The sequence below is a fragment of the Myxine glutinosa genome, chromosome 7, assembly GCF_964187855.1.
Source record: "Myxine glutinosa chromosome 7, kmMyxGlut1.1, whole genome shotgun sequence".
Classification (NCBI taxonomy): domain Eukaryota; kingdom Metazoa; phylum Chordata; class Myxini; order Myxiniformes; family Myxinidae; genus Myxine; species Myxine glutinosa.
This window is the reverse complement of record NC_136267.1, coordinates 71,344,952-71,489,130: the sequence shown is the minus strand read 5'-3', so window position 1 is coordinate 71,489,130 and position 144,179 is coordinate 71,344,952. Positions and strand designations below refer to the sequence as shown.

The 144,179-nt window shown below is 46.1% G+C and overlaps 1 protein-coding gene across 1 annotated transcript; it reads left to right on the top strand.

The window, feature by feature from the left end:
- The first annotated feature begins 32,073 nt into the window (after window positions 1-32,073).
- Window positions 32,074-93,250, top strand: LOC137418499 (uncharacterized). Its single transcript, XM_078781196.1, has 7 exons — window positions 32,074-32,209; window positions 57,228-57,345; window positions 59,044-59,178; window positions 59,284-59,343; window positions 66,929-66,980; window positions 90,608-92,791; window positions 93,191-93,250. The coding sequence occupies exons 1-7, from the start codon at window positions 32,074-32,076 to the stop codon at window positions 93,248-93,250; spliced, it is 2,745 nt and encodes a 914-aa protein (XP_078637322.1).
- Window positions 93,251-144,179: the final 50,929 nt, after the last annotated feature.

Below are 144,179 nucleotides of genomic sequence, written 5' to 3'. Positions count from 1 at the left end.
GAGGCCATTTCCCGAGTAACCTCTGCGTTGTGTGAAGAAATGAGCTTATGTCCTTTCATCTTTGCGCAACCCCCCAATTCCATCATGGGCATAATCGATCCCGCGCCACATTTGGCATCCCTCAATTTGTTACGCTTTGGCTACCCGCAGTTTGTTACGCTTTGGCTGCAAGCAACTTTCGCTGTCCTTCGTTCGCTCGAACTAGCCCAGTGACACGAGGTAGTCCTGAAAAGAGGGAGGAGCGCAGGGTCACGGTGTGGCAGAGTCGAGGAGCACGACAGAGGCCCTTACCACGCTCTATCACGCCAGGCTCCGAGGGCATGGCGTGATAGAGCATGGTAAGGGCACGTCTGGCAAGTTCCAGAGAGTTTGCTGGGCAGGGCTATAAGAGCCAGCGCACAAAGCCCTTGAACAGGACTTGCTACAGGAGGACTCGTTGGAAAAGAACCTCTGAAGAGGACTGACCCGGAGTTGAGAAGGGAGAGGCGCTTGTGAGGACTGATGAGAACTTATGAAGAGGATTTGTCAGAGGACTCATAGGACCGGCGTGCACACGACAGTATCGAGAGGAATTGAAGGAATTGAAGAGCGCATTGTTTGCGCCTATTCGCTTATTACATATGCAGCCGCCAGTGTAACCGCCAGAGCCCAGCCCTACCGTTCGCCCCGTAATTATCCCGTGCGCGCCAATGACACGCGGAGAGCTCCTGCCGTCTCGATTCATCTACTTCACGGTGTGAGCTGGGGACCGGAGGAAGAGCTGCCCGGATGCCATCCCTGGACATGCTGACCTGTTCGTCTGCAAACCCCGTGTGAGTGTGTCTGAGTGTGAACGGGCCCGTTTGTCCAGGGAATAAGTATAAGACTGTTTAAGGCTGCACTGTGTCATCTTCTGCTGATCATTGCACATTGTGTAAATAAATCTTGTTATTCCTTTTCTTCCACATTCGACCGTTTCTGTGATTTCCATCATTGGGTAAGCGTGGCAGGAATAAGAACTGCTTGGATCGGGTCTAGTCATTGATAACGGCTCGGGTCATGGGTTCACTACTGCTCGGCGTATCCACCAACACCTGTGATTCGTGTGGGGCTTATTTCCCCGTTTCTGGGCAGCGCGGGCAATTAGGTATTAGTGACTAGTCCTACGACCCTACTTCGCGCTGTCCGGGAAGGACGTCATAGGTCCTGGGTCCCGTCAGCTAGTCAAAGACAAGGGGACTAATCCCCCCTTGGTAAGGGGAAAAGGCTGGCGCTGAGTTCCGCAACAATATATATATATATATCATAAATATATATATATAATATTGTGTTATAGATTCGTCACTTCCGTTGTTGTGGTTTTCATCCACTGTAAACATTTTTGATTCCATGTTCTATTATTGTTGTCGTTTAAGGGAAATAGAGATTACTATTTTCAAAAGGTAAAAAAGTTAATGTTTTAAATGAAACCGGAACCGGACGACGACGAAGAGGAAGAGGAGGAAGAGAAGGCGGAGCGAGTGAGTCGGACAAGAAGCCGAGCTGCTTCAAGGTCCTGAGCGAACGTTGGTGAACGGGGGTCACATGTGAACTTTGGGTTTCCTGCGAAAGGGATTCCTGCGACAGAGTTGTAATCGCTGTGACAGATCCACCTGCGTGTCAGGTTTTGTGGTTGATTCCGACGACAATCATCGGAGTGTCGTTACGCCACGAGAACGGGCCGTCGGCCATTTTTACCTTGCGCAGGATTTGCGCATCGCTCAAGGTTTTTCGCCTCGCTTTAACCATTGTCACCGCCTTCAGACATCAATCTGGTGTGTGTGTGTGTAACGTGGCTTTTGAGTGGGAAATCTGCGGTTCGCCGGTTGGGAGCCATGGAAGGTCCATACCCGAGGGTGTGATTTCCCAGTCGCGTTGAGGGCTCCTTTGCGCAGCTTTGGCAGCGTGACTGTGACTGTCATCCGAACGGGATTCTGGTCTCGATTAGACATCGTTCTGACGATTACTGGAGCGGATCGACTTTGGCTTGATGCCGGAATAGAGACATTGGGAATGTTCTTCTTTTCGCTCACTTGGAGCACAGTGAGTTATATTGTACGAACCTGATGGTACCATCACAGGAAATATATATTGGTTGTACAATTGATTAGGTACTATTATTGTTGTACTGTTATTCTTGTGCGACCTTAATACAATACTTGTTTGTTGGTAACAATTGGTGTGGTTTCACCTTTGACATACAGAATAACACATCTTTCTGCCGTGACTCCTCTCGGGGCTCGAAGGTACACCATGACCGGGGTTTGGGGAGGAGCACGTAACAATTGTTGAAATGAAGATCAAATAGCTGTATGTTGAAATATGTTGAAAAATTCAAAACTTTACATGGGGTGTACTTACTTTTTCATGTGACTGTGTGTATATATATATATATATATATATATATATATATATATATATATATACATATATATATATATATATATATATATATATATATATATATATATATATATATATATATATATATATATATATAGTCAGTGAAACCTTGACTTACGAGTGCACCAACTTACGAGTTTTCCAAGATACGAGCCGTCGCTCAGTCGATTTTTTGCTTTGTGATGCTAGCCGAGATCTGAGTTACGAGCGAGCGACCTTACGCCACCCGCCACTAGGTGGCCCAGCGAGCGTTCAGTTCACGTGGTTATCTTGCCGTGCAAGCATCTCTGCTGTATCGCTGTTGTTTTGTTTTCGCATTTTGTTTATTTTGGAAAATTTCTTAGTTTTAACCATGGGTCCTAAGGAATTCAGTGCCAAGGGCAGTGCTGAGAAGAAGAAAAGGCTAATGTGCTTGGATATAAAACACGTAATCGTCGAAAAACATGAGCGAGGTGTGCGTGTTGTCGACTTGGTGAGGCAGTACAATCGTAGTACTTCTACGATATGTACGATTTTGAAGCAGAAGGAGTCGATAAAGGCTATAACGCCAGCCAAGGGCATTAAGATTATTTCAAAGCTCCGGACCTCTGGCCATGAAGAGATGAAGAAGTTGTTGTTTGTGTGGTTGACGGAGAAGCAGCTCGCAGGAGATACCGTGACCGAGAGCATCATCTGTGAGAAGGCACGAGACATTTACGGGGATTTGGTGCAGCAGACGGTGGGAACATCAACGGACGAGGCATCGGAAGAGTCATTCAAAGCCAGTCGGGGATGGTTTGATAATTTTAAGAAGAGGCCCGGCATTCACTCCGTCGTCAGGCATGGTGAGGCAGCAAGCTCGGATGTGAAGGCAGCTGAAGATTTTATTATAACTTTTGCCGAACTGATAGAAGCCGAAGGATACATCCCCCAGCAAATCTTCAACTGTGACGAGACAGGGTTCTTCTGGAAAAAGATGCCGAGGAGGACGTATATAACGGCAGAGGAGAAGAGCATGCCAGGCCACAAACCCATGAAGGATAGGTAACCCTTGCACTGTGCGCGAATGCGAGTGGTGACTGCAAGATTAAGCCGCTACTCGTATATCACTCTGAAAACCCCAGAGCCTTTAAGTCTCATAAGATACTTAAAGAAAAACTGCAGGTTATGTGGAGAGCAAACGCAAAGGCGTGGGTCACCAGGCAGTTCTTTGTGGAGTGGGTAAACCTGGTCTTTGGTCCTGCCATCAAGAAGTACCTTTTGGAAAATAACCTCCTCCGCAAGCCCCTGCAAGCCCTTCTCGTCCTTGACAATGCTCCCGCACACCCACCAAACCTCGAAGACGACATCCTTGAAGAATTTAAGTTTATTAAGGTCCTCTACCTTTCAGCCAACACCACCCCTATCCTGCAGCCCATGGACCAGCAGGTGATTTCAAATTTCAGAAAGCTCTTCACCAAGCACCTGCTTTGAGGTTACGGAGAGCACAAACCTCACCCTTCGAGAGTTCTGGAAGGATCACTACAATATCGTGACCTGCCTCAGAATTATCGACATGACCTGGCAGGGTGTTACAAGGAGGACCTTAAACTCTGCATGGAAGAAGCTGTGGCCTGAGGTTGTGTCCGAAAGGGACTTCGAAGGATTCGAACCTGAAGTGTTAGTGGTGGAGGAGATTGTGTCCCTCGGAAAGTCCATGGGCCTGCAAGTGAATGAAGAAGACGTTAACGACCTCGTCGAGAAGCACAACGAGGAACTGACAACGGAAGAATTAAAAGGAGCTACAGCAGCAGCAGAATACGGAGGTTTTGCAGGAAATTAATGCGGAGGAGCCAGTGGCGGAGGAGGTTATCGCTACAAGTGAGATTAAGGAAATGTTGGGAATGTGGGAGAAAATTTCAGTGTTTATTGAAAAGAAATGTTGGAACCCATCTGTGGATCAGTCCCATCGGCCGATGGGTCTGACCCGTTTGCGGATGCACGAGAAATGATAATGCAGACCCATCGGCCGATGGGTCTGCGCCATCTGCGGATGTGTTGTTCACCTTGAAGGAATGTGTATGCATCAATGGTGGATGAGTATGTTTATTTGAACCTAAAAATAAGCAATTGATGTCATAAATGTTTATAAAGCAGTCCGTGACATGTGGTTTGTTTAAGATAATGTCGCTCCATTTAAAAACGCTCTCCATTGTTTATATAGCAATTCCTGGCATGCCTTAATCACCCCAAAGCTAAAGATGAAGGTGTGGCTTCGTAATCGGGGCATTGTCAATTATATAAACACAATAACGCATTATGTGATTCTATGAGGCCCTCAGTGTTTATGTAAAACGTCTTGTGTCTGGCGTGTGAATAGACATGGTATAAATATGGCCTGGGTCACGTTTTCAATCATTCCCATCATTGCATTCAATATGGATACAATACGACAACGTCAGGTTTGTGATGAACTTGTTGCAAAAGTTAACGGCAGTAAACGCTCACCGGTTATTACGGACGAAAAGTACGACAAAATTGTTAGTCATCTAAGTAATCCTGGTGATCCAGTTGGCGCACACTTCAGACACTGGGTGAAATCTAAACAGTTTCAAGTCATGGATCTGCCGGTTCTTGGAGTAACAAACGCTCTTGTTCTCCCTGGTAAACCCGAAAAAGCTGGCGATAATATCAACAAATTCCTTCGTGTCATACCCGCAGGAAAACTTTTTATGATAGTATCTGTTAAGTTAACAGATACTATCATAATAATATGATAGTATCTGTTAATTACAAAATGTATTGACAAAATGTATAAATAGATGGGTAGAAATAGATAATAAAACATTTAAAAATCATCTCTGTTAAATTCCTACCACATGTAATTCCAATGACTGTGTACCTGATTGAAGAGCACCATTCTGTCAAAACATTCCTTCAAGGTGAACACATCCGCAGATGGCGCAGACCCATCGGCCGATCGGTCTGCATTGTCATTTCTCGTGCATCCACAGATGGGTCGCCCATCGGCCGATGGGCGACCCATCTGCAGATCCGCAAACGGGTCAGACCCATCTGCGGATCCGCAAACGGGTCAGACCCATCGGCCGATGGGACCGATCCACAGATGGGTTCCAACAGAAACACCCTGAAAAAGTTGCAACAGGTCGTGCGTTGGCGCTGTGTAACGACACTTGCCTCACTCATTTTCGAAACATTTTGAAAGGGAGGAAGAAACAAACCTCCTTGGACAGGTTTTTATTGAAACGCCCTGCAAGTGAAAGCGAGGAAAGTGTGGCGAAAAAGGCAAAAGTCATCTCCTCCACCTCCGCCAGCATCTTCGTCTGATCTTCAAGGTAAATACACTTAATAAAACCAGTTTATTTCTTTACATTCTCTTTTATTATGTACAGTATTATTATTTTTTAGCCGTGTTTCAGACGCTGCTCATAGAGAGCCCTCTGTTGTTGTTGTTCTTCTTCTTCTTCTTTAATAGTATTTCAATTCATTTTAATGGGGAAATTTAATTTGAGAAACGAGCAAATTGAGTTACGAGCTCGGTCACAGAACGAATTAAACTCGTAAGTCAAGGTTTCACTGTATATATATATATATATATATATATATATATATATATATATATATATATATATATATATATATATATATATGTATATATATATATATATGTATATATATATATATATATATATATATATATATATGTATATATATACACAAAGAATTAAGTTAAGCACCCCTACACAACGAATTAAGGTAAGCACCCCCTAATATATATTCTTTGTGTATATGTATACATTGGCATATATTCTAAGGTATGTGAGATCAAATAATGATTGGTATGACATTAGCAATTATCCATTGATGAAATGCAGATGAGTGCACTCATCTGTGACAGTGCACTCATCAGTGATCCGATCACGTGGGTCCTACACACGTTATTGACGCAAAGATCGCTAGAGGTCTTCTCAGAACAATGACTGTACGTTAGAAAACATAAACGTCATCCACACTGTCCGTGATGGACCTATAGCTCCATACTTAAATTGAGGTGAAAATATGCCTAAAATTCCCAAAAAATTTCACCTTAAATTATTCAGAATAAAATATTGAAAACGGCATGATTGTTATGTTTTTATGTGACCATAATATCACTTCTCCAGAAAATATAGCAATATCATGGGTATATTACACTGTTTTGACGACAACAAACTTGTAATGTGCGAGGTTGTAAAAAATCGGGGGGGGTGCTTAACTTAATTCTTTGTGTATATATATATATATATATATATATATATACAGTATATATATATATATATATATATATTTATGTATGTATATATATTTATGTATGTATATATATTTATGTATATATATATTTATGTATGTATATATATTTATGTATGTATATATATTTATGTATGTATATATATTTATGTATATATATATTTATGTATATATATATTTATGTATGTATATATATTTATGTATGTATATATATTTATGTATGTATATTTTTATGTATGTATATATATTTATGTATGTATATATATTTATGTATGTATATATATTTATGTATATTGCCTCACTTATGTATGTATATTGACTTCCGCTTCCGGTCCGGTCTGGAGAGGACGCTGGCGTTACTTGTTCGCCGCTTCTCCGACTGGGCCATTGTACATAGTTTGCTTTTCTGGTGGTCGTGGTGGATTTTTGACCGTTGGGTCTGCCCTCTGCTCGGTCCCGGCTCTGCTCCTGGCTTCGCCTGCCCGGCTCCTCCACTGTTTCCTCAGGCCCGCTCCCGTTGTTTGTGGCCGTTGTTTGCGGCGGTGGCTGTTTGCCGCTGTGGTCTTGATTAGCGGCTGCAGTCGTTTGCCGCTGCGTTTGCCGCTGCGTTTGCCGCTTTGCCTCCTCGACCTTGGCCTCGTACTCGTCCCTTCGCTCCTGCCTGGCATGGCTCTGAGGTACTCCGCCGCAAGGCTTCTTCTGCTCAATACCCGCTCCACCCCATCATGCATCTCTGCCATCAAATCAAATGGACTCCTCCGACGACCCAGGTACATTCACCGTGGCTCCGGTCGTAAGTTTGTTTATTTGCAATCAGGTCACTCCATCCCCGTCCTCTGGTCGGCTCAGCGCACTCTCACTCTTCGTCCCAGCGCACCTGGTCACAGCAACCCACACGATCGCACCTCCTGCCTACGAACCCTGGCTAAATCACCTGAATTCATCCCTGCTGTTCAAAACAACATCAAGCTCACCCTGTTCAACACCCGGTCCCTCAACAACAAATGCCTCATCCTGAACGAATACATCCTGGATAACAAACTGGACTTTCTCTGTCTCACCGAAACCTGGCAACAACCTCTGGACTACTACACACTTAACCTCACCACACCCAATGGATATTCCTACGTCAATAAACCACGCTCAGAGGGCCGAGGTGGTGGAATTGCCGTTATCCACCGTCAAGACATCAAGACCAACCTCATCTCCATCTCATCTGCTCCATCATTTGAACACCTGGCTTTAAAACTCTCTGGTCACACGCAGTCAGTCATGGCTGTCGTCTACCGCCCTCCCAAACCACACCCATCATTCCTGTCTGACTTCTCCTACTTTCTGACCCAGCTATGTTCCCTCTCCCCCTCAATCCTCCTCCTTGGTGATTTCAATATCCACATGGACTCCACTGACTCCACAATAACCACTGACTTCACTGATTTACTCACCTGCTTTAACCTCACTCAACATGTCGACTTTCCTACCCATATCCGTGGTCACATTTTGGACCTTGTCTGCTCCACTGGATTAAGTTTGCACCATCTCTATGGCTCCGACCTCACCCTCTCTGACCACTTAGCCATCACTCTGACCATCAACATCCCCGCCCCAACACCAAGGCATTATCGCACAATCAACTTCCGTAAGCTAAACGCTCTTTCACCTACCTCATTCTCATCCACCCTCTCTGAAAAAATGTTCACTTCTCCCTTCATTGACCTCCACACCCCTTCCGACCTCACTGACTACTACAACCACACTCTCTCCTCCTGCCTTGACCAGCTTGCACCTGTAAAAACCAAAACAGTTTCTTTCACCCATTCTGCTCCCTGGTTTACCCCTGAACTCCACCTGATGAAAACTCGTGCTCGCCAACTTGAAAGACTCCGCAATAAAACGGGTCTCACAGTTCACTCCCAAGCCTACAAGGACCACATACAACACTACAAAGATGCCCTCTCCCGCGCCCGCTCTGCCTACTACTCTCAAATTATCCACTCTGGCTCCGGAAACCCAAAAGCACTCTTCTCGACAATAAACAAACTCCTCCACCCCCTGAACACCACCACCCAGTCATTCACAGTAGACAACTGCATCTCCTTCCTCTCTTTCTTCCAACGCAAAATTGACAACATCTACAACAGCTTGACCACCGCCGCACCCGCTCCCCCTCCAACCACCTGCCCCCCCTTGTCCTGCCATCCCCTGTCTCGGTTCTCCCCAATCTCCCCTACTGACCTCTCTGAACTCCTCATAGGAATGAAAACTGCCACCTGCACTCTTGACCCCATCCCCTCCAGCTTTGTCAAAGCCTCCCTCCCTGCTCTCTCTCCACTTATCATTGCAACAATAAACTCCTCCCTGTCTACAGGCATCGTCCCACCTTCCCTCAAAATTGCTGCTGTTACCCCCATTCTAAAAAAACCTGGTCTAAACCCTGACACCCTAAACAACTTCAGACCCATCTCCAACCTACCCTTTCTGTCAAAAGTTTTGGAATGCACTGTAGCCACTCAACTCAAACATCATCTCTCTGCCAATAACCTGTATGAAACATTCCAATCCGGATTCCGCTCCAACCACAGTACTGAAACTGCTCTCCTCAAAATCACCAACGACCTTCTCCTCTCCTCTGACGCTGGCAACCTCAACATTCTCGTCCTCCTCGACCTCAGCGCTGCCTTTGACACCATCGATCACACTATCCTCCTCACCCGACTTGAATCCACCTTTAACGTTACCGGCACTGCCCTCTCTTGGATTAAATCATACCTCTCTGACAGATGCCAGTTCATCTCCATCAATAACTGCAAATCCCCCACTGCTCCCCTCCCCCAAGGTGTCCCCCAAGGTTCAGTTCTTGGCCCCCTCCTCTTCATCCTTTACCTGTCCCCGCTCGGTCACTTAATCCGCCGTCATGGTCTCCAATTCCACTGCTTCGCCGATGACATCCAGCTTTTCATCTCCACCAAGTCCGTCTCCACCGACACCCACTCTATCCTGACAAACTGCATCACTGAAATAAAATCCTGGCTTCAAATCAACTTCCTCAAGCTTAACTGTGATAAATCTGAAATAATCATCATTGGCCCAAAAACGCTCACAAAATCCACCCATAACTTTGCCCTCAACATCGACGGTATCCCAGTATCCACCTCCCCTCACATCCGGAATCTTGGCGTCATCTTTGACCAAACCCTTTCCTTCGACAAATACACTAAACAGATCACAAAGTCAGCCTTCTTTCACCTGAAAAACATTGCCCGTCTCCGCTCATCCCTCTCCTCCACGGCTGCAGAAACCCTCATCCACGCCTTCATCACCTCCCGTCTGGACTACTGCAATAGCCTCCTCTATGGTTCACCCTCAAAAATCACCAATAAACTCCAATACATTCAGAACTCCGCTGCCCGTCTACTCACCCATTCCCGGACCCGTGACCACATCACCCCCGTCCTTTACAAGCTTCACTGGCTCCCCATCCCCCAGAGAATCCAGTACAAAATCCTCCTCTTGACATACAAAGCCCTCCATAACCTGGCCCCATCCTACCTGGCTGACCTCCTCTCCAGACACACTCCCACCCGCAACCTCCGCTCTGCTGGTACCAACCTCCTGACCCCCTCCATCCGGACCAAATTCAGATCCTGGGGGGACAGGGCCTTCTCCATCGCTGCTCCCACCCTCTGGAACTCACTACCTCACACCATCAGAGACTCCTCCTCACTCACCACATTCAAAACATCACTAAAGACCCACCTGTTCAACACTGCATTCAACATTCAACCCACAGCATTTAACCCCTGACTATCTCTTCTCCTTCTCCCTCCTTTTGCTTTAAATATTTCCCTATTGATTCTTGTCTTTTTGCAATTGTTGTTTTCATGTATTGTTATGCATTATGTTTGCCACTCTGTCAAAGCGCCTTTGGGCTTCTGGAAAAGCGCTATACAAAATAAATGAATTATTATTATTATTATTATATATATATTTTTATGTATGTATATATATTTATGTATATATATATTTTTATGTATGTATATATATTTATGTATGTATATATATTTATGTATGTATATATATTTATGTATATATATATTTTTATGTATGTATATATATTTATGTATGTATATATATTTATGTATATATATATTTTTATGTATATATATATTTATGTATATATATATATATGTATATATATATATATGTATATATATACACTCAACCCTCGGCTATCGCGAACTCAGCTATCGCGTTTATCTGCTATCGCGGCTACCTAAAAAACTGCACAAACACGACTATCGCGCCCCAAATACGCGCTATAGCGCACCGGAAATGGTGGTATGGGGGAAAATTTTTCAAACAGTTCGGGTGCTACGTCATCACCGAGCGTGGGGTGTTTCACGTGCTAATTGGTTGTGACGTGAGGACGTCAGAGGCACTGTGATTGTCCGCCCGGCGCCATTCAAGTGCGCGTCGCCTCAGAGTGAATACTGTAATAGCAGTGTCTAAACCTTTTTTTTGTGATATAACAATGGCCGATATACCCCGACCCCCCCCCCCCCCCCCCCCCCCCACCATTGCCCAGCGTAATGCGGCGGCACCTGCAAGGGAAATCAAGAAGAGGAAGAACTTAACTTACGCTCAGAAATGCGAAATTGTGCAGTTGATAGACAATGGTGAAACAAAGCGAAGTGTTGGAAAGAAATTTGGGATAAATGAGTCAACAGTGTGAGGTATTTACCAAAACCATGATTATCGTAGAAACGTCGATAAGATTTAACAATCAACAGTGAAGCAAGGTGCTCCTTTATTAATACGGCACTGGCAGGTTACGAGGAGCAGTATCATGCCCACGTCAACTCCCTCCGCACGCCAGATCACCGAATTCTTACGGCCAGACTCGGCGTCAGAACAAGTCTAATCGGGGGGCATTAGGGTAACCGCAGGGGGGGGGGGGCACAAACTGCCGTTCGAGACCTCAATCTATGATGTAAATGCTTGATAATAAGAGTTTGCTGTCAACAACCAACACACCAACCCAGTTCCAATTTAAAAATATGCTGCAAAGTCTCTCTCTTTCACAGAAACACACACACACACAGACACACACACACACTGCACAAAATATAGCCGACGTGCAAGTTTGGCACCAAAGGCTTGGCCTGCGGGTGGGTGTGTGGGGGGGGGGGGGAACAATAACTAATTTGGGTGGGCATGGCCCGCGAATGCTCCCCCTCCCCCCCCATGACGCCGACCATGCTTACGGCGTCACAACGAGGCACAACCCTCTGTCTTTGACGAGCCCTCTGACGTTGAGCGCTTCTCTGGTGCTACAGCTGACGCAATCCTGGACGAGTTAGAGGCACGTAGGGGTGGTCAATAAGACTCCACCCAAGCCTCGGAACCTACCCAACCACCTAAGCCCCTCATCGTTCCCAAAAAGGTAAATAAAATTGTAAAAAAGTACTTTTTTACCATTTTATTTTTATTTACATATTGTGATTCTTGTTTTAATGTTTCTTTATATGTTAATGTTTCTTTATATGGTACAAACACTTGGTAAAAACGTGGCAAAAATAGGTTAAATATGTGGTCAACTTGGGGGTCCCGGCACCAATTAGAATTATTACCATACGTTCTTCAGTTCGGCTATCGCGATTTCGGCTACCGCGCACCGATAGCGGCACCAATTAGGCGCGATAGCCGAGGGTTGAGTGTATATATATATATTGTTACTGATCGCGGTTAAGATGTTATATTGACCGAGCGGTGGTGTATTACCGCGACCTAACACTAACAGTTCCCCGACTCACCCGATTCACCCAGACGTTGGCCGTATCGCGCCACAGCTATTCAATCAGGGAAAAGACAAAGACGACGGATGTGAAGAAAAGGAATAAGAAGACGAGAAAAGGGTTGAAAATACTACTAAATTTATTTACTATTTACAGGCTCAAAATAACCAAGGAGAAGGAAAGATAAGAAAATAATATACAGAAGCTTTTAGAGACACAGGGAAAATACTAGCTTATACAGACTTAATTACCTACCCAGGACAGAACAAACAAAGATGACTCACACGGGGAATGATGATAGGAATTGGCTGGAAGGAGAGGATGGCTTGGAGCTGTATTGTGCAGCACGATCGGCGCGTTTAGCAGCCGCCGTTCCTTCGCGGCCCTGCTCAAAACCGCCGTCCAGGCCCCAAGCGGCTGTTGGGTGTTGTTGCTGCTGTGGCCGCCGCTGCTTTTCCCAGGATTACAACAGGCTTTGTGCTTTCTGGGATGTCCTCTCCTTGGATGTTCTCTATGTTCTCTTGGTCCAATCACTCCTCACCACCGACAACTCAACGCAACTAACGCAACCACTGACCACCACAACGCAACAACTGACGACCAAAACCACACAACTCAGCTCTGCTTCTTGGACCCTCTCTCTTCTCAACGGCTTGGGCTCCCTTTTGTCTGCCGGTCAAAGCTCATCTCTCAAAGCTTGTCTCAGCTCGACTTTTGGGAGCGTCGCGCTGCGGGTTTTTAGCTGCGGTCACGCCTGCTCATTCCTTCCTCTCAGCGCCTCTCTTTCTTCTTCAAAACTCGACTGACTGGGGAGCGTCGCGCTGTGGGTCATATAGGCCCCGCCCCTCAACCTTTGTGAACCTCCCCGATCGCTCTTCCTCCGCCCTCTCTAGCCAAACCCCTGGCTCATGGTTGGTCGAGTGGGGCTGGCTCACTCCTCCCCTCTATGACGAGGTGGAGACACGCCTTTCTTCTCCGACCCTGCCTCGTGGTCAATGGCGGTTATTGGAGGGGAGGTAATTGCCAAACGACGAAAAGGGGGAATGGAGGTTTTGGGAATGGGAATGCAGGGAATCTATCTCTTTCACTGGTGCAATGGAGTACTTCAATTAATGGGAGACACAGCCTTACCCTAAAACACAGAATAAGATATAACTATCGAACAGGGGTATTCTATTATTGGCTGACGTGTGTGCTTGTGGACTAATTATGGGATGCCCTTTGACCTTTACACAGCTCCGGAGGCAGGGGGCGCAGAATAAATAATAATAATAATAATAAAGCACACAATCAAAAAAATATACAGTCCTCATATCCGCAACACTGCACCCTCCTCCTCTTAGGCACGACCCAGGCCTACAACTTTTATTTAGTGTGACACGTAGGTGTAGTTCCCTCTACTTTTAACCTGACCCTGAGTGCGACAGTTTTAAAACATAAATAAATGTGTCCCGCTGCTCCATTGCACCCTGCCTAACAGACTTACGTCCACAGTTAACCGAATTGCGGAATTGTCTTCAAACTATACACTGACGGTGGGAAGCATTATTTACAATGACGCTATTTTTATTTACAAGACTAACCCAGGACCTGTGATTGTTCTTTCTGGGGGGGGGGGGGGGGGGGGGGAGACAGTCTGCTCTGCATCAATGCACCATTAAAGCACCCAAAAACGCACCAATACACACCCAAGCACCAATCGGTGCAGTCATCACTGTTCAAGAATAAAAAAATAAATCAACAACCCCTAACCCTGCAGGTGATCTCTTGCTCTTCGGCTCCCTCTGCTGGTTATTATTATTGTCTTCCAGTTGTTGTCTTTCTTTCATTTTCTTACTGGCGGCCTATTTGCAATAAAGTGTGCCCAACGTGTCCATTTTATTTTCTTTATTTATGGCCCACAGGGCCGACTACGTGTGGTTCACCTGTGGGGCATCGGTGCCCTGTGGCCAAGGTCCGCCAGCAAGATTTCGGGCCCTCATGGCCGGTTCCAGCAGAGGGGCCATGCCCCAACCCATGGGGTCCATAAGTGGTGCTCGGCCACAGACCTGTGGTCCATAATGTGGTGCATCGATGCAGACAGCTGGTTCTGAGAGTTCCGGGCGCACAATGGCTGACTCACGCACGCTCCCCTCGGCGCCCCATGGCGCACAGGTCATGTGGAAGACAAAAGGGGGACAAGAGAAATGAGCGAGGGGTAAGGTCACAAGGGTACACGTCAATAAGGCAATGCAAGGCGAAATGCGTACGGAGAGCGAAATGAGAAAGCCCGTCCCTACCGTACGTCACCCCCCTGTCACCTACACTACCCTTGCCCTTACCCCATATGTACAAAATCTACACATTACCAATCCGTCGCTACTGTCACGTCTCCCCATATTTCCTCTATACCAAATTCGTCACCACAATCCCTCTATCCAAAATTTGCCATCACCCAATTCGTCATCAATCCTCATAATGAGAAAGAGATGGAACAACAAAGCACAATGTCACACCCACATCATGATGCGTCTCACAATCCAAAACATTTGCATTAATGAAAAATAATAAAACATGGCATGGTGTGGAGTTACCTCATCTCAGGTGAGTGGATGCAGATGGTGCGAGGAGACTCCAATCCTAACTATCCTCTAAATGACCTTAACACACTTTACACTACCCGGGGTCTCTCCCTGCCAATCCATTGGCCAACTTACACTATGGGTTCTAAAAACCAATTCCCATTGACCAAACTGTGGTGCTTCTCAATTTGGGGTCTCACTCCCCCGATTCATCTCCCGGTGCCCTTGCACAATTTCTGGGCTGCGATGTGTAGCTCTCCCAGCAGGTCTACCCACCTGCACACCTCCACCACTGCAGTTGCCACCCGAGCTTACCTAGCTCCTCACCCTAACCTAACTAACTGGGGAAGGCCCCTCCTGGCTCTGTCAACCCTTGGTGCCCTCTGGCACTGGGCTACCCGGGTCCGTCCTCCGGATCCTGGGGCCCCATCCACAACAACTACTACCGGCTCCCAGAGCCCACCTGCGGCCTCACCTGGCCGACATCCTCACAGTGGTGGAGTGCCCAAACCAACTACACACACTAACAGGCTACACGCCCAGCCATTTCCACAACACTAATGCACCCATCCAAATACCATTCTTCCACCCGCACCACAGATGCCAATATCCAACCACAATTTACCTATACCCTCTACCTAACACTTACACTACCCGCCCCGGGTACTCGTGAAAGGGGTCCACTCTTCCCCCATCCACACCTTCGCACCATGCACACCACTCCGTACCACTTACTCCAACTCTCTCCACACCATTCATTCCAATACTCCATTTATTCCACACTACCATTCTCCATACCTGTTGTTGCACACCTGTGCACTCATACCTGGTGCCACCTGCACCCTCCTTTCTTCCTGGACCATGTGGTCATCACAATACACAATCACCACTACTATCACTCAAACACTGCTCCACACACCTGTTCAGTTGCACACCTGTGCAATCTCACCTGTTCAATCACACCTGTTTCTCGCACACTTTCAATCCTCACACGGCATCATCTAAACTAACTACTCCCCTCTGAAACTTGCGCTTCCCAGTCGCCCCTTTAAACTATTGCGCTCCCACGTCATTATCATCCACGCTAATCTACCTGCGTCCCCACTACAGGTATCCTTGTCACTAACTAACCTTAACGTCACCTAATGTCATCTTCTAGGGCCCTACACACAATATCCTAACCCACCCGGGCTAGTTCTCACTGCCATCAACCCCATAAGCTAGTGCTCCTTTGCCCCCCTTCCGTGAGGGATGGTGGATTTGCCATCCCACCACATCGGGGAGGTCCTACTATCAATTTGGCACACCAAATTTCAGCCAATCGTCAAATTTTGCCAATCAACGTACCAATCATCAAATTTTGCCTTTTTCTAATTTTGGGTCCAAAACACTATCCTCATCACCCGTCTACTTATTAGATCCTCTCGGTGCGCCAATTCCCTTCTAAAGCTCGGCTTCGTACAGCCGAGCAATGAATGCGGGTTGTTTTGTGCCAGCGGCTGGATACGTCCCGCATTCGGGGCAGAGACGGGGGCTTACCAGGGCCGAGATCCCACGCACCACCTCGGCGTGGAGCCATCCAATGTCCCGATCTCGACCTGCCGGCACGTCTCAACAAAAAGTGGTCGCCATGACGACCCTTCCTATCGAGCTGCCCGCTCCGCCTAGTGGAGCACGGACGCGGCCGTTCCAAGCGAGGCCCAGCGTGGATCGCGTACGGCGGTCCTTTCGAACCCGCCGTGGCTCGGATCCCCGCTGGTTCTCGCGGCACGCGAAGCCCGGCACGCACCGAGGGCCCGATTTGGCTAAAAGTCGCTCTAACCGCTAACCCGGTTACCGTCGATGCCTCACCTGCATGCTTACACGCATACGCTACCCCTTTCTTGCTCATACCTCCAGCTGTTCCCATGCTCCTCGTACCTTTCCTTACACACCTCGGTACACTCATTCCACTCACAGACCTGGTCACACACCTGACCACCGAACACTTTGGCACACATTCGTTGTTCGCACACCTCACCAACACACCTCTTCGCGCCCCTTCCTCGGTCACCTCCTCTGTGACAATCACAGGTGTGCTTTCACTCGCACACCCAACCACGTGCCTCACGACCAACTCAAGTGTGCATTCCCACACACGCTCTACCATTCCAGGTGTGCATCCTTCCATTCCAGGTGTACATCCTCGTTCACCTGTCACAACCAACTCACGCTCCGTGTCACTCTCACTACTTTCACCTCCCTTCTTGACAGCGCACTCACCCTTACTCTCGACAGCGCACTCTTTCCTCATGCCCCTGTCCGTTACACACCTTTCTCGCGCACACTCTTGCGCACACTCTCCCGTTACATCCTCTGTAACACTCACCACAGGCGTGCATTCTCCTTCACTCTTGACAGCGCACTCTTTCCCCATGCACCTGTCCGTTACACACCTTTCTCGCGCATCCTCTTGCGCACACTCTCGTTACTTCCTCCGTAACACTTACCACACCGCGCTTCCATGTACCCCCTCGCACACGCGCTACGACCGACTCACTCTCGACAGCACACTCACTGGTCGGCGCGCACTTTTTCCTCACACACCCCATGGTCGGACATTCTCGCACACCTCTTTTTTCGCACACCTGATCTGTCACACACTTCACCAACGGCCTTTCACGAACACCCGGATCCAAACCAATCCCCAAGCCGACTGAAGCTTTCCTCACATCATGTACATTTCCGATTATATCGCCACTCACCTTGGCACCTCGTCTCCGCACCTCTTTTGCCACCTGCAAACTTTTTATTTGGTTAGTGAGCAGCACATCACGATTCGAGCACAGACCTTGTACCAATTCCATTACTTCCTCCTTTATCTCCCTCTTAGTTTCCCTCCGTCTCTTCTTAATTTCACTCACCCCCTCTTCCACCTCCTCTAATTTTTCCTTTACCTCCTTCATCTCCCGGTGTGCCCCCTCTATCTCTTCCTCTAACGCCACCTTAACCGTTTCTATGTGCATCCTCACCTCTCGGTCCTTCGTCTCCATTACTTCTGTCACCTCCTCCAACTTCTTCGTCAACCCCTCATGTACCATCTGACATTCCTTTTGTGTTGCTATTAATTCGTTTTTAATGTCCTTTTGTGTCGCTTTTAAACCCCCGATGATTGCAGTGTTCTTTTCCACTTGGTCCGCTAGTTCCCTTTGTCCGACTGTCAGCTGTTCTACTTCCTCCGTCAGGTCCTCTATGCCCCCCTGTAACCTAGCCGTATTATTTCTCACCTCTTTCTCCATACGCTTCTCACCTCGCTTTACCTCCTCGCGTAGCCCCGAGACCTCCTCACTCACACCTCGTCGTATCCCCTCTTTCATCTCCTCCATCTCTTTTGTAGATGCCACCCTCATCTGTCCCAATTCATCCCTCTGAGCATCCAATTTGGTTTCTACCCCGATTTTTACCTCCTCTATCTGCTCTCCCATTTGTTTAATTTCTCGGGCGGATTGCTCCCCTATCGCCCGCAATTTGCCTTCCATCCTATTTTCTAGCCCCATTAACCCATTTTTCATCCCCTCTATCTGATTGTCTAACCCCTCAAATTTCTTGTCTAATTCCCCGATTTGATTTCCTAGTCGCTCTCCCATTCTGTTTTCCATTTTCTCCATTTCCCTGGCTCTTTTTTCGTTGTCGCACTTCGACTCTGCCATGTATTCGCTAAACCGTGCCATGAACTGCTGCATGTCAAACGGCTGCATGTTAAAGCCCGCTGATACAGCGGGCTCGGCTACCGCGCGCTTGTGTGAGGCGCCTTTTTGCGCGCCTGAAACCTCGTGTGCGAGAGCGCCATTTTGTGCGCCTGATACCCCCTCAACCACATTGCCAATGTTCTCCTCCTCTCTTTCATCCACATACATTTCCCCGAGGTCCTGGGTCGATTCTACCCCGTCTATCTCTCCCACCGGCATCCCGTCGCCTTGACCAGCCATGGCGCGATTTCAAAATTTGGGTTTTGTAAAACAAAAGCAATTTCGGTACTTTGTAATTTTGAGCGCGTTAAGCGCGCTTCGGGTTCAATCCCACTCCTCGACACCAATTGTTACTGATCGCGGTTAAGATGTTATATTGACCGAGCGGTGGTGTATTACCGCGACCTAACACTAACAGTTCCCCGACTCACCCGATTCACCCAGACGTTGGCCGTATCGCGCCACAGCTATTCAATCAGGGAAAAGACAAAGACGACGGATGTGAAGAAAAGGAATAAGAAGACGAGAAAAGGGTTGAAAATACTACTAAATTTATTTACTATTTACAGGCTCAAAATAACCAAGGAGAAGGAAAGATAAGAAAATAATATACAGAAGCTTTTAGAGACACAGAGAAAATACTAGCTTATACAGACTTAATTACCTACCCAGGACAGAACAAACAAAGACGACTCACACGGGGAATGATGATAGGAATTGGCTGGAAGGAGAGGATGGCTTGGAGCTGTATTGTGCAGCACGATCGGCGCGTTTAGCAGCCGCCGTTCCTTCGCGGCCCTGCTCAAAACCGCCGTCCAGGCCCCAAGTGGCTGTTGGGTGTTGTTGCTGCTGTGGCCGCCGCTGTTTTTCCCAGGATTACAACAGGCTTTGTGCTTTCTGGGATGTCCTCTCCTTGGATGTTCTCTATGTTCTCTTGGTCCAATAACTCCTCACCACCGACAACTCAACGCAACTAACACAACCACTGACCACCACAACGCAACCACTGATGACCAAAACCACAAAACTCAGCTCTGCTTCTTGGACCCTCTCTCTTCTCAACGGCTTGGGCTCCCTTTTGTCTGCCGGTCAAAGCTCATCTCTCAAAGCTTGTCTCAGCTCGACTTTTGGGAGCGTCGCGCTGCGGGTTTTTAGCTGCGGTCACGCCTGCTCATTCCTTCCTCTCAGCGCCTCTCTTTCTTCTTCAAAACTCGACTGACTGGGGAGCGTCGCGCTGTGGGTCATATAGGCCCCGCCCCTCAACCTTTGCGAACCTCCCCGATCGCTCTTCCTCCGCCCTCTCTAGCCAAACCCCTGGCTCATGGTTGGTCGAGTGGGGCTGGCTCACTCCTCCCCTCTATGACGAGGTGGAGACACGCCTTTCTTCTCCTACCCTGCCTCATGGTCAATGGCGGTTATTGGAGGGGAGGTAATTGCCAAACGACGAAAAGGGGGAATGGAGGTTTTGGGAATGGGAATGCAGGGAATCTATCTCTTTCACTGGTGCAATGGAGTACTTCAATTAATGGGAGACACAGCCTTACCCTAAAACACAGAATAAGATATAACTATCGAACAGGGGTATTCTATTATTGGCTGACGTGTATGCTTGTGGACTAATTATGGGATGCCCTTTGACCTTTACACAGCTCCGGAGGCAGGGGGCGCAGAATAAATAATAATAATAATAATAAAGCACACAATCAAAAAAATATACAGTCCTCATATCCGCAACAATATATATATATATATATATATATATATATATATATATGTGGGGGTTCAGACAGACCCCCCCCCCCCGTTGTGTTCTATTATTGTCTGACCAATTACTAAAATATAACCAATTTATATGTGTGTTGCTTTGCAAACTTTATCCATTATATTTCCTGTTAAAGAGTTAACTTTATCCATTATATTTCCTGTTAAAGAGTTAAGTTACTGTGATGGCATGTTCTCTTACTGTCGAAATATTCCTTTGGAAACTTGTTATAAGAAGTTATATGCTTTGTAAATCCAGGCCCTGATGGTATTATCCTTCACTCTGTGAAGACCAAACCTTATCTTTCCAGCCCCCCACAAGACTGTGTTAGATCACTTTCATGTTTGGCATTTTTACGACTTGCTGAACTTTCCCCCAAAAATCAGGTTTCTAGAAAGTAGTCAACATGTTGTTTGACCCATGAATGACCATGGAGACCACTCTGTCTTTCCTTTGTCTCGAGAGCTAAAACCACACCCCAATATTTCCTTTATAAAGTGAAAGTTTGACCGAATGAAGGGAGAGCATTTCTGTTGAGAAGTTGATCATTTATGAGCCTCGGTTCGATGGTTTTGCTTCCCACAAGCTTGTGAATGACAAATCCAATAAATATCTCAGTTGCACCTTCTCTCAGTCTGGAGTCTATTAACGGATCTCGACATATGGCGAGCCAGGCAGGAGTCAGCTCGGCAGACTCGGGACGCGGCTCCGAGCGCGAGTGAGTGGGAAAAAACCAGCTGGTTTGATCGGTCCGGGTGAGGTGAGCCTTGGGTTTATTTTGTTATAGACTGGGATGTTAGCTAAATTGGAACCCACTCTGTCGCCCAGGTGTCGTTTGCCCGTTCCCTGCTTCGAGCCTGATCCTCGAACAAAATTTAAGAACGAGCCGTTTGGCGCTCCGGAGCAACTGACTGTTTATAGGATTTGTCGGGCAACGTTACGGGACGGGAGTAAGGTGCCCCAGCAGGGGGCACGAGGTAAGGAATAAATTGGTTTCGTAAGTGAGGTTAGAAGCATCATCAGGACACCGGCAAAGTAAGGTATGGTTAGCATATAAAGGGAGCATATATGCGGGAGAGATCTCTGATTAGGCGGCTATATGCGGGAGAGATCTCTCGGGAATAAGGAGTAAGGTTACCTGGACAGGTAAGATACGATTAGCACATGGAAAGCTGTGAGGCGGGTGAACCTCTCAGGAGTTAGGCTAGAAAGCTAGGAGTTAGGCCAGAAGTTAGGCTAGAACACGGAGCACACGGAGAGTTAGCACACGGAGAGTGAGATTAGGCGGCCATAGCTCGAGCAGGCGGGTGATCCTCTCGGGACTAAGGCAACGTCGATAAACCAAATTCTAGGAGTTAGGGTAGACAGCTGTGCAGGCGGATGAACCTCTCAGAAAGTGCAGGCGGTCGAGCCTCTCGATGGCCTGAGGAAGCAGGCAAACTAATTGCAGGTGCAGGATAAGGCGGGAATAAGGAGTAAGGAATAATATAGATACGTGAGCCAACGCACGACTAATGCCGCTCGTTGAAGATCAAGACCCCGTGGAAGGGTTAGGGAGATCGATCCCCTACCCTCCAAGCCCTAAGCTCTGTCCCGGGGCTTCAGGCAACACCCCCCCTGTGCAGCGAGCACCCCCTTGCACACCCCAACACCCCCCCTGCCTCACCCCAACTCACCCCGTCCCAAAATCCCTTTAAAATCCCCTTTTTCTTTGAATGAAGTGAGACGTATATGAGTGAGACGTATATGAGTGAGATGTATATGAATGAATGGGAATTGCTGCACAATATGTTGAACAGGATTGTACAAGGGTACGTGTGTGCATGAATCCACGTGTGCTGTACTGTACGTGATTAATGACAAGTTCATCGGACACGCGTTGTACACAACCCAGGTCGTTGTGCTATGAATTTTGGATCGTAACACTGCTGGGTGTGCGCAGTGGTTTCGGAATGCGAGCTGGTACAAAGTGACAGTCACGTGGTATGAGGAACATGAACGAATGTGGATTTTGATGACCACTTGATGTGCAACACCACTGTGTGGACTTCAAATCATTGTGATTGGCCGCTTGCGGTGCGGGAATCCAGACCGGGAATGCCGATTCTGGCATCCATCCGAGCGTCCTGGTGATGTTCGGTATTTGACGTGTGTATTTTTATTTGTTTGGGACAAGAGGCGAACGGATGGTCTGGCGGTTCTATTGTCGGTTTGGTTGTGGTGTTCAGCGGCCGGTATTGGTTGCGGCCGGTGCCGGGTGAATAATAATAATAATAATGCATTTATTTTATATAGCGCTTCTCAGGAAGCCCAAAGACGCTTGTATGGTGTGCGAGCGGGCACATTGAAGTGTGTGAGGGGAGATTCAGTCGGCTTGGGGTTGGTGTAGACCCGGGTGTTCGTGAGAGGCCGCTGGTAAGGTGTGCGACAGGTACAGAGTGACAGGAGAGGATGCAATCAACGATTATATTGTGTATTGGCGACTCGTGTATTGGTATATCCCTGAGGCAGCTCACCTTTAGGATGATGTTATGTCACGTTTTGATGATGATGATGATGATGATGTCATTGAGTGCATTTTGGGTCAGAGGTCAAGGGTCAGATATCCTGTTTTTTTGCGATGATTACGAGCTGGGGATGAGTTAATGACCAGATTCGGTGTTATGGAATGACGTAAAGAAAAAACTCAGATGGTGGCAGTGTCAGTTTTGACAGCTGACTGTTGAGCGGCGTGCAGTCTGGTTGCCGCGGCAACGGCCCTCGCAGGAAAACCGCAAGGCAGGAGTGTTGGGATTTGTGTGGAAGCACGAAAGTGAGCACGGAACCAAAAACGGCATGACGTCGTCGCGTTGAAATTGGTTGCGCCAGGTCGATCGGCGATCTCTGAATTTAAATTGGATTTTTGTCATGTGTATAGTGTGTATCCATGCCGGGAATGTCGATTTTAGCGTCTATTCGAGGGTACGACCCTGTGGGTTTCTGCCATGCGGCTCCGTGGAAGGTGCATGGAAGCTTGGGCATAGTGTCATTGTGCATGGAGGCTGGAGCCGAGCGAGCCGCGAGTCACGTGTGCGCTGTATGGGGGGCCCTCGTGTTGGGGCGGTTGTTGTTGTACTCTTGTTGGTCACATGACCATGCGGGCAAGCCCTGTTGTTTTTTTGGGTTCGGAGCATGGGATTGGGAATTGGGTTCGGAGCATGGGATTTGATCAGAGAGCCGGCGATAACATGCCTACTATCAGAGGGGATGTGTCCCGCACAGGGGGAGGATACTGCTATGAGGTTGCTCGGAGGATGTGTGCCCAGATGCATTGTGGGTCATCGCGACTTTGCTGGATGTCGGACATGCATGTCAGACGTTTGTGTGTTTCATGCAGTGTGCTGTGCGCCATGTCAGAATGGTGGGCGCCTGTGACATACATGCCATGCAATGTCATAAGGAATACGGTGTTTAAGATGGATTTATAAGGGGAATGCTGAATAAACGTTGATGTAACGCGAAGTATATAAAATGAGGTGATTGTCGTGGTCGAATGAAGGATTTCAAGACAGAGTAATGAATTTTCGGTGCCAACAGGAAGAAGCTCAAGCTTTTGGGTCTCACTATCTGCCATGATCTTTCTTGGGAAAACCACATTTCCAACCTGGCCTGCAAAGCCAGTCACCGACTGGGCATCCTCCGTCGTGCGAAGTCCTTCCTAGGCACACCTGAGCTCCTCACCACATACAAGGCTTTCATCCGCAGCTCAATGGAATACTGTTCTCCCCTATAGGCTGGTGCTCCTGCCTCACACCCAGCTCGGCTTCACGCTGTTGAAACCAAAGCTTTCAGAATCATTGGAATCTCCCGCGATGAAGCAATCTCTGAGGGCCTCTCACTCACTCACCGCAGGCAGGTAGGTGGTCTTTCTGTCTTCTACCGACTCCTCTCCGGCCTTGCTCCCCCAGCTCTCTCTGTGCTCTGTCCCCAAAATATTCCTACAGGTCGCACAAGATCTGCCAGCAAGCCTCTGATGGTTAAACTGCCGAAATCTCGGCTCTCTGCTCACCTTCACTCCTTCATTCCTCTTTTCTCCCGCCTCTGGAACAAACTCCCACACTCCCTTCAATCCCACTCCTCCCTCCAGGTCTTTAAAACAGCTGTTCACCACCATCTCTTATCTTCCCCCATCCAAAACCTTGATCTTTTCTACCCCCACAAATTCACCCCAGATCCACCTTGTTTGTAATTCCAACTTCTTTCCTGGAAGTCCTGGCAGTGTCCATATGTTTTATGCCTCTCCCACCCCCTTTCCCATGCCTCCCCCCCAAAGCCCTCTCCCTCCCACAGATCTCTCGATGTCTCCATGTCTCTCGGTTCCTGCTCTGAAATGTTGTGTTTGTGTCCTTCCCCCTCTCTCCCCATCTTGTCTACCGCTCCCGATGTTATTTGTTTTATGTGTCGGTTTGTCGGTTTGTCGGTTATGTGTCGGTTTGTCAGTTTGTCGGTTTGTCTTTCTGTGTGATTAATGTTTGCTCTTTCACGAGCCTCGATCTTGTATACAAAAAAAAAAAAAAAAAAAATACAGTAAATGAGGTACAGTGTGAATGATGAGATTCAGAGAGGTCTCTCTGAATGAGGTAAATGAGGTTGTCTAGAGCGGATGAAATAGGGAATGGCATTTGCAAGACCACGGTACGGATGTGATGCAGAATGGCAGCTAGAAGATGCATCGATGCATCCGCGTTGATCGATGCGCCGGATGAAGACCTTTGGCTTTGTATTCGAGCAATGGTGGTAAAGTTTAGTTATGAAAATGCATGTGGTTCTGAGGGCAGATAATGTGGGACAAGCTGCCTCACGGGCAGAGGAAGGAGAGTATTGGAAATTCAATAAGTTGAGCAGAAATGTCGTGTTTTCAACCGAATGCTCATCCGAGGAAGGAGGATGGTCGAGGTTTCAACTATCGGTATGTGATGTGATTCACGCCGGGCGAATGATGTGTGAATATGGTACGTCGAATGGTTGTCGGAGGTTGAGGTTTTTGGTCGTGTGAAAGGTGGGGCTGAATTAAAGGAATGTGCTGAGCGAGCACTGTGCGGAAGGTGTGCACCAGGAAGAGGAGGTGCTGCATGGTAGAGCATGCCTCCCAAGAAAGGCTGTGGGATTTTGGCGGAAGGTCCTGGACGGACCGGTTGGTTGTTGTTTGGGTACATAGTGTGTGTGCTTTTGCAATGCGGAGCTCTTGCAGAGGCAAGATGTAATTTTTCAAAGATGACATCTGGTTTAATTTGCTGTGGGATTGATCGATTTTGGGATTTGACTTGGGAGGATGACAGGCTGAGTCGCTGTCGGCGTGGTTGAGGTGTGGCTGGCACCTCGTACAGTTGTAATGTGGAGCCAGTCTGTCTGTTCATCTGTCCGGATGCGGAGCTCTTGGAGAGACAGGATGGGCTAGGTTTGACCAAGCAAGTTTTGGAGTTGTGGGATGGAGACGTCTGTTAGGCGGGCTAGAGGATTCTTTTGATTGGTGATCTGCCAAGAGTGACATGTGGTGCTGGGGGTCATGACCTCGCCACGGAGGAGGAATAGGGGTTATGGGTTCACTCCTGTGACCATCTGGAGGCGTCTGTTATGGACCTGCGGTGTCTGCAGGGTCTGTGGTGTTAGGACGTTGGGGGTACGTTCGTCTATCTGTCTGTCTGTGAATGGAAACTCAAAGAATTGGACTGGACTTGGATAGAAGGCAGGTAAAGTGATACTGCTCTTGCCTCTTGCTTGGCAGAAGGCAGGTAGAGTGATACTGCTCTTGCCTCTTGCTTGGCAGAAGGTAGAGGTGGTGGTGGGCCAAAATAGGTCAAAATAGGCCATGGAACAAAAATTGAGCTCTCGAGAGCTGAGGTGATTATTATCGTGATTATTGTTTAGTGTATTGTGATCTGTTTAGTGTATTTGTCCAAGATTAGGGTGGCCGTGATGCCAAGATGGCAAGAGTAAGGGGAGGTGGATACTGGGATACCGTCGATGTTGAGGGCAAAGTTATGGGTGGATGTGGTGAGCGTTTTGGGCCAATGAGGATTATTTCAGATTTATCATAGTTAAGTTTGAGGAAGTTGATTTGAAGCCTGGATTTTATTTCAGTTATGCAGTTTGTCAGAATAGAGTGTATTTGGCGGTGGAGATGGATTTGGTGGAGATGAAAAGCTGGATGTCATCGGTGAAGCAGTGGAATTGGAGACCATGGTGCATTGGCCATGGTGCACGACGGATTAAGTGACCAAGGGGGGACAGGTACAGGATGAAGAGGAGGGGGCCAAGAACTGAACCTTGGGGGACACCTTGAGGGGGAGCGACTTGTGATGATTAAGCTATTGTAGATGTTGTCAATTTTGCTTTGGAAGAATGAGAGGAAGGAGATGCAGTTGTCTACTGTGAAGAACTGGTGGTGGTATTCAGGGGGTTGAGGAGTTTGTTTGTTCACGTTGTAGAGTTTGTTTATTGATTTGTTTGTTTATTGAGTCTGTTTATTGTAGAGAAGAGTGCTTTTGGGCTTCCGGAGCCAGAGTGGATAATTTGAGAGTAGTAGGCGGAGCATCTTTGTAGTGCTGAAGGTGGTCCTTGTAGGCTTGGGAGTGAATTGTGAGACCTGTTTTATTGTGAGACCTTTCAAGTCGGCGAGCATGAGTTTTCATCAAGCGGAGTTCAGGGGCAAACCAGGGAGCAGAATGGGTGGAAGAAACTGATTTGGGTTTTTATAGGTGCAAGCTGGTCTAAGCAGGGTGAGGAGGATGGTGTGATTGATAGTGTCAAAGGCGGCGCTGAGGTGAGGAGGATGAGAATGTTGAGGTTGAGGATGAGAATGTTGAGGTTGCCGGCGTCAGAGGAGAGAGAAGGTCATTGGTGATTTTGAGGAGAGCAGTTTCAGTACTGTGGTTGGAATGTTTCATACAGGTTATTGGCAGAGAGATGATGTTTGAGTTGGGTGACCACAGTGCGTTCCAAAACTTTTGACAGAAAGGGAAGGTTGGAGATGGGTCTGAAGTTATTTAGGGTGTCAGGATTGAGTCCAGGGTTTTTCCAGAATGGGGGTGAAGTTTCACGAGTTTTTTTGGGGGAAATCGGTATGTGAAGCTGGATTAAGTTTGAGTGGTTATTACATATGCTCTGGGTCCATGTGGTTAATGTGATGTGACTTAAAAAATGAATTGGACTCGCTGTAAACAGTGTAGATGAAAAAAAAAGAAGAGATACACAGGGACACAATGAGCTGCTTGGTGAGCCATGGAGATGGATTGGATGTTTTGTTGTTGGTTGTCTGGGAGTTCGGTTGTTGCATTGCCAAAGGTTTCTGTGTGGTGGACACACCTGTTGTCTTGTTGTCTGTTGTCTTGTGTGATGTGGGTGGAGATGTATGTGGCTGTGTGTGGCTGCCTGGAGTCGGGAAGGCGGCTTCAGTGGTTGATATTGGTTGTGGGTTGTTCGGGGTACTTTGATACAGGTTGTGTGTATCTTAGAGGTTTCTGAGATTTATGGACAAATCTTAGAGGTATCTTAGAGGGTTGTGGAGTGAGTATGGTGGACAACGTGAAGTAGCAGGTGTGAAGGAAGTGGTTGGGAAAGATGGACCCCCTTCACGAATACCCGGTAGGGTAGCTTAAAGGTAGGTAGAGGGAACAGGTAAATTATGGTGGATATTGGCACCTGTGGTGTGTGCGGTAGAATGGTGTTTGGATGGGTGCATTAGTGACGTGTGTCCACACCAACAGGGGAAAGAGTAAAATAGGACACCTGCACTCAAACAGTGAGAATCTATTTCGAGTGAGTCACAGTGGGTGAGAAAAATTGACCAGACGTTAGGACATATGAGAACTATTTTTATTTTCAATAAATAGACCAGGTTATTTTATTATTTGTTTATTTACGAAAATAAATAAATAACAGGGGGAGGTAAATGGTGGTGTGTTGGCGGGAAAAAGATTGGGAATTGTTGTTGTTGGGAAATTGGGAAAAGTTGGGATTTATATTGTAGATATTGGACAGCCATCGGGCCAGAGGCTGAAACAACCTTGTAGGGAATTCTTGTAGGGAATTTGGAAAATGCGAGGTGTCCTCACATCCGCAGGTTCGGTGATAAAGAATTTGGAAGAATTTGGAGAGATAAATAGATAAAGAGATATAGAATTTGGAGGCCACCAAAGGGCGGACACTGACGTTGCTCGGGGCAATGCAAGGGCGGACAGGAAGGGCCGCCAACCAAAGGATAGGACGCACAGTTTGCCAAAATTATGGCAGGAATAGGGAGTTGGTTGAGAATGCCAGCGATAACTCACCGATGTGTGCCCCTGTGTCTGTCTGGTCGTCTAGCAGGCCATGGAGTTATATTTCTGAAACATGGATTTCAAAGAGGCAGGTGTGTGCCCTGAGAAAATTGTGGGCTGTTGTGTGGACTGGGGAACGAGGGCGGCGTAGGTGACATGAGGGGAATGCCACGCACTGCAACCGCCCCCCCCCCCCCCCGTCCCCCATCCCCCCAAGACCGAGGTTGTCGGGGACATTTGAAGGGGTGCGTATGTACTATGTGAATAAGGCTGCAGAAACGTGTGTACCGAGGCGATGGTGGAGTAGGCATGCTTGTAAAAGGACATAGTTTGAAGAGGGTGCTGCATGGTGGAGCATGTCCCCCAAGAAGGGATGTGCAATGAGAACGGGTGAGCTCGGGTGCCGGGTGCACCTGAGGTGACCTCGGGTGGTCTGGGACGAATGTTTTCCTGGAAGGGAGCAGGGGAAATATATTCACTGCAACAGGTGTTGTTAAAGCTGTTTGTTTAAAAGCATTGGGATGCCAAAAGGTAACGGGGGAAGGGCAGAGACGATAAAGGAAAGTCGAATCAGGTGAATTATTTGTTAATGACAGGGGATTCTGCAGGGATTTGTTGAGAAGGAAGGGAAAGGGTGGTAAAACGTTGATGATAAGTGTTGTATGTACATATCTGATGTCCATCAGAGGGGGTCAGAGCTGCTATTGTAAGGTTAAGGGAAAGTGGACATAGATTGATAAAGGATCGAAGGGACCAAGAAGCCTCGTACCAGTGGCTCACCGACTGGTTTTAAGGGATGGACTTGTGGTGGTACAATAGCAAAGTGGATATTGACCGTCTTGGTAATAATCCTCGGAATTGTGATTGGTGGTGTACTAATCAAGGTTAGTCCTTGCGTGTGTGAGAAAATGTTTTACAGGATGGACAATGCAGAAGGAAAAGCCATGCTGGTGACCGTCAAGCTGACCATGGACCCAAATGAACCTCCGGCTGTCGACGTGACTGCGGACTGCGGACCCTGGAACGATGACCCGAACGAGTCACTGAGCAGCAATGATGAGATCTCCGCGTCTGAAGAATGTTCTTCCATTTTTGATGTTGCCAATAACGATTTTGAAAATGATTTTGATCACACTGTAAAATTGGATTTGGATCCGGATGTGAACCTGATTTGGTCCTCACGGACCCCGCCTAATAATTCTCATGTCACTTATGTCTCACGAGCTCACAGCAGTTCAACCCTTGCTGTCCCAGCCCTGGATTTTGACTCGGCTCTGGACCCAAATGCATTGCTGGGCCATCCTGCCAGGAAACCGATCATCCTGGATCCCTACATGTCGCATGCAGACGCAAACGACTACCTAAAGGAAGTCTCTCTCTTTTTCCTGAAGTGTAAGGCTTTGACTGCTGACCATCCAGGCCGCAAGTTTAAATCTCCCGACACTGATGTTGTTATGTATTCCCCGGCAGAACGACTGCACATTCAAGGTCTTATGAACATGGAGATCGATTGAGCGCCGAAGATCTATAAGGACTATGCCTGGTAATACTTGGGTGAGCTCTCGCTAGAGGAGGGTCCCGGCTGCACCTCCGTGGCCAAAGGGTGGGTCGGGAGACCTTCTCGAGTGTGGACCCCTGCGGAACCAGACGCCTTCGTTGTGGATCCGACGCGCCATTGGAAAATCATGTCTCTATGGCCAGCACACATTACACACTCACACACACACATGCGAATCGTCCTTCTGGGTGCGATGCGAGGTGCTTTGGGCATTGGCATGCCCACTTGGGCCGCATTCGCGTGACATTTTTCATTTGCTGCCTTCCTACTTTGACTGAATAAAGGCCTTTGATTGGCTCATAGAGAAACGTTGTATCTTAGATCCAAAAGGGCGGTATGTGGGGGTTCAGACTCCCCCCCCCCCCCCGTTGTGTTCTATTATTGTCTGACCAATTACTAAAATATAACCAATTTATATGTGTGTTGCTTTGCAAACTTTATCCATTATATTTCCTGTTAAAGAGTTAACTTTATCCATTATATTTCCTGTTAAAGAGTTAAGTTACTGTGATGGCATGTTCTCTTACTGTCGAAATATTCCTTTGGAAACTTGTTATAAGAAGTTATATGCTTTGTAAATCCAGGCCCTGATGGTATTATCCTTCACTCTGTGAAGACCAAACCTTATCTTTCCAGCCCCCCACAAGACTGTGTTAGATCACTTTCATGTTTGGTATTTTTACGACTTGCTGAACTTTCCCCCAAAAATCAGGTTTCTAGAAAGTAGTCAACATGTTGTTTGACCCATGAATGACCTTGGAGACCACTCTGTCTTTCCTTTGTCTCGAGAGCTAAAACCACACCCCAATATTTCCTTTATAAAGTGAAAGTTTGACCGAATTAAGGGAGAGCATTTCTGTTGAGAAGTTGATCATTTATGAGCCTCGGTTCGATGGTTTTGCTTCCCACAAGCTTGTGAATGACGAATCCAATAAATATCTCAGTTGCACCTTCTCTCAGTCTGGAGTCTATCAACGGATCTCGACATATATATATATATATATATATATATATATATATATATATATATATATATATATATATATATATATATATATGTGTGTGTGTGTGTGTGTGTGTGTGTGTGTGTGTGTGTGTGTGTGTGTGTGTGTGTGTGTGTGTGTGTGTGTGTATGTATATATATATATATATATATATATATATATATATACACACACACACACACACACATATATATATATATATATATATATATATATATATATATATATATATATATATATATATATATATATATATATATATTGTTACGGTTTTGAGGTTTGTACAGTGAGTTCAATAAATGTTAAAGGTTTGCCCCCCATAGATAGTCACACAAGCAACATGTAGCCTCATTTGTAGTATAGTTATTTCTTAGTATGTGTGAGAATAAGCCATTTCCTATGTTAGTTCTGCGTTGTGTAAAGACAGGAGAATAGGCCCTACTGCCACCAATCATCCTACGTCCGTAGCCTCAGCCCCTTTTGCGTTAACGTTGGTTCATATTGGGCGAGTCAACACGAGGCAGGCAGAGGAGGATCGGGGCGGAGTCAAGGCGGAGCGGCAGGAGCAATGACGGTAAGCATGAGCCGCCAATCAGAGCTCAGAGGTGGTGGCGTCAGAGGGCGTGGTGAGAAGAGTCTGGTGAGTTCCAGAAGGTTCACGGGACGTACCTATATAACCCGATGCACAAAGCCCTCGGAAGGACTTGCATCGGGGAGCTTGCGATACAAGGACTAGCGCTGGAGAACCCAAAGGACTTGCACCAGTTACGGGAGAAGGACTCGTTGTTGAACTTACAGCCAGAACGTGGCATGCTTGGTGAGCCTTGCCGCACTTGCATAAGAAAGGCTGAGTAACCGCCCTTTGCCATAAAAGTCCGCCCCTTTGCCGTAAAAGTCCGCCCATTGCCGTTCTGCCCGATATCTCTTTCGTTCGAGAGACGTGCTACGAGCCCCTGCCTTCGGCTGCCGCCATCTTCATGGGACGTGCCGGGGACCATGGAGAGCTGGACGAGGACCATCGCTGGACGCGTTGGGGAACACCTGCCCATCTGCATTCCCCCGTGTGAATGTGAGTGAGACGGGCCCGTTTTCCAGGGATAAGTTAAGACTGTCTAAGCTTGCTCTGTGTCCCTGCGTCCTTGAACTGTAAATAAGTTTGGTAATAATTAAACCCATCTGTTCTTCCTTTCTCCCTGATTCGATCGTTCCCGTGATTTCTCCATTTGACTAAGCATGGCACGAATAGAACCGCTTAAATCGGGTCCATTAATTGAGACTCCCGGGATCATGTGTACGCAAACCGCTCGGCGTACTCCAACCTCACGTGGTTCGTGCGAGGCTTGCTTCCTCGTTTCCGTGGCGGCATGAGTGCTTAGGTATGAGCGAGAATTTGGTCCCGAAACCCTATTTTGCGCTCGACCGAAAAGGACGTTTCAGGTCTCGGTTCCGCCAGGCCACTAAAGACAAGGGGATTAATCCCCCCTTGATAAGGGGAAGAAGGCCGGCGAGAGAATCGCAACAATTGGTGTCAGGAGTTTGGGATAGGACCCGAAATGCGCTTAACGCACTCCAAAATTACGAGTGACCGAAATTTAGTTTTTAAGAACCAAATTTAAATTCGTGCCATGGCTAGTCAAGGCGGTCGAATGCCGGTGGGGGTAGAAGATGAGGTATTTGATGAAGTAGAATCAATAACCCAGGACCCGTAGGAAGAATTGGGAGAAGAAGAGGCAATTGACGAAGGGCCAGCAGAAGGGGTAGAAAATGGTGGCGCCTCGCACGTGGCGGCGAGTGCCGAGCCTGCGGTGCCAAGGTACATGCAATTATTCATGGCGCAAATACAGGCATCCATAGAAATGGAGGGGGGCAAAACCACCCGGGAAAGGAAAGAATTGGGGGACAAAACCACCCTGGAATTGAAAGAGGTGAAAAATGAATTGGAAAGCAATATGGGTGGCCAATTGAAAGAAATGGGTGACCAATTGAAAGAATTGGGGGACAAATCCACCCGGGAATTGGAAGAGTTGAAAAATGGGTTGGAAAACAAAATGGCACCCAAAAGAACGAATTGGAAAAAATGAGGGTGGCGTCTAAGAAGGAAATAAAAGAGGCAGGGAAGGACATAAGGCGCAAGCTGAGCGAGGAGGTCGCAAAGCGACGCGACGGGGTAACGCGATGTGAGGAACGCACAAGGAGCGAGCTTGGGCAGAGCGCAGTCAAGTTGACCGAGGGAATAGAAATCACGACTCGGGGTGTGGAAAAGCCGACGGCCGTCGAATTGGAAAAAGGAATTTTATTGGCGCCAGCAGTCGTCGAGGAAAAATAAATTATAGTTGAAATTGGGGCCGAAGAGACAGCAGAAATAAAGGATATAGCACAGAGGGAAGAAATGGAGCCTGAGCAAAGTCTGTGTTTGCGTTGTGATGTCGGGCTTGCGAACCCCAATGAAGGTTTGCAGGTGCTGGCGGAGAAGAGAATCCCAAAGGTGAGTAGGGGTGTGTATGGCGGGAAAAGATTTTTGGCGCGCTTGGGATCGAGGCGCAACCCGGGCGCTCGTGGAAGGTCCTTTGTGTGGTGTACGAGGGTGAATGGCGCGCGTGTGTGAAAGAAGTGTGCACCGGAGCGCGAGTGTATGATGGAATGTGAGTGGGAAGAGTGTGTCGAAGAAGAGTGTGTTACAGAGGGTGCGATGGCCGAGGAGAGTGAGGGAGAATGCACACCAGAGCATGTGATTGGGTGTGCAACAGAAGAGTGCACACCCGTGGTTGTTACTGAGTGTGTAACAAAAGAGTGTGCGTGAGGGTGTGCGATGGCCGAAGGTGTTACAGAGTGTGTAACGGAGTGTGTGAAAGGTATGAGTGCGCCTAGGTGTGCAGGTGCGAGTACGGTGTTCTTTTTTTTTTTTTTTGTATACAAGATCGAGGCTTGTGAAAGAGCTAACATTAATCACACAGAAAGACAAACCGACACATAAAACATATAACATGGGGAGCGGTAGACAAGATGGGGTGAGAGGGGGGAGGAACACAAACACAACATCTGAGAGCAGGGACATCGAGAGATCAGGGGGAGGGAGAGGGCTTTGGTGGGGGGGGGGGGGGCATAGGCATAGGAAGGGGGGGGGGGTGGGAGAGGTATAAAACATATGGACACTGCCAGGACTTCCAGGAAAGAAGTTGGAATTTCAAACAAGGTGGATCTGGGGTGAATTAGTGGGGGTAGAAAAGATCAAGGTTTTGGATGGGGAAAGATAAGAGATGGTGGTGAACAGCTGTTTTAAAGACCTGGAGGGAGGAGTGGGATTGAAGGGAGTGTGGGAGTTTGTTCCAGAGGCAGGAGAAAAGGGGAATGAAAGAGCGAAGGTGAGCAGAGAGCCGAGATTTCGGCAGTTTAACCATCAGAGGGTTGCTGGCAGGTCTTGTGCGACCTGTAGGAATATTTGGGGGACAAAGCACAGAGAGAGCTGGGGGAGCAAGGCCGGAGAGGAGTCGGTAGAAGACAGAAAGACCACCTCCCTGTCTGCGGTGAGTGAGTGAAAGGCCCTCAGAGATAGCTTCATCACGGGAGATTCCAATGATTCTGAAAGCTTTGGTTTCAACAGCGTGAAGCCGAGCAATGTGTGTGGCAGGAGCACCAGCCCAGAGGGGAGAGCAGTATTCCATTGAGCTGCAGATGAAAGCCTTGTATGTGGTGAGGAGCTCAGGTGAGGAGCTCAGGGCGGAGGATGCCCAGTCGGCGACTGGCTTTGGAGGCCAGCTTGGAAATGTGGTTTTCCCAAGAAAGATCATGGCAGATAGTGAGACCCAAAAGCTTGAGCGACAGAACTTCTTGGAGAGGTTTGTTGAGAAAGTAGATGGGAGGGTTGTCCAGTCGATCTTTTCGGAGAGACATAGTAAGAGTGTGAGATTTGTCAGGATTGAAAGACATGTTCCACTTGTTTGACCAGTCTGTGATTTTGTCCAAGTCTTCAGAAAGTGAGGAGGCTGCAGACTGCCGATCTGAGGGAAGAGGAATGGAGCGGCAGAGAGTGGAGTCATCAACAAAGAGATAGAGAGGATTTTCCAGAGAGGCGGAGAGATCATTGGTAAAGACCAGAAAAAGCACAGGGCCCAGAACACTGCCTTGGGGAACTCCAGCCTGAACAGGAAGGGGAGATGAGAGAAATCCATTCAGGGCCACATGTTGACGATGACCAGAGAGGAAGTCCGCAAGCCATGCGTGGAGATTTCCGTGGATACCATAGGAGGAGAGTTTGGTGAGCAGAGCTGTGTGCCTGACTGTATCGAAGGCACGTGATATGTCAAGGGAGACGGCTCTGATTTCCTGTTTGACATTGAGGACCTCCATCCATTGTTGAGACAGCAGAAGCAGCATGTCCAGAGTATAATGACCTGGCCCGAATCCAAATTGATGATCGGAGATCAAGCCATTGGAGAAGAGGAAGGATTTGATATCTGAAGCAATGATGGATTCCATGACTTTGCTGATAATTGGGAGCAGGCTGATTGGTCTGTAGTTGCAAGGATCTGTTTTTGCACCTTTTTTGTGTAAAGCGGTAATGTTTGCTGATTTCCAGGATGCTAGCAGATGACCTTGAGCAAAAGAGAGGGTGAAAAGAACAGAGAGAGGGTGAGATAGAGCGGAAGAGCAGGATTTTAGGACCTGTGCGCTGATGCCGTCTGGTCCAATTGCAGAATCAGAGTCGAGGTTTGACAAAAACTCCTCCACCTTGTCAGGAGAGAAGGACACAGAGTCCAGGAGCAGTTGGGTTCGACTGGGTAAGGTGGGAACAGAGAGAGATGGGTTTGGGACACAAGATTTTGAGGCAAACACAGAGTTGGGGCATTCGGCTTTGTCACGTGCGGTGTCAACTGTGTAGCCATTTGAGGTAAGGGAGGGGATGCAGGGGGAACAAACACCAGAAACGGATTTGACCAGATGCCACCCGGATTTGGACGAAGGAGACAGGTTTGAGATTTCATTCTTGAGTGTGGAGAGATAGTGCTTCCTGGCACTCCTGAGGGTAGACACACACTTGTTTCGAGCTTGGTGGAAGGAACTGAGATTGCCTTCAGTTGGATTAGCCTTCCAAGAGGCAAAGGCAAGGTGTTTCAGGGCAACTGCCTCACCACAAGATTCAGTGTACCATGGATGGGAGGAAGGGGAAGACAACTGAAGATGAGATGGGATAAATCTGTGCATGAGAGAGAGTAGTTTGCTTTGGAAGAATTCCCAGGATGAGTTGATGTCAGAGGCAGTGGAGATGGGAGACCAGTCCAGATGATTGATGGCTGCTTGAAGACCGTGCCAGTCAGCCTGAGTGAAATGCCAGACTCAGAGACGCTGAGGAGGCTCTCTGAGAATGGCCAGACAGATGTCCACTTTAACAAGCACATGATCAGAAGAACCGATTGGGGCAGAAGAAGAGCAGCAGACATTAGCAGGGAAGTTTGTCATAACCAAGTCTAGAAGAGAAGATACACCATTGCCTGAGATCCGGGTCGGGAAATTTTTAGATTGTGTCAATCCCAGTGAGTCGCAGAAGTCCTTTGCTGAGGAGACATGGCTGGTGAGAGATGAACCCACACCCAGCCAGCTGGCATGATGATCGTTGAAGTCGCCACATATGAGGAAGAGATAGTTGGGATGTGTGGATAGAAGTTGTTGCGAGGAGGAATGCACACCGGACCGTGTGCGGAGAGAGAGTGTGCAGTAACGGAATGCAGGGAGTGTATGAGAGGCGCTGGAGCGCCGCGTTGTTCGAGTGAGGAACGGGGTCGCGTGGGGTGAGATCGCGGCCCGAGCATCGACGCAGACCGGGGTAGCGTTTAGCGTGACGTATAGCTGACGCGAGCCCTGCGTGGTGTGCGTGGTGTGCTTTGTGTGCTGCGGGGACTGGCGGCGATCGTTGCCGTGGCGGTCTTGCAAGGATCGGCGTGCACGGTTTGTGCCGGGCCCCGCCCTGTATGGTCGGTGCCACGCCTTGGCGGGAAAGGCGATCGGCACAGTTCAAGGGGAGGAAGGAGAGGTCGGAGCCTCACCCGATAGCTGCTGCGGTGCTCCGACCGTGGGCGGTTGGGCCATCGTGTGTGGGACCGCAAGGCTCCACTCAGGGATGGCGCCTTGAACCTTGGCCCAAGCATGCCTCCTCCCCTGAATCGAAAATGCCGGACGGACCCAACCTACAGTAGACCAACCACCCGCATGCATCGCTCGGCTTTGCGAAGCCGGGCTGTGAAAATGTATTTCCGCACCGAGAGGCTCAAGTAGAGTGGACGGATAGTAATAGTGTTGGCGAATGGTACCCTGCATGTAGGAATGGAAGTTTCACCATTCCTCACTTGGGCTCATGAGCATTAGATTAGGGGGATGGCAGTGAACATGCACATAGAGGGACCAGCGATGGTTACCTCCATGGGGCACCGAAGCTCGCCGAGGGCCGGCTAGGTTAATCGTTAGGGATTTAGTAAATGACAGTAGAGGACATGAGAGTTGAGTAGCGACATTTGTACAAGTAGAGGGGACGTAGAGGGATTAGAAGGATGATAACGACGAAGGGTGTGCTTCGTGTAAGGGAAGACGGGGAAGCACGAGTTGTAGGGGAAGTAGTCAGCAAGATGATGCTGTGTGTGTGAGGATGGTATTGAGCAAATGAGGAATTGGTTGAGAATAACCGTGTGTGAGGAATTGTGTATGGAGAACCAATGGATTTGTGTTGGAGTGTATGGAAAAAGGTGTGTAAGCACAAAAGAGTGTGCGAGAGAAGTAGTGTGCAAGATCAATGGTGTGCGAGAGGAATAAATGGTGTGGAATGCTTGGTGTGGAATGGTGTGGAATGCATGGTGCAAAGGAGTGAATGGGGGAGATGGACCCCTTCACGAATACCGGGGTGGGTAGTTTAAAGCCAGGTAGAGGGCTTAGGTAAATTGTTTTGATATTGACACCTGTGGTGGAGGAAGTAGCAAGAAGTGCTTGGTTGGGTGCATGACTATGTGGAATGGCTGGGCGTGTGGGCTTTGTTGTTGCGTATGGTTATTGGGGCACTCCGCCACTGGTAGTCTGTCGGCCAGCTGAGGCCGCAGGTAGGCTCCGGGAGCCAGTTAGAGTTGGGAGTAGGGTTCAATGGGGCCCGATGATCCAAGAGAAGGGCCCGGGTAGCCCAATGCCAGAGAGGGCATCAGAGGGGTAGAGTGCCAGGAGGGGTCTTCCCTGGTTTAGGTAGTCACAGGAGCAGGTAAGCTCAGGTGGTGACTTCAGTGGCGGAGGTGCGCAGGTAGGTCGACCTGCTAGTGGAGCCACACGACCCAGCCCCGAAATTGTGCAAGGGCACAGATTGAAAAATTGGGGAGTGAGACCCAAATTCATGGGCACCGCAGAGTGGTCGATGAGAATCAGGTTTTTAGAACCACATAGTTTAAAGATGGCCAATTGAATTGGCAGGGCACGACCCCGGGTAGTTTAAATGAGTTATTGTCAGTTAGTGTAGTTAGGAAATGAGGAATTCCCTTCACGCCATCCACAACCACTCACCAAGGAGACGAACTCCACACCAGGGTTTTGTAAACTGTTTGAGAGTGTAAGACGCATCATGACGTGAAAGTGACATTGTGTGTTATTCCATCTCTTCCTTCTTGGGAGGGATTGGACAACAAATTTGGTATAGAGGGGGATATGGGAGACAAGACGTGGAGACGAATTTGAATTTGTAAGTACCACAAAGGGTTCGGGTACTGTTAGTGTAGGCAAGACCGTTTACTGTTAGTGTAGGCAAGACGTGTTTTTATTACGTGTTTTATGGCTGTGAGGTGTTTTTATTTCATGTTTTATGGCTGTGAGGTGTTTTTATTTCGTGTTTTATGGCTGTGAGGTGTTTTCAATTTCGTGGTGGTGAGGTGTTTTCAATTTCGTGGTGGTGAGGTGTTTTTAATTTTGTGGTGGAGAGGTGTTTTTATTACGTGTTTTATCGCTGGGAGGTGTTTTTATTACGTGTTTTATGGCTGTGAGGTGTTTTATTACGTGTTTTATGGCTGTGAGGTGTTTTTTTTACGTGTTTTATGGCTGTGAGGTGTTTTATTTCATGTTTTATGGCTGTGAGGTGTTTTTATTACGTGTTTTATGGCTGTGAGGTGTTTTTATTACATGTTTTATGGCTATGAGGTGTTTTTATTATGTTTTATGGCTGTGAGGTGTTTTTGTTTCGTGTTTTATGGCTGTGAGGTGTTTTTATTTCGTGTTTTATGGCTATGAGGTGTTTTTATTTCGTGTTTTATGGCTGTGAGGTGTTTTTATTACGTGTTTTATGGCTGTGAGGTGTTTTATTACGTGTTTTATGGCTGTGAGGTGTTTTCAATTTTGTGGTGGTGAGGTGTTTTTATTACGTGTTTTATGGCTGTGAGGTGTTTTCAATTTCGTGGTAGTGAGGTGTTTTTTTTACGTGTTTTATGGCTGAGGTGTTTTATTTCATGTTTTATGGCTGTGAGGTGTTTTTATTACGTGTTTTATGGCTATGAGGTGTTTTTATTATGTTTTATGGCTGTGAGGTGTTTTTGTTTCGTGTTTTATGGCTGTGAGGTGTTTTTATTTCGTGTTTTATGGCTGTGATGTGTTTTTATTTCGTGTTTTATGGCTGTGAGGTGTTTTTATTACGTGTTTTATGGCTGTGAGGTGTTTTCAATTTTGTGGTGGTGAGGTGTTTTTATTACGTGTTTTATGGCTGTGAGGTGTTTTCAATTTCGTGGTTGTGAGGTGTTATTATTACGTGTTTTATGGCTGTGAGGTGTTTTAAATTACTTGGTGGTGAGGTGTAATCGTCCCAAACTTCCAGTCTGCACCTACCCCTCCCTTTTGTATGTGCTGAGGGGTTCTTTCTTGAAACAAAAAAACATTCAACCTGAATCTTCAAACTAAATTGCTTATAAAAATGTAATATCACAAACACAGCAAATACATTTGTGCAAAAGAATTGTTTGTATTATGATTGGTGTAAATCATGACAACACAGCAACTCAGGTACAGTCATTATCCTCAGCTAAAATAAGCCCGTTCCTCAGTAACGTCGCTTGTTGAGGCGAGCGCAGCGAGGCGAGCCAAGCTAGTATATATATATACTTAGGTATATAGTACATATATATATATATACCATGTAGTATATATATATATATACCAAACTAGTACTTACTTTTTCCACATGCGAAATTTGCATTTATGTTTGTTTAAATTATACAATGGACTACAAAATGTAAATGTTTCATGATATTTGTTATGTTATATCACCTTTATCTATCAGTATTGTTGAAAATCCTTTATTCCAAAACCGTAACAATATATATATATATATTGGACTTCAATATACTTCAATATATATACTATATATATATATATATATATATATATATATATATATATATATTCATATATATATATATATATATATATATATATATATATATATATATATATATATATATATATATATATACATATATATATGTATATATACATATATATGTATATATACATATATATATATATACATATATATATATATATATATATATATATATATATATATATATATACATATATATATATACAGACTTCGCATTTGATATGGAATTTTTTTTTTTTCTTGACTTCGGTTTAATTTCTGAACTCAGTATATCAATCTGGTGAGTTTCTTTTACCCTTCGGTGATGTCTTTGTTGAAAGAACAATGTCACTGATTGTCTTTCGCAGCAAGAAGTCAATAAAATGATGATATCACAGGTGGCATGACAAAATGTAAGGACAGGTACATTTGACGATTGGCTTCACAATCGGGTATATAAGGGTTGTTGCGTTCCATATTAGTGGAAAACAACTGCTGCACGTCTACAAAAGTTATTGCCGCTTCCTCTGGAGATGGTCCATCAACTTGACAATGCTGTTTGTCATGGAGTGGTGGCTTTACGAAATTCTGGCATGAAACAGCGTGCTATTGCTCGGCAGTATGGCATCACTCAAGGTCAGGTGTCAAAGATCCTGAAACAAAATGCTCAGAGGGGTGTCCCTACTCCAATACCGAGGCCAGGACGTCCATGCAGAACCACAAGGAGAGATGATCGCCAGCTGCACCGGTTAGTCTGCAATGGCCGTACCAAGTCAACTAATTGGCTTAGGGCTGAGTGGCAGCAACTGACAAATGTGCCTGTATCCAGAAGGCTATTCAACCAACGACTGGTTCAAGCAGGCTATCGTGCCAGGCGTCCCCTGAGAAAGCCACGCCTGACCAGACAACATAGCCAGCGCCGATTACAGTGGGCCAGAGAGCACCGTCAATGGCAGCCAGGACACTGGAATCACGTGACCTTCAGTGATGAGTCTAGATTTCTGGTCCATCGTCAAGATGGCCACGTCTGAGTGCGCAGACAAGTGCATGAAGCCCACAACGAAGATTGTACAGTGCCAAGAGTCCAAGCTGGAGGTGGTGGGGTGACCGTTTGGGCTGCTTTTCATGCAGGGGGCAAAACTGACCTGGTTGTTCTGAATGGAAACCTGAACCAGTTCAAGTACAGGGTCATTCTGGAAGAATCATTGCTTCCATTTGCTCGTGCAGCCTTTCGAGGAAACGTTGTCTTCCAAGATGACAATGTATGGCCTCATCGTGCTCGCATGATCCAACACTTTCTTGCTGACCGTGGTGTAGAGCATATGGTGTGGCCTGCCATGTCCCCGGATATGAATCCGATAGAGAACTTGTGGGCAGAATTAACGCGTCAAATCGACCACTTGGACCAGCAGCCGACCTCTGTGCATGAATTGCAGCAGGCTATTGTCACTGCATGGCAAGCGATTCGTGTCCAAACCTTGGCAAATCTCGTGAACAGCATGCCTCGACGTGTATGTGCTCTCCTGAATGCTCGTGGGGGTTACACGAAGTACTGAACTGTAATTTTACTGTTCGTAATCCCAGTCATAATTTAGCTTTTGTTTTTGTTGAAATTTTTTTTGGCTAATGTGCAAAATAAAGAGATACTTCTGGAAAACGTACAGAAGTTTAACACAGTACTGTCCGTGAATTGAGTTCGATATCAGTTTGCATCACTTTCAAGGATGAATTTATTTGATTCGAAATGTCAAATGTGGTTTTTGTTTCTTTTAAAGGTCACATTAACAAAATCTAGAATAATTTCAACATAATTCCAATGAACTTTTGGTTCTAAGTCATCTTGAATATTCCGTATTAAATGCCAAGTCTGTATATATATTGTTGCGGTTTTGGAATAAAGGATAACCCCCCTCGTAGGTAGACGCACCACAACATGTAGCCTTGCGATAGTGTAGTTATTTCTTCGTAAATGTAAGGTAGTCTCCTTTCCTGTGTTAGTTTTGCATTGAGTAGGCCAGTGAGCTTAGCCTGTGTCTTTTGCGCTGGAATGCCACATGCTCGGCCTGAACAAGTCTGGCAAGGCCGAAGGGTGGAGCTGCAGGGGGAGTGGTCGGTAAGCACGAGCCGCCAATCAGAGCTCGGGGGGAGTGGCTAACCACGGCAACGGGAGGCGGAGCATGGAACATTCGGGTAGGGCCGGGGCGGAGCCATAAAATCCTGCTCCGAGCCCCCCGCCTCAGTCAGAGTCAGAGTTCAGATCAGTGGAGCTGGAGTGCGAGTTGAGCTTGAGAACACGAGTTGAGCTGCAGTACGAGTGAATTGAATTGCCTGTTATCATCGTTGTACACAAACCTGCCCTGTGCCATGCGCTCTGCTGCGCTGTATTAATCACGCTTGTGAAGACGATCCGTTCCGGGCCACAGACGCGCGATCTCCCTGCCTGCATTTTCCTGCATACGTACCGTGACTGCCAGAGGGCCACGCCGGGCGAGCTGTCCCGGAGCGACCGACGGCAAAGCGCGTTTGGCGCGCGAACTTTCTTCCTCCATTTCCCCGTGTGAGTGAGTGGGCCCTGTGTCTGGTTATAAGTTAAAACTGTTAAGCTTCTGCTCTGTGTCCCCTTTCCTTTACCCTGATTATTGTACATTGTAAATTAATTGTGTTCTTCCTCTGATTTGACCATTCCCGTCCCTTCCATTAATTGGCCTAGCATAGTACGTGTAAAACCGCTTGAATCGGGTTCCATAAAAGTAACGGCACGAGTCACGTGATCCGTATACCACTCGGGCGTACTCGATTAGCGTGGCTCGTGCGAGGTCCGGTCCCCGCTTTCGGGGCAGCGTGGGTCAAAGGTACGTGCGGCGTCGACCCGATACCCTTTTTCATGCTTGCTGCGGAAGTGGCGATTCAGCCTCGTGGACACGAAGACCCAAGGGGAAAAGGGGGTTTAATCCCTCCATTTTGTAACGTGGACGGGCTTCGGGAGATCCGCAACAATATATATATATATATTTGTTCTTGTTGTTGTTGTTGTTGTTGAATTCAGGTTCCACACTTAATTTAGTACTAAATTTGAAATTTGAATTTTTTTATTGCTGTCACAAGTCACTTAATAAGTCAGTTACAGTCACAATATATTGCTCATAAGCCATGACTGATCGAGATGCTGCTTTAAATCTCGAATATGGATAGACAACTACATAGTGGACTCTGGGTAAACAGTTCTCCATTAGATCTCTCTTCATCACAGTACAGTGGAATATCATGTTTGTCATCAGGATCCAAAAAAAACCTTTTTCGCAATTCGACTGTTTTAAGGACTCATATCTTCAACACCACTCACACATGGGTTATTGTACTTGGTGAAGCTGAAGTCTGGGAATCCATATTTTCAAAATTCAAAATACGAAGGTTGCCCTTGATTTATTAAAATAATTATCATGACTGAAACACAAGGATTTTTCATAAATAATCACAACCAGCCTCGTTTTCAATACATCGCAGATTCCTCACTAATTACGGTAGAGAAGTTAAACTCCTTGACATTGGAGTATCTGGAGATGATGGGACAATAATTAGCGATTTGATGAAGCATGAAGTCCAAGTGCAGCAACTTCTGTTGTGCATTGCGTCCCACGGCAGTAGGGACGTCCTCTCTGTCATCTTTGTTCATCGTCGATTGTTGAGCCAAGGGGTGAATGAGTTTGAAGACGCTGCCACCACACCTGTAAAAGTAAACGCTTCTCCTACCTTAACAGCGATAATCCCACCAAAACACATTCAGCCTTTGTTATAACATTGAAGCGAGCGCGGTGCTACGCGCGCTACTTGCTACCAAGGAGGAAGCGGACAACGCGGTAAGTTTAAATGGTCTTTATTATCATAGTTCACTGTAGCACTGCCGTGCTCGGGGCTGTGAGCCCCGTGTATATCCCGAGGCCACGCCTACTCCTCGGGCGTGGCCGGCGCCCTCTTGGTGCGCAGAATGATGTCATCGCGCCAGCGCCATCGTGTCTGCCACACGCGCGCCCCCAGAATTCCCGCGCACCTGAAGGGTCAGTTTGCGGGGCAAATGGATGACCCGGCCAAAGCGCCCTCTGGCGGCTGGTGGCGTCGGGGATGCCGGGATGTCATCTGGGATGCCTCCGGCGTCACCTGGGATGGGTGCAGGACCGGGGGGGGGGGGGGGGTGCCGGCAGGGCCGGGCGGTGCCGGAGGTCCGCCCGCCGGGGGGCGGCCGGGCCGCGGGGGCCGAGCCACTGGCGGGGGTTGGTCCACATCGAGGTGGGCCGGCTTGAGTCGGTCCACGGAAACGCGGTCAGGAGTACCGCCGATGTCGAGGGTGAAGTGTTTCGCCCCGGTCTCCAGCACGCGGAAAGGCCCGTCGTACGGGGGCCACAGTGGTGTCCGGTGGGCGTCATGCCGGACGAAGACGTACTCCGCGGTGCGAAGCTCCGGGGCGACGTGAGTAGGTGGGTGCCCGTGGTGCGCCGTCGGCACTGGGGCGAACCTCCGGGCGGTCTCCTGCAGCGCGGAGCGCTCCTGCGCCGCGGACCATGGCGCTGTGGGGTCGGGGAGGAACTCGCCCGGCACCCGCAGCAGTTGTCCAAAAACCAACTCCGCCGCGGAGGTGCGCAGGTCGTCCTTGGGCGCCGTCCGGAGGCCCAGCAGGACCCAGGGGAGTCTGTCGACCCAACCGCTGTCGCGGAGGGTGGCCCGGAGTGCGGCCTTCAAGGAGCGGTGGAAGCGCTCGCACAGGCCGTTGGCCTGGGGGTGGTAGGCCGTGGTTCGGTGCAGCTGGACCCCGAGCCCCCGCGCGACCGCCCCCCAGAGCTCCGATGTGAACTGGGGGCCGCGGTCGGACGAGATGTCCGAGGGGACGCCGAACCGGGCGATCCAGGTGGCGATAAACGCCTGCGTGACGTCCGCCGCCGTCGTCGCCGCCAAAGGCACAGCCTCCAGCCACCGGGTGGTGCGGTCCACCATGGTTAGGACATGGGTGAAACCCCGCGAGGGGGGGAGAGGTCCCACCAGGTCCACGTGAACGTGGTCGAACCTACGTTCCGGCACCGTAAACGGGGCCAATGGGGCCTGGGTGTGTCGGTGCACCTTCGCACGCTGGCACGCGAGGCACGTCCTGGTCCAGCCGCGGATGGCCTTCCGGAGGCCATGCCAGACAAACTTGTCGGCGACCAACCTCTGGGAGGCCCTCGTGCTGGGTGGGACAGGCCGTGGATGGCGTCAAAAACCTGGCGCTGCCAGCCCGCGGGCACGATCGGCACCTCGGTGATGCGGAGGCCCGTGACGGCGGTCCGCAGGGCCTGGACCCCGGGGTCGGCGGCCTGGTCCGCCGCCATCTGGGCATAGTCGTTGCCAAGGTGGACTGCGTGGGCGATGGACCGGGAAAGGCAATCCACCACCGGGTTGTCCATATGCACGGCCCTCGAGCAGATGGCGGAAGTGCCTGACCGCCAGGTGAAGCCCGAGCAACTCACGGTCGAAGGTACTGTAACGGCGTTCGGGCGGGCGAAGCTGCCGGCTGAAGAACGCCAGCGGTTGCCAGGCACCATGCACCCATTGCTCGTGCACCGCACCCACCGCGTAGTCCGAGGCGTCGGTGGTGAGGGGGATCGGTGCATCGGGCGCCGGGTGCTTGAGCATGGTGGCGTTAGCCAAGGCGAGCTTCGCGCCCACGAACGCCGCGTCCATCTGTTCGGTCCAGGTAACGTCACCTTTGCCCGGCTTCCCTCGAAGGGCCTCGTGCAGGGGGCGCAGGAGCTGGGCGATGCGGGGCAGGAACCGAAGGTAAAAGTTTACCATGCCCAGGAACTTCTGGAGCCCCTTGATCGTGCGGGGGCACGGAAACCCCTTCTCCGCCTCCACCTTGGCCGGTAGGGGGACGGCCCCGTGCCTGGTGACGTGGTGCCCCAAAAAGTCGATGCTGGTGACGCCGAATGGGCACTTGGCGGGGTTCACGATAAGGCCATGCTGGCCCAGGCGTTCGAAGAGCGTGCGGAGATGGTGAAGGTGCTCTTCGCGGGACGCGCTGGCGACGAGGATGTCATCCAGGTAGACGTACAAAAAATCCAAGTCACGCAAGACGCTGTCCATTAGGCGCTGGAACGCCTGAGCCGCATTTTTCAAACCGAAGGGCATCCGAAGAAATTAGAAAAGCCCGAAAGGCGTGATGACCGCCGTCTTTGGGATGTCCTCCGGCCTGACGGGGACCTGATGGTAGCCGCGTATGAGGTCCACCTTCAAAAAGAAGGACATGCCCGCCAACCGGGCGGAGAAGTCCTGGATGTGGATTGTGGGGGACGGGGTAGCGGTCGGGGGTGGTGGCGTCGTTGAGGCGCCGGTAGTCCCCGCACGGTCGCCATCCCCCGCCGGGCTTGGGCACGATGTGGAGCGGCGACGCCCACACGCTCTTGGAGCGCTGCACGATGCCGAGCCGCTCCAGCATAGCGAACTCCGCTTTCGCTACCGCGAGCTTCGTCGGCGCGAGGCGGCGTGCCCGGCCGTAGACCGGTGGCCCGGCAGTAGGAATGTGGTGTTCCACCCCATGCTTGACGGGCCCTGCCGAGAAGGTGGGCCGCGTGAGGGCCGGGAAACCGGCGAGGAGGCGGGTGAATTCGTCCGCTGCCGGAAGCGAACAGATGAACCTGGCCGGAACCGAACCGCTCAGCAAGCCGCTCGGCGAGCCGCTCGACGAGCCGCTCCGTGAGCCGCTCAACGAGCCGGGCAGCACGCACGCGAGCGAGCTGAACGTCTCAGCCTGGACAAGCCTTCTGCGCTTTACGTCCACCAACAATCCATTAGCACATAAGAAGTCCGCGCCGAGCAGTGCCAAGGGCACGTCGGCTGTGACGAATGACCAACGGAAAACCTGCCCTCCGAACCGCAGAGAGAGACAGCGTTTTCCGTACGTGCATATGGACGTACCATTGGCCACAAGCAGCACGGGACCTCGGCCTGCGGTTTGCTTGTTGGACGTACCGGCAGGAACGACACTCACCTGCGCTCCTGTATCGCACAGGTAACGGCGCCCGGACAGGGTGTCCGTGATGTATAGGAGGCTGTTTGAATTGCCGACGCTCACAGCTGCCACCGAGCGCCGGCTCGATCGTTTCCTGACCTGCCGAATGAGCAAGGCGGCCGACACTGCCGAGCCTTGTGGCCGAACTGCGTGTGGAAGTAACACCAGGTGGGCGGAAGATTTGGCAGAGGGTGCGGTTTTCTCTGCGGCGGCGGTGGTGGTGGTGGTGGTGGTGGGCGAGGCATGTCGGCGGACACGAAGTGCGCCCCAGCCCCGAGATCCACGAGGTGTGGTGCATCAGCATCAGGGACAGCCACGGGAGTCGCGACGGCCACGCCAAAACTCGCCTGCGTGTCCAACGCCGCGAAGTACCTGTCGGCCTCGGCAGCGAGAGCTCGGGGTTCCGTCGTCACAGAACCGGCCAAGGCGAGGCGAACGCGTGCCGGCAGCTGGCGTCGAAATAACGCCTGGAATAGAGCGTTCGGGGTTTCGTCGCCCATCAACGACAGCATATGGTCCATGCGGACCGACGGACGCGTGTCACCGAGCTCGGGGAGGTCCAGGAGGCAGTCGGCCCGTGCGTCCACCGTAAGGCCGAACGTGGCGAGGAGGAGACGCTTGATCGTCTCGTACCTGTCGTCTGCCGGTGGGTTCCTCAGGACCGACACCACGCGAGCGGCCGTGCCGGGCCCAAGGGAGGCGACCACATGGGAGTACATGGTCTCGTCCACCGTGATGCCTCGAAGTCGGAACTGGGCTTCCGCCTGCAGGAACCAGACTTCAGCTTGTGACTCCCAGAACTCGGGGAGTTTGATGGATACCGCGTTGGTTGCCATGGCTGTGGCAGATTCGGGTGGTCAGCGATGGCTGACTAGAATGTCGGAGGTCACCAATGAAGTGAGCACGGTGCTACGCGCGCTCCTTGCTACCAAGGAGGAAGCGGACAACGCAGTAAGTTTAAATGGTCTTTGTTATCAGAGTTCACTGTAGCACTGCTGTGTCGGGGCTGTGAGCCCCGTGTATATCCCGAGGCCATGCCTACTCCTCGGGCGTGGCCGACGCCCTCTTGGTGCGCGGAATGATGTCATCGCGCCAACGCCATCGTGTCCGCCACAACATCAGATTTTAATGATCACAATTTTGGATGAACAGGCAACATCAGCCCAAGATGGACGAGACGCTGAAACAGCCAGTCCGCGCATGCGCAATACCGATCGTACATGCCTACGTCACTTTACCCATGCATCCTCTCCTGCCCTCATTCAGTCTGCTAATTCCATCTCTTCCACGATCCTCAAATGAGTAAACCAAAACCCATGGCTACTCGTAAGTGTGATGACGTCACATGAACATTGTGCGGAGGGATGGGGTGGTGTGTTCTTACGAGGAAATAACACCTCCTATTAAAACAATTACAAAGTAAAAATTCAAGACAGTTGCTTGAAATAGACACAACTAATACTATGTGTTATTATGATTGAAATCGAATGAGGAAGTCAAATCATTCCGCAACCCAACCCACCACTAAAATACATTTTTATTTCTCATAAAATATATAACGATTTATTTATTTCAAAATATAGCGATGCACTGTACAGTGAGTGCACTGTACTACGATGTCCCTTCGTTATTTATTTCAAAATAAATACATGCCGACGTCACTTTACTTGCCGACATCACTTTGCCGGCCCAACCCTCCAATACAAGTTTAACTTTCAACCTGTTTCTCTCATCACACGGCCACTTCCTATTTCAAAATAAATAAATAACGATAATGAAGACTCAGAATCGAAGATTCTGATTGTGCTTAAACTCCTCATTGTTGAAGTCCAAGGGACGCCTACGTCACACATGGAATGTTACGTCACACAGATCGGGTATTGTTCGCAAACAATCATTTCGATGTGGATGTCTCCCGGTGAAGACGTGCGTTCTTCAACTCCCGGGTTTTCATTGAAGATTTTTCGTTTATTTAACTTCTTTATCGACTTCGAGACGTGTTTATTGACTTACCAAGATGCGTTCTTTGAAGAAGAAAACACAACGAAGGTACTTTCATGGGTTTTTCACACCATTAAGTGAATTTTGTCTTTTCATGTCGAGTAGGCCGACAGCCCGAAATAGCTTTTTTACTCTTCTTCATCCGGCAGACGAGTGGTTTGTTATCTATCAAATTATAGGCTACATTCTCCGTATGATAAATGTCGGTAATTTTTATAATTCCCAGTGTGGTAAATGTCGGTAATTTTTATATTCTCCGTGTGGTAAATGTCGGTAATTTTTATATTCTCCGTGTGGTAAATGTCGGTAATTTTTATATTCTCCATGTGGTAAATGTCGGTAATTTTTATATTCTCAGTGTGGTAAATGTCGGTAATTTTTATATTGTCCGTGTGGTAAATGTCGGTAATTTTTATATTCTCCGTGTGGTAAATGTCGGTAATTTTTATATTCTCCGTGTGGTAAATGTCGGTAATTTTTATATTGTCCGTGTGGTAAATGTCGGTAATTTTTATATTCTCCGTGTGGTAAATGTCTTTAATTGTTATATTCTCCGTGTGGTAAATGTCGGTAATTTTTATATTCTCCGTGTGGTAAATGTCGGTAATTTTTATATTCTCCGTTTGGTAAATGTCGGTAATTTTTATATTCTCCGTGTGGTAAATGTCTTTAATTGTTATATTCTCCGTGTGGTAAATGTCGGTAATTTTTATATTCTCCGTGTGGTAAATGTCGGTAATTTTTATATTCTCCGTGTGGTAAATGTCGGTAATTTTTATATTCTCCGTGTGGTAAATGTCGGTAATTTTTATATTCTCCGTGTGGTAATCGATGCACGTAATCACACGCAGCTCAGGGAAAACCTGCCATCACCTCGTTCGTGCTTTCCCAAGTTTATTTATTAACGATAATATCTGTGCGGTGGTTAATTACGTTTCATTGCATCGTGAGTCTATCTATTAATTACGTACTATTGAAATGGAAGCACGTCGTGCTGCCATGTCCGTAATGTACCACGTGGTAACAGAGACTGTCTATTAATTATGTACGATGTCACTACTGTCTCTAAGACCCCACATACCTTAATACCCCTTAGAACTATTAAGACCTGAAGAAAATTTTTTTTTTCAATTGAATTATATACTTAAACACGAGAACACAAATCGCCTTTTTGACATTTCCAAAAACCTCCAGTTTAGCAGTACTTGGACAAAATATTACGCCATCCTGACCAATCAAATTTGATGAGCTTGTAGAGTGGTGCTACGCACGCAACTTGTTTGCCAACGAAGGTAAGCCACAACGCGTAGGGTCAAAAGAGTCTTTATTCAATAGCTCAAACTGTAGCACTGAAGTGCTCGGGGCTGCGCGCCCCGTGTATATCCCGAGGCCACGCCCACCCCTCGGGCGTGGCCGACACCCTCTTGGTGCGCGGAATGATGTCACCGCGCAAGCGAGCCATCGGGTCCGCCACACGCGCCCCCCCCCCACCCCCCAGAATTCCCGCGCACCTGAAGGGTCAGTTTGCGTGGCAAACGGATGACCTGGCCGAAGCGCCCTCTGGCGGCTGGTGTCATCTGGGATGCTCCCGGCGGCACCTGGGATGGGTGCAGGACCGGGGGGGGGGGCGTGCCGGCGGGGCTGGGCGGTGCCGGAGGTCCGCTCGCCGGGAGGTGGCCCCGACGCGGGGGCCGAGCCACTGGCGGTGGGTGGTCCACGTCGAGGTGGGCCGGCTTGTGGCGGTCCACGGAAACGCGGTCAGGAGTACCGCCGATGTCGAGGGTGAAGTGTTTCGCCCCGGTCTCCAGCACGCGGAAGGGCCCGTCGTACGGGGGCCGCAGCGGTGTCCGGTGGGCATCGTGGCGGACGAACACGTACTCCGCCATGCGAAGCTCCGGGGCGACGTGTGTTTGCGGGCACCCGTGGTGTGCCATCGGCACTGGGGCGAACCTCCGGGCAGTCGCCTGCAGTGTGGAGCGCTGCTGCGCCGCGGACCATGGAGCCGTGGAGTCGGGGAGGAACTCGCCCGGCACCCGCAGCGGTTGTCCGAAGACCAACTCTGCCGCGGATGCGCGCAGGTCGTCCTTGGGCGTCGTCCGGAGGCCCAGCAGGACCCAGGGGAGCCTGTCGACCCAGCCGCCGTCGCGGAGGGTGGCCCGGAGCGTGGCCTTCAAGGAGCGGTGGAAGCGCTCGCACAGGCCGTTGGCCTGGGGGTGGTAGGCCGTGGTGCGGTGCAGCTGGACGCCGAGCCCGCCGCGACCGCCCCCCAGAGCTCCGAGGTGACCTGGGGGCCGCGGTCGGATGAGATGTCCGAGGGGGTGCCGAACCGGGCAACCCAGGTGGCGATGAACGCCTGCGCGACGTCCGCCGCCGTCGTCGCCGCCAAAGGCACGACCTCCAGCCACCGGGTGGTGCGGTCCACCATGGTGAGGACGTGGGTGAAACCCCGTGAGGGGGGCAGAGGTCCCACCAAGTCCACGTGAACGTGGTCGAACCGACGTTCGGGCACCGTGAACGGGGCCAACGGGGCCTGGGTGTGGCGGTGCACCTTCGCGCGCTGGCACGCGAGGCACATCCTGGTCCAATCGCGGACGGCCTTCCGGAGGCCATGCCAGACGAACTTGTCGGCGACCAGCCTCTGGGAGGCCTTCGTGCCCGGGTGGGACAGGCCGTGGATGGCATCAAAAACCCGGTGCTGCCAGCCCACAGGCACGATGGGGCGAGGCCGCCCGAGGGAGACGTCGCACAAGAGGGCCGTGCCCGCGCCGTCGAACGGCACCTCGGTGATGCGGAGGCCCGTGACGGCAGTCCGCAAGGCCTGGACGTCGGGGTCGGCAGTCTGGTCCGCCGCCATCGGGGCATAGTCGATCCCGAGGTGGACCGCGTGGGTGACGGACCGGGAAAGGCAATCCCCCACCGGGTTGTCCTTTCCCACGACGTGCCGGATGTCTGTCGTGTACTCGGACACGGCCGAGAGGTGACGCTGCTGCCCGGCCGACCATGGCTCGGCAACCTTGGCCATCGCGAAGACCAGGGGCTTGTGGTCGACGAAGGCCATGAACGAACGGCCCTCGAGCAGATGGCGGAAGTGCCGGACCGCCAGGTGGAGCCCGAGCAACTCACGGTCGAAGGTGCTGTACTGGCGTTCGTGCGGGCGAAGCTGCCGGCTGAAAAACGCCAGCAGTTGCCAAGCGCCACGCACCCATTGCTCGTGCACCGCGCCCACCGCGTAGTCTGATGCATCGGTGGTGCGGGCGATCGGTGCATCGAGCGCCGGGTGCCCGAGCATGGTGGTGTTAGCCAAGGCGGGCTTCGCGCCCGCGAATGCCGCGTCCATCTGCTCGGTCCAAACAATGTCACCTTTGCCCGGCTTCCCCCGGAGGGCCTCGTGCAGGGGGCGCAGGAGCTGGGCGACGCGGGGCAGGAAACGGTGGTAAAAGTTCACCATGCCCAGGAACTCCTGGAGCCCCCTGATCATGCTAGGGCACGGAAACCCCTTGACCGCCTCCACCTTTGCCGGTAAGGGGGTGGCCCCTTGCCTGGTGACGCGGTGCCCCAAAAAGTCGATTTCGGCGATGCCGAACTGGCACTTGGCGGGGTTTACGATCAGGCCATGCTGGCCCAGGCGTTCGAAGAGCGTGCGGAGGTGGCGGAGGTGCTCTTCGCGGGACGCGCTTGTGACGAGGATGTCGTCCAGGTAGACGTAAACGCAATCCAAGTCACGCAAGACGCTGTCCATCAACCGTTGGAACGCCTGAGCCGCATTCTTCAACCCGAAGGGCATCCGAAGAAACTCGAATAGGCAGAATGGTGTAATGATGGCCGTCTTCGGTATGTCCTCCGGCTTGACGGGGACCTGGTGGTATCCGCGGATGAGGTCCACCTTAGAAAAGAAGGACATTTTCGCCAACCGGGCGGAAAAGTCCTGAATGTGAGGGACCGGGTAGCGGTCGGGGGTGGTGGCATCGTTGAGGCGGCGGTAGTCTCCGCACTGCCGCCATCCCCTGCCGGGCTTCGGCACGATGTGCAGTGGCGATGCCCAAGCGCTCTTGGAGCGCCGTACGATGCCCAGCCGCTCCAGCGTAGCGAACTCCGCCTTCGCCACCGTGAGCTTCGCCGGTTCGAGGCGGCGTGCCCGGGCATAGCCCGGTGGCCCGACGGTGGGGATGTGATGTTCCACCCCGTGCTTGACGGCCACCACCGAGAAGGTGGGCCTCGTGAGGGCTGGGAAGCTGGCGAGGAGGCGGGTGAACTCATCCGCTGCCGGAAGCGTACAGACCAACCTCGCCGGGACCGAACCGTTCAGCAAGCTGCTTGGCGAGCCGCTCGGTGAGCCACTCAGGGAGCTGCCCAACGAACTGCTCAGCATGCAAGCAAGCGAGCTGAACGTTTCGGCCTGGACGAGGCGTCTGTTCTTCACGTCCACCAACAACCCATTTGCACATAGGAAGTCCGCACCGAGCAATGCCATGGGCATGCTGGCGGTTACGAACGTCCATTGAAAGCGTTGCCCTCTGAACCGCAGGGAGAGGCAGCGCTTCCCGAATGTGCGTATGGGTGTTCCGTTGGCTGCAAGCAATGCGGGGCCCCGGCCCGCGGTTCGCTTGTCGGACGTGGAGGCGAGGATAATGCTCACCTGTGCGCCTGTGTCACAGAGGAAGCGACGCCCGGACAAGGTGTCCATGACAAAAAGGAGGCTGCCGGAAAGGCCGATGCTCAAAGCCGCTACCGAGCGCCGGCCCGGGAGTTTCCCGACTTGCCAAACGAGCACGGGGGGCAACAATTCCTAGCCTTGTGGCCAAACCTGGCGTGGAAACGGCACCAGGTTTGCAGCGGAGGCGGAAGCCGCGGCTTTTGCGGTGGTGGTGGGCGGGGCGTGGCGGTGGCCGCGAGGTGTGCATCAGCATCAGCCTTGGGATCCACGCGGTGTGCATCAGCATCAGCCTCGGGATCCACGACGGCCGCACCGACTCTCGCCCGCGTGTCACAAGCCGCGAAAAACTTGTCGGCCTCGATGGCCAGAGCGAGGGGTTCCTTTATTTTGGAACCGGCCAACGTGAGGTGTACCTGTGCCGGTAGCTGGCGTAGAAAGAGCGCCCGGAATAAAAAATCCGGGGCTTTGTCACCCAGCAGCGAAAGCATGTCGTCCATCCGGACCGAAGGTTGTGTGTCGCCGAGTTCGGGAAGGTCCAGGAGGCGGTTGGCCTGCTCGCACTCCGTGAGGCCGAACGTGGCGATGAGGAGACGCTTGAGCGCCTCGTACCTGTGGTCGGCCGGTGGGTTCTGCAGGACGGACACGACTCGGGCGGCTGTGCCGGCCCGAGGGCGGCGATGACGTGGTAATAACGCATCTCATCCGCCGTTACGCCTCAAAGTTGGAACTGTGCCTCGGCCTGCACGAACCATGCTTCGGCCTGAGCTTCCCAAAACTCAGGGAGCTTCACCGCTACCGCGTTGTTGGCCATGGCGCGTTCTGTGGTCAGCGACGGCTGAACCAAAAGGGGTCACCAATGTAGCGTGGTGCTACGCACGCAACTTGTTTGCCAACGAAGGTAAGCCACAACGCGTATGGTCAAAAGAGTCTTTATTCAATAGCTCAAACTGTAGCACTGAGGTGCTCGGGGCTGCGCGCCCCGTGTATATCCCGAGGCCACGCCTACCCCTCGGGCGTGGCCGACACCCTCTTGGTGCGCGGTATGATGTCACCGCACCAGCGAGCCATCGTGTCCGCCACAAGCTCATGCTCTCAGCTTTGGGAAATATCGAGATTCAAACAAAATTCCAGCTCGTAGAAAATACAGATCCTGTTTCGAAAGGCAAAGGAAGATTTGAAAAGACCCTTCCTATGTTATTTTTCTCAAGACTATGCGGACGAATAAGGTGCTCTTTTTTATTTTCTTTTTTGTATGCAGCCTGTGTCTGCTTGGCTGCATCATTTTCTGTGGGTATGGCTGTGCCGCTAAGGTGGTGCTCACTTAACAGCTAGCTGGTACTCATTTTGCCGACCTCAGAGGAACGACGGGCTGAGTCAACCCACCCTGCGTTAATTCAACGGAACGACAGGGGCTTGAACTCAAGACCCTCACATCTTAAGCCAGCCACCTTAACCGTAAAGCCAACACCAGGCTCCTAGGTGTTCCCTGAACTCCCGAGTTTACTAATAATCACTTGCTGGGGAAGGAAGCGGTGGTGTGAGAGTGCAAAACTTGTGGGGTTTTTTGTTGTGGAGTTCTTGTTTAATTTTTATGATGTTGCTTAATTTATGTAATGTTTGGTGAAGACACACACACACACACACACACACACACACACACACACACACACACACACACACACACACACACACACACACACACCAGGCATTTTAAGGCCATTTTTCCTGTTAGAGTGATCATGACCATGATAATCTTCTCCACTTTGCCATATTATCTACCTCTCTCCTTGTTAACCCCCTTGCCCGCATTTCTTCTTCCACCACATTTAGCCAAGTCTTTCTCGGTCTTCCCCGTCCTCTCCTTTCTTCTTCATTCATTTCCATCACTCTTCTCACCAATTCACTTTCATCCTTCCTCAACACTTGACCAAACCATCTCAACCTGTTTCTCTTCACAGCATCCATCACAGGCTCTATTCCCATAATCTTTTGCAATTCATGATTTGTCTTCCTCTCGCGACAATACTCCGCACATCCACCGAACCATTCGCATTTCCAACCTTCGTTGCTGCTCTACGTTCATTACCCATGTCTCGCTCCCATAAATCACAACACTTCTCACACATGCAGCATATACCCTTCCCTTCAGCTTCAACGACACTCCCCTCCTCGTCAGCATGCCACTCAGTTCCCGAAACTTCTTCCACGCACTGCTCACTCTAGCAACCGTTGCCGAGTCTGATCCACCTTCTCCATTCAGCATGTCTCCGAGGCCGCAAAATGTTTTCACACCTTCCAGCTTCACGCCGTCTCCAAGATCCAACTCAACATTTCCTCCATCCGCAGCTCCCTCTGTGCACACCTTACACTTGAATGTAGCTGCCACACTGGTTAATGACCATCTCAGACCACTACATTTTTTATGAACCCACTCTGTGCACATTGTACATTGAGTGGAGTTCACTCCGACACCCTTCCTGCAAACAGCACAGGGCCACTTCCCAGTTCTTTCCACCTCACCACATGCTTTACCACTTGCCAGTGCCGTATATTAACAGAGTCTGGCCAGCCTTTGATCTGCTCAACTACCGCCGTGATTGGTCGAGCCCGCGTCACGTGGTTTCCAGGCGCCATTTTGCATACCACCTCAGCCGAGCAGCTTTCCCGCTGCACCCATTCCATGCCATTGCTTCGTATCGTTGTATGTTTCATTTGAGTAATATTTCAATAAAATCAACCAATATGTTGTGTTGTGCCGCTTGGGGATGTTCTGTTAGACCAGAACAAGGTCGTAGAATGCACAGATTTCCTCGAGACAAGGAACGAAGTGCTATTTGGGCAGTTAAAATACGCCGAGTTGGATGGAATCCATCACCTTACTCATATTTATGTTCGGTAAGTGAAATCGCTTAATATATATTGGTTTCAAATGAAAAGTGACATGACACGTGTGTATTAGGTCTCTGGTGAGCTTAACATTTATTTAGTCAACCATATATATATATTATACATATTCCCTGTAACATTTTTCGTGTACATATGCAGTGTATAGGGTATATATATATATATAAGGGATTATGTATAATAACTGAAAATCAGGTATTACACATAATCCCTTATTATACATATACCCTGTAACATGCACTGTTTATATATGCTTATATATCAGGAAATACTTGTTTATGACGCAATATTTGTCACTGTTTGTGTCAGTTTCCTGAGTAAAGTGTTCTTTGAAAACGTAACATCTTTTGGGGGAAAATAATACTGTTTCCAAATATTATATTGCCAAAAAGGCAGTTAATTTGGATTGTTTCAATCGATAGGACTCTGCACAACGTTGTGTGTGTAGGTTGATATGGAGCCCAAGCACACAGCCGTAAAACGCAACGTAAAGTTACGACCGGAGAGCATGGCAGCAAAAGTATGGCAATGCGAGCGCTTGTTAAGAAATTGAAATAGGATATATGTATATACACGTACACATTTGATATATATATATATATATATATATCTATTTTATCTCAATATATCACCAAGGTTAGAATGCTTAATGGCGGATTTCTTCATGAATAACAAATAAACAATGTACCTCTGAGTCTGTTTACTTTTTTATTGCTGATTATGGTGCGAGTCAAGTTATAACAACATTTGTGAACCGAAGCAAATGAATAAAATAATAGACATTGTACTTTCGTAGCATTATGGGAATATTGTATGTTACGTTTCCAGATAATAGATGAAAACTAGTATACAAGCTCCATTTTATCAAATTACAATTTCATGCCAAGAGAAATAAAATTTATCAGTATGCTGTATGCAGCTGACAATAAATCGTGTGCCGCAACAGGCAAACAATTCGTGTGAATAAATGACCCCGCTTGCAGATTTTATTATTCCAATAACAAACAACACGCCACTTTAACTTGAATTAGTTGTTCCTCATTAAATCTGCGACCAAACAGTAATAACATCGATTCCCTCGTCACAGAACTACAGGATTGCCACAGCTGACATACATCTCGCAGTGCCAGCGCGCGAAGTTAGGTATGCAACATGGCGCCAGTATTTCAGTTGGCCAGACTCTCAATATACACGGCACTGCCACTTGCCATCACCTTCGTTTTCCCGATATTCACGTTCAGACCTTTTGTCTCCATACATTCCTTCCACTTGTTGATCTTCTCCTTCAGTCCATGCATACTTTCCGCAATCAACACCAGATCATCTGCATACAACAACTCCCACGGTAAACCCTCCTTTACGGTCTGAGCCAGCACCTCCATCACAGCTACAAATAGTAGTGGTCTTAGTACCGAACCCTGATGCACTCCCACCTTCACCTCAAACTCACCACTGTTCCCGTCCTTCGTCCTTACAGCTGTGCGCGCTCTCTCGTACATTGCCATCACTGCTCTGATCAACCATTCCTCCACTCCTAACTTCCTCATTGCCCATGTCACTACTTTGTGTGGAACCCTATCGAACGCTTTTTGGTGAAGGGACCTGTTATTGAAATGGAAAAATGCATTTGATATCTGATTTAGCACAGTTATATTAAGTTGTTTATTGAAGAGGACTGTTCTTTTTCAGGGAACCAAAGGAGAAGGAGTCTCCTGGTTATGATGACATCGATGTGAATAAGTGTCCTCGTTCACAAGACGTCGTTGAGAACCACTTGATACCACCAACTACGCGAAATAAATCCACTCTGTTGAAGCGTCTGAAGTAAATAATTTTATTTTCCTGCTCTTTGCTTTTTAAACTTCATTTTGAATGTATCTACCTGAACAAATGTACAAGAAACTGACTTTGCAATCCTTTTCAACGTAGGCCGAAGTTCTGCAGACGCAAAAAGAAGCGGCAGAGTTGTGGCGCCAATGAACACACTGCGTAAGTAAAAGAAAATATCCCTTCGGAATGTCGTGACATGAAATGTACAAGGTACAGAAATGGTATTCCTTCAAGAAAATTTAACCAAACCCTATTGTATCGAGATCACATTTTCCTCAATTATTTTATGCCCGAAAGATTAGAGGTTTTATGGTTGGGTGAATGCTTTGAGGTGCGTGCACTGAGTTGTTTCGCCCGGGTTGGAATCTGGACCCAGATATTAATGGTCATCCTGGTGTTTTGCATGAAGTGCGAAGCCTCGATTTGTGCACCATCCTACCAAATGGCATGAAGTTAGAGAACTATATGCCAGCGCTGGGTGTGTTGGTGGATGTTAAAGATCCCATCATGTCTCACATGGCAGAGCATGGGCATGGTTTTCCAGAGGACCTGGGTTAGGTTCCCGGTCTGGGCATGTAATTTTCCCACATAAATCAATTTAATTATTTCATCCTGTTCATTAATCTAATTGTTTCACTACGCCCCCAATGGTGTTTATTATAGAGGACATGGATTTGTCCCCCCCATTGGAGGAAGACCCTCTCGTGTTCAGGACATTGGTGCTGCGATGGTTGGCAGCGAGTGCCCCGGAAGCATTCACAGAAAGAGAGTGGCAATCATGTGTGGGAAAATTGCATGCTCAGTCAGTCACCTCGATAGCTCAGATGGAAGAGCACTGGAACGGTTTTCCAGAGGACCTGGGTTCGATTCCTGGTCTGGGCATGTGATTTTCCCACATGTATCAATTTAATTATTCAATCCTGTTCATTAATCAATTAATTATGCACTATGCCTCTGCTGTCTTTTGCACCACAATATACCTCAAGACCCCCGGATACCTTTTGGAACTTGTAATACCCTCCAGAATCTTTGAATACACCTAAATAAAGACACCTTTGAGCCCTTAAGACCCCATGAAACACTTAAGACCCATGAAGACCCTCTAAAGAAAGACCCTGTAAGACCATTAAGACCCTTTATGATGCTCAAGACCATTTAGAACCCATCGACCTCTAATATCCTTAAGAAACCTTGGACATTTAAGACTCATAAGACCCTATAGATGACTGAGACGACATAGATTGCTGATGACCTCTTGACCCTGTGGACTCCTTGGAACCTCATTAAACCCTTCAGAACCCTTAAGGCCCCTTAATCTCCTTTCTACCCTTTAAACCTTCAGACCTTTCAATACTTTCTAGACCCCTTTTACCTCTCGACCATTTTTAGACGTTTTCAGACCCTTCGATAATTCCGACCCTTGAGACCTTATATTGCACCCTTTAGACCCCTTTGACCTTTTAAGATCCTTGAAACCATTTTGACTGCTTCGAGTTTCGATCCATTTCGACATTTTCAGATATTTCACTTCGACATCTTTTGCAATGAGACCATTTTAATTTTCAAACCTAGACACATGCAGATACTATAATGGGGTGGTGAGGGGAGTGGGGATGGGGGGGGGGGGGGTGTCCATTGTTTCTGCCCTGCCTTGACCACGATACTACTCCTTTTCCCTCTGACCTCAGCTAACAGCCAAATATGTCCAGTATTGTATATGTGTGACGAAAACCTCTAATTGATCACTTGGCGTTGTACATCCCAAAAACTTTACAGTGTGGTCCAGGAAGCAAAATTATGATTACTGTTTGTCCCCAAAAAAATTTCATGTGTACAGTGTGTCCCATAAAACATAACTTGGTGGGAATATCACCACTTTCAATTTTACACCAAAGGTGAGGGAGAGTTGAGCACTCGGGCCAGGAGGGCGAGAGTGCCGATGCTATCAGAATTATACCACCAATACTGTCAACCAACACAACAGGTGTTGATGAGGCAATTTATCCTATCATGTCTGCGCTTGATGAGCACGACATTAATTAAACGAGAACGGCACTTGGTGGAGAGCATACCTCCGCCAGGCTGAACAGTTTATGTTTTCTATCCCACTAATAGGCCGGATCTGGATTCGGACCTGAACCAAAATCTTATGGGCTTGTTCTTGTAACCTAACCAACTCGTCCATAACTTTTTAAAATATCATGTTATGTATCGCCTTTTGTCCGATCTCTCTATGCTGAAGAATCACTTATAAATGAAATAAATATCGTATCTGAATCCATATTCATATCTTCACCAAAATCGAATCGATTCGTCCTTGTCACACATAACCTGTCCACCAAGTTTTGTCATAATCCGTCCACAGCTTTTTGAGATATCCAGCTCTATGTTGGTTTTAGCCCGATCACTCAATGGTGAAGAATCACAAAAAATTGCACGAGCCGGATCCGGATTTGTATATTCACCAAAGTTGACCCAATTATTCCTTGTCAAACACACAACCTCTTCTCCAGGTTTCGTCCAAATCCATGCACAACCATTTGAGATATCATTCCATATACAGTATAGTTTTTGGCCCCATCTCCCAATGGTGAAGAATCACTTAAAAATTAAATAATTATCGCACCCGAACTCATATTCAGATCTTCACCAAAATTGAACCAACTCTTCCTTGTCTCACTCACAACCTCTCCACCTAGTTTCGTCCAAATCCACCCACAACTTTTTGAGATATCATTCCATATACAGTATAGTTTTTGGCCCCATCTCCCAATGGTGAAGAATCACTTAAAAATTAAATAATTATCGCACCCGAACTCATATTCAGATCTTCACCAAAATTGAACCAACTCTTCCTTGTCTCACTCACAACCTCTCCACCTAGTTTCGTCCAAATCCACCCACAACTTTTTGAGATATCCTGCTATTTATAGTTTTTGGCCATTGGTGAAGAATCACCCAAAAATTATTGAAGCTGAATCCGAATCCGGATCTTCACCAAAATCTAATCATTTCGTCCTTGTCACATTCGCTACATCTACACATAAATACATAAACGGACACCAAAAACATGTAATAAAGGGAGTGGGAGACAAGATGGGGAGAGAGAGGGAAGCACACAAGCACAACAGTGGAGAACAGGGACATCGGGAGATCTATGGAAGGGAGAGGGATAGGGGGATGAGTGAGGGGAGGGCGGAGGGGGAGTACACGGTATCAAACAAATTGACACTACCAGGAATTCCAGGAATGAAGTCTGAGATTAAAAGATGTGGATTTGGGGTGTGTTAACGGGGGTAGAAAACATTAAGGTTTTGGATGGGTGAAGACAAGAGATGACGGTGAACAGCTGTTTTGAAGACCTGCAGGGAGGAGTGGGATTGAAGAGATGTGTGGGACTTTGTCCAGACGCAAGAGAAAAGAGGAATGAAAGCGTGAAGGTGAGCAGAGAGTCTTGATTTTTGCAGTTTCACCAGAAGAGGGTTGCTGGCAGTTCTTGTGCAACCTGAAAGAATATTGGGGGGACAGAGCACAGACAGAGCAGGGGGGGCTTGGCTGGAGAGGAGTCGGTAGAAGACAGAAAGACCACCAACCTGTCTGCGGTGAGAGAGTGAAAGGCCCTCAGAATCAGCTTCATCGTGGGAGATACCAATGATTCTAAAAGCTTTGGATTCAACAGCGTGAAGCCGAGCAAGGTGTGAGACAGGAGCACCAGCCCAGAGGGGAGGGCAGTACTCCATCAAGCCGAGGATGAAAACTTTGTATGTGGGGAGGAGCTCAGAGGTGCCAAGGAAGGACTTCGCACGACGGAGGATGTCCAGTCGTATTACGTATTATGCGTACGTATTATGTTGAAAACCAGATTATGCTGGATCCCTTGGCTTGAGAATTCCGAAGCTGTGACGCACCAAATCGCTCAATGGAGACCGCCATCTTGCGGATGCGGAAGTATGCATAACAAATTGAAAAAGGTTCAATAGGAGTTTGTTTCACCCATCTTTGTTTGATTCACAATCTTATGCACCTCTAATTTATAATTAAAATACTTTAAGACCAACCTTGGCCCGCACGGGCCTGGTTATCTTCAACGAAAATCGTCACCAAACACCGGAACCAATGAGATTCGAGCATCTGAAAAAATATTTCTAAAACCAAATCACTCAATGGAGGCCGCCATCTTCCGGATGCGGAAGTTTGCATAAAAAAATTGAGAAAACGTTCAATAGGAGTTTGTTTCACCCGTCTTTGTTTGATTCACAATATGATGCACCTCTAATGTGTAATTAAAATACTTCAGGACCAACCTCGTTATCTTCAACGAAAATCGTCACCAAACACCGGAACCAATGAGATTCGAGCATTTCAAAAATTATTTCAAAAAAGCTTATTACGCGTTTCGGAGGGTGAAAACGGCGTCAAATATTCTAAAATTGACGAAGAATTATTTTTTTTAAATCTCGCGGCCGTAGGGGATAGTTTTTCACAGCCGGAAATATCCGAAGTTGAGACGGAATTCACCGAATTAATCAAGAAGTAAATTTTATCAATTTTAATCTCATCCAGAATGCAAATGGTGAATTTGCAAAATTTTGTGAGCTGACCAATCAGCGATCAGCTTAGGTCAGCCAGTCAGCGCCATCGACACGGTTTGATTAACGACAGTCACACATTACCGTTGAAACGGCGCTGTCGTCTGATCTGTCGGCACTGATCTTATTGCAAGATAACTTTTTCTGGTGGAGGAAGCCGCAGTGCCCGGAGAGAAACAGCCCTGACAGAGACTGAAGTTAGAAGACGACACACATACTGTGAAAACGTATGTTAAGCCCAGTTAAAATTTCTTAAAATAGGCCTTAAGCTAGTACATCGTATAGTTACTTCCTTAAGCTTCTTGTAACATTTATTGTATGTAGGTATTGGGGAGGACTGTCTGCTCTTCTCTTTTACCAAGTCTTACCAGGTACGGTACCTACTACACCTACCTACTACCAACTACCTAACCTACGATGCCATAGTGATGGGTAAAATAGTGGCAAGCGGCTTTGGCTTCGCCGGCTCATTGCGGCTTTGCAGTCGGGTACTAGTAATAAATAATGGTTTATTTATTTCAAAATATAGCGATGCACTGTACAGTGCACTGTACTACGATGTCCGTTCGTTATTTATTTCAAAATAAATACATGCCTACGTCACTTTACTTGCCGACGTCACTTTGCCGGCCCACCCCTCCAATACAAGTTTAACTTTCAACCTGTTTCTCTCAGCACACGGCCACTTCCGATTTCAAAATAAATAAATAACGATAATGAAGACTCAGAATCGAAGATTCGGATTGTGCTTAAACTCCTCATTGTTGAAGTCCAAGGGACGCCTACGTCACACATGGATTGTTACGTCACAAAGATCGGGTATTGTTTGCAAACAATCATTTCGATGTGGATGTCTCCCGCTGAAGACGTGCGTTCTTCAACTCCCGGGTTTTCATTGAAGATTTTTCGTTTATTTAACCTCTTTATCGACTTCGAGACGTGTTTATTGACTTTCCAAGATGCGTTTTTTGAAGAAGAAACCACAACGAAGGTACTTTCATGGGGTTTTCACACCATTAAGTGAATTTTGTCTTTTCATGTCGAGTCGGCCGACAGCCCGAAAAAGCTTTTTTACCCTTTTCCTCGGACAGACGAGTGGTTTGTTATCTATAAAATTATAGGCCACATTCTCCGTATGATAAATGTCGGTAATTTTTATATTCTCCGTGTGATAAATGTCGGTAATTTTTATATTCTCCGTGTGGTAAATGTCGGTAATTTTTATATTCTCCGTGTGGTAAATGTCGGTAATTTTTATATTCTCCGTGTGGTAAATGTCGGTAATTTTTATATTGTCCGTGTGGTAAATGTCGGTAATTTTTATATTCTCCGTGTGGTAAATGTCTTTAATTGTTATATTCTCCGTGTGGTAAATGTCGGTAATTTTTATATTCTCCGTGTGGTAAATGTCGGTAATTTTTATATTCTCCGTTTGGTAAATGTCGGTAATTTTTATATTCTCCGTGTGGTAAATGTCTTTAATTGTTATATTCTCCGTGTGGTAAATGTCGGTAATTTTTATATTCTCCGTGTGGTAAATGTCGGTAATTTTTATATTCTCCGTGTGGTAAATGTCGGTAATTTTTATATTCTCCGTGTGGTAAATGTCGGTAATTTTTATATTCTCCGTGTGGTAATCGATGCACGTAATCACACGCAGCTCAGGGAAAACCTGCCATCACCTCGTTCGTGCTTTCCCAAGTTTATTTATTAACGATAATATCTGTGCGGTGGTTAATTACGTTTCATTGCATCGTGAGTCTATCTATTAATTACGTACTATTGAAATGGAAGCACGTCGTGCTGCCATGTCCGTAATGTACCACGTGGTAACAGAGACTGTCTATTAATTATGTACGATGTCACTACTGTCTCTAAGACCCCACATACCTTAATACCCCTTAGAACTATTAAGACCTGAAGAAAAAAAAAATTTCAATTGAATTATCTATCTATAATTCCAGTAATCTCTGTGTGTTTGTTTGTTTGTTTGTTTGTTTGTTTGTCTGTGACCGCTGTTTCTCGACAACCACGGGTCCGATATACTTTAAACTTGCCAGGTATATTGCTGGGGACCCGAGGATGTGCCTTTTCAAGGTTTCATATTAATCGGACAATTACTTACCGAGCTATGTCCAAAAAACGATTCAACCAATCAGAGAGCAGCGAGCTATCGCGTGTGCCGAACGTGGCGAACACACTCTGCCTCGGATGGCACATTTGAGAGCGTATTCATTTATTTCACGTTTGCAAACTATGTTGGCGCTATGTTGGCGTTAAACTATGTTTTAAAACTAATAAAAACTAATTTGCGATTCATCGTAACTGCGATATACGACCTTCCGGAGCTCCCGTGAGAGCGTGCGCCATTACGGATAGTAATTCAATTAAAAACATAAAAACATTGTCCCAATTCAGTCAGAGCGAAGGGCGTTGTTTTAAGCGAAGAGCGTTTTATTTTTCCCCTTAAATTCAGTCGCCGGACGGTGAAAGCTTTTTTTGGGGGGCAGCTACTGGCAGCCACGTACGGCCAATCACAGGACACGTTGTTGTGTCGACGTGCCGTGTTGTTTTCCCTCGCGGTTTGGAATGTTTTTCCTTTTCATTTTTTTTCTCTTCCTTACGGAAGTACGGGCATTTCCTTAAATTTGCGATTCTTTCGCTTTCCTGCGCGTTTGGGCACGCTATGGCGATTTCTTTACCAAACTCCGCAAGCCGTTCGCTTTGGACCAAACCATTTCATGTAAATAGAGGGGGGGGGTTGTCACCGTACTCGCAAGCCGTTCGCTTTGGACCAAACCATTTCATGTAAATAGAGGGGGGGGGGGGGGGATATAATTTTAGATATAGATATAGTACGGGCATGCCCTAGTATACTTAAACACGAGAACACAAATCGCCTTTTTGACATTTCCAAAAACCTCCAGTTTAGCAGTACTTGGACAAAATATTACGCCATCCCGACCAATCAAATTTGATGAGCTCATCCTCAGCTTTGGGAAATATCGAGATTCAGACAAAATTCCAGCTCGTAAAAAATACAGATCCTGCTTCGAAAGGCAAAGGAAGATTTGCAAAGACCCTTCCTATGTTCTTTTTCTCAAGACTATGCAGACGAATAAGTTGCTCTTTTTTCTTTTCTTTTTTGTACGCAGCCTGTGTCTGCTTGGCTGCATCATTTTCTGTGGGTATGACTGTGCCGCTAAAGTAATGCTCACTTAACAGCTAGCTGGTACTCATTTTGCCGACCTCAGAAGACCGACAGGCTGAGGCAACCCACCTGGCGTTGATTCAACGGAACGACAGGGACTATGAACTCAAGACCCTCACATCTTAAGCCAGCCACCTTAACCGTAAAGCCAACACCATGCTAGGTGTTTCCTGAACTCCCGAGTTTACTAATGATCACTTGCTGGGGAAGGAAGCGGTGGTGTGAGAGTGCAAAACTTGTGGGGTTTTTTGTTGTGGAGTTGTTGTTTAATTTTTATGATGTTGCTTACTTTATGTAATGTTTGGTGAAGACACACACACACACACACACACACACACACACACACACACACACACACACACACACACACACACACACACACACACACACACTCACACACACACACCAGGCATTTTAAGGCCATTTTTCCTGTCAGAGCGGGGGTTAGCCTTGCGGTCCCCTTGACAATCTTCTCCATTTTGCCCTATTTCCTGCATCTCTCCTTGTTAACCCCCTTGCCCGCATTTCTTCTTCCACCATCTTTAGCCAAGTCTTTCTCGGTCTTCTCCGTCCTCTACTTCCTTCTACATTCATTTCCATCACTCTTCTCACCAAGTCACTTTCATCCTTCCTCAACACATGACCAAACCATCTCAACCTGTTTCTCTTCACAGCATCCATCACAGACTGTATTCACATCATCTTTTGCAATTCATCATTTGTCTTCCTCTCACGACAATACTCCGCACATCCACCGAACCATTCGCATTTCCAACCTTCGTTGCTGCTCTACGTTCATTACCCATGTCTCGCTCCCATAAATCATAACACTTCTCACACATGCAGCATACACCTTTCCCTTCAGCTTCAACGACACCCCCCTCCTCATCAGCACACCACTCAGTTCCCGAAACTTTTTCCACGCACATCTCACTCTAGCAACCATTGCCGAGTCTGATCCACCTTCTCCATTCAGCATGTCTCCGAGGCCACAAAATGTTTTCACACCTTCCAGCTTCACGCCGTCTCCAAGATCCAACTCAACATTTCCTCCATCTGCAGCTCTCTCTGTGCACACCTTACACTTGAATGTAGCTGCCACACTGGTTAATGACCCTCTCAAACCGCTACATTTTTGATGAACCCACTCAGCACACATTGTACATTGAATGGAGTTCACTCCGACACCCTTCCTGCACACAGCACACGGCCACTTCCCAGTTCTTTCCACCTCCACGTGCTTTACCACTTGCCATCACCTTCGTTTTTCCGATATGCACGTTCATCAGACGTTTTGCCTCCATACATTCCTTCCACTTGTTGATCTTCTCCTTCAGTCCATCCATACTTTCCGCAATCAACACCAGATCATCTGCATACAACAACTCCCACGGTAATCCCTCCTTTACGTTCTGAGCGAGCACCTCCATCACAGCTACAAATATTAGTGGACTTAGTACCGACCCCTGATGCACTCCCACCTTCACCTCAAACTCACCACTGTTCCCGCCTTCGTCCTTACAGCTCTGCGCGCTCTCTCGTACATTGCCATCACTACTCTGATCAACCATTCCTCCACTCCTAACTTCCTCATTGCCCATGTCACTACTTTGCGTGGAACCCTATCGAATGCTTTTTGGTGAAGGGACCTGTTATTAGTCCCCGACCGTTGTATACCGGAGGAGACTATAGGTTTGCACGCCGTCCCTCCATCTGCCCGGTCATCAGTCCGTCAGTCCATCAGTCCGTCAGTCTGTCAGTCTGTCCGTCCATCAGTCCGTCAGTCCGTCACGCACAGAACAGTCTTCCGGACTTTTTTTTCAAAACGCTTAATGCTGATGATTTCAAACTTGGCACATGGTTTCCTCATGATAAGTTACAGATCGAGTTCGAACTTTACGACGTTTCGATCATTTTTGACAAAGTTATGGCAATTCCATCTCTTCCACGATGTTCAAATGAGTAAACAAAAAACCCCAAAAACCCATGGCTACTCGTAAGTCTGATGACGTCACATGAACATTGTGCGGAGGGATGGGGTAGTGTGTTCTTACGAGGAAATAACACCTCCTATTGAAACAATTACAATGTAAAAAATTCAAGAAAGTGGCTTGAAATAGACACTACTATGTGTTATTATGATTGAAATCGAATGAGGAGGTCAAATCATTCCGCTGTCACCGGTCCAACCCACCACTAAAATACATTCTTATTTCTCATAATAAATAACGATTTATTTATTTCAGAATATAGCGATGCGCTGTACAGTGCACTACTACGATGTCCGTTCGTTATTTATTTCAAAATAAATACATGCCTACGTCACTTTACTTGCCGACGTCACTTTGCCGGCCCACCCCTCCAATACAAGTTTAACTTTCAACCTGTTTCTCTCAGCACAAGGCCACTTCCGATTTCAAAATAAATAAATTACGATAATGAAGACTCAGAATCGAAGATTCTGATTGTGCTTAAACTCCTCATTGCTGAAGTCCAAGGGACGCCTACGTCACACATGGAATGTTACGTCACACAGATCGGGTATTGTTTGCAAACAATCTTTTCGATGTGGATGTCTCCCGGTGAAGACGTGCGTTCTTCAACTCCCGGGTTTTCATTGAAGATTTTTCTTTTATTTAACTTCTTTATCGACTTCGAGACGTGTTTATTGACTTACCAAGATGCGTTCTTTGAAGAAGAAAACACAACGAAGGTACTTTCATGGGTTTTTCACACCATTAAGTGAATTTTGTCTTTTCATGTCGAGTAGGCCGACAGCCCGAAAAAGCTTTTTTACTCTTCTTCATCCGGCAGACGAGTGGTTTGTTATCTATCAAATTATAGGCTACATTCTCCGTGTGGTAAATGTCCGTAATTTTTATATTATCCGTATGATAAATGTCGGTAATTTTTATATTCTCCGTGTGGTAAATGTCGGTAATTTTTATATTCTCCGTGTGGTAAATGTCGGTAATTTTTATATTCTCCGTGTGGTAAATGTCGGTAATTTTTATATTCTCCGTGTGGTAAATGTCGGTAATTTTTATATTCTCCGTGTGGTAAATGTCGGTAATTTTTATATTCTCCGTGTGGTAAATGTCGGTAATTTTTATATTCTCAGTCAGTCTACATCTTCGTCAGCCATTTTTCCTGCTTATATGTGTTTCTGGGAAAAAAGCACCCTCCGCTTTGCTGCATGGCTGTGTTGTATGCTTTGGTTTAAACCTGCACTTAAAATAAATGAAATGAAACATTTTGAATTGTTATCACTCAGATTTCAACAGAACGAAATTTATATGAACGACTTGTTTGAACTGTCTGTTTGAACCACCTTTAGTGGCCATTTTTCCCCACAGAGCAGGGGTTGGCCTTTTTCGGGCACCGTGGCCCCCTTTTTGAAGCAATGTTTCATGGCCGGATGCCCTTCGTGCTGCCAACCCTGTTAGTCACCTCTTGCGACACACAGGGAATTACCAGTGAAGCTGGTACTCAATTTGCCGACCTCGGAAGGATGACAGGCTGAGTCAACCCCCCTTGGCATTAATTCAGCGATCGATCGGGATTTCAACCCAGGACCCGAGGATCCCAAGCCGTGAACTGTCTCTTTCTAAGAAGATGATATGTAATAACGGATACCACTGAGTGACGCTATCCGATACACATTTTCCAAGACTTTCATGCATATATATATATATATATATATATATATATATATATATATATATATATATATATACAGTCACGTGAAAAAGTAAGTCCACCCCATGCAAAGTTTTGACTTTTTCAACATATTTCAACATACAGCTATTTGATCTTCATTTCAACAATATTGACAGATAAAGGTGATATAATATAACAAATATCATGAAACATTTACATTTTATAGTCCATTGTATAATTTAAATAAACATAAATGCAAATTTTGCATGTGGAAAAAGTAAGTACACCCTTGGTTCTAATAGGTGGTATTGCCCCCTTTGGCAGAAACGACCTCAAGTAGGCGTTTCTTATAACTGTCTACCAGTCTCTGACATCGACTGGAAGAAATTTTTGCCCACTCCTCCATGCAGAATTCTTTCAGCTGTGCAATGTTTGAGGGGTTTCTTGCATGCACAGCTCGTTTCAAATCCCCCCACAACATCTCGATGGGATTTAGATCCGGGCTTTGACTTGGCCATTCCAGAGCCCTCCATTTCTTTCGTTTCAGCCATTCCTTGGTGGATTTACTGGTATGTTTAGGGTCATTGTCATGTTGCAAGATCCACCTTTGGTTGAGCTTCAACTTTCCGACAGATGGCCTCACATTATCCTCAAGCACCCTCTGGTACAATGAAGAATTCATATTGGATTCTATGATGGTGAGCTGCCCAGGCCCTGATGCAGCAAAGCTGCCCCAAACCATAATATTTCCACCACCATGCTTTTCAGTTGGTATCAGGTTCTTGTGGTCAAATGCTGTCTTTAGTTTTCGCCAAACATGTCTTCTGGTACTGTGGCCAAATAGCTCTACCTTTGACTCATCTGTCCAGAGCACATTGTTCCAGAAGTGCTGGTCTTTGCCTAGGTGTTCATTGGCAAACTTTAGTCTTGCCCTGATGTTCTTTCTGGACAGCAAAGGTTTCCTCCTGGCACACCTCCCATGTAGATCAAATTTGTGCAGCCTCTTTCTAATGGTAGACTTGTGCACTTTGACATCAACAGTGGCAAGAGCTACCTGTAGGTCCCGTGATGACATTCTGGGGTTCTTGGAGACTTCTTTCAGCATCTTGTGGTCTGCTCTCGGGCTGAACTTGATGGGGCGGCCTAGCCTGAACAAGTTGGCAGTTGTTTGGAATCTTCTCCACTTGTAGATGATCTCCCGGACAGTCGAATGATTGATTTCAAATTGTTTAGAGATCTTTTTAAATCCCTTCCCAGACTCGTAGGCATCTATAACCTTCTTTCTGAAGGCTTCAGAGAGCTGTTTTGATCTAGGCATGGTGACACCGCACACTTCAACAACAAAGAGCAAACCAAACTAAATGTCTGAGGTTTAAATGAGACAGGTTCCTCCAAGATCCTCTCTGACGATGTTCTAATCATTTGCACCTGAGCTGGTGCACCTGATTCTAATTTTAGGTATTTGAAGTAGTGATAAATGTCGGGGTGTACTTACTTTTTCCACATGCGAAATTTGCATTTATGTTTATTTAAATTATACAATGGACTACAAAATGTAAATGTTTCATGATATTTGTTATATTATATCACCTTTATCTATCAGTATTGTTGAAATGAAGATCAAATAGCTGTATGTTGAAATATGTTGAAAAAGTCAAAACCTTACATGGGGTGTACTTACTTTTTCACGTGACTGTATATATATATATATATATATATACATTGTTGTGTCAGCCCTGTAGTGAAAGCCAAACGTTGTTAACTCTGAGGGGCATTTTGAGCTTGGCGGGATTATCTTTTCACGTGCGCGGGAAGGTTCGAAGCCTTATCCGATCGGGAACACACAAGGTTGATCCGAACCCACAGAACAAAGAAACGAAAGACACACAAAAGTAATTCAACAAATATAAATGTATTTACAGTAATGTAAAAGACAACAAAAGGTGAGGTAAACTAAAATTCCTTGGTTGAGAATCCTCCCCTCCGACTCATATACAGCAGGGGAATGATAAAAGAAAATAAAATAATGTTCCTTTTATAAATCGACCGAACTCGGCTTTAGTGTTCCAATGAGGGAGTCGATTGAGTCGGCAGTTCCAAAGCGGCCGAAGCTGCGTGCGGGTCCCAATCCAACAATGGCACGGAGACTCTTTTTCATCGCACCCCGACCGTGAGGTAATTAGTGCAGGTTAACAAGGCTACGATTATCTCTGCCACGCACACAGACGAGCGACTGCCGTCCTCCCACGCAAAACAATCAAGCAACCGCTGCGATCAAGACCACGACAAGAGCAAATGTCAAACAGAGCCATTCTCTTTGAAAGACAGCACAAGAGAGAGAGAAAATGTCGTCTCCTTTCACTTTTTCTTGGAGCGTCCCAATGACGTCATCCTCTTGACCAATCGCTCAGTGCTGTTGAATCGTCCTTTGGGGCATGGCCTCACGGCCATTCTTGACGCCCAATGACGAAGCTCGGGGCATGGCCTGTCAATTCTGGTCCTCCGAGGTGGAGCCTAGCCGTCCTTTGGGAATGTTCAGCTGGATGGAGTTCCTTTGCCGATCGGCAAGTGTTCGGGGTTTGTTTTTTTTGTATACAGATTCGAGGCTCGTGAAAGAGCTAACATTTATCACAAAAAGAAATCAAAGAGACAAACAAACAAAGTATATAAAAAGGGGAGCGGTAGACAAGATGGGGAGAGAAGGGGAAGCACATAAACACAACATTTGAGAGCAGGGACAACGGGAATGTGTGGGAGGGAGAGGGATTGGGGGAAGGCGGCGTGGGAAGGGGGAGGGGGGGGGTGGAAGAAGTATAAATACAGTACACCAAGGACTTCCAGGAAAGAAGTTGGTATTTCAAAAAAGTGGATTTTGGGTGAAATTAGCGGGGGTAGAAAAGATCAAGATTTTGGATGGGGGAAGATAAGAGATGGTGGTGAACAGCTGTTTTAAAGACCTGGAGGGAGGAGTGCGATTGAAGAGAGTGAGGGAGTTTGTTCCAGAGGCAGGAGAAAAGAGGAATGAAGGAGTGAAGGTGAGCAGAGAGTCTTGATTTTGGCAGTTTAACCATAAGAGGGTTGCAGGCAGATCTTGTGCGACCTGTATGCATATTTGGGGGACAGAGCCCAGAGAGAGCTGGAGTAGCAAGGCCGGAGAGGAGTCGGTAGAAGACAGAAAGACCACCAACCTGCCTGCGGTGAGTAAGTGAAAGGCCCTCGGAGGTAGATTCATCGCGGGAGATTCCAATGATTCTGAACGCTTTGGTTTCAACAGCGTGAAACGAGCTAGGTGTGAGGCAGGAGCACCAGCCCAGAGGGGGGAACAGTATTCCATTGAGCTGCGGATGAAAGCCTTATATGTGGTGAGGAGCTCAGGTCTGCCAAGGAAGGACTTCGCACGACGGAGGATGCCCAGTCGGCGACTGGCTTTGGAGGCCAGATTTGAAATGTGGTTTTCCCAGGAAAGATCATGGCAGATAGTGAGACCCAAAAGCTTGAGTGACAGAACTTCTTGGAGAGGATTATTCAGAAAGTGGATGGGAGGGTTGTCCAGTCGGTCTTTTCGGAGAGACATCGTAAGAGTGTGAGATTTGTCACGATTGAAAGACATGTTCCACTTGTTTGCCCAGTCTGTCATTTTGTCCAGGTCTGCAGAGAGTGAGGAGGCTGCAGACTGCCGATCTGAGGGATGAGGAATGGAGCGGCAGAGAGTGGAGTCATCAGCAAAGTGATAGAGAGGATTTTCAAGAGAGTCGGAGAGATAAAGTCAGAGTCGGGTTTCTGTTGGGTGATTATGGTTGTTGTAGTGGCGGCCCTTTTTGATGAAATAAAATGAAGGGAAAAATCACAAGGAGGCAATATATACTGGGAATTATTCTTAAACCCTATCGAGATAACACAAGCTCCACCCCGCCATGCGAAGACACGCAAACACTCTTCACCTGAGCATTTACCCTGCTTATGTACATCGAGCAGTCGAATGATTGATTTCAAATTGTTTGGAGAACTTTTTAAATCCCTTCCCAGACTTGTAGGCATCTATAACCTTCGTTCTGAAGGCCTCAGAGAGCTCTTTTGGTCTAGGCATGGTGACGCCACACACTTCAACAACAAAGAGCAAACCAAACGAAATGTCTGAGGTTTAAATAAGACAGGTTCCTCCAAGAGCCTCTCTAACGATGTTCTAATCATTTGCACCTGAGCTGGTGCACCTGATTCTAATTTTAGGTATTTGAAGTAGTGATAAATGTCGGGGTGTACTTACTTTTTCCACATGCGAAATTTGCATTTATGTTTATTTAAATTATACAATGGACTACAAAATGTTAATGTTTCATGATATTTGTTATATATATCACCTTTATCTCTCAATATTGTTGAAATGAAGATCAAATAGCTGTATGTTGAAATATGTTGAAAAAGTCAAAACTTTACATGGGGTGTACTTACTTTTTCACATGACTGTATTAGCCTGTCAGCAATGGGTGTGGCTGAAATAGCCGAATCCACTAATTAGAATGGGTGTTCGCATACTTTTGGTCATGTTGTATCTACAGAAAGTCGACACCACCTTTCAAAATTTTCACCTTTTGTTGCCTTATAGCCTGGAATAAAATTGCATTAAATCAGACGTTTCCCACCTTTACTTGCACATCGTAACCCACACTTCTAAGTGAAAAACAAATTCCACAAATTTAAGAAAATTTATTAAAAATACAAAACTAGAATATCTTGGTTGGATAAGTGTCCACTCCTTATATTACAGCAATTGTAAGTTAGGTTAGGGATAACGAATCACCTTCAAAATCACATACCAAGTTAATTGGCCACCACCTGTGTTAAATTGTGTGATTCTGATTATTTCAGATTAAAATCAGCTGTTCCTGTAGGTTTCCTCTCCTGGACAGTGCATTTCACACCAAAGACTCAACCATGAGCACCAAGGAGCTTTCAAAAGACCTCCGGGATAAAGGTGTGGAAAGGAACAGATTATGATATGGGTATAAAAATATTTCAAAGGCCTTGAATATCCCTTGGAGCACAGTCAAGACAATCATTAAGAAGTGGAAGGCATATGGTACCATCAAGACCCTGCCTAGATCAGGCCATCCTTCCAAACTGGATGACCAAGCAAGGAGGAGACTGATCAGAGAAGCCACCAAGAGGCCAATGGCAACTTTGAAAGAGCTCCAGTCCTTTATGGCAAAGACTGGTCACCGTGTGCATGTGACAACAATATCCCAAGCACTCCACAAGTTTGGCCTGTGTGGGAGGGTGGCAAGAAGGAAGTGATTACTCAAAAAGGTCCACCTTGTCCTGTTTGAGGTATGCAAAAAACTACTCTAGAAATTCCGAAACCATGTGGAAAAAAATCTTGTGGTCTGAAGAAACCAAAATGGAACTTTTTGGCCTAAATGCAAAACGTTACGTTTGGCGCAAACCCAACAGAGCACATCACCCAAAGAACAACATGCCTGCTATGAAGCACGGTGGTGACAGAATCATGTTATGGGGATGTTTCTCATCAGCAGGAACTGTGGCACTTTCAGAATAGAAGAGAAAAGGGATGGAGCAAAATACAAAAACATCCCACAGAAAAACCTTCTGCCCTCTGCAAGAAAGCTGAAATTGGGACAGAAATTCACCTTTCAGCATGACAACGACCCGAAGTACACAGCCAGAGCTACACTGGAATGGCTAAGGAACAAAAAGATAAATGTCTGTGAGTGGCCCAGTCAGGGCCCCAACCTAAATCCAATCTAAAATCTGTGGCATGACTTCATGATTGCTGTCCACTAATGCTTCCCACGCATCCTGACTGAGCTTGAAAAGTTTTGTTTAGAACAATGGGCAAATATTGCCCAATCAAGGTGTGCAAACTTGGTAGAGACCTATCCCAAAATATTCAGCTGCAATTGCTGTCAAAGGTGCTTCCACCAATTATTAACTCAGGGGGGTGGACACTCATCCAACCAAGGTATTGTGGCGGGCACGAAAGCCCACTGGCATGATGACATCATTCCGCGCACCAAGTGGGCGGCGGCCACGCCCGAGCGGTAGGCGTGGCCTCGGGATATACACCGGGCATGCAGCCGGAAGCACTCCAGTGTTACAGTGGAGCTCTGAAATAAAGACTCTTTAAACCTACCGCGTTGTCCGCTTCCTCCTTGCAAGCAAGTAGCGCGCGTAACACCGCGCTTCATTGGTGACCTCCGACATTCTGGTCAGCCGCCGCTGACCACCGGAACCCGCCATAGCAACATGGCAAACAACGCGGTGAAACTCCCTGAGTTATGGGAGGCCCAAGCTGAGGTCTGGTTCGTCCAGGCTGAAGCCCAGTTTCAGCTTCGGCGCATCACGGGTGACGCGACGCGATACTACCACATCGTCGCCGCCCTCGGGCCCGCCACAGCTACCCGAGTCGCGTCTTTCCTGAGGAACCCGCCGGACGACCACAGGTACGAGGCGATCAAGCGCCTCCTCCTCGCCATGTTCAGCCTCACGGTGGACGCACGAGCCGACCGCCTCTTGGACCTCCCCGAGCTCGGTGACACGTGACCATCGGTTCGCATGGACCATATGTTGTCGCTGATGGGCGACGAAACCCCGACCGCTCTGTTCTGGGCATTATTTCAACGCCAGCTGCCGGCACGAGTCCGCCTCGCGTTGGCTGGTTCTACGACAACGGAACCCTGGGCTCTCGCCGCAGAGGCCGACAGGTTCTTCGCGGCTTTGGACACGCAGGCGAGTTTTGCCGTGGCCGTCGCGGCTCCCGGGGCTGTCCCTGATCCACCACCACCGCCGCCGCGAAGAAAACCGCGGCCTCCGCCGCCGCAGCCGCCCACCTGGTGTTTCTTCCACGCCAAGTTCGGCCACGAGGCTCGACAGTGTCGCCCGCCGTGCTCATTCGGCAGGTCGGGAAATGGGCGAGCCGACGCTCGGTGGCGGCTTTGAGCGTCGGCAATTCAAACAGCCTCCTGTATATAACGGACACCTTGTCCAGGCGCTGTTACCTGTGCGACATGGGAGCGCAGGTGAGTGTCGTTCCTGCCGGTACGTCCGACAAGCAAACCGCGGGCCGGGGTCCCGCGCTGCTTGCAGCCAATGGTACGTCCATACGCACGTACGGAAAACGCTGTCTCTCTCTGCGGTTCGGAGGGCAGGTTTTCCGGTGGTCGTTCGTCACAGCCGACATGCCCATGGCGTTGCTCGGCGCGGACTTCTTATGTGCTCATGGACTGTTGGTGGACGTAAAACGCAGAAGGCTTGTGCAGGCGGAGACGTTCAGCTCGCTCGCTTGCGTGCTGCCCCGCTCGTTGAGCAGCTCACAGAGCAGCTCATCGAGCGGCTTGCCAAGCGGCTTGCTGAGCGGTTCCGTTCCGGCCAGGTTCATCTGTACGCTTCCGGCAACGAATGAATTCACCCGCCTCCTCGCCAGCTTCCCGGCCCTGATGCGGCCCACCTTCTCGGCGGGGGCCGTCAAGCACGGGGTGGAACACCACATCCCCACCGCCGGGCCACCGGGCTACGCCCGGGCACGCCACCTCGAGCCGACGAAGCTGACAATGGCAAAAGCGGCGTTCGCTACGCTGGAGCGTCTCGGCACCGTGCGGCGCTCCGAGAGTGCCTGGGCGTCGCCGCTCCACATCGTGCCCAAGCCCGGCGGGGGATGGCGACCGTGCGGGGACTACCGGCGCCTCAACGACGCCACCACCCCCGACCGCTACCCCGTCTCCCACATACAGGACTTCTCCGCCCGGTTGGCGGGCATGTCCTTCTTTTCGAAGGTGGACCTCATACGCGGCTACCATCAGGTCCCCGTCAGGCCGGAGGACATCCCGAAGACGGCGGTCATCACACCATTCGGACTGTTCGAGTTTCTTCGGATGCCCTTCGGTTTGAAAAATGCGGCTCAGGCGTTCCAGCGACTTATGGACAGCATCTTGCGCGACTTGGATTTTCTGTACGTCTACCTGGACGACATCCTCATCGCCAGCGCGTCCCGCGAAGAGCACCTTCACCATCTCCGCACGCTCTTCGAACGCCTGGGCCAGCATGGCCTCATCCTGAACCCCGCTAAGTGCCGGTTCGGTGTCGCCGACATCGACTTTTTGGGGCACCGCGTCACGAGGCACGGGGCCGTCCCCCTACCGGCCAAGGTGGAGGCGGCGAAGGGGTTTCCGTGCCCCCGCACGATCAAGGGGCTCCAGGAGTTCCTGGGCATGGTAAACTTTTACCATCGATTCCTGCCCCGCATCGCCCAGCTCCTGCGCCCCCTCCACGAGGCCCTCCGAGGGAAGCCGGGCAAAAGTGACGTTACCTGGACCGAGCAGATGGATGCGGCGTTCGCGGGCGCGAAGCTCGCCTTGGCTAACGCCACCATGCTCGTGCACCCGGCGCCCGATGCACCGATCGCCCTCAGCACCGACGCCTCGGACTACGCGGTGGGCGCGGTGCACAGGCAATGGGTGCGTGGTGCCTGGCAACCGCTGGCGTTCTTCAGCCGGCAGCTTCGCCCGCCCGAACGCCGTTACAGTACCTTCGACCGCGAGTTGCTCGGGCTTCACCTGGCGGTCAGGCACTTCCGCCATCTGCTTGAGGGCCGTGCGTTCACGGCCTTCGTCGACCACAAGCGGCTGGTCTGCGCGATGGGCAAGGTCACCGAGCCGTGGTCGGCCCGGCAGCAGCGTCACCTCTCGGCCGTGTCCGAGTACACGACGGACATCCGGCACGTCGCGGGAAAGGACAACCCGGTGGCGGATTGCCTTTCCCGGTCCGTCGCCCATGCAGTCCACCTTGGCATCGACTATGCCCGGATGGCGGCGGACCAGGCCGCCGACCCCGGTGTCCAGGCCTTGTGGACCGCCGTCACGGGCCTCCGCGTCACCGAGGTGCCATTCGACGGCGCGGGCGCGGCCCTCTTGTGTGACGTCTCCCTCGGGCGGCCTCGCCCCATCGTGCCCGCGGGCTGGCAGCGCCAGGTTTTTGACGTCATCCACGGCCTGTCCCACCCGGGCACGAAGGCCTCCCAGAGGTTGGTCGCTGACAGGTTTGTCTGGCATGGCCTCCGGAAGGCCGTCCGCGGCTGGGCCAGGACGTGCCTCGCGTGCCAGCGCGCGAAGGTGCTCCGGCACACCCAGGCCCCATTGGCCCCGTTTACGGTGCCGGAACGCAGGTTTGACCACGTTCACGTGGACCTGGTGGGACCTCTGCCCCCCTCGCGGGGTTTCACCCATGTCCTTACCATGGTGGACCACACCACCCGGTGGCTGGAGGCCGTGCCTTTGGCGGCGACGACGGTGGCGGACATGGCGCAGGCGTTCATCGCCACCTGGGTCGCCCGGTTCGGCGCCCCCTCGGACATCTCGTCTGACCGCGGCCCCCAGTTCACCTCGGAGCTCTGGGCCGTGGTCGTGCGGGGGCTCGGGGTCCAGCTGCACCGGACCACGGCCTACCACCCCCAGGCCAACGGCCTGTGCGAGCGGTTCCAACGCTCGTTGAAGGCCGCGCTCCGGGCCACCCTCCGCGACGGCGGCTGGGTCGACAGGCTTCCCTGGGTCCTGCTGGGCCTCCGGACGGTGCCCAAGGATGACCTGCGCGCATCCGTGGCGGAGTTGGTCTTTGGACAACCGCAGCGGGTGCCGGGCGAGTTCCTCCCCGACCCCACGGCACCATGGTCCGCGGCGCAGGAGCGCTCCGCGCTGCAGGAGACCGCCCGGAGGTTCGCCCCGGTGCCGACGGCGCACCACGGGCACCCACCCATGCACGTCGCCCCGGAGCTTCGCACCGCGGAGTATGTCTTCGTCCGGCACGACGCCCACCGGACACCACTGCGGCCCCCGTACGACGGGCCTTTCCGCATGCTGGAGACCAGGGTGAAACATTTCACCTTGGACATTGGCGGTACTCCCGACCGCGTCTCAGTGGATCGCCTCAAGCCGGCCCACCTCGACATGGACCACCCACCGCCGGTGGCTCGGCCCCCGTGTCGAGGCCGCCCCCCTGCGGGCGGACCCCTGGCACAGCCCAGCCCCGCCGGCATGCCGCCCCCCGGTCCGGCACCCATCCCGGGTACAGCCGGAGGCATCCCAGCTGGCAGCCATGTACCCCGGACGCCGCCGGTCGCCAGAGGGCGCTTCGGCCGGGTCATCCGTTTGCCCCGCAAACTGGCCCTCCAGGTGCGCGGGAATTCTGGGGGGGGCGTGTGGCGGGCACGAAAGCCCACTGGCATGATGACATCATTCCGCGCACCAAGTGGGCGGCGGCCACGCCCGAGCGGTAGGCGTGGCCTCGGGATATACACCGGGCACGCAGCCAGAAGCGCTTCAGTGTTACAGTGGAGCTCTGAAATAAAGACTCTTTAAACCTACCGCATTGTCCGCTTCCTCCTTGCAACCAAGTAGCGCGCGTAACACCGCGCTTCAGTATACTAATTTTTATTTTAAATTAATTTTCTGAAATTTCTGTCAATTTTTTCACTTTGAAGTTGTGGGTTACAATGTGTAAATAAAGGTGAAAAAGGCTGATTTAATGTAATTTAATTCCAGGCTATAAGGCAACAAAAGGTGAAAATTTTGAAAGTGGGTGTCGACTTTCTGTAGGCACTGTATATACATTATACATATATATATTGTTACGGTCTGCGGATTAGGATGTTATTTTTACCGAGCGGAGGTATAACCGTGGCCGAACAGTTGTTCCCTGACTAAAACCCGATTTACCCAAACGTTGGCCGTATCGCGCCACAGCTACTCAATCTGGAAAACTCTAAAGCGACCGAATGCAAAGAGGAAGAAGAAGACGTACAGAAGAGTAACAAGGTTTATTATTATTTACACACACATACGCAAAAAGAGCAGTCACGGGTATTTACAGCGGACATGAAAACGCAGGTGACACAGTGAAAATTACTAGCTTATACAGACTTAGTTTACTACCCAGGACAGCACGAACAGAACAAACTCACGTAGGCAAATGGGGAACTTGCAGGCAGGAATGGCTTGGACTCGGAGGGATGAGCAGGTGGGATCACAGGGCACAGCGAGCAGGTCCACTCCGGGCGGGAAGCGGGGAGCCGGCGGCTCCTTGTAAGCCGCTTTACAGCGCACACCGTCAGGGCTTCACGCGGCTGGTTGAAACGGGGCTGCACTCCTCTGCTGTATCTCTCGTGTAGCTTGCTTCGTAAAAGCTCCTCGGCTTTCTCTTGGACCCTTCCTTTTCGTGTACCTCTCCACGCAGCTCAGCTCAGCCTTTCTCTCACTTCTCTCCAGCTCATCTCCTCATCTCAGTAAAAGCTCATCTGCGATCTTCGCACCCTTCTCGCATACCGTTAGCACGGGTCTGACACGCCCTCTTCGGTTTCGGTATCGCCCTCTCCCTCGTGCTCTGTTTCGTGACCTTGTATGGTAATCCCACGGGCTTGTCTCCTTATTTGGGCATCGCGCCGACGGCACGCCCCTCGTGGTGAGCCACGGGCTTGTTTCCTTATTTGGGCATGGGGCTGCACAGCCCCGCCCTTCGTGGCGCGCCCTGGGCTTGCCTCTCCCTGGCGACCCTGCCCCTCCTGTTCAAACAGAGCACGGAGCACATTTTCACTATAGCAGCGAATTGAGAGGGCGTGCACCCCATGCTTGTGAACTGCTTTACCCACAGATGGAGAGTTTGGCTGGGAAATTGATTTATTGAAGGGGAGCTATTCTTAATTGACAATTCGGTGCAATGGAGTGTCATTCTAATGGAAGACAAGGCCTTACTCTAAAACACATAATAAGATATAAGCTATTGAACAGGGGTATTCTATGATTGGCTGACGTGTATGCTTTTGGACTAATTATGGGACGCCCTTTGACCTTTACACTACGGAGGTATTTACAAGGAATCATTACATTTTACAGAGGGTGATATTTACAACAATTTACTATACAATACAACACCATAAAAAACAATCCTCATATCCGCAACAATATATATATATATATATATACATACAGACTTGGCATTTATTATGGATTTTTTTTTTTTCTTGACTTGGGTTTACTTTCTGAACTCAGTATATCAATCCGGTGAGTTTCTTTTACCCTTCGGTGATGTCTTTGATGAAAGAACCATGTCACTCATTATCTTTCGCAGCAAGAAGTCAATAACAGGATTATATCACAGGTGGCGTGACAAAATGTAAGGACAGGTACATTTGACGATTGGCTTCACAATCGGGTATATAAGGGTTGTTGCGTTCTGTATTAGTGGAAAACAACTGCTGCACGTCTACAAAAGTTATTGCCGCTTCCTCTGGAGATGGTCCATCAACTTGACAATGCTGTTTGTCATGGAGTGGTGGCTTTACGAAATTCTGGCATGAAACAGCGTGCTATTGCTCGGCAGTATGGCATCACTCAAGGTCAGGTGTCAAAGATCCTGAAACGAAATGCTCAGAGAGTGTCAATACTCCAATACCGAGGCCAGGACGTCCATGCAGAACCACAAGGAGAGATGATCGCCAGCTGCACCGGTTAGTCTGCAATGGCCGTACCAAGTCAGCTAATCGGCTTCGAGCTGAGTGCCAGCAACTGACAAATGTGCCTGTATCCAGAAGGCTCGTCAACCAACGACTGGTTCAAGCAGGCTCTCGTGCCAGGCGTCCCCTGAGAAAGCCACGCCTGACTAGACAACACAGCCAGCGCAGATTGCAGTGGGCCAGAGAGCACCGTCAATGGCAGCCAGGACACTGGAATCACATGACCTTCAGTGACGAGTCAAGATTTCTGGTCTCTCGTCAAGATGGCCGCGTCCGAGTGCACAGACAAGTGAATGAAGCCCACAACGAAGTTGGTATAGTGCCAAGAGTCCAAGCTGGAGGTGGTGGCATGACCGTTTGGGCTGCTTTTCATGCAGGGGGCAAAACTGACCTGGTTGTTCTGAATGGAAACCTGAACCAGTTCAAGTACAGAGTCATTCTGGAAGAAACATTGCTTCCATTTGCTCGTGCAGCCTTTCGAGGAAACTTTGTCTTCCAAGATAACAATGCACGGCCTCATCGTGCTCGCATGATCCAACACTTTCTTGCTGACCGTGGTGTAGAGCATATGGAGTGGCCTGCCACGTCCCCGGATATGAATCCGATAGAGAACCTGTGGGCACAATTAACGCGTCAAATCGACCACTTGGACCAGCAGCCGACCTCTGTGCGTGAATTGCAGCAGACTATTGTCACTGCATGGCAAGCGATACCTGTCCAAACCTTGGCAAATCTCGTGAACAGCATGCCTCGACGTATACGTGCTCTCCTGAATGCTGGTGGGGGTTACACGAAGTACTGAACTGTAATTTTACTGTCCGTAATCCCAGTCATAATTTAGCTTTTGTTTTTGTTGAAACTTTTTTTGGCTAATGTGCAAAATAAAGAGATACTTCTGGAAAACGTACAGAAGTTTAACACAGTACTGTCCGTGAATTGAGTTCGATATCACTTTACATCACTTTCAAGGATCACTTTATTTGCTTCGAAATGTCAAATGTGGTTTTTGTTTCTTTTAAAGGTCACATTAACAAAATCTAGAATAATTTCAACATAATTCCAATGAACTTTTGGTTCTAAGTCATCTTGAAAAGTAAGTTCACCCCCACAAAAGAAATATTCCATATTAAATGCCAAGTCTGTATATATATATATATATATATATATATATATATATATATATATATATATATATATATATATATATATATATATATATATATATATATATATATATATATATATATATATATATATATATATATATATATACAGTATATATATATATATATATATATATATATACACACAGTCACGTGAAAAAGTAAGTACACCCCATGTAATGTTTTGACTTTTTCAACATATTTCAACATAGAGCTATTTGATCTTCATTTCAACAATATTGAGAGATAAAGGTGATATAATGTAACAAATATCATGAAACATTTACATTTTGTAGTCCATTGTATAATTTAAATAAACATAAATGCAAATTTCGCATGTGGAAAAATTAAGTACACCCTTGGCTCTAATCGGTGGTATTGCCCCCTTTGGCAGAAACAACCTCAAGTAGGCGTTTCTTATAATTGTCTACCAGTCTCTGACATCGACTGGGAGAAATTCACGGTGTAATTTGTGCGAGGCTTTTGTCCGAGTGAGCTTGAGTCGAGAGGGCGAATGTACGGTTTGGGAATGTATGGGTTTCCCTTCCCCCGCCCGGCAACACCGGTACTGGAGGGCGTCACAGGATCGGTGAGTCTCCAAAATCCGCTTCGTGCTGTTGTTGCGAACATGCAGGACGATGTCGCGATTGTTGTGCTGCTCTCCTCCCATGAGAACTGCAACGTCATTGTTGACTGGCCCTCCCCTTCCTCACCTCCCCTTCCCCCTCCCCTCCCCTCCTCCTCCTTCCCTTTCCCCCTCCACCCTACCCCTCCCCTTCCCCCCTCCCCTTCCACCCTCCCCCTCCCCCTCCCCCCTCCCCTTCCACCCTCCCCCTCCCCCTCCCCCTCCCTTTCCCCCCTACCCTTTCCCCTTCCCCCTCCCCTCCCTTTCCCCCCTACCCCTTCCCCCCTCCCCCTTCCCCTCCCTTTCCCCCCTACCCCTTCCCCCCTCCCCCTACCCCCTCCCCCCTCCCAGACCCCCCCTCTCCTCCCCTCCCCCCCCCGTTCCCCTTCCCCCTCTCCTCCCCCGCCCGACAATGCCGGGTACTTCTGCTAGTTGGAAATAAAAAAGAAATCACAGAATCATTTTGTTTAACAAAATTTAATTTAAATTTTTGACTCGGCAAAGTAGCGACCTTTTGCAGATAAAACCGCCAAATACACTCGTAGCATTCTTTCCACAATATAAATCAAATATTGTTCGGGAAGTTCTTCCCAACACTGTTGCAGAAGTTCCTACAAATGTGTTGCACCTGCAGGTTGCTTTGCTTTCACCCTTCTGTCCAGTTCATCCCAAACCAGCTCAATGTGGTTTAAGTCTGGAAACTGTGCTGGCCATTCCATGATTTGAAGCCTAGCGTCTTGTTCTTTTCCTCGAAGGTAGTTTTGACAAAGCCTGAAGGTATGTTTAGGGTCATTATCTTGCTGTAGGATGAACCCCTGACCAATTAGGTGTATACCAGAGGGTATTGCGTGGCGCTGCAAAATGCTGTGGTAGCCCTTTTGGTTCAGGGTGCCAGTCACTCTGTGCAAGTCGCCGACTGTATCCAGCAAAAGAGCCCCAGACCATCACGCTTCCTCCTCCATGTTTGATAGTTGGTGTCACACATTGAGGAACCATCCTTTAACCTACTCGACGGCATACATAAACCCTGTGTGGTGAACTAAAGATTTCAAATTTTGATTCATCGGTCCATAAGACCTTCTTCCGGTCTTCAGTAGTCCACTGGCGGTGCTTCATGGCCCAGGCAAGCCTCTTTTTCTTATTTTGCCATCTTAGCAATGGCTTTCTTACTGCCACTCGACCTGTCAAACCTGCAGCTCGAAGTCCTCTCTTCACAGTTGAAACTGAGACTTGCTTACTTCGACCAGTGTTAAGCTGTTGTCATGTGATCCGCCTATCACGCAAGCTGTTGACTCTCAGAAACTTGTCTTCTGATTCTGTTGTGGCTTTGGGTCTGCCAGATCTCTTCCTGTCAGAGTTTCCTCCAGTTTCCAATATACTACTTCCTGCAGTGCAATATTGTCCAAATAATGCTTCAGAGGGTGTAATAACAGTCTGTTCCAATCCTGCTTTTATACAAACCGGGGGTTTGTAATCAAGTAATCAGCAGAGGTTGGGACACCTGTAGGAATTGTTTGCATCAACTTTCAAGGCTTAATTTACTTACATTGCTGCAGGACAGCTGTAAGTTGTTAACCCATTACTTGTTCCCTGAAGAAGGCCTTTTTTTACAATATAACTGTGCAATTTACATTATTTTCCCGTTTTATCTCACCTAAACTTTTTTTTTTTAACCTCTAGCAGTTTACTGCTTACCTTTGTACCATTTCAGGTTATTCACTGGACTTGAATTGCTTAAAATTCAATTAAAAACTGGAAAAATTGAGGTGTTCTAAAACCTTTGACCGGTAGTGTGTATATATATATATATATATATATATATATATATATATATATATATATATATATATATATATATATATATATATATATCTTATATCTATCTATAATTCCAGTAATCTCTGTGTGAATGTCTGTGTGTCTGTGTGTTTGTCTGTGACCGCTGTTTCTCGACAACTACCGGTCCGATATACTTGAAACTTGCCAGGTATATTGCTGGGGACCCGAGGATGTGCCTTTTCAAGGTTTGAAATTAATCGGAGAAGCAGTTACCGAGCTATGGCGATTTAGCCGTTCGCCGTTCGCTTTGGCTTTGCGAATGGACCAAACCATTTCATGTAAATAGAGGGGGGGGGGGTTCTGTGGTCATTGCGAATGAACCAAACCATTTCATGTAAATAGAGGGGGGGGGGGGGTTCTGTGGTCGTTACTGCCACGTGGTTTCAAAGTTTTTTTTTGTTGTTGTTTGCACGCATGCTTTTTTGCACGCACGTACGGGCACGTCCTAGTATCTATATATAAAGGAGGAGTGTCTGTGTGTGTGTGTGTGTGTGTCTGTCTGGATGTCCGCTTATAACTCAAGAACTACACATCGGAGAAAAGTTTTAGACACAGATTCGGAATCAGCATAAAATCCTGGTGGTTATAGGCTACGTTTTATTTTAATATCAATGGTTTAAAAAACCGCGCCAGCTGCAATTCCATGGTGTAGTTTGTGGCGGCGCTATTGCCCCTTTCCGATCCCGCGGTTGCGCGTACGTACAGTATACTGTACATACATATTTATATATTTTCAATGTGCTTTTTATTGTATTTTAAATTGTTTTTTAGTTATTGTTAATTTATGTACTATTGTATTTATTTTAAATATATTTTAAAGGAAAACAAATGTTTTCACGTCCGTAGCAGTGACGTAAAGTCGCACATAATGACAAAATGCGTGCCATTTTTTCGCGCCAAGAACGAAGAAACGGTAGTTGAGATTTTATTCGAATTCGAAATCCATTAAATTTCAACTGTTGGAAACAATAATTATTTCAACTGTTGGAAATTGAAATAATTATTGTTTCCAACAGTTGAAATTTAATGGGATTCGAATTCGAATAAAATCTCAACTAAAAAAAAAACGTCGCGTTTTAAAATTATGACGTCATCAGCGTATTTCGGAACGTTAATTTTTCAACTTCATATTCGGAATCAGTACGTCCCAGAGCAACTACAGCACACCTTAAATGTTTTAAAAACCTTCGGGTTTTAAAATTATGACGTCATCAGCATATTTCGTAACGTTAATTTTTCAACTTTGCCGACAATGACTTCCGACTTCCGGTTTCGGAATGCAGGACCAATGCCATTTGACAGGGAATAAAAAATAAATGCGACATTCAATTGATGACAATGACTTCCGACTCGACTCCCCCCTCCCCCTCCCCCTCCCCTCCACCCTAACCCCTCTCCTTCTCCCCTCCCCCTCCCCCTTCCCCCTTTCCCCTCCCCCCTTTCTCCCTCCCCCTCCCCCTCCACTCCCCCCCTTCCCCCTCCCCTCCCCCTCCTTACCCCCTCCCCTCCCCCTCCCCCCTCCCCTCCTCCTCCCCCTCCCCCCTTTCTGCCTCCCCCCTCCCCCTCCCCCCTCCCCCTCCACTCCTCTCCCCCCCTCCCCTCCCCCCTCCCCTCCCCCTCCCTTCCCCCCCATGGCCCTCCCTTTCCCCCCTGCCCCATCCCCTCCCCTCCCCCCTACCCCCTCCCCTTCTCCCCTCCCCCCTCCGCTCCCCCCCCTCTCCTCCCCCTCCCTTCCCCCCATGCCCCTCCCTTTCCCCCTATCCTCTCCCCCTCCACCCTACCCCCCTCCCCTTCTCCCCTCTCCCTACCCCCTCCCTCCCCCTTGCCCCTCCCCCTTCCCCCTCCCCCTCTTCTCTCCTCTCCTCCTCCCCCTCCCCCGTCTTCTCACCCTCCCCCCTCTTCTCCCCTCCCCCCTCTTCTCCCCTCTCCCCCTCTTCTCCCCTCCCCACCCTCTCCTCCCCACCCCCCCCCCCCCGTTCCCCTCCCCTCCCCTTCCCCCTGCCCTCCCTTCCCCCCGTCCGGCAATGCCGGGTACTTCCCATGGCCAGCTGTACGTGGGCTGCTCGAGGGTTGGAAAACCAAGCAATCTTTATGTCTTGGCACCAAGTAAGAAAACCAGAAATGTTGTATACCAAGAGGTTTTGAGAAATTGAAAATTAACAAAACGTCATGTAGGAAATGCACTGTGATATTGCTCTAAAAATATACATGTTCTTTTCATCATATATTTGTCTTATTCTTATTCAACCCGGGCGAAGCCGGGTACCTCAGCTAGTATATATATATATATATATATATATATATATATATATATATATATATATATATATATATATATATATATATATATATATATATATATATATATATATATATATATATATATATACATATATATATACATATATATATATATATATATATATATACATATACATATATATATATATATATATATACATATACATATATATATATATATATATATATATATATATATATATATATATATATATATATATATATATATATCTGTGCAGTGTCTGTGTTGTGTTGTGTTGTCTTGTCACTGAACTACTCCCTCAAACTTTTGTGAAATCATACCAAACCTCTGGTATGCACCAACCTCTCCCGTGGGTATGTCCTAAGCATGTAATGTTTCGAAAATGTTTGAAAAAAAAAAAAATACGTTTTAAAAAATTTTTGGGAAATTTCTTATTTTTAAACTTAAATCTTTAACTTCAATTGTTTATATAATGTAATATCACTTGTATTACAAATACATTTGCACAAAATAATTGTTTGTGTTATGATTGGTGTAAACCATGACAAAACAGCAACTCAGGTACAGTCAGCTATCTATATGTCTACATATCTGGGCAGTCTGTGTTGTCACTGAACTACTCCTAAAACTTATGTGGTCGTGATTGTGAAGAAAATTGTTACCGTGGTTGTGGTTGCAAAAAATAAATTTGTAATCCCCTCTGCCACCAACACCAGGTGGCGCTATACGGTACACATTTACATGGAGAATTTACGTCCCTTTCCAAGTCCCCCACACCCCCGCATGAGGCCGCGGTGGCATTGTATTTGTACACCAAGTAAAGTATACCCAGCATTCTCAAGCGAAAATAAAGATTAACATATTTGAAATGAGGGCAAATATAATAGAAAAGCAATTACTTCCAAATCAAAATCCATCACAAATGTCAATCATCATTTCACCTTTTTGTTGAATTATGCTGCTGAATGTGCCTGTTCATCACGTTTAAGTTAAGTATGATGACGTTTAGAAAGAAGATAATTAAAAGCACCTCACCACCACATAATTAAAAAGCACCTCACCACCACGTAATTAAAAAACACCTCACCACCACGTAATGAAAAAAACACCTCACCACCACATAAATAAAAACACCTCACCACCACGTAAATAGAAACACCTCACCACCATGTAATTAAAAAACACCTCACCACCACGTAATTCAAAACACTTAACCTTTAACTTTTAAAGTTTGAGCCTCTCAAAGGGAAATCTGATAAAGTTTACTTCTTCCAAACCTTTTCATCTTCACAAAGGCTTCTCCCTTTTTTGTTCCTCGATAAAGTATTTGCCTGTTTTATGTTTTGGTTTCATAATTACACATGCATCCTTTTAACCCTATTTAAGTTACACCTCCAGGATTAATGTTTTATATCCCATAATAATGCAACACACTTGGAATATGCCTATCTTCTTTTCCAGAATCATGCATTTTTCTTGAATTGACAAGAATTGTCTTTATTTCTTGCAGTTTTCGATGTGGCCAGAAAAATTGAGAGAACAAAAATGAAAAGAAAGAGCAGTCATTGCTCAAGGAGGTTCGACAAGAGGAAGTAGTTGTGATACAGGAATTAAATGAAGAGGAGGATTCACGATTAGTTCAGCTCGGAGAGCAAGCAGTGCAGGAAAAAGATGGCAAACAAAGATATGAGGACGTATGGATAAAAGAGAAAGGAAGGCAGAAGAAATCAGAGGAAAAACAGAGAAAAAGCGAGGATGAGGAATTGAGAAAAAGACATGAAGAGCAGATGAAAAAGCATGAAGAGGAAAAACGGAGACAAATACAACAAGAAGAAAAACAGAAACAAATAGAACAGAGAGAAATCGAACAGAGAGATATAGAGCAGGAGCAGGAACAGAGACAAATCGAAGAGGAAGAAAAACAGAGACAAATACAACAGGAGGAAAAACAGAGAGCATTCGAACAGAGAGAAAAACAGAGACAAATACAACAGGAGGAAAAACAGAGAGCATTCGAACAGAGAGAAAAACAGAGACAAATACAACAGGAGGAAAAACAGAGAGCATTCGAACAGAGAGATATACAACTGGAGGAAAAACAGAGAGAAATCGAAGAGGAAGAAAAACAGAGACAAATACAACAGGAGGAAAAACAGAGAGCATTCGAACAGAGAGAAAAACAGAGACAAATACAACAGGAGGAAAGACAGAGAGCAATCGAACAGAGAGATATACAACTGGAGGAAAAACAGAGAGCATTCGAACAGAGAAAAAAACAGAGAGAAATACAACTGGAGGAAAGACAGAGAGCAATCGAACAGAGAGATATACAACTGGAGGAAAAACAGAGAGCATTCGAACAGAGAGATATACAACTGGAGGAAAAACAGAGAGCATTCGAACAGAGAAAAAAACAGAGAGAAATACAACTGGAGGAAAAACAGAGAGAAATCGAACAGAGAGATATACAACTGGAGGAAAAACAGAGAGAAATCGAACAGAGAGATATACAACTGGAGGAAAAACAGAGAGAAATCGAAGAGGAAGAAAAACAGAGACAAATACAACAGGAGGAAAAACAGAGAGAAATACAACTGGAGGAAAAACAGAGAGAAATCGAACAGAGAGATATACAACTGGAGGAAAAACAGAGAGAAATCGAACAGAGAGATATACAACTGGAGGAAAAACAGAGAGAAATCGAACAGAGAGATATACAACTGGAGCAGGAACAGAGACAAATCGAAGAGGAAGAAAAACAGAGACAAATAGAGGAGGAAGAGATACAGAGAGAAATCGAACAAGAAGAAAAACAGAGACAAAGAGAACATGAACAGAAACAAAGAGAACATGAAAAAAGAATACAGAGACGAAGAGCACAGATACAACGAGAACGGGAAGAAGAACAAAGACAAATAGAACAGGAGGAAAAAAAGAGAGAAATCGAACAAGAAGAAAAACAGAGAGAATTTGAACAGGAAGAAAAGCAGAGGGAAATAGAAGAAGAAGAAAGACAAAGAGAACAGGAGGAAGAACAGAGAGAATTTGAACAGGAAGAAAAGCAGAGGGAAATAGAAGAAGAAGAAAGACAAAGAGAACAGGAGGAAGAACAGAGAGAATTTGAACAGGAAGAAAAGCAGAGGGAAATAGAAGAAGAAGAAAGACAAAGAGAACAGGAAGAAAAACAGAGAGAATTTGAACAGGAAGAAAAGCAGAGGGAAATAGAAGAAGAAGAAAGACAAAGAGAACAGGAGGAAGAACAGAGACACGGAAAATGTGAATATAGAGCACAGAAACGAAGAGAACGGAGACATAGACGAACGGTAGAAAAACACATTCAACAAGAAAAGGAAGAACAAAAGAAAATGGAAAATCAGAGGGAAATCGAAAAGGAAGAAAGACAAAGAGAACAGGAGGAAGAACAAAGACACGGAAAATGTGAATATAGAGCACAGAAACGAAGAGAACGGAGACATAGACGAACGGTAGAAAAACACATTCAACAAGAAAAGGAAGAACAAAAGAAAATGGAAAAGCAGAGGAAATATGGTGAAGAGCTTGGAAAAAGAGAACAAGGGGAGGTACACCAGAATAAACAGAACGAGTTTCTGCAGCCTCAACAGAAAGAGCACGGTGTTACAGGGTTCTACGAGGGGCAGAAGTTTCGCCGTAATCTTGGGTTCTACGAGCCTCAAGAACAGGAACGGCACACTGTTCAACAGGTAAGGCACTCTTCATTACTTTGGAGAAGTTTGTATGAACATAATGGGTGCAAACCTCAGCCAACCCCAAGATCAATACGTCAAGTTCAAAAAAATTTTGGTGCTTCATCTTTTTTTAGGCATTGCTGTATATACTTCCTTTGATGAAGGAGAATATCCTTAATTGGGGAGGTAGTTATTATTTTCCTGGGAAAGATAACCTATTGGCATGGTCATCGCCATGCAAGATAAATAACAAGAAATTTAACTCCTCTATTGGATTAAATCACCTGATTTATCTTATCATCTATTACCTGTTCCCATATTGCATTTCCTTCTGTGCCCTTTCCTGAACAAGTTATCCAACTGATGAAGATATCAATGCATTAATGTTTCATATTTCTATTATTTTTTTCAAAGGCCCATCAGCGGCAGTTCAGATCCCCTCCTCCACCTGAGGAAACCATCAAAAACGGTTGAAATGTAAATTGACAAGATTCTTGCCTATTATTTCAAATTATTCCTAATTTTGCTCAAACTACGTTGTCTTCACTTGCATCTTGTCCCATTTTTATGTGCGTCAGAAGTGTTGAGAACAGACAAATGTTTTTCTGCACTAGAAGCCAGACAAGCACTAAACAAATCTTCCATTTGGTGAAGTCTGGCATGACTAATAAATGTATCCATACAGAAGTCATTGTGTATGCACCTGATTGATCATTAAAATTAATTGTTTGAAAAACCGAGCTTGATCGAAAAGATGTCGAGCTTGATCCTTGTCTGGATGACTTCCTAGTACTGGCATCATCTTCAGATTCACCTGTCTTGTCTTGTTTTGTGCTGATAGCATCAATAAGTTTTTAAGGACATCTTTAAGGACATTTAAGGTTTTTAAGTTTAATGCAATTTAAGGACATCTCCATCGGTCAAGCCTTTCACCAGGTCCAAAAATGGAGCATGTTTATTATCGTTGCTGCATTCAGTAAAGTGTTCCGTGAGTCCAAACTCTGTGGGGTTACCAGTGTGGAGCTATGCTCTCACGATAAAGCCGGACAAAATGGACGACACCAGGAACGAAGTTTCACTGAGCTATTTATTTCTAGCTCAACTCAAAAGCACTGAATCAGCCGATCAAACGGGCGGCAATTTATAAGTCAAGTTCAACACACAAAAACCACGCCTCTCAGGCGGGGCGTGGTATGCAAATAGGTAAGCCACGCCTCTCAACGGGGCGTGGTATGCAAGTCAAGTGTTCGCCCGGGAAAGGCAAGTCTGGACACGTCCGGGCGAGTCCGGACAAGTAACCGGTTGCGTCATCGGCCGGTGCAAGGTGATTGTGTATGCTTCCGGTAACCGCTGCATGCGCCCCACCAGAATTAACACTGCACCGCGAGAGTCAGTTTGAGGGGGGTCTTGATGACCCGGCCGAAACGACCCCTGGTGATTCGTGTGGGGGTGGTAGGTGGCGTGGCGGCGGATGGTCGGGTGGGGGGCTTGGTTGACGGGGGACGGCCCCGCCGTGGAGGTTGGTCGAGGTCCAAATGGGCCGGTTTGAGGCAGTCCACGGAGATGTGGTCTGGTTTGCCGCCGATGTCCACGATGAACGACTTGTCGTCCCTCTTCAGGACCCGGAAAGGTCCATCGTACGGCGGCCGGAGCGGTCCCCGGTGTGCGTCGTTGCGGATAAAAACGTACTCCGCAGTGCAAAGTGCTGGGGGGACGTGGGGTTGGGGGCAGCCGTGATGGGACGTGGGCACGGGGGCGAATCTCCTGGCAGCCTCTTGGAGGACCGAGCGTTGGCGAGCCGCGGACCAGGGGCCGGTGGCGTCAGGGATGAACTCGACCGGCACGCACAGTGGCTGGCCGTAGACCAGCTCGGCGGTGGAAGCCTGGAGGTCCTCTTTAGGGGCCGTTCGGAGGCCCAATAGGACCCACTGGAGCCTGTCGGCCGAACCGTCGTCCTGGAGGCTGGCCCTGAGAGCGGCCTTCATCGAGCGGTGGAACCGCTCGCACAAGCCGTTGGCTTGGGGGTGGTAGGCCGTGGTGCGGTGAAGCTTGACCCCCAAGGCCTGGGCGACCGCGCCCCAAAGCTCGGAGGTGAATTGCGGGCCTCTTTCGGAGGAGATGTCTGAGGGGGTGCCGAAACGGGCAATCCAGGTGCCAATGAAGGCCTGCGCTATGTCGGCGGATGTTGGTGGTGCCAGCGGGACGGCCTCCGGCCACCTGGTGGTCCTGTCCACCATCGTGAGGAGGTGGGTGAAGCCCCGCGAGGAGGGAAGGGGTCCCACAAGGTCCACATTGACGTGGTTGAAGCACCGCGCGGGCACGTCGAATGGTGCCAACGGGGCCTGGGTGTGCCGGTGGACCTTCGCGCGCTGGCAGGCGACACAGGCATTGGCCCAGTCGCGGACGTCTTTACGGAGCCCGTGCCAGACGAATTTCGCTGCCACGAGCTTCTGCGATGCTTTCCGGCCCGGGTGGGAAAGGCCGTGGAGGGCGTCAAAAATGTGCCGCTGCCATCCGGTGGGCACGATGGGGCGAGGTTGGCCCAGGGAAACGTCACACAGGAGAACTGTGCCTGTGTGCTCGAAGGGGACGTCGGCCAACCGCCGCAGGCCTGTGTCGGCTGTCCGGAGGGCTTGCACCGTGGGGTCGGCGGTCTGGTCGGCCGCCATGCGGGCGAAGTCCACACCCAGGTGGACGGCGTTCGCACCGGACCGGGAGAGGCAATCGGCCACAGCGTTGTCCTTGCCCGCGACGTGCCGGATGTCCGTTGTAAATTCGGACACGGCGGAGAGGTGGCGCTGCTGGCGGGCCGACCACGGCTCCGTAACCTTGGCCATGGCGAAGACCAGGGGTTTGTGGTCCACAAATGCCGTGAACGGCGGCCCTCCAAAAGATGGCGGAAGTGGCGAACGGCCAGGTAAAGGCCGAGGAGCTCGCGGTCGAAAGCGCTTTACTTGCGCTTGTTAGGGCGAAGCTGTCGGCTGAAGAAGGCCAGCGGTTGCCAAGCCCCGTTCACTCACTGTTCATGCACGGCGCCCACCGCGCAGTCGGAAGCGTTCATGGTGAGGGCGATGGGTGCGTCGAGCGCCGGGTGCGCAAGCATGGTCGCGTTGGCGAGGGCCAGCTTAGCGCCCATGAACGCCTCGTCCATCTCTTTGGTCCAGGCGACGTCATGCTTGGCCAGCTTGCCCCGGAGGGCTTCATACAGGGGGCGCATGAGTTGGGTGGCGCGAGACACGAACCGGTGGTAGAAATTTACCATTCCCAGAAATTCCTGTCGGGCCTTGATGGAGCGGGGGCGCGGGAAACTTGTGACTGTCTCCACCTTGTTCAGCAGTGGAACGGCCCCGCGCTTCGTGATGCAGTGCCCCAGGAAGTCGACGGCCGTTACGCCAAACTGGCATTTCGCAGGGTTGATGATGAGGCCATGCTGGCCGAGGCACTCAAAAAGCGTGCGCAGGTGGATGAGGTGCTCCGCCTGGGAAGTGCTGGCGACGAGAATGTCGTCCAAGTAGATGAAAAGGAAGGTGAGGTCGCGCAGCACGCTGTGCATCAGCCGTTGGAAGGCCTGGGCCACGTTCTTAAGGCGGAACGGCATGCGAATGAACTCGAAGAGGCCAAAAGGTGTAATTACCGCCATCTTCGGCACGTCGGCCGGCCGGACGGGTACCTGGTGGTAGCCCCGAATGAGGTCGACCTTGGAAAAGATCACCCGCCCCGCCAAACGGGCGGAAAAGTCCTGTATATGTGGTAACGGGTACCGGTCGGGGGAGGTGGCGTCGTTGAGGCGGCGGTAATCTCCGCATGGTCGCCATCCGCCACCCGGTTTGGGCACGATGTGCAGGGGCGAGGCCCACGTGCTATTTGAGCGCCGCACAATGCCCAATGGCTCCGGCGCGTCGAATTCCGCCTTCGCCACGGCGAGTTTAGCCGGGTCGAGGCAATGAGCCCTGGTGTAGACCGGTGGACCTGTGGTCGGGATGTGGTGTTCGCCGCCGTGTTTGACGGCGACGGCCGAAAACGTCGGCTGCGTGAGGGCGGGAAACTCGGCGAGTAGGCGGGTGAAATCATCCGCGGCCGGGAGAGCGCAGGCTAGCTTGATTGGTGCGGAGCTGCTCAATGAGCAAGCGAGTGAGCTGAAGGTCTCCGCGTTGATGAGCCGATGCCGTTTGACGTCAACCAAAATCCCATGCGCGCAAAGAAAATCTGCACCCAGCAAGGCCATGGGTACGTTCGCCGTGATGAAGTCCCACCTGAAGCGCTGGCCCTCGAAGCAGAATGCGACGCTGCGCGAACCGAAGGTGCGGATGGAGGAGCCGTTTGTGGCGACCAAGGCGGGCCGCAAAGCGCGGCCTGTTTGTCTTGCGGATATCATGCTCAGCTGAACGCCGGTGTCGCACAAAAAACGCCGCCCGGACGCTGTGTCCGTAATAAACAGAAGGCTGCCTGAATGGCCGACGCTCATGGCAGGCAGCGAGCGCCGGCCTGGTCATTTCTTGACCTGCTGAAAGTGCACGGTGGGCGGCACGTTCTGGCTTTCTGCCCGAACCTGGCGTGGTAGTAGCGCATGGTCCGCTCTGGTGGAGGCTCCGTCGGTCGCGTCGGGTTCGGTCGACGGGGCGTCGCGGCGGCCGCTGCCGCCTGTGGTGCTAACTCGGCCGGTGGTGGCGCCGGTCGTGGCGCGGGCATTGCCTCGGTCGGCCCAGGGTTCCAGGCGGCCACTCCGACGTGTCGCCTGGCCGAGAAAAATTTATCGGCCTCCTTGGCCAGGGCGCGAGGGTCCGTGATGGGCGAATTAGCCAAAGCTAATCGTACCTGCCCGGGTAGCTGCCGGAGGACAGCTCCCGGAAGAGGAAATCTGGGCTGTGGTCGCCGAGTAGAGCAAGCATGTGGTCCATGCGTTCGCATGGACGGGCCTCACCCAGCTCCGGGAGGTCGAGCAGTTGTCGCGTGCGTTTGGACTCCGTGAGTCCAAACGCACCGAGGAGTAGGCCTTTGAGCACGCCATATTTGTCGGCGTTCGGCGGGTTCTGTAGGAAGCTCAGGACCCGGGCAGCAGTGGAGGCGTTGAGCGCGGAGACCACATGGTGGTAGCGCGTCGTGTCCTCCGTAATGTTCCGCAGGGCGAATTGAGAATCCGCTTGGGCGAACCAGACGGCTGCGTGCGATTCCCAAAAGCCAGGGAGCTTCAAAGCTACAGATGACTACATCGCCATGTTCTTGAAAAGGGGTCACCAATTGTGGAGCTATGCTCTCACGATAAAGCCGGACAAAATGGACGACACCAGGAACGAAGTTTCACTGAGCTATTTATTTCTAGCTCAACTCATAAGCACTGAATCAGCCGATCGAACGGGCGGCAATTTATAAGTCAAGTTCAACACACAAAAGCCACGCCTCTCAGGCGGGGCGTAGCATGCAAATAGGTAAGCCACGCCTCTCAACGGGGCGTGGTATGCAAGTCAAGTGTTCGCCCGGGAAAGGCAAGTCTGGACACGTCCGGGAAAGTCCGGACAAGTAACCGCTCGCCGGTTGCGTCATCGGCCGGTGCAAGGTGATTGTGTATGCTTCCGGTAACCGCTACACCAGCTTCTTGTCTCCTTTCTCATCATAGCAATGGAGGAGGCAATCTAAGTGCAGCCGCTTTGGTGGCAGCAAGGTGTTGCTTGTCTCAGTGGCTATTTTCATTGAAGCACCTGCATAACACAACCATGAAACTCTTTGAATATACCCATTTCATAAACTTTATTATTAAAAACATATTTAGTAAATAAAGAGAATGGTGAGATATGAAAGCAAATTTGCATACATCTGGAACAAGCATTAATAATAATAAGTTTTCCTACCCTATCATGATTGTGCTTCTCTGTTATAATTTAGATTTTATCATAGAAATCATTATTACATCAGAGCCACATTCTCTCCACTGTCCTCATTTTTGGGGCAGGGGCTGGACTACCAAACGATAGCACGAGCTACAGAGGGTAAATGTAAAAACAAGTGACGGGCTGGAAAAAGACAATCTACTTGTAAGAAAAGGTTATCACATTTTCTTACTCATAGGGGTGGTCCGAATCATTGGCCACCAATGAAGATTTGCCACCTCAAGTGGTACTGATGTCTGGCCTGGCCCATGGACTATATTGTTCTGTCAATCTCTGGGAATAATAGTGATGGTTCCTTTTTTTTTCTTCTTAATTTTCACAGTAAATAGAATATTGTTACCTTCGCCACCGAAGGTGGATGGAGGTTATGTTTTTACCCCTGTCTGTTGGTTTGTTTGTCAGTGAACAAGATATTTCAAAAAGTTGTGGACTGATTGGAACGAAATTTGGCAGAGAGGTAGTGTATGTGACAAGGACGAAATGATTAGATTTTGGTGAAGATCCAGATTCGGATCCGGCAACTAGAATTTTTAAAGTGATTCTCCACCATTGGGAGATAGGGCTAAAACCGACATATAGCAGGATATCTCAAAAGTTATGGACGGATTTGAATAAAACTTGGTGGACAGGTTGTGTGTGTGACAATGACTAATGGATTCGATTTTGGTGAAGATCCGAGTATGGTTTCGGATACGATAATTATTTAATATTCAAGTGATTTTTCACCATTGTATTGAGAGATCGGACGAAAAGCGATACATAACATATTTTAAAAAGAGTTGTGGACGAGTTATGACTAAACTTGGTGGATGAGTGTCAGGTGACAAGAACAAGCCGATTCGATTTTGGTTCAGGTCTAAATCCAGATCTAGCCTATCAGTCGGATATAAAACATAAACTGTTCACCCTGGTGGAGGTATGTGCTCTACCCAGTGCTGTTCTAGTTCTAGTCCTCACCATGTCCCCTTTCCATCTGATCTCCTGCACACACAACACTTCCAACATCCTTCTCTGCATAATCTCCATCACCTCGACCCCTCTCCCTCCAATCGATCCCACATTCAAACGACCTAGTCTGACCTCTCTTCTGAACTGCTGCCCATCTGGCAGAGCGAGTACCATCTTGATCAATTTGGGATGCTCAGGTCGTCAAGTCTTTGGGATCAAATCAGCAGTGCTGCCCTGCTCAAATTACGACCCTAGCTAGCCTGTTGTCCTAACCCTGTGTGTGGTCTCGCCCACACACCGCTTCTTCTCCAGTCATTCCTCTCCTTCACCCCACTCACTCCCTCTTCCCTTCCTCCCTCCATCACACTCATTCATTCCCCCCTCTCCTCCACCCCACTCCCTATTCTCTTCTTCACCACACCCTTTCCACCCACCCTCCCTCCCCTCCCTTCAAATGTTAACGTCGTAATTATTCAGCTTGCAACAAGTAAATGTTTTTCACAAAAAAACACTCGGTTCACAACCACACAGCACATTATATTCAGCATGGGGTCCTTCCACACGGCACGAACTAAACATGTGCAAAACAATTTTAATACTACATGTACATTGTATTTTCCTTTTCTCCTTGTACCTTTGTCCTTGTCACAATAATTGAAGATGGATTATGACTTAGTAGAAAGATGTGTTTTGATGAAAGCACACTCATTGTACATCAACTCACTCAATATAATGGAGTTTTCTTGTAACAAATCAGCCTATGCTGTCGAGTTTTTGCACTTCATACCGACGGATTTGGATTTTGAATGCCTCACAATTTTGTATTTTGAATACCTATTGACCCCAGGTTCTTTAAACACATGTTTGTATTGCTTTAATTGGCCGAGCACAATCAGACCAAGCAAGATGATGAGGCTGAACTGGTCAGCCTGGTTATTGTTTACATCGTGAATGACTATCGTCTCTAACAACCAGCACAACCTCTCTAACACCTCACAGCTTTAGGACAAAATAACTGCAGTCTAGTGCTTCCTACAGCCATGAATGAGCTTCCTACACCTCTCTACTGGCAGTTTGGCCCACTCTTATTGTGCAAACTGCTCCAGTTCTCCCAGATTTGAAGTGTGCCTTCTTCCAACTGCTGTTTTCAGATCTCCCCACAGGTGTTCAATGGGATTTAGATCTGGTCTCATTGCTGGCCACTTCAGAACAGTCCAGCGTTTTGTCTTCAACCATTCCTCGGTTACTTTTGAAGTGTGTTTGGGGTCATTGTCCTGCTGAAAGACCCATGACCTTCGACGGAGACCCAGCTTTCTGACACTGAGTTGAACATTGCGCTCCAAAATGCCTTGGGAATCTCCTGATTTCATGATACCATGCACATATTCATGGCACCCAGTGCCAGAGGCAGCACAGCAACCCCAAAACATCACTGAACCTCCTCAATGTTTGACTGTAGGTAAGGTGTTCTTTTCTTTAAAGGCTTCATTTTGTTTTCTGTAAACAGAGATGATGTGCTTTACCAAGGGTATGACAGTTAATTGTACACCCGCTAATTCACCCCAGATCCACTTTTTTGAAATACCAACTTCTTTACTGGAAGTTCTTGCAGTGTCCTTGTGTTTTATACTTCTCCCACCCCTCTTCCCACGCCTCCTCTCCCCAAGCCCTCTCCCTCCCACAGATCTCCCGATGTCCCTGCTCTCAAATGTTGTGTTTGTGTGCTTCCTCCTCTCTCTCCCCATCTTGTCTACCGCTCCCCTTATTATATGTTTTATGTGTCTGTTTTATTTTTTGTGTGATTAATGTTTGCTCTTTCACGAGCATCGATCTTGTATACAAAAAAAGAAGGGGAAAAAAGCTCTAATTTGGTCTCATCTGTCCACAGGACATTCTCCCAGAAGGATTTTGGCTTGTTCAGGTATGTTTTGGCAAACTCCAATCGGGCTTTATTTGTCTCTCTCAGCAGTGGGGTCCTCCTGGCTCTCCTACCATAGAACTGAGTTTCATAGAACTCCCTTTCATTGAGTTGGTGATGGATGATGCGAGTTGAAACTGTCGTACCTTTTGTCTGAAGGTCATCTTGAATCTGTTTGGCAGTTGATCCAGGTGCTTTCTCCACCATTCAAACAATCCTTCGCTGCAATCTTCGATCAAGTTTTCTCTTGCGGCCACGTCCAGGGAGGTTGGCTACAGTGCCATTGGCCTTAAACTTCCTGATAACATTGCGTACGGTGGACACAGGAACTTCAAGGTCTCTGGAGATGGACTTGTAGCCTTGAGATTGTCCATGCTTGGCTACAATCATGTGTCTGACCCCCTCAGACAATTCTCTGGTTTTCTTTCTTTTCTCCATGCTCACTGGAGAAAATCTCTCCATTTCTCCATGCACACACAGTGACACAAAACAACAGAATGACTGCTGAATGAAGGGTTTTCAAAAATTATGTTAGAGGTCTAAAATAGAAGTGGGGGGGGGGGGGGGAAACCTAGTGTCCGCTGTTAAGCCATTATGCATGTTCTGCAGAAGTATTCTGCTGTCATCAACAACCAGAATTTACAAAAACGGTCACTAGTGTCGACAAGGTGTTTTTGGATTTTGCATAGTTATGTAGCAAAATGTTATTTTGTTTGGATTTTGGGTGTAACAATGGAAGAAAAGGGTTCAGGGATTAGTTTGTTTCGCTTCCTGGAGGATTCTGCAATTTGACAGGTCTGGTTACATAACATTAAACAAGAAAGTTTCACATCTAATGAAGCACAGCAGAGTATGTTCCATCCATTATGAATGCTCAATTGCTGTGAGAGAAATATTGAATATCTGGTGAGAATTGGCTACTGTGGAGGACTATAGGGACAAACTAGATGCAATGCACATGATATTCAACATAGGTGCAACTAGATGACTAGGCAAATCACCAGAGAATAACGCCCGGCCGACACGACACAAAAACCTGGTCACTGCCGGTTGTGCGCGTGGCGAAGATGGCAGACGGCTTTCTCTCGCTCCCGGGTTTGGAGATGAGGATATGTAATGTATCAGGTAACAATACTTTATGTATTGCATGGGATTAAACAGGAAGGTGGATATAAAAGAGGCGGGGCATACAGATGTGGTGTCGGTTGTGTATCAAAATCAGTGGAAACAGAGACTTCACCATGACAAACATGCTGTACAGCGCTCTATAAAGATCGGGGACCCAGTGTTTGCGAGAAACTTTGGACGTGGAATGGTTTGGTTACCAGGGCGGGTTCACAAAAATGAGGGACCATTGTCCTACGTTATCAAACTAGAGGACAATCGAGTCGTCCGGAGGCACCTTGATCATGTCCGGTATCGGTCCTGTGATCCTGTCATTTTCACAAAGGATATCTCGCCACTTCCTGAACCTGTGAACAGCGACATTGTTGCCGCAGATAGTACTGCACCACTCCCTGAGGTTGAACCCCATAACGCTGTTGCAGCACCACCAGTGGGGCCGTTTGACGTCTTTGCACCACTCCCTGAAGCTGAACCCCATAATGCTGTTGCAGCACCACCAGTGGAGCCGTGTGGCGGCTTTGCACCCCGACGATCATCCAGAGTTCGAAAGGCGCCCACTCGCCTCGACTTGTAGCTAATATTCTTGTATGCATTTTGCATTCGATTTTCAATTTCAATTCTATTTTCGCATTCAATTTTGCATTTGCAATTTAGCAATTTTGTATGTCTGTATTTTTGTATGCATTGGTATGCTTTTCACTGTTATTTTCACATTGGTTTTCACTGTTAATGGGAGGTGGGGGGAGATGTTATGTATTGCATGGGATTAAACCGGAAGGTGGATATAAAAGAGGCGGGGCATACGGCTTGGGAGAGGAAGCTGGGCCCACACTGGGGGCTTGTGGTTTTTCCGGGCTGCGCAATAAACGACCGATGGTGCACTCAAACTGTCTTCCCAGCCTGATACATTACAGGATACTCGGCAACCTCAACGAGGATACCCGACTACGCAGGCTCCGCAGCAATCCGGCGATCTCCTATCGCGCGGACTTCTTTTCAAGGAGGCAAAGTTCCCTTGTCCGGTACGTTTGACTGCTCGGTCCGGAGCTGCAATCAGAACACGTCTCCTTACGATCTTTTCCCGCTTCCTCTCCCTCACTCCCTATCTCTTCCGGGTCACGATCCGATTACCGGCCACATTTAATCAGGAGCGCTTTTAACCCTTCTACCCACAAGAAGCATCATCTGGAATCAACCATGAACAAGAACCACCATAATTAGGGCCGGTATCCGTAACAGAGCCTTTTTTTTTTAACCAAATGCTCAGCACTGTAAGGGCACCATTTTTAATTCTCTGTTTCAATAGGTTCGGACGGACATGAGAAACGAGGATAAAAAATGTACCTTAACATAAAATCAAAACTCGCACATTCACATGTTTCAGGTGACGGCACGTGAGATCCATGAGCTGGAGTCGAACCAGGAGGAGACAGACACCCGGGTTGTGCTCTACCTCAAGTATGCTGCCAAGCTGGGGTACAAGTCGGCTGTGGTAAGGACCCCAGACACTGACATTTTCATGATCCTTCTGCATCACACTCACTCCATCCCACTCACCATCTACGTCGATACTGGGACTGGAAAGCATCGCCAGATTGTGAACGTCAGTGAACTTGCGGAATCGAAGGGAGCGGACTACTGCACCACGGTACTCGGCCTGTACATGTTCACCAGGGAAAATGTAACAAGTGCCTTCAAGGGCAAGTTCGTACCCCTGAAAAAGCTACAGAGCCGCCCCAGGTACTTGGGAATGTATTTAGATGTCTTTAGTCTTTAGATGAGAGTGTTTTCTTTATTTCAATTTCAGTAGTATTTCATGGAAATCAAGTAATTGCTGAATATACTTAACACTACATTAAAGCGCGGTGTTACGCGCACTACTTGCTACCAAGGAGGAAGCGGACAACGCGGTAGGTTTAAGAGTTCTTTATTGACTGGGCTCACTGTAACACTGCTGTGCTCCGGGCCGCGCGCCCGGTGTATATCCTGAGGCCACGCCTACCACTCGGGCGTGGCCACCGCCCACTTGGTGCGCGGAATGATGTCACCACGCCAGTGAGCTTTTGTGTCCGCCACAACATCATGATTTTGCAATGTACCATTATATCTTTTTCAGAAAACTCGGTGATGAATGGTCTGTAAAACCAGAGGTGATGGATGACATCGAGGCATTCACTTGGCTGATGTATGGCCAGGCCCGGGAAAAGTCTGCCAATGCCGTACGCAGCATCATACTGAAGCAGATGGTGGGGGAGGACGAGCAACTCACGACCAAATCTAAGGTGGACCTCTCTCGGGTACCACCTTGTAGAGACAACCTTGTCCAACACATTGACCGTGTAAACCACCGCCTTGCCAACTACGAGCGAGCTGACAAGACGATCTTCTGGTGCCCCAAGACCTATGATCCTGGACAAGGCTGGGAGAAGATGGAGGAGGGTATCTTGCAGCCTTTGTGGTCGTGTGGCCCCAACGCCCATCCTTCCTCCTTCCCTCATTGACTTGGCAGAGAAAACTGCTGAGGAGGTGGAGGAGGACGAAGAGGACGAAAGGGAGCAAGAGATTGATTATGAGGAGCTACTCAATGACGATGATTAGATATACAGTAGTGCGATGAAAAAATGACATTGCTTACCGCTTCTGTAGCTTGACCTGTCGCGCAAGATGAGAACATTAGTGGCATAGTTTCCTTCTTATTTCCATTTATTGAATTAATAGTGTGCTATATTGTCTTATTTAACCCTAATTACTCACAATTATTATCATTTCCAGTCTGCATGGGCATCTTATAGTTTGGTATATTTGAAGTTCGACGTCTGGCAAGATTTTGAGTGTACATTTTACTGATGTTTTGCATACTTTTCGAGTTTTATTGTATTAAACTTGTTTAAATCATGAAAATAACCGTCTCAAACGATTCATCAGGCCAGAATTAGCCGGAAAAATGGGGGCATTTGTCTCTGTATGGTGTCTGGTTCAAAAGTTATGCCAATTATCGATTTTCATCGGAAATCTAAGATGGCCGCAAATATGGCAGCCAACGGACCCCATGGGACAATATTTCGTCTTGGGAACATGAAACTTCGTTCACTAGACACCTTGAGGATTCCAAAAATGGAAGTTAGAAAAATATATCAACGAGGTGCATGGGGACCCCTTCTTCCTACTAGACGATGAGCACTGCCTGTTTCTTTGTTCTTCCCTCTGTATAAAACCATGTTATTCTGCCAAACCTTTGAAAGAGTAGATCAGGGTATTGTCTTGTTCATTGCTATTCAGTGTATTTTGATTCTTTTGATTGATTGTGATTCTGTCTTGTGATTTTCTAGTCTACTCTTTCCCGTGCACGGATCAATAAATATGTCAAATTCACCTTCGTGAGCAAAAACAAATTATTCTTCAACAGAACACTCGGTTGAAGCAAGCATGTTTGTTTTACTTTGTTTGTCGGTTGAATGAGAATGTAATTTCGAGCTGCTTTTCCAAGCAGAGTGAGGTTGATGAATCGTCCCTAAAGTTGGTTGGTCGAGCAGACATGGAGGCAGACAATGCTCCAACATGGTCCTTATGTATTACAAGCAATGACAATGTTGATGTGCAATTTTCTAGAATCAATAAATAAACAATTTTTTTTGCATCTCATCACTTCATTGTTGTCTGCATTCGTGTCACAAGCAAACACATGAAAACATTCGGTTAGCACAAGCAATCATTCCATCGACCTAGGAATTATTTAATGCCTTTGCCTTTGGACTTTCGGTTCTGGTCTCTGATCTGGATGTCTGTGGATGTGCGATTTTCGCCTCTGCAAACCTCCTCAAAGATAAGTCTTACCGGTCGTTTTTGTTGTTTATTTTGTTTGCCTGTTTTGTTTACCCTGTTTGCTGTGTACTCCGAGTTCGGTTTTGTTACCTCCGCCACCAAAGGTGGATGGAGGCTAGGTTTTCACCCCTGTCTATCTGTCTGTCTGTCTGTCCGTTTGTGAACAAAATATCTCAAAAAGTTGTGGACGAATTTGGCAGAGATGTAGCGGATGTGACAAGGACGAAATGATTTTATTTTGGTGAAGATACATAGCAGGATATCTCAAAACGTTGTGGATGGATGATTTTGATTAAATGTGATTCTGTGTTGTGATTTTCTGGTCTACTCTGGGATACAAAACGTAAACTGTTCACCAGGTAGAGGTATGCTCTCCACTGAGTGCCGTTCTAGTTTTAAAATCTGTGCCAATTTGTGAGTATTCATTGAACTTCACAATCCAGACTTGATCTGCTCAACATAAACTTTCCTCCTTCAAGATGTCTCTGATTCCTTAATATCTCTTCCTGGTTACTCCCTCCTCCGGTATGATAGACCCGAGCCTCGTCCTGGAGGTGGGGTTGCTATCTTTATCAAAAACTCTCTTCCTCACTCTCCTTGCACTGCCCTCTCTCCACCTCACCCCCAGGAGTACCTCTGGCTACGGCTTCCTCTCCGCTCCCACCTTTTGTTCATATGTGTTCTGTACCTTCCTCCAAACAGTAATGACTCCATTTACATTTCGCTGTCTGACAACATGGACCTACTTCTATCCACTCATCTAAACTCTCTTCCTCATATGTGGCGATTTCAACTGTCATCATGCCAGCTTGCTGGGTGTGGGTTGGGTTCCTCTCTCACCAGCCATGGCACCTCAGCAAAGGACTTCTGTGACTCATTGGGACTGACACAATCTGTCAATTTCCTGACCTGGATCTCAGTCAATAGAGTATCTTCTCTTCTAGACTTGGTTATGACAAACTTCCCTGCAAATATCTGCTGCTCTTCTTCTGCTCCAATCGGTTCTTCTGATCATGTGCTTGTTAAAGTGGACATCTCTCTGGCCATTCTCAGAGAGCCTCCTCAGTGCCAACGAGTCTGGCATTTCACTCAGGCCGACTGGCACGGTCTTCAAGCAGCCATCAATCATCTGGACTGGTCTCCCATCTCTACTGTCTCTGACATCAATTCTTCCTGGGAATTCTTCCAAAGTAAACTGCTCTCTCTCTCATGCACAGATTTATCCCATCTCGTCTTTAATTGTCTTACTCCATGGTATTGAGATGTCCTCCCATCCATGGTACATGGAATCTTGTGGTTAGGCAGTTGCCATGAAACCACTCACCTTCACCTCATGGAAGGCAAATCCAACTGAAGGCAATCTCAGTTCCGTCCACCATGCTTGGAACAACTTTGTGTCTACCCTCAGGAGTGCCAGGAAGCACCATCTCTCCACACTCAAGAATGAACTCTCAAACCTGTCTCCTTCCTCCAAATCCTGGTGGCATTTGGTCAAATCCGTTTCTGGTGTGTGTTCCCCCTCCATCCCATCCCTTACCTCAAATGGCTACACAGTTGACACCGCACGTGACAAAGCCGAATGCCTCAACTCTGTGTTTGCCACAAAATCTTGTGTCCCAAACCCATCTCACTCTGTTCCCACCTTACCCAGTCGAATCCAACTGCTGCTGGACTCTGTGTCTTTCTCTGCTGACAAGGTGGAGAAATTTTTGTCAAACCTCGACTCTGATTCTGCAATTGGACCAGACGGCATCAGCCCACGGGTCCTAAAATCCTGCTCCTCCGCTCTATCTCACCCTCTCTCTGTTCTTTTCACCCTATCTTTTGCTCAAGGTAATCTGCCAGCATCTTGGAAATCAGCAAACATTACCGCTTTACACAAAAAGGTGCAAAAGCAGATCCTTGCAACTACAGACCAATCAGCCTGCTCCCAATATAATCAGCACGGTCACGGAATCCATCATCGCTTCCAACATAAAATCTCCAATGGCTTGATCTCGGATCATCAATTTTGATTCAGACCAGGTCACTCTACTCTGGACATGCTACTTGTGCTGTCTCAACAATGGATGGAGGTCATCAATGCCAAACAGGAAATCAGAGCTGTCTCCCTTGACATATTACGTGCCTTCAATATGGTCAGGCACCCCGCCCTGCTCATTAGTCTCCTCTTATGGTATCCACGGAAACCTCCACGCATGGCTTGCGGACTTCCTCTCTGGATGCAGTCAACATGTGGCCCTGAATGGAATTCTCTCATCTCCCCTTCCTGTCCAGGCTGGAGTTCCTCAGGGCAGTGTTCTGGGGCCTGTGCTTTTTCGGGTCTTTATTAATGATCTCCCCATCTCTCTGGAAAATCCCCTCTAGCTCTTTGCTGATGACTGCACTCTCTGCCGCTCCATATATAAACCTCCAGATCGGCAGGCAGCAGCCTCTTCACTCTCTTCAGACCTGGAAAAAAATCACAAACTGGTCAAAGAAGTGGAACATGTCTTTCAATCCTGACAAATCTCACACTCTCACTATGTCTCTCTGAAAGGACCGACTGGAAACCTTCCCATCTACTTTCTCAACAATCCTCTCGAAGACGTTCTGTCAATCAAGCTTTTGGGTCTCACTATCTGCCATGATCTTTCCTGGGAAAACCACATTTCCAAGTTGGCCTCCAATAAGTACCTTTATTTTATTTCCGCACACGGTTAAAACTTTAATGCGATACGCTCTGCAAACTCTTAATCTGAACCGATTTTCAAAATCTAAACTGCAGAATTGAGTTTAACAGCCGACTACTAAAAACGTGTTCATTTGATAAAAATGTTTCATTCAAAAACCGCGTCTCCAGGTGCTATTGGCGGTGTTTGGCCGACCAAAAGTGCCCCCCCCCCCCACCCCCCACAAGAGTGCCGTTCAGGGCGGTCGCTTCGCCCTCGCTACGCCAGTGCATGCAGTGGAGTGACACCCTATCCCATGGAAGTATGAATTAAGTTTAAAAATAATCATATTAAAAAAGGGTGTTATAACACCTAAACCTCCCCGGCCTTGTGACTAATTAATTAAGAGCCCTCCGAAGCGGCTGAAGCACTCCAACGAAATGGGTGATAAGGAAAGGCTGGCTTGGCAAGCGATAGCAAGCTGATTGCTTCTGGTTGAAATGGCCGAGGAATTTTAAAAACAGACCGCAGGTACAATGGAGTGACACCCTATCCCATGGAAGTATGAATTATGTTAAAGTCATTAATTTAAATATTAAAAAACGCTATCCCCTGAATCAGACAGTAGGTAGTACTCTCTATGTCGGGATGGCGCGGGAGAAAATGACGGTCCCATCTGCTACATACAAAACTAAAGTTGGATTCTCTTCTTTTAAAAACTCGCTTGGGCTACATATGAGAGCCTACCTGGTCTGTTCGGTTGGTTGTCGAGTTAGGGATCCCTTTTCAGTTCTCCAGACCAAGGCAAAAGCAAAATAAAGCAAAAAAACGGGATTGGTCAAACCTGGGATTTCATCTTCCTGTTCATAATAATAATAATCTTCTTCAGACGGCATATTTCCAAACTGCTTCTATCAATGGTAATGATTCTGCTACCATTCGATAGAGCTGTACTTCCTGCAACATCCTTTGGTATTATAATTCTCGTAGCTTGAAAGGATTCCATGAAAAGTACAGAAAACGACATTCCTATGAAAAAGGATGGGACTGGGGTAGGCGTGGCGATGACTGTCAATCAGCTTGATGGGGGCGGAGCCGCTGGACACATTTGCCTCAGTGTCGGCGTTATGCGTGATAATGTTATGTGGGATCAAATAATCTCAGCATAAATATCATGTCTCCGGAAATGCCTTGTTTTCCATTGTTACATTTATAAAAAATAAAATAATAGCGAGGTACCAGTGCTATACACCGCACACGGGACACGTGATCACGAAGACACGAACCCTCCAGTCGCGAGTCAAGGTAAAAGCAAACCACGTGATCAATAAAACTTCTCGAGTCACGCTTTTTCGGCGCCAGATTTGCTACTTCAGCGCATCACCAGAACAGTTTCATGTTCGTTTTGATGCATACTGCACGACTGCAGTGGTCAATTAATTGAAAGGAATCTCGACAGACGACGATCGATTGTTGCACACGTTTATTTACTCTGCAGATACAAGCCATATTCACCCCAGCGCAATCCGAGCTGGGCCGTAACTTCCGGAAACGGAAATAAACCCGTGGTCACAGTGTCCGGATAAAACGGGGAATACTTGCACCTTCATATATGACACCTCCCCTTTACGTCAAAAATTACCAAGAGCAATACATGCCAGATTTCCAAAATTGACATTTCAAAAGCAACATTTCCAAAAACGTGAAAATATGTGTGCAAACGATTATGAAAATACGTGAAAATAGAACATGTGACAACATGAAAATAGAACATGTGTCAACGTGAAAATAGAACATGTGTCAACGTGAAAATAGAACATGTGTCAATGTCAAATAGAACATGTGTCAACGTGAAAATAGAACATGTGTCAAAGTGAAAATATAACGTGTCAACGTGAAAATAGAACATGTGTCAAATTGAAAATTGAGCATATGTCAACGTGAAAATTGAACATGTGTCAACGTGAAAATAGAACATGTGTCAACGTGAAAATAGAACATGTGTCAACGTGAAAATAGAACATGTGTCAACGTGAAAATAGAACATGTGTCAACGTGAAAATAGAACATGTGTCAACGTGAAAATAGAACATGTGTCAACGTGAAAATAGAACATGTGTCAACGTGAAAATAGAACATGTGTCAAAGTGAAAATATAACATGTGTCAACGTGAAAATAGAACATGTGTCAAATTGAAAATTGAGCATATGTCAACGTGAAAATTGAACATGTGTCAACGTGAAAATAGAACATGTGTCAACGTGAAAATAGAACATGAGTCAACGTGAAAATAGAACATGTGTCAGCGTGAAAATAGAACATGTGTCAGCGTGAAAATAGAGCATGTGTCAACGTGAAAATAGAACATGTGTCAGCGTGAAAATAGAACATGTGTCAGCGTGAAAATAGAACATGTGTCAACGTGAAAATAGAACATGTCAATGTGAAAATAGAACATGTCAACGTGAAAATATAACATGTGTCAGCATGAAAGTAGACCACGTGTCAATGTGAAAATAGAGCATGTGTCAGCGTGAAAATAGAACATGTGTCAACGTGAAAATAGAACATGTGTCAGCGTGAAAATAGAGCATGTGTTAACGTGAAAATAGAACATGTGTGAATGTGAAAATTGAACATGTGTCAACGTGAAAATAGAACATGTCAACGTGAAAATAGAACATATGTCAGCATGAAAATTGAGCATGTGTCATTGTGTCAACTTGAAAATAGAACATGTGTCAACATGAAAATTGAACATGTGTCAACATGAAACTAGAACATGTGTCAACATGAAAATAGAACATGTGTCAACGTGAAAATAGAACATGTGTCAACGTGAAAATAGAACATGTGTCAACGTAAAAATAGAACATGTGTCAACATGAAAATAGAACATGTGTCCATGTGAAAATAGAACGTGTCAACGTGAAAATAGAACCTGTGTCCATGTAAAAATAGAACATGTGTCAACGTGAAAATAGTACATGTGTCAACATGAAAATAGAACATGTGTCAACGTGAAAATAGAACATGTGTCAACATGAAAATTGAACATGTGTCAAAGTGAAAATTGAACATGTGTCAACGTGAAAATTGAACATGTGTCAATGTGAAAATAGAACATGTGTCAACATGAAAATAGAACATGTGTCAACATGAAAATAGAACATGTGTCAACGTGAAAATAGAAGATGTGTCAACGTGAAAATAGAACATGTGTCAACGTAAAAATAGAACATGTGTCAACATGAAAATAGAACATGTGTCCACGTGAAAATAGAACGTGTCAACATGAAAATAGAACCTGTGTCCATGTAAAAATAGAACATGTGTCAACGTGAAAATAGTACATGTGTCAACATGAAAATAGAACATGTGTCAACGTGAAAATAGAACATGTGTCAACATGAAAATTGAACATGTGTCAAAGTGAAAATAGAACATGTGTCAACGTGAAAATTTAACATGTGTCAATGTGAAAATAGAACATGTGTCAACATGAAAATAGAACATGTGTCAACATGAAAATAGAACATGTGTCAGTGTGAAAGTAGAGCATGTGTCAACATGAAAATAGAATATGTGTCAGCGTGAAAATAGAACATGTGTCAACGTGAAAATAGAACATGTGTCAGCATGAAAATAGAGCATGTCAACGTGAAAATAGAACATGTGTCAGCGTGAAAATAGAACATGTGTCAGCGTGAAAATAGAGCATGTAAATGTGAAAATAGAACATGTGTCAATGTGAAAATAGAACATGTGTCAGCATGAAAATAGAGCATGTAAATGTGAAAATAGAACATGTGTCAGCATGAAAATAGAGCATGTCAACGTGAAAATAGAACATGTGTCAATGTGAAAATAGAACATGTGTCAGCATGAAAATAGAGCATGTAAATGTGAAAATAGAACATGTGTCAGCATGAAAGTAGAACATGTGTCAATGTGAAAATAGAACATATGAAAATATAGCACGTCAACGTGAAAATAGAACATGTGTCACCGTGAAAATAGAACATGTGTCAGCGTGAAAATAGAACATGTGTCAACGTGAAAATTGAACATGTGTCAATGTGAAAATTGAACGTGTGTCAATGTGAAAATAGAACATGTGTCAGCGTGAAAATAGAACATGTGTCAGCATGAAAATAGAGCATGTAAATGTGAAAATAGAACATGTGTCAGCATGAAAGTAGAACATGTGTCAACGTGAAAATAGAACATGTGTCAGCATGAAAATAGAGCACGTCAACGTGAAAATAGAACATGTGTCAACGTGAAAATAGAACATGTGTCAGCGTGAAAATAGAACATGTGTCAACGTGAAAATTGAACATGTGTCAACGTGAAAATAGAACATGTGTCACCGTGAAAATAGAACATGTGTCAGCGTGAAAATAGAACATGTGTCACCGTGAAAATAGAACATGTGTCAACGTGAAAATAGAACATGTGTCAGCGTGAAAATAGAACATGTGTCAACGTGAAAATATAACATGTGTCAATGTGAAAATAGAACATGTGTAAACGTGAAAATAGAACTTGTGTCAACGTGAAAATAGAACTTGTGTCAACGTGAAAATAGAGCATGTGTCAACGTGAAAATATAACATGTGTCAACGTGAAAATAGAACATGTCAACGTGAAAATTGAACATGTGTCAACGTGAAAATCGAACGTGTCTACGTGAAAATAGAACATGTCAACGTGAAAATAGAACATGTGTCAACGTGAAAATATAACATGTGTCAATGTGAAAATAGAACATGTGTCAACGTGAAAATTGAACATGTGTCAACGTGAAAATTGAACATGTGTCAACGTGAAAATAGAACGTGTCAACGTGAAAATAGAACATGTCAATGTGAAAATAGAACGTGTCAACGTGAAAATAGAACATGTGTCAACGTGAAAATAGAACATGTGTCAACGTGAAAATAGAACATGTGTCAACGTGAAAATTGAACATGTGTCAACGTGAAAATTGAACATGTGTCAACGTGAAAATAGAACATGTGTCAACGTGAAAATAGAACATGTGTCAACGTGAAAATAGAACATGTCAACGTGAAAATTGAACATGTGTCAATGTGAAAATAGAACTTGTGTCAACGTGAAAATAGAACTTGTGTCAATGTGAAAATAGAACATGTGTCAATGTGAAAATATAACAGGTGTCAATGTGAAAATACAACCTGTGTCAACGTGAAAATTGAACATGTGTCAACGTGAAAATTGAACATGTGTCAACGTGAAAATTGAACATGTGTCAATGTGAAAATAGAACGTGTCAACGTGAAAATAGAACGTGTCAACGTGAAAATAGAACATGTGTCAATGTGAAAATAGAACATGTGTCAACATGAAAATAGAACATGTGTCAACGTGAAAATAGAACATGTGTCAACGTGAAAATAGAACATGTGTCAACGTGAAAATAGAACATGTGTCAATGTGAAAATAGAACATGTGTCAATGTGAAAATTGAACATGTGTCAACGTGAAAATAGAACATGTGGCAACGTGAAAATAGAACATGTGTCAACGTGAAAATTGAACATGTGTCAACGTGAAAATAGAACATGTGTCAACGTTAAAATAGAACATGTGTCAACGTGAAAATAGAACATTTGTCAATGTGAAAATAGAACATGTGTCAACGTGAAAATAGAACATGTGTCAATGTGAAAATAGAACATGTGTCAACGTGAAAATTGAACATGTCAACATGAAAATAGAACATGTGCCAGTGTGAAAATAAAACATGTGTCAACGTGAAAATATAACATGTGTCAACATGAAAATAGACCATGTCAATGTGAAAATAGAACATGTGTCACCGTGAAAATAGAACATGTGTCAATGTGAAAATAGAACTTGTGTCAACGTGAAAATAGAACTTGTGTCAACGTGAAAATAGAGCATGTGTCAACGTGAAAATATAACATGTGTCAACGTGAAAATAGAACATGTCAACGTGAAAATTGAACATGTGTCAATGTGAAAATTGAACATGTGTCAACGTGAAAATCGAACATGCCAACGTGAAAATAGAACATGTGTCAATGTGAAAATAGAACATGTGTCAATGTGAAAATATAACAGGTGTCAATGTGAAAATAGAACATGTGTCAACGTGAAAATTGAACATGTGTCAACGTGAAAATTGAACATGTGTCAACGTGAAAATAGAACGTGTCAACGTGAAAATAGAACATGTCAACGTGAAAATAGAACATGTGTCAATGTGAAAATAGAACATGTGTCAACATGAAAATAGAACATGTGTCAACGTGAAAATAGAACATGTGTCAACGTGAAAATAGAACATGTGTCAACGTGAAAATAGAACATGTGTCAATGTGAAAATAGAACATGTGTCAATGTGAAAATTGAACATGTGTCAACGTGAAAATAGAACATGTGGCAACGTGAAAATAGAACATGTGTCAACGTGAAAATTGAACATGTGTCAACGTGAAAATAGAACATGTGTCAACGTTAAAATAGAACATGTGTCAACGTGAAAATAGAACATGTGTCAATGTGAAAATAGAACATGTGTCAACGTGAAAATAGAACATGTGTCAATGTGAAAATAGAACATGTGTCAACGTGAAAATTGAACATGTCAACATGAAAATAGAACATGTGCCAGTGTGAAAATAAAACATGTGTCAACGTGAAAATATAACATGTGTCAACATGAAAATAGACCATGTCAATGTGAAAATAGAACATGTGTCAACGTGAAAATAGAACATGTGTCAACGAGAAAGTATAGCATGTGTCAACATGAAAATAGAACATGTGTCAGCATGAAAATAGAACATGTGTCAACGTGAAAATAGAACATGTGTCAGCGTGAAAATAGAGCATGTGTCAGCGTGAAAATAGAACATGTGTCAAGGTGAAAATAGAACTTGTGTCAACGTGAAAATAGAACTTGTGTCAACGTGAAAATAGAACATGTGTCAACGTGAAAATACAACATGTGTCAATGTGAAAATAGAACATGTGTCAACGTGAAAATTGAACATGTGTCAACGTGAAAATTGAACATGTGTCAATGTGAAAATAGAACGTGTCAACGTGAAAATAGAGCATGTGTCAATGTGAAAATAGAACATGTGTCAACGTGAAAATAGAACATGTGTCAATGTGAAAATAGAACATGTGTCAATGTGAAAATAGAACATGTGTCAACGTGAAAATAGAACATGTCAACGTGAAAATAGAACATGTGTCAACATGAAAATAGAACATGTGTCAACGTGAAAATAGAACATGTGTCAACGTGAAAATTGAACATGTGTCAACGTGAAAATTGAACTTGAGTCAACGTGAAAATTGAACATGTGTCAACATGAAAATTGAACATGTGTCAACGTGAAAATTGAACATGTGTCAACGTGAAAATAGAACAAGTGTCACCGTGAAAACAGAACATGTGTCAATGTGAAAATAGAACATGTGTCAACGTGAAAATTGAACTTGTGTCAACGTGAAAATTGAACATGTGTCAATGTGAAAATAGAACATGTGTCAACATGAAAATAGAACATGTGTCAACGTGAAAATAGAACATGTGTCAACATGAAAATAGAACATGTGTCAATGTGAAAATAGAACATGTGTCAACGTGAAAATAGAACATGTGTCAGCATGGAAATATAACATGTGTCAATGTGAAAATAGAACATTTGTCAACGTGAAAATAGAACATGTGTCAGCGTGAAAATAGAACATGTGTCAACGTGAAAATAGAACTTGTGTCAACGTGAAAATAGAACTTGTGTCAACGTGAAAATAGAGCATGTGTCAACGTGAAAATATAACATGTGTCAACTTGAAAATAGAACATGTCAACATGAAAATTGAACATGTGTCAACGTGAAAATCGAACGTGTCAACGTGAAAATAGAACATGTGTCAACGTGAAAATAGAACATGTGTCAACGTGAAAATATAACATGTGTCAATGTGAAAATAGAACATGTGTCAACGTGAAAATTGAACTTGTGTCAACGTGAAAATAGAACTTGTGTCAACGTGAAAATAGAACATGTGTCAACGTGAAAATATAACATGTGTCAATGTGAAAATAGAACATGTGTCAACGTGAAAATTGAACTTGTGTCAACGTGAAAATAGAACTTGTGTCAACGTGAAAATAGAACATGTGTCAACGTGAAAATATAACATGTGTCAACGTGAAAATAGAACATGTGTCAACGTGAAAATAGAACATGTGTCAACGTGAAAATTGAACATGTGTCAACGTGAAAATTGAACATGTGTCAACGTGAAAATAGAACGTGTCAACGTGAAAATTGAACATGTGTCAACGTGAAAATAGAACATGTGTCAACGTGAAAATAGAACATGTGTCAATGTGAAAATAGAACATGTGTCAACGTGAAAATAGAACATGTGTCAATGTGAAAATAGAACATGTGTCAACGTGAAAATAGAACATGTCTACGTGAAAATTGAACGTGTCAACGTGAAAATAGAACATGTGTCAGCATGAAAATAGAACATGTGTCAATGTGAAAATAGAACATTTGTCAACATGAAAATAGAACATGTGTCAGTGTGAAAATAGAACATGTGTCAACATGAAAATAGAACTTGTGTCAACGTGAAAATAGAACTTGTGTCAACGTGAAAATAGAGCATGTGTGAACGTGAAAATATAACATGTGTCAACGTGAAAATAGAACATGTCAACGTGAAAATTGAACATGTGTCAATGTGAAAATTGAACATGTGTCAACGTGAAAATCGAACGTGCCAACGTGAAAATAGAACATGTGTCAACGTGAAAATAGAACATGTGTCAACGTGAAAATATAACATGTGTCAATGTGAAAATAGAACATGTGTCAACGTGAAAATTGAACATGTGTCAACGTGAAAATTGAACATGTGTCAACGTGAAAATAGAACGTGTCAACGTGAAAATAGAACATGTCAACGTGAAAATAGAACATGTGTCAATGTGAAAATAGAACATGTGTCAACATGAAAATAGAACATGTGTCAACGTGAAAATAGAACATGTGTCAACGTGAAAATAGAACATGTGTCAATGTGAAAATAGAACATGTGTCAATGTGAAAATTGAACATGTGTCAACGTGAAAATAGAACATGTGGCAACGTGAAAATAGAACATGTGTCAACGTGAAAATTGAACATGTGTCAACGTGAAAATAGAACATGTGTCAACGTTAAAATAGAACATGTGTCAACGTGAAAATAGAACATGTGTCAATGTGAAAATAGAACATGTGTCAACGTGAAAATAGAACATGTGTCAATGTGAAAATAGAACATGTGTCAACGTGAAAATTGAACATGTCAACATGAAAATAGAACATGTGCCAGTGTGAAAATAAAACATGTGTCAACGTGAAAATATAACATGTGTCAACATGAAAATAGACCATGTCAATGTGAAAATAGAACATGTGTCAACGTGAAAATAGAACATGTGTCAACGAGAAAGTATAGCATGTGTCAACATGAAAATAGAACATGTGTCAGCATGAAAATAGAACATGTGTCAACGTGAAAATAGAACATGTGTCAGCGTGAAAATAGAGCATGTGTCAGCGTGAAAATAGAACATGTGTCAAGGTGAAAATAGAACTTGTGTCAACGTGAAAATAGAACTTGTGTCAACGTGAAAATAGAACATGTGTCAACGTGAAAATACAACATGTGTCAATGTGAAAATAGAACATGTGTCAACGTGAAAATTGAACATGTGTCAACGTGAAAATTGAACATGTGTCAATGTGAAAATAGAACGTGTCAACGTGAAAATAGAGCATGTGTCAATGTGAAAATAGAACATGTGTCAACGTGAAAATAGAACATGTGTCAATGTGAAAATAGAACATGTGTCAATGTGAAAATAGAACATGTGTCAACGTGAAAATAGAACATGTCAACGTGAAAATAGAACATGTGTCAACATGAAAATAGAACATGTGTCAACGTGAAAATAGAACATGTGTCAACGTGAAAATTGAACATGTGTCAACGTGAAAATTGAACTTGAGTCAACGTGAAAATTGAACATGTGTCAACATGAAAATTGAACATGTGTCAACGTGAAAATTGAACATGTGTCAACGTGAAAATAGAACAAGTGTCACCGTGAAAACAGAACATGTGTCAATGTGAAAATAGAACATGTGTCAACGTGAAAATTGAACTTGTGTCAACGTGAAAATTGAACATGTGTCAATGTGAAAATAGAACATGTGTCAACATGAAAATAGAACATGTGTCAACGTGAAAATAGAACATGTGTCAACATGAAAATAGAACATGTGTCAATGTGAAAATAGAACATGTGTCAACGTGAAAATAGAACATGTGTCAGCATGGAAATATAACATGTGTCAATGTGAAAATAGAACATTTGTCAACGTGAAAATAGAACATGTGTCAGCGTGAAAATAGAACATGTGTCAACGTGAAAATAGAACTTGTGTCAACGTGAAAATAGAACTTGTGTCAACGTGAAAATAGAGCATGTGTCAACGTGAAAATATAACATGTGTCAACTTGAAAATAGAACATGTCAACATGAAAATTGAACATGTGTCAACGTGAAAATCGAACGTGTCAACGTGAAAATAGAACATGTGTCAACGTGAAAATAGAACATGTGTCAACGTGAAAATATAACATGTGTCAATGTGAAAATAGAACATGTGTCAACGTGAAAATTGAACTTGTGTCAACGTGAAAATAGAACTTGTGTCAACGTGAAAATAGAACATGTGTCAACGTGAAAATATAACATGTGTCAATGTGAAAATAGAACATGTGTCAACGTGAAAATTGAACTTGTGTCAACGTGAAAATAGAACTTGTGTCAACGTGAAAATAGAACATGTGTCAACGTGAAAATATAACATGTGTCAACGTGAAAATAGAACATGTGTCAACGTGAAAATAGAACATGTGTCAACGTGAAAATTGAACATGTGTCAACGTGAAAATTGAACATGTGTCAACGTGAAAATAGAACGTGTCAACGTGAAAATTGAACATGTGTCAACGTGAAAATAGAACATGTGTCAACGTGAAAATAGAACATGTGTCAATGTGAAAATAGAACATGTGTCAACGTGAAAATAGAACATGTGTCAATGTGAAAATAGAACATGTGTCAACGTGAAAATAGAACATGTCTACGTGAAAATTGAACGTGTCAACGTGAAAATAGAACATGTGTCAGCATGAAAATAGAACATGTGTCAATGTGAAAATAGAACATTTGTCAACATGAAAATAGAACATGTGTCAGTGTGAAAATAGAACATGTGTCAACATGAAAATAGAACTTGTGTCAACGTGAAAATAGAACTTGTGTCAACGTGAAAATAGAGCATGTGTGAACGTGAAAATATAACATGTGTCAACGTGAAAATAGAACATGTCAACGTGAAAATTGAACATGTGTCAATGTGAAAATTGAACATGTGTCAACGTGAAAATCGAACGTGCCAACGTGAAAATAGAACATGTGTCAACGTGAAAATAGAACATGTGTCAACGTGAAAATATAACATGTGTCAATGTGAAAATAGAACATGTGTCAACGTGAAAATTGAACATGTGTCAACGTGAAAATTGAACATGTGTCAACGTGAAAATAGAACGTGTCAACGTGAAAATAGAACATGTCAACGTGAAAATAGAAAATGTGTCAATGTGAAAATAGAACATGTGTCAACGTGAAAATAGAACATGTCAATGTGAAAATAGAACATGTGTCAATGTGAAAATAGAACATGTGTCAATGTGAAAATAGAACATGTGTCAATGTGAAAATAGAACATGTGTCAACGTGAAAATAGAACATGTCTATGTGAAAATTGAACGTGTGTCAACATGAAAATTGAACATGTGTCAATGTGAAAATAGAACATGTGTCAACATGAAAATAGAACATGTGTCAGCATGAAAATAGAACATGTGTCAATGTGAAAATAGAACATGTGTCAGCATGAAAATAGAGCATGTCAACATGAAAATAGAACATGTGTCAGCATGAAAATAGAACATGTGTCAGCATGAAAATAGAACGTGTCAACGTGAAAATAGAACATGTGGCAACGTGAAAATAGAACATGTCAGCATGAAAATATAGCATGTAAACGTGAAAATAGAACATGTGTGAGCGTGAAAATATAACATGTGTCAATGTGAAAATAGAACATGTGTCAGCGTGAAAATAGAGCATGTCAACATGAAAATAGAACATGTGTCAGTGTGAAAATGGAACATGTGTCAGCGTGAAAATAGAACATGTGTCAATGTGAAAATAGAACATGTGTCAATGTGAAAATATAACATGTGTCAATGTGAAAATAGAACATGTGTCAACGTGAAAATTGAACATGTGTCAACGTGAAAATCGAACGTGCCAATGTGAAAATAGAACATGTGTCAACGTGAAAATAGAACATGTGTCAACATGAAAATTGAACATGTGTCAATGTGAAAATAGAACATGTGTCAATGTGAAAATTGAACATGTCAACGTGAAAATAGAACATATGTCAATGTGAAAATAGAACATGTGTCAACGTGAAAATAGACCATGTGTCAATGTGAAAATAGAACATGTGTCAACGTGAAAATAGAACATGTCTACGTGAAAATTGAACATGTGTCAACATGAAAATTGAACATGTGTTAATGTGAAAATAGAACATGTGTCAACATGAAAATAGAACATGTGTCAGCATGAAAATAGAACATGTGTCAATGTGAAAATAGAACATGTGTCAGCATGAAAATAGAGCATGTCAACATGAAAATAGAACATGTGTCAGCGTGAAAATAGAACATGTGTCAGCGTGAAAATAGAACGTGTCAATGTGAAAATAGAACATGTGTCAGCATGAAAATAGAACATGTGTCAACGTGAAAATAGAACATGTCAGCATGAAAATATAGCATGTAAACATAAAAATAGAACATGTGTGAGCGTGAAAATATAACATGTGTCAATGTGAAAATAGAACATGTGTCAGCGTGAAAATAGAGCATGTCAACATGAAAAGAGAACATGTGTGAGTGTGAAAATGGAACATGTGTCAGCGTGAAAATAGAACATGTCAACGTGAAAATAGAACATGTGTCAATGTGAAAATAGAACATGTGTCAACGTGAAAATAGAACATGTGTCAATGTGAAAATAGAACATGTGTCAACGTGAAAATAGAACATGTCTACGTGAAAATTGAACGTGTCAACGTGAAAATAGAACATGTGTCAGCATGAAAATAGAACATGTGTCAATGTGAAAATAGAACATTTGTCAACATGAAAATAGAACATGTGTCAGTGTGAAAATAGAACATGTGTCAACATGAAAATAGAACTTGTGTCAACGTGAAAATAGAACTTGTGTCAACGTGAAAATAGAGCATGTGTGAACGTGAAAATATAACATGTGTCAACGTGAAAATAGAACATGTCAACGTGAAAATTGAACATGTGTCAATGTGAAAATTGAACATGTGTCAACGTGAAAATCGAACGTGCCAACGTGAAAATAGAACATGTGTCAACGTGAAAATAGAACATGTGTCAACGTGAAAATATAACATGTGTCAATGTGAAAATAGAACATGTGTCAACGTGAAAATTGAACATGTGTCAACGTGAAAATTGAACATGTGTCAACGTGAAAATAGAACGTGTCAACGTGAAAATAGAACATGTCAACGTGAAAATAGAAAATGTGTCAATGTGAAAATAGAACATGTGTCAACGTGAAAATAGAACATGTCAATGTGAAAATAGAACATGTGTCAATGTGAAAATAGAACATGTGTCAATGTGAAAATAGAACATGTGTCAATGTGAAAATAGAACATGTGTCAACGTGAAAATAGAACATGTCTATGTGAAAATTGAACGTGTGTCAACATGAAAATTGAACATGTGTCAATGTGAAAATAGAACATGTGTCAACATGAAAATAGAACATGTGTCAGCATGAAAATAGAACATGTGTCAATGTGAAAATAGAACATGTGTCAGCATGAAAATAGAGCATGTCAACATGAAAATAGAACATGTGTCAGCGTGAAAATAGAACATGTGTCAGCATGAAAATAGAACGTGTCAACGTGAAAATAGAACATGTGGCAACGTGAAAATAGAACATGTCAGCATGAAAATATAGCATGTAAACGTGAAAATAGAACATGTGTGAGCGTGAAAATAAAACATGTGTCAATGTGAAAATAGAACATGTGTCAGCGTGAAAATAGAGCATGTCAACATGAAAATAGAACATGTGTCAGTGTGAAAATGGAACATGTGTCAGCGTGAAAATAGAACATGTGTCAATGTGAAAATAGAACATGTGTCAATGTGAAAATATAACATGTGTCAATGTGAAAATAGAACATGTGTCAACGTGAAAATTGAACATGTGTCAACGTGAAAATCGAACGTGCCAATGTGAAAATAGAACATGTGTCAACGTGAAAATAGAACATGTGTCAACATGAAAATTGAACATGTGTCAATGTGAAAATAGAACATGTGTCAATGTGAAAATTGAACATGTCAACGTGAAAATAGAACATATGTCAATGTGAAAATAGAACATGTGTCAACGTGAAAATAGAACATGTGTCAATGTGAAAATAGAACATGTGTCAACGTGAAAATAGAACATGTCTACGTGAAAATTGAACATGTGTCAACATGAAAATTGAACATGTGTTAATGTGAAAATAGAACATGTGTCAACATGAAAATAGAACATGTGTCAGCATGAAAATAGAACATGTGTCAATGTGAAAATAGAACATGTGTCAGCATGAAAATAGAGCATGTCAACATGAAAATAGAACATGTGTCAGCGTGAAAATAGAACATGTGTCAGCGTGAAAATAGAACGTGTCAATGTGAAAATAGAACATGTGTCAGCATGAAAATAGAACATGTGTCAACGTGAAAATAGAACATGTCAGCATGAAAATATAGCATGTAAACATAAAAATAGAACATGTGTGAGCGTGAAAATATAACATGTGTCAATGTGAAAATAGAACATGTGTCAGCGTGAAAATAGAGCATGTCAACATGAAAAGAGAACATGTGTGAGTGTGAAAATGGAACATGTGTCAGCGTGAAAATAGAACATGTGTCAATGTGAAAATTGAACATGTGTCAACGTGAAAATAGAACATGTGTCAACGTGAAAATAGAACATGTGTCAACATGAAAATTGAACATGTGTCAATGTGAAAATTGAACATGCGTCAACGTGAAAATTGAACATGTGTCAACGTGAAAATTGAACATGTGTCAACCTTTCAGATTGCATGAACTTATTTTCTACGTTGCAATTGCCTGCCTTTTTTCTTGCATTAGCTGAGCTTTGGCACCCATGTTCATGCAATCTGAAACAAAAAAACACACTCATTAGATTGTATGGCCGGCCTTTCTATAAACATTTTTTGCAACACCTGGCAATAATAGACATTGCACGCAATGAAGAAACTAAGAACAAGCATTCATTCCACACAGAGCAGAGTATTTGTAAACAGTTTTTGCTCCTTACATGAAAAGTTTATCAAATTAACTTCACGTTTCAGTTTAGATTTTGTATTGCACTTTTCGACCTATTCCCAAACATTGCTTTAAACCTACGTTTCACACAAGAAAGATGCATTGAAGCACAATATATTATCAGTAGATAAGCAGATTTATCTTTGGTAAGAGTTTTGTTGACATCTTATGTCCATTTTGCACATGAAACAGTGAAATATAAAAAAATGTTGGGTGTACCTAAACTTTTGACCGGTAGTGTATATATATACACAAAGAATTAAGTTAAGCACCCCCCCCGTTTTTTTACAACCTCGCACATTACAAGTTTGTTGTCGTCAAAACAGTGTAATATACCCATGATATTGCTATATTTTCTGGAGAAGTGATATTATGGTCACATAAAAACACAACAATCATGCCGTTTTCAATATTTTATTCTGAATAATTTAAGGTGAAATTTTTTGGGAATTTTAGGCATATTTTCACCTCAATTTAAGTATGGAGCTATAGGTCCATCACGGACAGTGTGTATGACGTTTATGTTTTCTAACGTACAGTCATTGTTCTGAGAAGACCTCTAGCGATCTTTGCGTCAATAACGTGTGTAGGACCCACGTGATCGGATCACTGACTCAACCAATCACTTTTTTTCACTTTGATCACTCAATTTCATCAATGGATAATTGCTAATGTCATACCAATCATTATTTGATCTCACATACCTTAGAATATATGCCAATGTATACATATACACAAAGAATATATATTAGGGGGTGCTTACCTTAATTCGTTGTGTAGGGGTGCTTAACTTAATTCTTTGTGTATATATATATATATATATATATATATATATATATATATATATATATATATATATATATATATATATATATATATATATATATATATATATATATATATATATATATATATATATATATATATATTGTTGCGGATATGAGGACTGTATTTTTTTTATTGTGTGCTTTATTATTATTATTGTTTATTCTACGCCTCCTGCCTCCGGAGTTGTATAAAGGTAAAAAGGGCGTCTCGGTAATTAGTCCAAAAGCATACACGTCAGCGAATCATAGAATACCCCTGTTCAGTAGCTTATATCTTATTATGTGTTTTAGGGTAAGGCTGTGTCTCCCATTAATTGAAATACTCCATTGCAACGAGTGAAATAAGAATAGATCCCCTTTCATTTCATTTCGATGGCCAACTGCATTTTGGGCGGTTTTCTTCAACCACCATTGGCCACGAGGCAGGGTTGGGGAAGAAAGGCGTGTCTCCACTCGTCATAGAGGGGAGGAGTGAGCCAGCCCCGAACAACCAACCGAGCACGAGGGGTTTGGTTTGAGAGGGCGGAGGAAGAGCGTTTGGGGGAGGTTCGCAAAGGTTGAGGGGCGGGTCCTATATAACCTGCCGGCGGGGCGTTCCCGAAGCAGTTGAGACAAGGAGAGTTGAGACAAGGAGAGTTGAGACAAGGAGGGAGGAGACAAGAGCTTGGTCGAAAGAGATGAGCTTTTACAAAGACGGAGAGACGAGTACAAAGGAAAGAGCTGGGTCATCAGAGACTTGCGCTTTTACTGAGTCCAAAGGAAGAGCTGGGTCATCAGAGCAGATGCGCTTTTACTGAGACAAGCAGCTCTGACCCGTGACCCCGCGCACACGACAGGCTCGGTGGCATCAGCGGCCGTCGAGGTCCAGCCCGACGTCCCGTGCGGGATCAAGCGCCAGCCAGCTCCGTGCCGTCTTCCCACCCCCCCCCCCCCCCCCCTCCAGCCACACACCTCCTTCCAGCAATCCACTCTGCAATTCCCCGTGTGAGTCAGTGTCTTTGTTTGTTCTGTCCTGGGTAGGTAATTAAGCTTGTATAAGGAATTCACTGTGTCTCTAAAAAGCTTCTGTATATTATTTTCGTATCTTTCCGTCTCCTTGGTTATTTTGAGCCTGTAAATAGTAATAAATAGTAATCGTATTTCCAAACCTTTCTTTGCCTTCGTCTCTCCTTTTCTTCACATCCGTCGTCTTTGTCTTTTCCCTATTGAGCAGCTGCGGCGCGATACGGCCAACGTCTGGGTGAATCGGATTTTAGTCGGGGAATAACTGTTCGGCCGCGATTATACCACCGCTCGGTAAAATAACATCTGATCCGCGGACCGTAACAATATATATATACTTTATAAAACGCTCAAGCAAATATGAAATGTCATTAACGAACAAGTGAATCAGAATGACTGGCATTCAATCGTGTTGAGCATCCTAGCAATTACATCCTAGTAATCGTAGACCAGATGTGACGGCTCCTGAAAATAAATTAAAGAATACAATTCACCTAATCCATTTTCTGCTTCCTGGTATGTTTCTGCATGTATGGGTGGGTACAAAGGTAAACACAAAAATATGCAATAAGGATCAGATTTAGACATTTTGAGTTACAGTATTTGAAACTTCACATCTGTTTCACTTTAGTGGTCAATTACAGATTTATGAATCTTGTTTGTAAATACGAAATGATATACTTTGGTGTACAGGGCAATTTTGAACAACACCTGAGACTTGTACGTGTCGTTTGCAACCTTGACAAAAACGATAGACTAGGAATTTTCTTTCTCACTGTTGTTTTCTCATCGGTGTTATTGATCAGGATGTTGTTGTACTACAGACAAAACACTTTGTTGTTGGCAACAGGTGATGATTTGCTGTTGAGACGACGCTGATGCAATGAATATAACATCTACCTATCTTTGTCTTCGTGGTTGTCATCTAAAGTTGTCTGCCTGCCTTTGTGAGCTCTTGTCTTTCCTTGTCTGTGTGTTTGTGTGTCTGTCACTTTGCATCTGGCATGAATGTTGCATCTTACGTGTCTGCCTGGACACGCGTCTGCATGTGGTGCACCATTTGGCCTTAAAACTCCGTTCAACAGTCCCCATCAGTTCACCATCCAAAATTGATATTCAAGAAACCGGTCGTTACTCCTCATCAGAAAATGGATACTGTACATTGAGGATATACTTTGTTATCTTCTCAATATGATGTAATTGTTAATGGAGATTTGCCACACACATTTTGGTGGCTGCCGAAAGTGAGGAGTCATATCAGCATACTTGGTCTTAGTTTTTTGGGGGTTTGGTTAGTTGCAGTGATATGCTTGTGCTCCATGGAAAATAACTTTTTAAAAATTGGTAAAGAAACATGGAGAGGAGATCGAGGATCCAACCACTCCAAATTAGGACCACACAACACTGATATCCTCTGCAAGTAGCCATTGAGATGCTGGGATCGTGCTGCGACGTTTGCGACTATTTTGAAATGCTGAAGAAACTGTTGTTTTTGGTATTTTTGGTGAAAGATACCCCAGGAAGCACCAAAAGTCCAGTGGTGGTATTCCATCCACGGTTTTTGACTGAAACCCAAAAACTTGCTCAAGACGACATCGTGACTCGATCTGGCACTTCCATGGCAGAAGTCGCCAAGAAACCGCAGATGCGCCTTAGGACCTGCGACAGTATTTCATCGTGACTTTTGAACCTGCAGTCTCTCTTGGATCTACTGACAAACGCCTTTGCCAAAAGGAGGATAAGAGTGCTTCGGCGCCCGATTAAATGGTTGCGTTCAGTTGTGTGTTCTATGTGTGTGTTGTGGATATTTTATGTCTAATTCTGTCCTTCCCGACTGCATGAGGACCGCATGTTTCTAAGTATGTTGTAAAGATTTATTGTTCCGTTGATTAAAATCCACTGCATCCTCCTTGTCAATGTTGCTGATATTCGGTGTTCCGTCTCTTTCGTATCCCTTCTGCATCCGCCGAAAGCCTGATGTAGCCTTCTGCTCTCAAACCAAGTGTTTTCAGGGTTTTAGTTTTACCTTGCGTTACCATGGTGTTCATTTTATCCTTTTTAAATGTATACCACTTTCGGCAACTGTTGATGTTGAACTTATTTCATGAATATGACTTGAAGACATTTTGCTTTCATCTTGACTTCCCTGCTTTCAGTTTTCCTCACAGTTTTAGAATCTTTGGAATGTGATAACTGAATGTGTTGTAAAACAATTCATGTGTTTGATTAATGTACTGTGTGGATATATATATATATATATATATATATATATATATATATATATATATATATATATATATATATATACTGTATATATATATATATATATATATATATATATATATACAGTCACGTGAAAAAGTAAGTACACCCCATGTAAAGTTTTGACTTTTTCAACATATTTCAACATACTGCTATTTGATCTTCATTTCAACAATATTGATAGATAAAGGTGATATAATATAACAAATATCATGAAACATTTACATTTTGTAGTCCATTGTATAATTTAAATGAACATAAATGCAAATTTCACATTTGCATTTCGCATTATAAATGCAACTACTTCAAACACCTAAAATTAGAATCAGGTGCACCAGCTCAGGTGCAAATGATTAGAACATCGTTAGAGAGGATCTTGGAGGAACCTGTCTTATTTAAACCTCAGACATTTAGTTTGGTTTGCTCTTTGTTGTTGAAGTGTGCGGCGTCACCATGCCTAGATCAAAAGAGCTCTCTGAGGCCTTCAGAAAGAAGGTTAGAGATGCCTACGAGTCTGGGAAGGGATTTAAAAAGATCTTCAAACAATTTGAAATCAATAATTCAACTGTCCGGAAGATCATCTATAAGTGGAGAAGATTCCAAACAACTGCCAACTTGTTCAGGCCAGGCCGCCCCAGCAAGTTCAGCCCAAGAGCAGACCGCAAGATGCTAAAATAAGTCTCTAAGAACCCCAGATTGTCATCACGGGACCTACAGGTAGCTCTTGCCACTGTTGATGTCAAAGTGTACGAGTCTACCATTAGAAAGAGGCTGCACAAATTTGATCTACATGGGAGGTGTGCCAGGAGGAAACCTTTGCTGTCCAGAAAGAACATTAGGGCAAGACTAAAGTTTGCCAATGAACACCTCGGCAAAGACCAGCACTTCTGGAACAATGTGCTCTGGACAGATGAGTCAAAGGTAGAGCTATTTGGCCACAGTACCAGAAGACATGTTTGGTGAAAACCAAAGACAGCATTTGACCACAAGAACCTGATACCAACTGTAAAGCATGGTGGTGGAAATATTATGGCTTGGGGCAGCTTTGCTGCATCAGGGCCTGGGCAGCTCACCATCATAGAATCCACTATGAATTCTTCATTGTACGAGAGGGTGCTTGAGGATAATGTGAGGCCATCTGTCGGAAAGTTGAAGCTCAACCGAAGGTGGACCTTGCAACATGACAATGACCCTAAACATACCAGTAAATCCACCAAGGAATGGCTGAAAAAAGAAATGGAGGGTTCTGGAATGGCCAAGTCAAAGCCCGGATCGAAATCCCATCGAGATGTTGTGGGGGGATTTGAAACGAGCTGTGCATGCAAGAAACCCCTCAAACATTGCACAGCTGAAAGAATTCTGCATGGTGGAGTGGGCCAAAAATTCTCCCAGTCGATCTCAGAGACTGGTAGACAGTTATAAGAAACGCCTACTTGAGGTTGTTTTTGCCAAAGGGGGCAATACCACCTATTAGAGCCAAGGGTGTACTTACTTTTTCCACATGCAAAATTTGCATTTATGTTTATTTAAATTATACAATGGACTACAAAATGTGAATGTTTCATGATATTTGTTATATTATATCACCTTTATCTATCAATATGTTGAAATGAAGATCAAATAGCTGTATGTTGAAATATGTTGAAAAAGTCAACAAAACTTTACATTGGGTGTACTTACTTTTTCATGTGACTGTATATCTGCTGTGATAAATTATTTATTTATTGTTAATGTGTTTGATTAATGTATCGAGGGTGGGGGGAGGGGGGAGGGGGAGGTGGAGGGGGAGGGGAGGGGGAGGGGAGGGGGAGGAGGGAGGGGGGGTAGGGGGAGGGGGGAGGAGAAGGGGTAGGACAGAAAGGAAGGGGTAGGGGGAAAGGGAGGAGCATGGGGGAAAGGGAGGGGGAGGGGAGGGGGGAGGGGAGGGGGATGGGGAAGGGGTAGGGCAGAAAGGAAGGGGTAGGGGGAAAGGGAGGGGCATGGGGGAAAGGGGGGGAGGGGAGGGGAAAGGGGAGGGGAGAGGATAGGGTGGAGGGGGAAGGGAGGGGGAAGGGTAGGGGGAGGGGGGAAAGGGAGGGGGAGGAGGGTAGGGGAGGGGAGGGATATAGATGGTTAATGGCAATTGATCACATCCACAAATGCTGTAATCCATACAATTTATGTACTTTACATAACGTTAATAGGAATACATGGCCGTGTAGATGGGAAATACAGTTTGTTTGAAATAAATCACAAATATCAGATGAAAGTGAAAAAAAACCTATGTGGTGTGAATGGCAATGTTCCTCGCTGAAATGTGAAAAAACTGAATTACGTGCGAACGCATAACTGTGAGATTATGGCGGCAAAGTTGGAACATCACGTGATCCTAGCAGAAGTACCCGGCATTGCCGGGTAGGGGAGGCGAGACCCGTACATTCCAAACCCGGACATTCGCCCTCTCGAATCAAGCTCGTATTCGATTCGTATTCGAAATCGAAAGGGGAAAGGGGAAATCCTTCGTATTCGAATTCGTGTAAACACGAAATATGAATTAAAATTTAATTCATATCGCACAAAATCGACACAAAACACGGTCGCATAAAGGTGAAAAACGCAATGGCTTTTCGCCCCGAATCACGTGCAAACGTGTGAGGTGTGACGTGATGGAACATCACGTGATCGCTCTGAGCGAATCAGCGAGCTGCTCGCACTGGCTGAGATTAGCGGGTACTTCGCTGAAATGCGCTGAGGTAAATATGAATAAAAAATATGGATCTCGTCAAATATGGTCTCAGCCATGTTCGTCCCAGGCTCAATGGCCATGTCTATGCCAAATATCAAGCACGTGAGCCTCTCCGTTTCGGAGTCTATCGGTAACATTACACACACACACACACACACACCCAAACTGTGTTTTATATATATATATATATATATATATATATATATATACTCCAACATGGTAATATATATATATATATATATACATACATACATACATACATACATATATATAGTGCTGCTGTTTTAAATTATTTATTTATTGTTTGATATCTCTTGTACAGGTCTTATCCTATGCGTTTGTAGAAGAATTGGCACACACACTTTATAGATTCAATTTTGACCCCCCTTATTTGTAAATGTATATTTAATCCTTAAATGACCATGTGGTTTGTTGTAAAAGCAGGAAGAAAGCTTCTTCTTTTCTTTTTTTTTCTTTTTTTTTTTACAAATACCCGTGATATTGTCACGTCGTCAATGCAGTCATTTTAACCCCCTGATGATATGAGCTGTGCCTACATATTAGATGTAATAATACCATGAAGTTATTGTTTGCATTTTGTACCCCTTTAATAATTTGCAAGATCATGCGAACATATCCTGTACATTCATATCAAAAACAATGCCATCTTGCATGAGGCCAAAATAAATTGTTTCTGATTTCTGGCCTGCCTTAAAATAGAAATCCAAGTTGCTTCTTTTCTTTTCAATCCTGATAATCCAGCAAGCAAAGTAACATCATTAAAAGTAGGCAGAATTCTACAAGGGTGAAAGGTCCAAATTGGTCGAACAGAACAACGAACGTTTTGAACGACACCTGAGACTTGTGTGTCATTTGCAGCCTCGACAAAAACGAAGGAGCTTGCCATGCCTCTTACAACCAACCCAGACAAGCCCCACAGCTCCTTCAGATTGAAGTCGAAAGACGTGAATTTTGAACTTTTCGTTCGATCCCATGCAAATCCATGCATGTTCAAATGTCAAAATCGAACCTGAAATCAAGGTTTCGGACCTGCCACGTTTTTCAATTTCAACCAATCAAGCCAGACTTGGTGCAAAAAATACTTTGCAACGACTCCTACATTCTGAAGCAGGTAGACATTCGTCTGTTAGGCTCAAAGCTCAAACTTATTTGCAATATTAACGTTTTTGGCATACCAAGCAGATCCCCCTTTTCAACCAATGTGGACAAGACTCGCCCCAAACAGGTTTTGCCACAGTCCTTACAGAAAGAAGTCCATCATTGGTGTGATGTCTTCCTTTTGATTTTTCAGGTGTAAAAGTGGATGGAAAGCAGGTGGAGAAAGTCTGCATTTCTATAAAAGAAGCATCTAAATTGCATAAATGGTCTCTTCTCTGGAACATGTCCTTCTATCCTTTCAAGTACTTTGTCCTCCATATCTCCTTCTACTCCTACAAAGACCATTTTGCAAATGTACTCCCATCTCTTTATGCGACCTGAGTCTTTCTGGACTTACTTACCTGGATCTTCTCATTCTCACCATTTGCTTTGATGTCAATGGACACTGCATATCTTGAAACTCAGATCTGATGCTCCATGCTTGGTGAGAATCTCTCATCTTACCAAACATTTCATGATCACCATTAACTCCTTTGTTCCCTCTCCTGCTTCTGACTCATCCTTATTTCCCCTTCTTCTGGATTTGTATTTCAATAGAAAGAAAAAACATCTTAATGAGCGGAAACAAGTACTGAAAACAATGTAGTAAGTAATTCTTACTTCACGAGCAAATAGCTTTTATTATGGCAAATCGAAATGGCTAATTAAAATCTCTGTGCCGTGTTGTGATGTCGCAGATGTTGCCTCCATTTGTGATGATTGGGAAATAAAATAACTTTCACACTCTTTCCACTATTACCACGTGACACCGGCCTAGCACGAAGCATCTTGTTCCTTTTATCCTTTTTAAACGAGGGAATACTTGATGTGGTTCAAGAGGGAGCTGTAAGAAGGTGATATGTGGAAGTGCATGACCTCCCACTTTAGGATATTACAATTTGAACCATTGCCTTGAATGCGAAATGTCCGAGGTCATGGTAATTTGAAGGTCAACTAAAGCAAGGGATGGAGTTGGAGTTTGAATTGGAATTGTGCTAAAGGGTGTTGAAGTCAAATGATATCTTTTTCTAATAATCTGTCATCACTTATTGCCCAGGACAAACAATGACAGCAGAGTAAAGTGGAGGGAGCATGATGCCCCAGAGGGAATTGTAGCTCAAGATGATATCCCCACCTGTATAACCTCGTCGGTCCTGATTACATGCTCGGTATCCTGAACAACCGCACAAGCACACTCAATGAGCAGTGGTATAGCGGGCAATTTCATTTAGGAAATGTTCAGCATATTGAACAAAAGGCCTGAGGAAGATGTAGATATACCTGGGGGGGGGGGGGGGGGGGGGGGGAGACTTAGGGGGTAGGGTAGCGCAGTAAATACCTGAATTTTGTGGTTACTCAAAGGGCAAGAGAGCACTCACTACCTGTAATCAAATTTTCATAATTGCAAAGATAAAGGCTAACATGGATCGAATGTTATTTTAATAGAATATTGCTGTAAGTTACAGCAGTAAACTACAGGTGGTGCCGAAGCAGTTTCATGGCAAGGGATGTGCGATTTGTGATTTTTTTTTTTTTTTTTTGTATACGTAACCGAGGCTCATGAAAGAGCTAACATTTATCACACAAACAAATCAAACAGAAAAACAAACAAAGTATATAAAAAGGGGAGCGGTAGACAAGATGGGGAAAGAAGGGCAAGCACATAAACACAACATTTGAGAGCAGGGACATCGGGAATATGTGGGAGGGAGAGGGCTTGGGGGGAGGCAGCGTGGGAAGCGGGGGGGGGGGGAGGGGGGGAGGGTGGGAGAAGTATAAACACATGGACACCAAGGACTTCCAGGAAAGAAGTTGGGATTTCAAAAAAGTGGATTTGGGGTGAAATTAGTGGGGGTAGAAAAGATCAAGGTTTTGGATGGGGGAAGATAAGAGATGGTGGTGAACAGCTGTTTTAAAAACCTGTAGGGAGGAGAGGGATTGAAGATAAAGGGAGTTTGTTCCAGAGGCGGGAGAAAAGAGGAGTGAAGGTGAGCAGAAAGTCTTGATTTTGGCAGTTTAACCATAAGAGGGTTGCAGGCAGATCTTGTGCGACCTGTAGGAATATTTGGGGGACAGAGCCCAGAGAGCTGGAGGAGCAAGGCCAGAGAGGAGTCGGTAGAAGACAGAAAGACCACCAACCTGCCTGCGGTGAGTAAGTGAAAAGCCCTCGGAGGTACCTTCATCGCTGGAGATTCCAATGATTCTGAACGCTTTGGTTTCAACAGCGTGAAGACGAGCTAGGTGTGAGGCAGGAGCACCTGCCCAGAGGGGACAGCAGTATTCCATTGAGCTGCGGAAGAAAGCCTTGAATGTGGTGAGGAGCTCAGGTATGCCAAGGAATTGCCATTTCATTTCCAACAGGATTCGTGGCAGAAGTTTGGAATTTATTTCAGGTACGAGCATAAAATGCCTCTTCTGAAAGGTGTGATGGTTAATTGGGTGATGCAGGTATGCAACCACGTAAATGCATCCTGCTTGGTTATGAATCAAACTCTGACAATACAGCTAAGAATTAGTGGGTACACTGGGCCTTGAATCCAAGTGGACATTAGAATGTTACATTAATTCAACTTGATGTAGATGGAATTCAGAGGAAATGCAAAAATCCTTCCCTCCTTCTCTCCGGGTCTTCAAGACAGCTGTTCATCACCATCTCAGGTCATCCCCATCAAAAACCATGATATTTTCTGCACCCGTTAAACCATCCCACCCCTCCCAAAACTTTCCTTATGTATCCATCGTGTCCACCCCCAGCGGTTCTCCCTTACCCCTCCATTGTCACCTGCATCCGTTGTTTGTTTGGCTCCGTCTACCTTCTGTCACCATCCTGCTATTGGCGTTTCCCCTTTCTCCTGCTGTTCCCTTCATTATGTTGTGTCCTAGCTCTTCCACAAACCTTAACCATAAAAAGATGACCAAATCCAATCAGTAAAGTGAACATATACAAGTACAGTATATTCCTTATTGGGGGCTGGCAGGATAACCTAGAAGTATGGACACTCAACTCTGAGCTAGCTAACCTGGGTTTGAATGTCAGTCGGCTATAAACTGTCACGCTGGTGTTTCGCATGCCGGGAGATACTGTGGAGAGGATGCAAGTTATCTATCAATAGCAGCCTAGCCAATTTCCAAATTCCTGCACCTTGGGCCTAGTATCCTGGGTTGGTGTAGCCCAGGATTAGTTTGAGCCCAAAAACATGAACTAACAAGAAAGACCAATCAGAGATTGAAACCCTCACCAGGATGTATTTTCAGTGGTTTTTAAGGCTTTTGCGTTAAAACAAATATGGCGGCCTAACCACGTGAGTGATGACGTCATCATTATTTTTTTCCGAAACTAATTTATTCCTCGATTATGCTCAAGAAATTTCATCTTGATCGGATGAAGTTTTGTACTTGTCATAGTTGCCTCCATTATGACGTCATAATTCGACATCATCATTAACATATTTTATTCCCCATGGAGAGTTCTTTACAATGAGCCATTTCTCAATTTTTTCTATTCAGCACTTTCGGAGATATAGAGGTGCAAAGTTTTTCGGTTTTTCCAAGATGGCGGCCGAACCACGTGACCTATGACATCATAATTATCATTGAAAAATTCTACAGGTGGAGTTGCATCTAAGGTGAAAATTTCCTGTCAATCGGACCAACGGTTGCCGAGAAAATCATATTTATTCTGTGTGGACAAACAAACAGACAAACAAAGAAACAAACAGACAAACGGACCCAAATGCAATACTCTCTCCTCAGGCGAGGGTAATAATACGCCTCAGGAGCTTTAGCCTCTAATTGTTGTTATTTTAGTGCTTATTTAACTGGCAATAATAAACTGGATAAACAGACGCATCAGCATATTGCAAGCAAAGTTGTTGTGAATTCATTATCTGAAAATAGCGCTTGATCCAAAGTCAATTAACAGATATTAGATTGTCCATAAACAGTTGAGGGACTTCCTAATAATCTTAAGAGAATAAACCTGCCTGCTTTACTTAATCTGGCCTACAGGTAGTGTCAGTCGATGCTTCATGGCTCACCTTTCATATATGTACCTTACATTGACCTAGCACTCGGTTATTAAACAACTTACAAAAATAATGTAAGCAATAATAGTAAAATTGGATGTAATCAATCCTTTAAGAATGGAGCAGCTCATGCCCGACTGCAGCAAGACCTTGATGACGAGGATACAAATTACATTGCTTTGTACTGACCCATCTGTTTGTTGATATTGTGACAGCATTGGATCACATCTGGCACCAAAGAGTTCTAATAAAGCTGAAGTCAAACGGAGTCTTGAAGGGGATGCTCCAGTCACGAGAAACATTGGATTTTGCCTGTGGTCGTCAGGGGGACAATCGTCACAACCCCATGATATAGATGCAGCCATGAGTTCCTCAAGGCTGCATTCTTGGCACAACCATATTCAGTTGCTTCTTTAATGACCTTTCCCTCTATAAGATGAGGTTTGGGACCAATTATATGAATGTTGAGCACCATTCATAACATCTCTAATAATGAAGCAGCAACCACACGCTTGTAGCAAAATAATTTTTCTTTTTTAAAATCCAGGCTTTGGATGACAAGTTACATTTGCACCTGAGAAGTGCTGGGTAAGATTTTTTGCACTTGAGAAGTAGGGAGATTTCAACCAGATACCAGAGACTTTTCTTTATAGGAGCGAGGCTCATGGAAGGGCAAGGCAGGTCTTGCAGCAGGACAAACATCAAGGCAATGGATGAACAGGATAAGAGGGGATGGAGGTGGGGACGGCAAAACCGAAACTAACTATAACAGCACTTGGTAGACCTGGCTGAACGGTTTACGTTTTGTATCCCACTGATAGGCCAGATCTGGATTTGGACCTCAACCAAAAACATATTCTGCTTGTTTTCACCTGACCAACTCATCTGCCTAGTTTTGTAATAATCCCTCCACAACTTTTTGAGATATCGTGTTATATATTGTTTTTGGCGCCGTCTCTCAATGGTGAAGAATCACTTAAAATTATTGGATCCAGATCAAAATCGAATCGATTCGTCTTTGTCACGCACCCAACCTGTTCACCAAGTTTAGTCCAAATCCGTCCATATATAACCTTTTGAGATGTCTTGCTGTATATCCATTTTAGTGCTGTCTCTCAATGGTGAAAAATCACTTTTAAAATTCTCGTATCTGGATCCGGATCTTCACCAAAATCTAATCATTTCGTCCTCCATGTCACATACCTAACCTGTCCCCCAAATGTCGTCTGAATCCGTCCATAACATTTTGAGATATCCTGTTCAAAGACAGACAGTCGGGGGTGAAAACACAACCTCCACCCACCTTGGGTGGCAGAGGTATCAAGTAAGATGGTTTTGTTAGGAAAGTTTATTGGGAATAATAAAGATCATGGGACAAAATTGAGGATGATAAGAGTTGGTGGTGCACTACTTGTAAAAGCACTGGAGGGAAGAGTGAGACGGAACAGCCTCTGGACGGTGGTTCAATGGAAACCTTTTACTGTAAGTATCCTCGGAGCCCCCATCGCAATAAACTCAATGGGGCCACCAGATCAACACTGTGGCGACAAGAATAGGACAGAGGCCGAGCTAGTACTGTGGTGAGAAGCTCACCTCTTGAATCCTCAAGAACTCTTCACCACCGACTAGGCTCACGTCATGAGAGTCATAAAATACTCGTTGCTCACCTGGATGGGAGCATCTGAAACAGCATAAAGCAAGTTGAATTACACCCAAGACAGCTCCTTGTTTAATGGCCACCACCATCTTGATTATAAACCCAGTACTCATTTAGTCTCTACTTCTTAAAAGTTATCATTGTTCAACTTCCTTCCACCCACTTGCCAAGACAGTAAAATAGCTTGAACTACAACGTTTACACAATTGGTGGTCACTATTCACATAGACAACAACAACAACAGGCATTTTAAGGCCATTTTCCCTGCTAGAGCGGGGGTTAGCCTTGTGGACCCCATGACAATCTCCTCCATTTTGCCCTATTTTCTGCATCTCCCCTTGTTAATCTCCTTACCAGCATTTCTTCTTCCATCACCTTTAGTCAAGTCTTTCTCGGTCTTCCCCATCCTCTACTTCCTTCTACATTCATTTCCATCACTCTTCTCAACCAGTCACTTTCATCCTTCCGCAACACATGACCAAACCATCTCAACCTGTTCCTCTTCACAGCATCAATCACAGGCTCTATTCCCATCATCTTTCGCAATTCATCATTTGTCTTCCTCTCTCTCAACGATACTCCACACATCCACCGAACCATTCGCATTTCCACCCTATCCAGCCTTCGTTGCTGCTCCACGTTCATTACCCATGTCTCACTCCCATAAATCATAACACTTCTCACACATGCAGCATACACCTTTCCCTTCAGCTTCAAAGACACTCCCCTCCTTATCAGCATGCCACTCAGTTCCCGAAACTTCTTCCATGCACATCTCACTCTAGTAACCGTTTCAGAGTCTGATCCACCTTCTCCATTCAGCATGTCTCCGAGGTAGCAAAATGTTTTCACACCTTCCAGCTTCACGCCGTCTCCAAGATCCAACTCAACATTTCCTCCATCCGCAGCTCCCTCTGTGCACACCTTACACTTGAATGTAGCTGCCACACTGGTTAATGACCATCTCAGACCACTACATTTTTTATGAACCCACTCTGTGCACATTGTACATTGAGTGGAGTTCACTCCGACACCCTCCTGCACACAGCACATGGCCACTTCCCAGTTCTTTCCACCTCACCACATGCTTTATCACTTGCCATCACTTTAGTCTTTCCGATATTCACCTTCAGACCTTTTGTCTCCATACATTCCTTCCACTTGTTCGTCTTCTCCTTCAGTCCATCCATACTCTCCGCAATCAACACCAGATCATATGCATACAACAACTCCCACGGTAAACCCTCCTTTACATTCCGAGCCAGCACCTCCATCACAGCTACAAATAGTCGTGGACTTAGTACCCACCCCTGATACACTCCCACCTTCACCTCAAACTCACCACTGCTTCCGTCCTTCGTCCTTACAGCTGTGCGCGCTCTCTCGTACATTGCCATCACTACTCTGATCAACCATTCCTCGACTTCTAACCTCCTCAATGCCCATGTCACTACTTTGCGTGGAACCCTATCGAATGCTTTCTCCAGATCAACAAACCCAAGAAACAACTTCCTCTTCTCCATGTACATCTCCTGCAACTGCCTCACAATAAAAAGCACGTCTGTTGTTCCTCTTCCTTCTACATTTATTTCCATCACTCTTCCCAACATCTTAACTTATTCTCAACCTTCACTATTCATAAATCTACTTTCGAAATTGGAAATCATTATTTTATTGGTTTCTTTGTCCAAGCAGGGCCGGCGCTACCATTAGGCCAACTAAGCAGCCGCCTTGGGCGCAGACATCAGAGGGGAGCATTACTGAACCTTAAAGGGTCACAGTTTAATACAAATTATTGTTTTAAGAAAAAACATAACAAAGGAAAATATTGTTACGGAACCGGACGACAGCACTCCCCTTAGCGGGGGGTGGGGGGAGGGGGTTAATCCCCCTCTCTGTTTTCACTGGTCGTCTCCGCTCCTGAAGCTGCCCAGCTCCCTCCGGGGAGGCAGGTGAGCAACCTCGTTCGCAACCGCGTACGAGATGTTATTTGCCGAGCGGATGGCAACCCGCGGCTCGAACCATTAGCAGAAACTAACCCGATTCTGAACGTCGGCCAAATCGTACCACAGGTGTTCAATGTGGAAACCTCTAAAGCGACCGAATGTGAAGAAGAAGACAAAGTAGGAAGAACAGGGATTTATTACTAATTATTATGTACACAAGCAAAGAAACCAAGGAGGAGGAAAGATACGAAAATAATGACAGAAAGATGGAAGGATCAGAAGGACACAGAGCAATTTCTAGCTTATACAGGCTTACTTAAACGCCAGGACAAGACAGAGGACGGACAACGAGCAGACTCACACGACTGGTGGGATGAAAGGAATGGCAGATTCGAATCCTGGCAGGGCGGGGGGGGGGGGGTAGGGGGGGGCACGGCCCAAAGAGATCGCGGCAGGAAGGTCTGGGGCCAATGGCTCGATGTCGGTTTTCCCGCTCGAGCGTCCACGCGCCGATTCCGCAGAGAAGGCTCAAGAGCAAGGTCAAGAGCAAGGCAGCACAGCGAGGCAGTGAGCGGGCTCAAGCACAGACGAGGTACAGCAACGAGCAGGGCGCACGAACCATCTGCATCTGCATCTCCATCTCAATCTCATCTCATCTGTCGGTCAAAGGCTTCCGCCCGCATTTTTATATCGCGCTTTTAGATCAAGCCGTGGGTTAAGAGGGCACGCCTGCCGGGTCGCTCTTCGCAATGCCGATTGGTGGGCATGGGCTCTTCCTGGCTCCGCCTCCCGGTGACGATGGCCGAGCCACGCTCTTCTTCCCTGGGTCGACCGCATGGAACAATGGCGTCTTGTGGAGGGATAATGCCAACAACCACCCGCACCCTTTCGAAGGGAGAATGGGCCTACACTTCTTTAATTGAAGATTGAAGATTGAAGATTGAAGATTGAATTGAAGATTGGAGGTCTCGTCTCTTCAAAGCTGTCCATGCATGCTCGCTTTCGAAGTTAAGTAACTTTTCACAATTGTGTTTTTGTCGAAACTGGTCTTGTATGTACCTATTGGGGTGTCTTTAATAGTATTCTTGGCGTTGGTTTTTTGTACCTGTGTACAGAATCGTCGGTCTTTCTCATCGTGTATTCTGAGGCCTAAGTGTAGTACCAGGCTACTGTGTCCAACCTTGGCTTTAGGCTTTGTTTTTGTCTCAGCGGTTCTCCGATCACGCTGAAATTTTTTTCCGGTCTCTGTTTTCACGGTCTTTTCATCCCATACTTCCTTGTTTTAAAATCTCAAAAAAAAAAAAAAAAAAAAACCCCAAAAACATTTCCTTCCGTTTTAATTCGTTTATTCGTTCTTAGTTATTCGTTCGTTCATTCTTCGACCACGCTGTTTGTGATCACGTTGTTAAAAAATGTCTCATCTGAACCCTGAAGACCTGTATTCTGTCATTTTCTATAACACGTTTTTCTTCTTCTTCTATAAAAGGATGCTTTCGACTTGCTCACCAAATCCATTCATTCCAAAAAAAAATTCCATCTCTTATAGTGCATCTTTCATTCATTCCCTAAACTCTCCAGCACTCCATCCTCCCTCCAGCGTCCTCAAACGTATTTTTGACTCGAATGTCTCAAGAAACTCATTTTGCAATAAATGTTCGTTTCCCATTAATCGTACATTTTTCAAAATCCCATCACCCCAAAATCCCATTTCCCATCACCCCTCCCCTCTAAATCTACCCCCTTGCCCATCCCCTCCAAACCATCCCCATCACCCATCTCTTTCAAATCTTCCCCCTTGCCCCTCCCCTCCAAATCTTCCCAATCACCCTTTCCTTTCAACTCTCCCCCCACACCCCTCCCCTCCGAGACTCTCCCTCGCTCCTCCCCTCCTAGACTCCCCTCTCACCCCTCCCCCTCAAAGCGTCCTCCCCGCTTCTTCCCCCTTCCAACTTTCACCTTCATCTCCCTCAACCTTCTGCCTCGCTCTTCCCCCTCGTCAAATAACACCTCACTGCGCCTCTCCCAATCACCATCAAACCTTTTGTCTGCCCCATCCTTCCCTTTCTCCGAGCTATTCTGTAATCTCTGACACACCTTCAACAGCTCTCCCTACTTCTTCCTCCTCTTCCACATCTTACCCTACCGCTCCCCCCCCTCCCCCCTGTTCTGTATCCGATGCTCCCCCTTCCTCTTCCTTAACAGTATGGACCTCAAACATCCGGGGCCTTCGCTCAAACATGTTTGATCTCTCCATACAGGTTGCTTCTGACAAACCAGACGTGATCTGCTTAACAGAAACTTTCCTCCTTCATGATGTCTCTGATTCCTTGGTATCTCTCCCAGGTTACTCCCTACTCCGGTATGATAGACCTGAGCCTCGTCCTGGAGGTGGGGTTGCTATCTTTATAAAAAACTCTCTTCCTCACTCGCCCTGCACTGCCCTCTCTCCACCTCACCCCCAGGAATACCTTTGGCTACGGCTTCCCCTTCGCTCCCACCTTTTGTTCATATGTGTGTTGTACCGTCCACCAAACAGTGATGACTCCATCTACATCTCGCTGTCTGAGAATATGGACCAACTTCTATCTACCCATCCCAACTCTCTCTTCCTCATATGTGGTGATTTCAACTGTCACCATGCCAGTTGGCTGGGTGTGGGTACCTCTCTCACCAGCCATGGCTCTTCAGCAAAGGACTTCTGTGACTCACTGGGACTGACACAAACTGTCAATTTCCCGACCCGGATTTCAGTCAACGGAGCATCTTCTCTTCTGGACTTGGTTATGACTAACTTCCCTGAAAATGTCTGCTGCTCTTCTTCTGCTCCAATCGGCTCTTCTGATCATGTGCTTGTTAAAGTGGACATCTCTCTGACCATTCTCAGAGAGCCTCCTCAGCGTCGACGAGTCTGGCATTTCACTAAGGCCAACTGGCAAGGTCTTCAAGCAGCCATCAATCATCTGGACTGGTCTCCCATCTCTACTGTCTCTGACATAAATTCTTCCTGGGAATTCTTCCAAAGCAAACTGCTCTCTCTCATGCACAGATTTATCCCATCTCGTCTTCTGTTGTCATACCCTTCCTCCCGTCCATGGTACACGGAATCTTGTGGTGAGGCTATTGCCCAGAAACAACTTGCTTTCGTCTCCTGGAAAGCAAATCCAACGGAAGGAAATCTCATTTCCTTTCACAAAGCCCGAAACAAGTGTGTGTCCACCCTCAGGAGAGCCAGGAAACAATATCTCTCTGTTCTCAGGACTGAGCTCTCTTATCTGTCTCCCTCTTCCAAATCCTGGTGGCGTCTGGTCAAATCTGTTTCTGGTGTTTGTTCCCCCTCCATCCCCTCCCTCACCTCAAATGGCCACACGGCTGACTCCGCACGTGAAAAAGCTGAATGCCTCAACTCTGTGTTTGCCTCTAAATCTTGTGTCCCAAACCCATCCCTCTCTGTACCCACCGTACCCAGTCGTACCCAGCTGCTCCTGGACTCTGTGTCCTTTCCTCCTGACAAGGTGGAAAAGTTTCTGTCAACCCTCGACTCGGATTCTGCAACTGGACCTGATGGCATCAGCCCACGGGTCCTAAAATCCTGTTCTTCCGCTCTTTCACTCCCTCTCTCTGTTCTCTTCACCCTCTCTTTTGCTCAAGGTCATCTTCCATCTGCTTGGAAATCTGCCAACATCACCGCTTTGCACAAACAAGGTGCAAAAACAGATCCCAGCAACTACAGACCAATCAGCCTTCTCCCAATTATCAGCAAAGTCATGGAATCCATCATTGCTTCAGATATGAAATCTTTCCTCTTCTCCAATGGCTTGA

Coding starts and splice junctions, on each gene's coding strand:
- LOC137418499 (XM_078781196.1), top strand. CDS start 32,074: ATGCACAAAGCCCTCGGAAGGACTTGCATCGGGGAGCTTGCGATACAA. Junction 59,179..59,283: donor ACTCTGTTGAAGCGTCTGAA/GTAAATAATTTT, acceptor TTTTCAACGTAG/GCCGAAGTTCTGCAGACGCA. Junction 92,792..93,190: donor AACGGCACACTGTTCAACAG/GTAAGGCACTCT, acceptor TTTTTTTCAAAG/GCCCATCAGCGGCAGTTCAG.